This window comes from Rhipicephalus microplus, chromosome 1 (genome assembly GCF_043290135.1).
Source record: "Rhipicephalus microplus isolate Deutch F79 chromosome 1, USDA_Rmic, whole genome shotgun sequence".
Lineage (NCBI taxonomy): Eukaryota > Metazoa > Arthropoda > Arachnida > Ixodida > Ixodidae > Rhipicephalus > Rhipicephalus microplus.
This window is the reverse complement of record NC_134700.1, coordinates 115,847,484-115,991,662: the sequence shown is the minus strand read 5'-3', so window position 1 is coordinate 115,991,662 and position 144,179 is coordinate 115,847,484. Positions and strand designations below refer to the sequence as shown.

The following is a 144,179-nucleotide window of genomic DNA, read 5'->3' as shown; positions in this document are numbered from 1 at the left end:
TGGAGCTAGCGAAACATCTGCGAGCCCACTATGAGCGTGGTTTTAGTCATGTTCTTACATTGCACGTGTGTCAGGATTATCATGCCATTTGATTATCATGCTATTATATGCTATTTTCATTTTATAGTCATATATTTCGTCACCAATTGAAATCAGGTAACACTGAATATAGTGCATGTCGAGCTAGCAAAATGAGCACGAGCGCATCATGAAGGGCTCTTTATACTTCAATGTAGTGTTCACACGCGCGCACGCTGGGCACAGCGATGCTACGTTAGCAAAACGCGAGCACTCCATATTCTGACGCCAGGCGTGACCAGCATCCGTCGGCGTGGGCCGACGGCAACCGGCAAGAAATGCGACATAGCGCATTTCGCGCCGATGCGTTACCCAGACAAGAATGCACCCCCCTCTTTTCGCGACAAAAGGACACCGGACGCGCTGAAACGCGCATGCGTCAAAGCAACGCAGCGCAGCGCGCGCCTTCGAGTATATTGCAGGACCGGCGCCTGGCGAGGCGACGACGGTGAGCACGCGCACCACGTCATGTCGAAATGTATTGGCGCCTTGACTGAACCATGTAGTCATGTTTTAACAAGATACGTGTCTCATGATTATTAGGTTTGCACCAGTCACATACCTTCGTTATCGATTGGCGTCATGTAATACTGAATTTGGCATATGTAAAGCTAGCGAAACAGACGCGGATGCATCATGAGTGTGGCAAGTAGTCATGTTGTTACATGACACGCATGTCGTGATTATCATGTTTGAATCTGTCATATACCTATGTCGTCATTTCGCTCGCGTAATACCGAGTTTGGTACATGCGAAGCTAGCGAAATGGCTGCGAGCGCATCATGAGCGTAGCATGTAGTCATGTTACAAGACACGCATCTCATGATTATCATGTTTGCACCAGTCACATACATTTGTCATGCATTCACGTGCCGTAATACCAAATTCGGTATATGTGACGCTTGTGAAACGGTCGTTAGAGCATCATGAGTGTGGCATGTAGTCATGTTGTTACATGACACGCATGTCATGATTTTCATGTTAGGGTCTGTCGCTTGTATTCGCCATGCAATCATGTCATACCCTACCCGTTTTGCAACATGCTATGCGAACAAAATCACCGCAAGAGCTGCAGAACCATGAAATGTAAATCATGACATTCATCACATACATGTCATGATTTTCATGTTATGACTACTCAAATATGTTCTTCATACAGTCGTGTTATGCCATACCAAGTTTGGTATTTATACCACTATCGAAATGGCCAGGAAAGCTAGAAGTCGGAGGCAGCCAGATAAATAGATAGATACATACCCTCAAAGTTGCCGAAGTTTGCTAAGAAATGATTCGCACTTAAAATAAAACAATATTCTTCTAACGCTGGGTTTTCACTTGCGAAACACCGTTATGGGCAGGACGCAATGCATTTGCATTTCCTCACAATTCCCTCCGGAGAGGTGGTGGTATTTGTTTTTTTTAGTGGGGCTTTGAATCAGCTCACCGCCTGAACTTAGCCCATCGCCTAGTTGAGACGCGTAATCAACGTCTGTCAAGTAGAGATCGGAACTTCAACACAGATTAGCTCAACGTGCCTTGGTTCACAGTCATGGCCCATCTACCGAAACATGAGCGTTACAATATCACCGACTTCGCAGTCGGGCCAGAACTCTTCGGAACTTCTCGCATCCGATCGTCGCGAAAGCGACGCTGCCGGTCATCGCATGTATGCCATCACCTGTTAATACTTTGATTGTTCGAGTATTTACCTACTGTTTATTTATTCAACCATTAGTTTAATTGTAGGATAACTTTGTATTTGTTAATGCTTCTGGCTTGTAAGCTTTTTTGTTGTTTTTTTATATGTACGTTCGAAGTTCTTTGAAGTATTGCAATTCTTTTGTCACATGCGAGTGTAATAAATCTATTGTTTCACTGTCCCACACACGTCTTTGAGTCTGATCTCTTCACAGCTCTGCTTGCGTGCGGAATGAACTAACCTGCTGTGATTCCCGCCTCCGATTTCGCGTCGGCGACGCTTGCGTGGTAACATGTAACAATCGGCATCGCTGGCATTGATTGCGAGCGGAAAATCCCCCGGGTCCAAGTAATTAATGTCGTGGTTTTAGCTTAAACCAAGTACGCGACCACCTCGCAGATATTCTGCGACATAGTCACGGATTCGACCACAGATGCATGCTAGTGCTTGAAAATAATGGGGATAGTTATGCTACAAAGCTGTCATGTCGGGCAAAGGGTAACGTTAACACGTGCATTATTGTGTGGCCGAAGCGTATAATTGCACATGCGCCACTCATGTGAACTGCGCAACAAGTTGATGCTTCTGTATTCTTATCATCAGCTGTGACCATAAATTCATTCTTATTATCACCCATCATCATTATCAATCAACAAGGTGTGCAGCCAGGTAGGTGCGTGAACTGCCTCTCAACTTTTTTTGTGCAATACGCAAATGCAATTGCAGCAGGTGCTTTGGGACAGCTGATGAGGGTGATTGCTACGCACACAGACGTTCCTTCTGTCACATCGTCGTTGAAGTTGTGGGAGTGCTATCGCCCCCAGTATTATCGTTTGCACCTCGTCGCGCACACGTGGCACTCAACCATCAACTGGTAGGCGGCGTTGTGCTAGTGAGCATTCTTCCCAATCATCATCATTATAATCAGCAGGGTGGCACCAGCAGTGACACCTGGCGGTGAGGCTGGGTGAGTGGACAGAAAAGATAGGCGACTCGCTTTGGCGTGTGGCAGCTGGCGCGAACGGTCGCAGTTAAACAACGATCAATGCCAGGCTGATAGCAAGCTCAGTGTTTCCCACTACATGCCATGCCTCTTCTTGATCGTCTGCAGACACCTTGCAACAAGGGAGGGGAACTTCCAGAACAAAACTGTTCATTAAAAAGCAAAAGTCAAAGGCAAGATCAGATCAGGTCAACAAAGATTTTTGTCCAGCAGCAGCCAACTCCTGGCTCACGCTCCCCGCATTAACACATACAACTCGTTCATAAACAGTCGTGATATGGGGCTGGAACCATCGTTTGAATCTCTCACCCTATTCCGATCAATGAGTGCCTCAAATCATAATCCGCTAAACAAGAGGCGAGGCTATTTCAGTCTACATCGTAGCCGCCCTCTTTAGAGCCCGCCCTCTACAGTACATCTTCAGAGCAAGACTGTGCGACAACTATACAGCAGTTTCCAGACCCCTTTTGTTTACAACTTCCTTCTGTTTCCACGTAGTCGGCCTGGCGTGGCGACATCACTCGAGGGTCCCACAGCTGGCCAGGATGTCGCCAACCCCGAGCAAGTTGGCTTGCCCTTCGTCCCACGCAAAGTCAAAGCGAGATCTCTCCGCACTGTTGTCCTTTTGAAGCCATAGATGCACGCCGCAGAGGGGTCCCTCTTGTCGACCTTCGCGCTTCCCCTCATTAAATGACGCCACCTGCCACTTCAACGCCTCTTGAACCCCGGTAGAACGAGTATTCTTCTTTCGTTCACCACTTTACATGAACCTGGGCCGGCAGCCAGATTCCTCGCAAAACCGCAACTTGCCTCCGAAGGTCGCTCCCAATACATAGCAAGCTCTGCCTTCCGTACCGCAGCAGCTGTGGCCTACGTATCTGTTATCTTCCTTAAGTCGCAACCGACACGGCGCCTCCGGGGAAGCTCTTTGTACACACATGGGCCCCTCCCGACGCACAAAGATGGTGGCTTGACTGTTTGTCCTTCAAAAGAGGGGTTCTTCTGCCGCACTGCAGTTGAACCACTGCCTTCGGCGCCGAAACGTGTGTGACAAAACCATTACATGATTCATACACGTGTCCCGTGCGCTGCCCGCTGACTCATCAGCGCCGGAGTGAGGCTCGGTGAAGTTAACTGTCACCGCCTTGCAACGGGTCCTAGGGGACGGTGCTGCGGACCGTATCCCGTGGGCCCCTCGTGTTGAGTCGAGAGTTGGTGGCGCCACATTCGCATTACCTTGTTTGTTGTTATGTTGTAGACTGTATTAAAATAAATTTTAAGGTTGTATTTTAGCGTGCTGAATATGTATTAGATTTGGCTAGTGATATCATCGATGTAAAAGTGATTGAGGAAATGTACGTGGTGTTTGGTTTGGTGCGACCGCGTCTGCTGCGTCCATTCGCTTTGAAAACGTGTTGCCTCATTTCCAGACACGACAGTGTCCGACAAGGTAAACCAAACTTAACCATCTTCCAAGCTCTTGCAGAGGCATATGTTCCTCTTTTCTTTGACAGATACAGACAGATGGCCTATCTATGACGGAATTGGTGTTAGCCGTTCGGGAAGTCGAGTGTCATAGTATGTTTTCAGAACTGTTGCAAATAGCGGTTCTTTTTGCGCTATGTATGCTTCAGTTCTTTATATGACGCTTTTTTTACTACATTGGTTGAGTGTGTTTGAAGCAAGTTTCTCTTTCCGCCAACCTTCTTCAACAAACTTTGTCGTGCGATTGTAGAGGGTGATTTTTACCTAACAAAATGCACCCCTCTGACGTTGCTATAGCGTATCGTATTGACTCCATTTCATTGTTACGGTGTGTTGAAATGTACACAAGCCGAACATAGTAAGAAAGAAGAAAAAACGCCACTGAAGTGGGAGAATGCCGTAGGATACAAACTTCCTCTTTTACAGTTTACTCAACCTGCGATCCACCATTGAAACCTGCTATATAATCGGATGTGTGTTTCACAACCAGCAAGAGTGTAGTGCTAGTGAGAAAACTGGGCACGTGACAAGGTAAGACGTACATTTATATCCATTGGTAGTCGTTTGAAACATAATGCGAACATTCTAGAAACACTGTGGTGGCCTGTCTGAATGAAGATATAATTCACAGAATAGATAGTTGGATATGAAAACATAAAAGTGAATCATTGAGACGTGAAAACATATTAATGACCCACCTGATTCTCTACGGAATGGTGTTCCCGTTGATCATGCCGGAAATATGGACGTCAAGCGCAGTGAAGCGCAGAAAGACCCTCAGCTTATGATAGTGCTACGAAAAAATGCGGTGTCTTACTATCATTGTGTATACATTTATAATGTTCGTGACCAGGTTTACAGGGTAAAAAGACCCATGTAGCCAAAAATTGGAAAGAGGACTAGCCAAAAAGTAGACAACTCACGTGAAGGCCAGAAAAAGTAGCCGCACTTGCGTGGAAGAAATGACATCATTTTTATTTCAACAAATAAATCTGCCAGCCCTTGGGCAAAATGCAAATATTTACGGCATGAACACATTGAAATTCTCGACTTCGGTAATTTGTGATGAAGTATGTGGTGGCTTGCAAAATAATAATTGCTGGGGTTTAACGCCCCGATTATCAGAGATGCCGTAGTGGAGGGCACCACAAATTTCAACCAGCTGGGGTTATTTACCGTGCACATTAATCCACGAACACAAGTTTCAAGCATTTTCGCCTCCATCGAAACTGTGGGCGCTATGGAAGGCGTTTGATCCTGCGACCTGTACATCAGCAGCCGAGTGCCTTAGCCAATACACCCCCGCGGTGGCTTGCACTGCTGCAAAAATAGCGTTCTTTGCGCGCCTAGTGTTTACGTTCTTAAAATGGCTTAATGCCACAGCTTTCAGGCGATAAGAAATATGAATCCGACAATAGTAGCGCTGAAATTTAAACTGGTCGCGTTGAAACATAAATTGGAGTGTGTATTTTCAGAATTATTTCTTGCAAGATGCCTGTTTAAATACGAGCAGCTAATATTTCTGAGTAGATGTTCGATATATGGCACATTCACACTTGAGAAGCGAAAACGAAAACGCTGGAGCAACCGCAAAAGCAAGGTCACACGCGTCGGAAGCGTTAGCATTCGTTCGTCCCCTCGTATCTGCCACCGCCACCTTTGACACTTTGAAAATTTATTCAATTTGCCCCACTTTCTGAGCTTTAAATTTCAAACGGAATTCCAGTTATGCGTGCAACGCGCTAGAAGGAAACACTTCGCACCTTTTCAAACGTACTTTTGGGGGATACACACGCAGAAACGCCCTGCCGTGGTGGTCTAGTGGCTAAGGTACTCGGCTGCTGATCCGCAGGTTGTGGGATGAAACCCCTGCTGCAGCTGCTGCGTTTCCGATGGAGGCGGAAACGTTGTAGGCCCGTGTGCTGAGATCTGGGTGCACGGTAAAGAACCTCAGGTGGTCGAAATTTGTGGTGTCCTCCACTACGGCGTCTCTCATAATCATATGGGGCTTTGGGACGTTAAGCCCCACAAATCAATCAACACGCAGAAACGACACGAGAAGACAAACTGGCAGTGCTGGCGGCACACACAACTTGCTAAGCAAGATACGTTCTGGCATGTCGACTCGCTGTTGCTGCACTGTTTTCTACTTCCAGTGTTCTCGGCTATCGGGATCCAAGCAAAGCTCTTGAATAATGCATCCTTGTCGATGCCGTGATCTTTGTCGTACTGCGCGATTGCGCCGATGTGAGCTACCGCCGACGCCTTTGGCGCCATGTTGAAGTTACAGTCTGTTTCAGCACAAAGTCCTGTTATCTTTCTTGTACCGTGTACCCGCGCTGTCTTGTACGATGATTACAGGTGCTTGTTTACGAAACATAATTTGAGCCAGTTCAGCCAAAGCCGTCACATATAAATTGGTCTCCGACCAATCTTTTTTTTTCTTTCATCAGCCTGGCGGTCTCGTTTTCCGTCCTCATAGGTGGCTACGCTAGCGAATTTCTGGTGCGTTCTGCCTCTTTCGCTCCCATCGAGGCCAAGTGTGAAGGCGCATTTACTGAGAAATGACACAATAGGTAATTCAATCACTAATCATGTGTTGCGTTTCAATAGGGATTTACAATTAGTTTGAAAAATAATAGCGCTCAATAAATCTTGTGTGGAAACTCATGCTATTGGTGACCATGCTTAACTATGTTGCAGCAGCGTAGCCAATGCATTTTTGTGTCATGAAAGTGTTAAATTCAATTTCCCAAACTAAAACCACACCATTGCCACCACGTTTGATAGTACATACTCAATTTATAGTGAACTCGAGGTCACTAGATGTACATAATCCAGCAAACGTTGCCGAAAAAATAGTCCACGTGCCTTTTCATGACGCCGGAAAGAAAGTAGGTAAAAGAAACAAATCAACTGAGTATGCGAAAGCTAGCCACACTTGGACACCCTGAGGCAGACTCTAATGACAGGCAGTGATTCTGGTCATCTTGGTACAGAATTGTCACAATATTGGCATATTGTGCAATGAGCTGTAAAATGCGGCATTGTAAACAGATGACCATTTTTTAGGGCTTTGAGTCGCTGGGTGAGCAATTTTCGTGAACCGTTGGCGGCTTCAGTTGAAGGCGAACACGGTCCAAGATCTGGCAAAGAGGAAGTGTAGGAAAACGGGCCTATTCTATGTGACACATAAGTTTGTATATTAAGACGTGTAGTATTGGGTGACATGCAATATGCAGAAGCACAAACCACGAAAGAAGTGCTCGCGTTGTCCCCTGCGGAAAGCCCGCCCAAGCGATGCATTTGGAAATAGTCTTGCTGCAGTATCTTCAATAAAACCCACCTGGGCTTCTAGAACAGCGTGACAACATACATGAAAGTTGTCTCAGCAACTTGCACAAGAGTTATCCTGACGTACCGACATGGTGAAAAAGCAGTGATGACATATAATTGCGCACGCGAGAAAGGTACAGTACGAATTGAGGTCAGTGCTATAAGGCCGGGCATTGCTGGACCGCAGGAAATTCCAGAGGATGTGACATCTGCGTAAGAGTGACGAACAAGGATTTAACCGCTTTTCTCGAGAAACAACAAAATGAAAGAGATAGGGACACAATATTGCCCACCTTTACAGCAGGTTATACGGGTGTCCTATCTCATTCTAATAAGTGTTGAAAAAGCCACCGATGCACTTTATGCCAAAGCGACACAAGTCATGTTGTTGACTATGGCGTTGAGGAAGTCAAGATACTTTCATGCTCTGTTTAATTGCTTAGTTAGGCAACATTAAGTAACCAACATCAAAAGCAACGAAGCTGGATAAAATATTCCAACTAGAAAGTTCTATTCGCCTCGCGAAACGTCTGATTAGACTGTTTCTAGCTTTGCACTTCTAGAACAGTAGTGTTTTTCTGTTCCTGCAGACACCTTCTAAATACAAAACGATACCACGTGACATGCAAACTTGCGTTCTGCAAATGTCGTGGCCTGTAATGTCTGGCCTATATGGCTTAAAAGGCGACTGGAGAACGATGATCCAGGTGGCGTTGCGATGATGAGTCTGTTGCTCGCCACAGCGCACGCGATAACCACTCCGTCTGCTTACCACTGCCACGAACCTCCACGGGACAAGCTCATAGTTAGTATTGATAAACTCATTGAGTACTGTAAGAAGAGCGTGCAAGCAGTTGTGCTACTTCGTAATTTTGAATAGGAAATTCTTTTTCCCATAATTCACCAAGACTTCAGTGATGTGTTGCCGTCACAGAGAAGTTCCGTTAACGGGCGTCCAAGCCACGAGTGGTCTGCCCGCGACATATTTGTATGCCGGACACTCTATCTACTGTGCCATGGCGACACACACTAGATTCTTTAGAAATGTGCCTTTTATATAGCACACGTTCCCCATGAAGTGCTCTTGGTCGACAGGGTGGTGTTGCCCTCTGCGAGTGATAAAGTAAACTAATTTATCAGTACTGTAGCGTTTGTGATTAGCCCCTGCAACGCGTCGTTGCTGTTCATTGTGCGTCCGTCTGGGCCGGCGCGTTTTCTGTAGGAGAAGTGCGGTCTTGTGAAAATTGTAACAAATCGCAAGGTGCCGACCTTAGACCATGCGTCGTTTTTAAAACGTTGGCATTGCTGATAGCACTCTTCATACCAAAGATAGCTCTGCAACGTCTGCTCCACGTCTGTCCTACATGACCTAGCTCTAACCTCTCGTTTCCCACTTAAGCATGCCCCGAGAAATATCGCCTCTGAGCTACAGAGTAGACAACAGGCGCGTATCGTGTCCCTGTACAAAATCTTTTGTTAAAACACGGTGCGCGACGGGTCCGTTAGCTAAATTTCCGGATTCAACTTGCGTTGGTGTTCTAGCTGTCACACTGCCGTCTCTGATTACGCTCTCACTGTCAATTGCTACAGCTGCCACAATTGTTTGTTTAATCACCGATTATGATAGTCACAGAAATGGATATGCGTCACCAAGCATGAACGTGTGGGTCCCAGGTGATATAAATGTGCAGCAGACATTCAATTACTTTTGTCGGGAAAGATTTATTTTCGTGTTATGCTGATTACTATGGCAAACGAATCAATGGAGTTTTTTGTATTTTGTAGGCTTCTGCAGTATTCAAAAAAGCTCTTTTGTACCTAATAGGTAGTTAGGAACCGTCTGAGGAAACGTTCCGCAGAGCGATCACTAAACTTTTCGCCGTAATATTTAGCCAGATTTGTTGAATTGGTAGTTAGTTATCAATTCTTGCCTAATTAGGCATAAAACAGTAGTGCGACTTCTTCACATAGTAGCCAACAATTGGTATTCGGTCGTATTGTCATAAAGTGCATGGGCATGTTCTTAATTATGGCTAGAGTTGGCGAGGGCACCCCGTACACATATCTGAGACGGAAGTGAACCTATCAATTCACAGCATTAACATTAAAATCCGTTTATCTTGAACGAGTTGGCTTTACCTCAATCTTAGGCGATGAAGGAGGAAGCGGCTTGATGATCTTCACCAGTCCACAGTGCCGGTTGTCCTGGTTCGAAAGCAAAGGTAGTCAATAAATAGTTTGTGCACGGGAAAGCAATGGTAACGCCTGGCTCGAATTGTACATGATAGAAAGTTACAGTTGGCTCATTTCGCACCATATCAAATTTGCGAAGTTGATGGACCGACAGATGGCACTGAAGTCGTTTTTAGAAACGGTGGGTGAACATCGTTACGTTAGGAATGCTTGATTCCCGACAAGGTAGGTGGATATCGCAAGTACACAGAGATCAGCAGAAAGTGATTAAGTACAAACTACACACAGCTGACGTTTCTTACCTCTAATTCGTCTTCAAAGCATTGCCAGGAGTAGTTGCGCCGAATTCGGGGCTTTTTGGGGCAACTTTCACAGTGTTTCTGTATAAAAACGAAACAGTAGAATAATCAATGAGAAACGACACACTTAGGCCCACAATCAATGCCAGCTATGAGCGTCTTCAATAGAAGTAAACTGAATTGCAAAAAAGTTAACGCACATTCTCCCCCATTTTAGTGGTTCAGCATTTCACAACCTAACTTTAGGAGAGGTGGTGATAGAATTAGCTAGACATGGGCAATGAAAACAAATAAAAAACTTAGGGTTCTCTACGACAACGACATCTACAAGAAGAAGAAGAGAGTGGATCCCGCACACATGTGGAAATCGGTGCTAGATCGAAGCTCCACATGACGTAGTCGAGCGCCGTACTACCTCGCTGAGCAACCGAGAAGACGAGTCCAAAGCTAGCCAAAGTCTGTCGCAGATGCTTTGTATCGTTATAAATTCCCCACTTAAAGGGGTTTTGAAGCACTTCGCAAACACAACTCACAAAATGCAGTCCAGTGGTCGAAGCTACCGCCAGCATGTGTGCGTAACACTACAGTGCAGCACACAGCGCATAATTTATCATAACTTTATATATGCGTGGTTTCTTTATTTCATGCTTCATTTAAATTTACTGGTCGTGTGACAATGCAGAAAACTTATCTTCCTGGAAAGCTTCTTGAACATACTTTGCGACGTGACTCTGAAAGGTAATTTTTGTACAAACTTTGAAAATATTGAAATAGTGGTCATACTGGTATTACGCGAAAAGGGCATTTGAACTTTTGGCGCCTGATTATAAGTTTCTCATTGAAAGCAGTCATATAGGAACATCAACAACTTGACAAAGACAGCTAGAAATCAAGCACTCTTCTCTCGACAAAAAAAAAAAAAAAACAACGCCCGGCCTGCGTGCAACGTGCAGCACAATCACAGCGAAAGCTAGAAGAGCGGCCTTTCAGAACCTTTTCTAAACACTTTTTGGGTGACTGCTACAAGCACACTTTCTGGGTACTTAGTATGCTATAATTATAACTTTTGTGTAGTAGGCCAGAATTCGCTATGCTATATTTCGTCATTCTTCGGAAAGCGCGGTATCCGCTACACACTAACTAGAAGTTTTGTGCAATTTTTTTATCAAGTGACTGACGACGATGAATAATTATGGCTGAAGTGCGTAAGCACGGCAGTTAGTGGGTGATCAAGAACAAGTTTTATAATATGTGGCAGCATTAGACAATCGAATCGTTATACAGTTCGCATTGTGTGGCGCCTGGTTGTTCCTTTGATGTTCTAGAACACTTGACTACTCATATTAACGCTATTCCTTTCCCGACATCAAGCCTGCCTAAGACATGTTGAAAAACGATTTCCAAGCACTGGCGTGGCTCAGTAGTAGAACACTGGAAGGGCACGTAGTTGACCAGGGTGGATATCCCAACGTGTCCTTCCTGTTTTTATTTACACAGTTTTTTTTATTACTTGCGATACTGGTTACGGCCACCAGCGGCAGCAGCGGACAACTACGCCACCACGCGTGACCTGTGGTTTGATGTCACGTACGCCAATATCAAGTACGTCACAAAAGCACGTGGCTAGAAGCACCTTAAAATGACATTTTGTGTTGCTTACAAATTAAAAACTGATTATACATACAGGTTACCTACAGGTGATAATATGTGTCGTATTCATTATCTGCTTTTTTCACTATTTAAACGTAAAAAAACTGAGGTATATTCATGAAATGAATAATAAAAACTGTCAAACTGTGGGATGGTTCAGTGTTACCATGAATCTACCCGGACATTCCCCCCTCACGCGTGTAAATGAGGGACTAAGTAATGTACAGTTACATAAAATGTCTATTGGTGATCGTCATGAGCGTAATCATTACCATCGTGACATATAGTGGGTACCTTGAATGTGCTGTGCCGCGATGCCAGAAAGAGAATGTGTGATCTAGAATGCGCTTCTTCTTCATCATTTTCAGCGTCATCGTAATCATCATCGAGGGACGACTGAGGACATTGCTCGATTCTAAGGAGCTTTACCCCTAAAGAAAGTGTCACCCTGAGCACAGAAGCTCTCTGGAGTGCTTTATGTTTTGTATAATAAGTACCCAGTGCTGACATGCGCCGTAGGTGCTACATGCAGTACACTATGCATACGAAGCCGATCAGGTCTTGTGCTTTGTGTTGGCACGTAAATGAAGTCATCTTGAAAGCGGAACAAACTAAAAGAACAGTGAAAACAAAAAAGGGCACCTCGCACAATAAAGAGGCCCTGAAAAAGTTGTTCAATTAACCACAAAATAGACTCACTTAAAGAGCTTATTGCCTCAATAATTCAACGCCGCAAAAATTTTAAAAATCCGCAAAGTAGAAGCGGATGGGTTACAAATATTTGACGCATGCTGCAATGGCGTTCTCTCTTCCTTCGTGAAGACGAAAGCGCTGCGGCTAAGCATGGGGGATGACATGGGCAAAGAAAATGCGTCAAGCGTGCCTCATGACCTTGAGCACTTTTGTCTCTTTGAATACACGGCCTTTTCTGTGTTATCATACGCGAACGCATGGACAAGTCACGGACTACCACGGCATATCCATGTGAAACCGAGAGCGCCATGTTGAAATCAGCCAGTAGCTGATAGAAGGCTTTCCACGACTGATTTTGAGCTTCATACGTCTTTGTTAAAGAAGAGAAAGGAATCCTCAACTGACTTTGCTTATTCATTGCAAATTGCATGCCCCGTGCTGCACTATATTCTTTGGCTCGCGCGTTCTCGGGAGCCTCTACAACCCATCGGCAGAGTTTTCTGACCATGCTCAAAAAGTGCTGCCGAGCCCCCTTAAACCAGGAAGTTCGATTCAGTAGTCCTCTAAGTTTGATCAACTCGTAAACATAGACATTTCTGCGTTTGCTGATCTAGATGAATAGATGGTGCCGGGCCCATTTTTTCTGTGTCTATTCGATACGAACACCATTTTCCTGCGAAACATCAAGTGCATTCTATCAATCGTCAATCCTATATTGAAATGAAAGACCAGGAACTGAGCTGTTCAGATAACATAAGAACAATCCCATTATCCTTGAACAAATTTTACTTTTTAGTATAAGAAATGAACGAAAGCTTGTCACTGAAAGGAAGCTGCTTACCAATGTTGGTCTATACCTTTCTTAATCCTACAGCGTGTCGAAGTATTCTACCAAGTGATTAACTATTTCAATATTTACGCAAAGATAAGTACAGCCCTTACCAATATGTATTGCAGGCTTCCTGATTCTGTGCAACCAATCCACGCACAGGCCGCTGCACACTCCTTTGTCTCCTGCAGACCTTGGTCCGTCCGCTTGAGCTGAAGAAATGAAAATACTTCAAGACGCGGCGGAGATTATGATATGTTGGAATTTAACGTCCGAAACCATAATAAAAATATGAGAGACGCCGTAGTGGAAAGCTCCGAAAATTTTGACCACCTGGTGTTTTAACGTGCATCAAAATCTGAGCTCATGGGCCTATAGCATTTTTTTCTCCGTCAAAAATACAGCCCCTGCAGCTGGCATTTCATCCCGTGGCCTTGCAGTTAGCAGTAGAACAACATAATCACTAAAGCAGCGCGGTAGACGCAGCGCAGAGCAGCAGTGGAATCTAGTCTACTACAAGCTGACTGCGTCTTTAGCATGATGCAGTTTGCGAAAGTTTTCGACGTCGGGCGTTACGATTATCGGCGCGTGTTTGCAGAATAAATCAGGCCTGTGAGACTGTTCACATTTACAGAACTGCCTAGTGCAAATACTTCAGCCGACATGTAGGTGGAAGGTTAGCATTCCTGCTACTTCCTGTCAGCGCTTTAATTTTTGCAAACAAGCTTGCGATAATTATATTAACTCAGTCATTTAGATGACGGCGTCTTCTCTGTCTTTCAGCCTGTGTAATCATTCGCGAGTGCACTTGGGTAGCATACTGATATTTATGGTGTTAAGTGATGACGTGGTCAGAACGCATTCACCACATTTTCCACTTGATCAAACACAAAAAATTTCGTATAGTGAACCTAAAACAGTGGTCTGAAGATCACTTGAGCTAGCGACCCGCAGCCACGAAATTTAGTTTCCCGACGAGTCGGGATGCTGAAGAAGCTTGAAAGCTCTGTCGAGGGGTGTTAGCTAGCATTATCATTTGGAAGCGTTTCGAACACTTCATGTGTGGGTATTTTCTTCGAAGGGTATTATGCGTCAGGTATTGAGCAACATATCGATGCTGATCTCCGAAATGGCTGAAACCAAGACACTAATATTTAAATCTAGAATCTTTGTTCCGTGGTTGCTTTTATACATATGATGACAGCACAACGTGTCTCAGAAAAAAAAAAAGTTTTTGAGAAGAGTAAGGCCTGCGAAGCTCATGAACACACGTAAATAAATAAAAAAGGAAAGACAAAGAGTAATTTTCTGGTTTGGCTGCCAGCGAAAGGTACGTGGCTGGCATGTTTGAAACCCCTGACTTGTAAAGGTGTCATTTTAGCAATGGGCGTTGTTTATTACCAGAGTGATTACCATGGTGTTTGAGAATAGAACTTAATAAAAGAAATTCCAAGAAGCCAAAGCGCGTTAGTATCCACTGCTGTGCAAAAAGAGGTACACCAATGTTGTGTACATGGACTGCGTTCTCCAGCCACCTTGCTACTTTAATATCATTTCAGGAAAACTTTCCGCAGATCCTTAAAGACAGAAGTGCACATTCACTGAGAGCTGAATTCACCACTATTTACGCCCGTCTTCACCGTAATGGACCATCATTCGGTTGAGCACAACACCGACTCCACATCGCTAGCTCACCATATTTCTGGGCGTCTGCACGAAGTGTACGGGACAAGTGAGCACGTGAGCCCTGGTCAAGATGTCCTTGCAGTCGTTGCAGAAGCAGTGACCGCACACGGCGTGCCATGCCAGTCCCGCGAGGTCGCCGCAGCGCAGGCACTGTGAACCTTCGGGGGGTCTCTGCTTCAGGAGAATGCGCGTCCGGTCTTTAAGGTCAGGGAAGTCACGTACCGTCACCTCGAAGGTGGCCATGCTGCCTTATTTTTATTCCATCCAAGGCACCCAGGATATTCAGCGTCTGCAAGGCAAAAACTATAATTTACATCCGCCATCATAAGAATGCTCGAATAGGCGCAGATCCTTTCTGTGTCCAGCCCGGACGAAACTAACTACTCAAGCATAAAAGTCCCTATGTTTTTAAGCCTTCCCGATGCAAATGATTTCGGGTTAATTTGTTTAAAGAGGCTTAGTTTATGGGCCCTACCAAGCTTCACGTAGGTCTGGGCCCCAATCGCACATTTGACATAGAAGTAATAAGCGTTAAAGCGTGCACTACTGGGTGCGCTTTGCCCTAAACCTTTATTTCCGGCATTCTAGTGTGCGTTTTATTATCTTCATGTCAATGAAAACAATGCCCACTGCGAGGCTATAGTCACGGTCTTTATTCTACCGGTTGGCGTCAATATTCTCGAGAAGGAAAATAAAACCATTATTCTGTGAAGTAGCTGTTCCATCAGAACCCTTCACAGGACGCTGACGTCTTTTGTCGCTCTCGGCGAGCGTTTGCCTTAGAAATTCGCTATATTATAATATCAACATACAAAGGCGTTTTTGGTTTGCATGTGGTATGCTATTGACTCGAACATGATGAATTGCTCTAACTGAAGCCGCATTAGAATTATGTGCGTACAATGACCGGCATGCAGAACGTGCGCAGGTCATTGTACACACAAAGTATTATTTGCCTTTAGTGTTTCTTTAACAGGAACACTACAGAAAAATAATGCTTCATCTGAAAGTGAAAAGATAATGTTTGAGAACCTCTACAACCACAATGTCATACTCAGAAAAAATTCAGTTATCGACAAAAATAAGGTAGGTGCAGGGCACGATTAGTGCCCCCAGAGCGGCATTGCTGGAAGTACAGCCCGATGAGGTGAATTGTTTCAGTAAGAACGATGCCCTGCAGTACTCAAACTGCTCTTGACATAAAAGAGCAGTGTAAAGCCGTACACAATGAAATTAGAAGGAACGTGCTCGTTTTAACTTGATTCATGAGGAAAAAAAACACTCCCCGTTGGTATTAAAAACGGGGCAAGCCCCGTTTTTCTCTCCGGGTTTCGCTCGGCAAGGGGTCAGTAGAGCTTTAATTTGGTCTAGATGGTAGAACATTCTAATCACTAGCGCACTATTTATCCCGTTCTCTTTGTGGTTTGTCTATCGTGCATATTTGTTTTTGCGAAACTCGATCAATATGACAGGAAAAGTTTCTGTATATGTTCCCTTCATATAGAAGAGTTGTGCGTAGATAACAGTTACAGCTATACGGCGAAGGCACAATGTGTTCATTCAGGCAACGTGCCTAGTGTGTCGCAAATGACGAACACAAGAAAAGAACATGGGGCCACTGGCAATCTTATCTGGGGTGCAGTGAAAAAAATTGCGAAAAAACAAGCTACCACTTGCGGATAATACATGCAGAACCTTCACATTTCGCATAATTTGTTCTAGAACACTTACACCGACAGTGCCTACGTAGGATGACGTGATTGTATAAGGCCGCATAAACTTAATGAAAGTAATGTACAACGAAAGTAATGTACAACAACCTCGGAGAGGAGCAGCGCTTCCAGATAGGTAATAGTGCACTTGAAGTCGTAAAATACTGTGTATACTTAGGGCAGGTAATAACCGCAGAGCCTAACCACGAGATAGAAGTAACTAGAAGAATAAGAATGGGGTGGAGCACATTTGGCAAGCCCTCTCAAATTATGACAGGTAGATTGCCACTATCCCTCAAGAGGAAGGTATATAACAGCTGTATCTTGCCGGTACTTAGCTACGGAGCAGAAACCTGGAGACTTACAAAGAAGGTTCAGCTTAAATTGAGGACGACGCAGCGAGCAATGGAAAGAAAAATGGTAGGTGTAACTTTAAGAAACAAGAAGAGAGCAGAGTGGATTAGGCGACAAACGGGGGTTAAGGATATCATAGTTGCAATAAAGAAGAGGAAATGGACATGGGCCGGGCATGTAGCGCGTAGACAGGATAACCGCTGGTCATTAAGGTTAACTAACTGGATTCCCAGAGAAGGGAAGCGGGTTAGGGGGAGACAGAAGGTTAGGTGGGCAGATGAGATTAAGAAGTTTGCGGGTATAAATTGGCAGCAGCAAGCACAGGACCGGGTTAACTGGCGGAACAAGGGAGAGGCCTTTGTCCTGCAGTGGACGTAGTCAGGCCGATGATGATGATGATGATGATGATGATGATGATGATGATGATGATGAAACTTAATGAAATATCTTGTAACAGGAAAGAAACGCTCAACTTTATGCCTAAATAAAGAAGATTTTGATTCAGCACTTTCGCTAGTACAGTATGCAGGAAATGTGAGATTTCAGTAAATAATGGGCAGCTATAGAGTGAATATTGAGAACAAATAATTGGTTGAAATCTAGTATATCAAACTTGGTGCAAAAACTAACATATAGTATGCACTTGTGGTTCACTGGCCAATTTAAAACTGTATGCTTTTATAACTTTCAAAAATGAACGCGAAACATGAGGCTGCTTTTCAAATATCTTTTTTTCTTTTGCTAGCCACAGCGCCGAGCTGGTGCCCCAGCTTTAGGCGCTCTGACAAGCCGAAGATGCCACCCACATACTCCTGCCCTCACCTGCAGCACCACGACTACTATCATTGTCGAGTGAGGGCGTGAAACTGCCGGACACCTTTACAATAAAGCTTGTGCTATCTTTTTCTTTCACTCTCTCTCGTTTGCCTTAGCGCTACGTTTGCTGTTCAATAGAAGTTGCACTGTTAGCAGCCTTTGGAGTAGGGTGCTCTGAATGTAGTAACTTCTTTGTAGCTTGTTGAGAGTGACTGATTAACATTCGCGGGGCCTTAGATGCGGTGTGGGGTATGTTCTTCTGTTTGGCTAATGGCTCTTAAGAGAGCCAGCAAATGTATCAGGGACGCTGTCCGTTTTCCATCGTATATAAGCTAGGGACGTCACTACCCCACTTGTTGTGGGACTCTATCACAATGGACGGTATCCCCTAACCTGTATTGAAACAGAGAGACCCGGTTATAGAGTGAGACCCTTGACTAGCAGCTTAATTTAGTGAACACGACTCGGCAGGCCACCAGGACTCACAGTTTTTTAAACGAGTACGCCCTGCACAATGCGTGCAGGCGATTCGCTTTCCAGTTGAATCAGCCTGTATCGCTATCATGAATTCATATAGGCTCACAAAAACCCTTTTGTGAGGCCATTCGGTTGGCGCGATGATATCACGGATGCGTTATAAAGCAGTCATATAGAGTTTTCTTCACTACACTTATGCACCTGCCAAGGCCCCAGTTATGTCACACCGAAATGTGTTTGCTTTTATGGAAATAATTGTGTGACAGTGCTTGCGTGCGTCAAGGTTTCTTGAATTTCGTACTGTTCTAAAACCCGTAGAGCAGACTTCGAGTGATGCGATCATGAACTCATCATGAAATTGTACCAAAATTGACCGACGAATCAAATACATCGCCATGAAAAACTTAAACTCACTTGTCCAGGTGTATCGATACTATGGTATGCGATGCAAATAGTTCAACCAGTAACGTAAGTTCATGCATGGGCAATGGCAAAGATGTCTTCTTCGCAGGTTCGAATGAATGAGTCCATTCGATGGCGGCTTTAGGCAACTGCTTCAGCGGCGCGAACCCGTGTAATTCACGTAAGTGTCGAGACTCTGCTGAGGCAAATGTTTTAGCAAGAGGCTGAGCATCGGATATGATACATCTGAAGTGGAGTTAGAAAAAATTGATTGGGAACATGTCGTACTAAGATGAATTGAAGGCTGCGAAAAGAACGCCTATAGTGTGAACAATTCGTTCAGCGGCAGAATGAGTTGATCGATGGTTGCCTTCTGCAGCGCTAGTGGTTGATAGACCTTCGATCATGCAGCGCTCATTCAAATCAGCCCTAAACCGCTCCAAGTCAAAAGACGAGGCAGCAGTTTCTTGCTTTTCCTACCCTTCCAACGAGCGCTGTGTGCTCCTTGTTGCTTATTTTTTTATAAAGCGAAGGTACAATGTCTGCACGAAGCCTCGAGCCTGTCAGGATTTTGCACTTGTCGGCTACAAGCTGTTCTTTTTGCTAGCGCAGTTGGAAACGCACAACACGAAATGAAATCAGCTAATCACGCACGACAGCCACGTGAGACAAGCAAAAACTAGCTATAGCGACTGCATGGCAGAGCAGGCTAGGATACAATTTACAATTCGTAGTTCTCGTATATGAACCAATTGAGAGTATGTACCTCAATTCATGCTCTCAGTAGTGCGCAAAAATGATGAGAAACGTCATGAAAGCACAATGCAGTCATTGTTTTGTACTTCTAGAGGCTGTCTAAAGGCCTTTTAACGCCAATCTGTCATTGGCTAGCTCGTGCCGCAGTAGTAGTAGTAGTCGTAGTAGTAGAAGTAGTAGTAGTAGAAGGTATCTAGAAAAAAACGCATCAGCTGAGCCGGCAGGTGACGCGATATCGCTTTTGCCAAATAGATTTAGGTGGGCTCATATAAGCAAACGGGGGTTAAGGATATAATAGTTGAAACCAAGAAGAGGAAATGGAAATGGGCTGGGCATGTAGTGCGTAGACAGGACAATCGCTTGTCATTAAGGGTTACTAACTGGATTCCCAGAGAAGGAAAGCGGGTTAGGTGGTGATAGAAGGTTAGGTGGACAGATGAGATTAAGAAGTTTGCGGGTATAAATTGGCAGCAACAAGCACAGGGCCAAATAACTGGCGGAACATAAGAGAGGCCTTTGTCCTGCAGTGTACGTAGTCAGGCTGATGATGATGATGATGATGATGATTTAAACCTACAGGTCAATTCACGTCCCCTTATCTCACCACTGAGTCATATACACCCGCTCATTTTCCGATCACATGTGACATCGCTAATCAACCGCGTAGACTCGCGCGTATCGACGTCGCCATGATGAAAGCACCGTGTGGTGAGCTTGCTAAGTGAAGGTCAAGAGCTAGCCGCCACCCATTGCTAGTGTGTACCACGACTCTGAAATGCCAGCTTGTGAATCCGACGCGCCGCAGCGAAGGGCTTCCACAAGTACCAAGGGCAGCAGGGGCCAATGCAAGGATTACCGCAAGGTGCAGAACGGCACATCTACAGCTTTTTTGTACGACCAACAATAAGTATTCCACGAGGGCTGTGATATGGTTCCCTAGCTGCACTAAATTGAAACACAAATCCTTTTTAGATACTCCCAACTTAGACACCGCTAGTTTTGTTCTTGTGTCTCATCCCATCAAAAGAGGGGTGTACGATAAAGCCAAATTATCGCAAGGTTCTTCCCTGTCAGGCGGCAGGCCGTAGGTTTCTTCCACAAATCATTCCCATTGTGAACAACGCTTGGTCTCTTCCCCATCGCTCCCATTGTTAACAACGCTCGTTAGCAACGTGAGTGTCTCTTAATTATTCAAAAGCTTTCAACTCTATAAATCATGAACTTTTGCTCAGAAAGCTCGGTCATTATGGTACACGTAATATTGCTTTAGATTTATTGAGGCCTTAGTTAGCTCATAGGCAGCAGTTCGTGCAGATGAGTAGCGTTGTATCTCACATTTGATCATTTGATGTCAGCGTGTCCCATGAAATTATCCTGGGGCCCTATTATTTATTCTTTTTGTTAATGACATTAAAAACATTGATGACAACACGCACTTTGTAATCTACGCTTAAGCTACTACGTTATTCTTTTCATCTATTAGTCCAGCCAAACTGATCGGGAAAGAATGCAGTTTTTAATAAATTACACCCATGGGCTCTGGACAACGAACTCGTAATTAATCGTGGAACAACTAAATTGGTGTTTTTTCGCAATGAAATGCGCGTGTAATCTTTATTGATGATTCAGTTTCAAATAATACCAATATCAAACTTGACAGTTATGTAAAATATTTGTGTGTAATACTTTATCAGAACATGACGTGGTGTAGCCATATTTATTTTCTTACAGGGAAGCTTTCGCAAATCACAAGAATCATCCATTCCCTAAACTACCTTCCTCGTTCTATCAAATGCTTAATAATCCACTGTTTTTGAGCCACTGAAACTATAGTTGCCAAGTGTGGGGAACAACTTCTTAAACTATTATAAACAGACTCTACGGTGTGCAGAAAAGGCTTTTCGAGCCATTTGCAATAAACCACATGATCTTCATCTTTATTTCAGGATCTCAACATACCGAAAGTAACGGCTTTATCGAAATACCGCTGAGCGCTTGCGCATCAAATGAGAGGAAAAAAAATATCACGCACATCACCCGCATGGCTGACTTGACGCCGCATAAAACTGTTGATAACTACCAGATTATTGGCGGGTGCCAAGTTCTTGTATCCACTATGGTTCTCAAATGTTTCGCACAAGACTACCTTGTCTTCTAAACGACCTGATTGTTTGCGGCATTGACCCCTGTTCTCGCACGATTCTGTGCAACGTCCCATCGTTTATGCCATGCTGTCAAGTTTTCCTACGTCGTATAATGTCTGTATGAAAAATTGCTTTACCGTGCTGCTGCTCCTTTTTCTGTATATATATATATATATATATATATATATATATATATATATAGATATATATGTATGTATATATATATATATATATATATATATATATATATACATATATATATATTATAATGGGGTGTTTTAGAGTGGCACTCTTTTATAAAACAGGAGAGTGGTCACGACACATCAAGTGGTGATGACGGAACCAGTTTGAGCACCCAGCCAACCAAACGTCGTCTTCTTCACCGACTGAGTCATACCCCCTGCCTTTCTGAGTAGCACTGATCTTCTTCACTACATTTTCCTCCCCTCAGGAAAAGAGCCATCCTGACGACTCATGGGCAGGAGACAATAGAGGGATCATAATACGGTTTTAGGCGGTCTATGTAGATGGTCTCACGTCCACGGCGTCGTTGATCATGGGGCTTCTCTAGCGGCTCGACGATGTAATTGACTTCTGAAGTTTGCTTAACCACACGGTAAGGGCCGTCATACTTGTACGTCAGTTTCGTTGAGAGGCCAGGACTGGTTGAAGGGATGCGAAGCCAGACAAGGTCATCTGATGCATAAGAAGCCGGAGGCGTCGGGCTATCGCGGTGGTGTTTCTGGCGTTGCTGTTCAGCGCTTGTGAAGGAGCGGGCAAGCTGACGACACTCTTCCGCGCATTTAGCAGCTTGTGACATCGCCGTCGACTCAACAACTTCCGGGTGGTAAGGAAGGATGGTGCCCAGTGTGCAAGAGGGCTCGAGACCATAAAGGAGGAAGCATGGAGAGAAACCAGTGGCTGTCTGGACAGCAGTATTATGTGCGTATGTTACAAAAGGGTGAATACTGTCCCAGTTGGTGTGATCAGTTGCGACGTACATTGACAGCATATCGCCTAATGTACGGTTGAATCGTTCTGTAATGCCATTAGTTTGAGGATGATACGCGGTGGTGGCGCGATGAATGAATTGGCATTCCTTGAGAAGCGATTCAACGGCGTCCGACAAAAGACACGCCCTTGATCACTAAGGAGTTCGCGTGGTGCACCGTGACGTAAAATGATCTGATGCAATATGAAACGACCGATGTCACTGGCTGACGCAGAAGAGAGTGGCAAAGTTTCTGCGTAGCGCGTACGCTAATCGATCGCGACGATTACCCAGCGATTTCCAGCTGGTGTAATCGGAAGAGGTCCACACAGATCAATACCAACACGGTCCAACGGTCGGGCAGGACAAGGTAAGGGTTGTAGTGGAGCTGGAGAACTTGGAGTAGGATTCTTCCGGCGTTGGCAAGCGAGACAGGAACGTGCGTAGCGACGAACAAAGCGATACATTCCACGCCAGTAGTAGTGGTGGGACAGGCGGGTGTAGGTTTTTAACACTCCAGCATGAGCGCATTGTGGGTCGGCGTGAAAGGAGGCGCATATGTCTGAGCAGAGACGACTGGAAATGACTAGGAGCCATTGGCGTCCTTCGGAGAGATAATTCCGTCTGTATAGCAAACCATCTGTGATAACGAAGTGCTGTATTTGACGGCGCATACCTCTAGGGATATTTTGCGAGGGAGCTCGACTCAACAAGTTGATAAGTGAAGCGATCCAAGGATCTTTTCGTTGCTCCTGTAGCATGTCGCTGACACTAAGTGCAGATACGTCGGGGGCTGGCGAAGACGGCGACTTGTCACTACATCGTAGAGGTGATCGGGACAAAGCGTCTGCGTCGGAATGTTTTCGGCCAGATCGGTAAACGACGTGAATGTCGTACTTTTGTAGCCAAAGCGCCCAACGGGCGAGCCGGCTGGTGGGATCTTTTAACGAGGAGAGCCAAGATAATGCGTGATGACCTGTAACCACGCAGAATGGGCGCCCGTAAAGATAGGGTCGAAACTTGCCTATGGCCCATATGGTGGCTAGACACTCTTTTTCGGTGACTGAATAGTTAGCTTCTGCATTTGTGAGTGCACGGCGGGCGTAAGAGATGACGTACTCATCAAATCCAGGTTTACGCTGGGCGAGCACCGCACCGAGGCCGACTCCGCTAGCATCCGTGTGTACTTCCGTCGGGGAGAGAGGATCAAATTGTAGCAGAATAGGAGGTGACGTAAGCAGGTGGAGGAGTGTGGCAAATGCATCATCACAAGCTGACGACCAACTAGAAAGGTCGTCGTTGCCGGCGAGAAGGTCAGTCAAGGGCGATATGATGGAGGCGAAGTTGCGAATAAAACGACGAAATGTTGAACATAAACCGAGGAAGCTGCGAAGTTCTTTTAAGGTCTTCGGGTTAGAAAATTTGGCAACGGCACGTAGTTTCGTCGGATCCGGAAGAATGCCATCTCTAGATACAACATGGCCCAAAATTAGGAGTTTTCGAGCGCCGAAGCAGCCCTTCTTCAAGTTGAGCTGTAGACCGGCGGAGGTGAGGCAAGTAAGCACTGTCTCGAGCCGCTGAAGATGCGTTGAAAATTCGCTTGAATATATCACGACATCGTCTAAATAACACAGACATGTCTGCCATTTCAGGCCACGGGGTATGTTGTCGATCATGCGCTAGGAAGTGGCAGGCGCATTGCAGAGCCCGAATGGCATGACATTAAATTCGTATAAGCCATCAGGGGTAACAAAAGCCGTCTTGGGGCGATCAGCCTCAGCCATGGGAACTTGCCAATAACCTGAACGCAGATCTAGTGACGAGAAGAACTCCGCGCCTTGTAAGCAGTCAAGGGCATCGTCTATGCAAGGTAGCGGGTAAACATCTTTGAGCGTGATCTTATTCAACCGGCAGTAGTCGATGCAAAACCTTATTGAGCCATTCTTTTTCATGACTAGAACAACTGGAGATGCCCACGGGCTGTTTGAGGGCTCAATAACACCTCGCTTCAACATGTCGTCAACTTGTTCCGCGATTATGCGGCGCTCAGATGCCGATACTCGATACGGACGCTGACGTAAAGGAGCGTGAAGGCCAGTGTCGATTTCGTGAGATACTGTGGAAGCACTGCCCAAAGTTAGTTGCTGGTGGTCGAAGCTGGCGCGGAAGCGCTCGAGGAGGGTGATGATGTCGGTGCGCTGCTGGGCCGTAAGGTTGGTGTCGATGCAGCGCGAAATTGCATCGGTGAATGATGAGGAAGAGGATGACGCGCAGCAATCAACAGCGTCAAAAGGTAGCGTAGTCGAATGGTCAGGAACTACACGTGCACTCGAGGGATCAATGTCAACGGCCAAGCCCAAGCACTCTCCGCACAGTAACTTGGAAGGCGAGGGAAACGGATTTGAAACATAAATTGCACTTGATGCATCGTGAACATTCAGAACGGCGAAAGGAATCAGGAAGCACTTGCGGCGAACAGCGCTTTCAGAAGGCGTAAAAAGAGCAGTTGAGCCACTAGAGACGTCACAGGAAAGCGGACCTAGGGCGGATGAGAACGGGGGTAACAAAGTGTCGGCGGCAACAAAAACTTTTGCAGGTGAAAGGGACTAGTCGAGTGAAGCAGTGTCGCATAACGGCGCGAACTCCACTTCGGCGCGAGCACAGTCGATGATGGCATGATGAGTGCAGAGAAAGTCCCAGCCTAATATAATGTCTTGGGAACACTGCGGGAGCACTACAAACTCGACGACATAAATATCGTCAGCAATAGCGACACGTGCTGTGCATGCAGCAAAAGGGCTAATTTGTTGCTCACTCGCAGTGCTCAAAACAAAGTCGTGAAGAGGCATTGTGACTTTTTTAGTCGACGTTAAAGTTTTTCAGTCATTACAGACACTGCTGCGCCAGTATCGACCAATGCAAAAACAGGTACACCTTCAACGGAGGCAGCAACAATGTTGGACGGCGAAAAACAAGGTCTTGTGGAGTTCGAAAGATCCGCAGTTCTTGCCCCCGGAACTGCGGCTTTTAGTTTTACTCAGGCACCGGGCGAGGTCGACGTAGCATAGGGGAAAGGGAACGGCCGTGAGGTGAAGGCGACCGGTGTCTGTTGAGTTCCGGCGAGGTGAAAATGTGTTCATGGTTGCAGCCTCGCCAGATACAGCAGGCTCTGGTCATTGTGGGAAATCATAATTGTTGGGCCTGACGTCGTCACGCAGGACAAACTCACGCCGTCGACAAAATCGTGCCACGTGACCCGCAATCGCACAGGCGAAGCATATGGGGTGGTTGTCTTCAGTGCGCCAAGGGTTCTGAAAGCGCGGAGGTGGTGGTCGGGAGAAAGAACGGGCAGCCTTGTACATAGGCTCAGTCGGTACGACAAAGGAGCGCGTGGACGTAGGCGTTCTCGACAAAGAAACATGGCCGTTCGCGACAGGCGGACGTCGGGTTCCGTTCAGTGCTTCGGCATATGTCAATGGAGCAGCCACAGCTGGTGCGTGAGCTGTTGGTAGCGCCTCGGACACTTGCTCCTGGACTAATCGCTGTATTGATGGCGCTAAAGTAGATGGGGCACCTTCGGAGGTATAAGGCACAAGGGACAACTGGCGTGCGACACCCTCTCGTACAAATTGCTTGATCTCGAGAAGCAAAGTAGTGTGGTCTATAGCAGTGCCAGCCGACGTTAAAGCGGAGATTGTTGCACATGGCGCGCTGGCACGACGAGTGGTGTCACGCTGTTTCCAGAGCTCATCATAGCTCTGAAAAATTTGGATCGCTTCGGCTACCGTTTGCGGGCTTTTGGCGACAAGCATCTGAAATGCGTCGTCAGTCACGCCTTTCAAGATGTGCTTGATCTTCTCGGCTTCTGTCATGGCCGAGTTGACATGCCGACAAAGGTCGACCACATCTTCGATATAACTGGTGTAATTCTCACCATTCTGCTGAGCCCTAGTACGCAAGCATTGTTCGACCCGTAGTTTGCGAAGCGCTGGACGGCCAAACAAGTCCGCGAACGCCGTTCGGAAGGCCGACCAGATGGGGAGGTCTCTCTCGTGATTACGGTACCACAAACTGGCGACATCGGTCAAATAAAATGTGACGATAGTAAGCTTGTGTGCATCGTCCAACTTGTTGTGCTTGCTCACCCGGTCGTATTCGTCGAGCCAGTCTTCCACGTCTTTGTCATCGGTTCCACTGAAGGTAGGCGGATCGCGTTGCTTAAAGGAGCCGAGACAGACAGGAGGTGCAGTAGTTGGAGCCGAGGCGGCCGCCTGCTGATCGTCGTCCGTGGAAATTGTAGCAACTGGAAGCAACGTACGGTTTCGCAATTCCAGGATTAGGCATTACCCAGCACTCTCCACCAATTATAATGGGGCATTTTAGAGTGGCACTCTTTTATAAAACAGGAGAGCGGTCACGACACGTCAAGTGGTAATGGCACAACCAGTCTGAGCACCCAGCCAACCAAACGTCGTCTTCTTCACCGACTTAGTCATACCCCCTGCCTTTCTGAGTAGCACTCATCATCTTCTTCACTACAATATATATATATATGAAATCTAACAGACAGTAATGCCAAGGAATGTACAAGAGAAGTTATTAGAACCAATTGAATGTAAATAAGAAGAAAGAAATGTGGATGAAAAAATATTTTTCATCCACTTTTCTTTCTTCTTATTTACACTCAATTTGTTCTAATAACTTCCCCTGTACATTCCTTTGCATTACTGTCTGTTAAATCTCATTAATATTGTGTTAAAACACTGAAAAACGAGCCCTTAGGTATACACTTCTTTCCCTTATATATATATATATATATATATATATATATATATATATATATATATATATATATATATATATATATATATATATATATATATATATATATATATATATATATATATATATATATATATTACGTTGGTTCTGGGGCTGGTCAAGCATTATTCGCACTCTACAAATCTTTTCTTATGTCGAAACTAAATTAGAGTACCAGTGAATGCATTCACCACGCACCTTACTGTGAAAGATAGGAATGATGCCCTTGACTGGCTTTACCTTTTAGTGTCCGCACGCAGACCTCTGATAATGTGGGGCTGTTTCCCATAGGTCGCTATTATATATCTACTCACGGTGTGCGCCTCTCGTTCCTATGCCCCCACCATTGTTGAAAGTTTTCCACAACTCGAGCTGGCTCTTTCAACCTGCTATGTGCCAGTCGTTCGCTCAGTGACGCTTACGAGGATAAACAAAGAAACGGGCGCTAACGAGCTACCTTCCAAAGTTATTACAACTGCAGCGAAGGCGTTCTACTTTTTAACTTCACTCACTATTAACAAACGCAGCGCTTGCAGGTTGTCCACAGTGGTTGAACGATCTCAGAGCTGATTGCGGGACCAGTCAAACAAAAAAAGTATGACTACCTCTATATGAGTAACAAACATTACGTACGTTGGTACGGACGTTTTTGTTACACCATATATGTTCCGCAAAAGTACAAAGAAATGCCACATAGCGCGAAATTTATTCCGTGTGGCAATCAGTTATAATGTAAATGAATGCAACTACATGTCAAGAAAAGTTATTTAAGCTAGGTAGAAATGTAGAACCCTAGTGCAAGCACATGAAAACAATGAATCGCTCGTGAACTACGTCTCTATACATGAAACCGAGTTTAAAAATTCATTCTGACAGAAAACCAAGCACGCACGGAACTACATTTTGCAGGTTTGTCTTTTACGCACACATAGGAGGATTACATTATTATTAAGCATTTATACACGAAAAAAAATTCGACAGCCCCACTTCTGTAACCTATTTTATGTCTTTCTTCATGGTTGATAGCCAAGTTCATACCCAGGAACATTTTGCAGCGGGTGTTTACTTGAAGAAAAGCTGTCTTTGACAACTGGTGGCTTATGTGAAGGTACTTAAATACTTTAGTGTCACCAGAAAAGCTGAAACATGAAAAAAGTTTCCGTGGGTATCATAACCTCCTCGGCTATAGTTATGACTCTGGGCATTGCTAGACGTGACAATAAAATTCTGCCTCGCGCATGAAATGCGTACATAAAAGACAGGATTTGCAGACCGCCTGTACAGTCTAGGAAGTGGCACATTGCAGATAGCGTGAGATGTCACAATACACAGTGCCCCTCAAAACGAGAAACTAGCACGGTCTGTACGCACTTCACGACAGTGGTCAATTTAGAAGTAGTTGGAAAAAAGTTTTCGTTAGTATATGCCAACAGGTTGCCTTAGGCATATGCGCGTTGACATAATACCAGACATAAACATCAAGTGTGTGGCGCGGGCTTGCTGTTTATGTCTGATATCAACTCACGCGACAACAACAACTTATCTTTCCCATGTTCCATCGTCAGCAAAGACAACAGATGAAGCTTTGTATGGGTCATACGAACTATCTGGGCATCTCTCAGTAAATCGTAACCGTCATTGTTACTGAACACCGAAGCACAACAATTCCTAAAAAATGATACGCACGTGCATGAGTTTTCTTACTGATGTGGTGAAATATGTGCAAAGTTCTTACATGTTGTTCCAAATGTTTCTTGGCGCCTTGTTGAGAAGCAAAATGTCAGATATTTGATATCGCTATGAAGTTTTGTGGAAAGGAGCTGTAGTAAGCTCTACTTCCTTTACGGTTGGTACGTTGAATGACTCACTCAGTACAAGGAGAAGAAAATGAATTCTCCGAGCACTACACTCGGTGTCTCAGAACACATTAAAAAGACAAAAGAACGGCTGCGTCTAGTATCTTGACTTTATGTGCGCGATTTACCATGGACGGCCTCAGTACAGACATGCTAACGTCAGTGGTTAAACAAAGCGACGTCAATGGAAATAGCGCCGAACGAGCTGCACCGGTGCACTTGTGTTCTGCGTGAGCAAAAGGTATTTGTGAAAGCCGTACGTGAAGTGCGAATGTTCGCTACTGCCCGCGATACATTTGCTACTGTTTTAAGCGGACGTCAGTGCGAAAGGAAAGAAAAATATCAGTAGAAGATGTCGCTACGCAAATATCCTGTTCGCTCAGCAGGTTTATGCGTGCTATGTCAAACACCTATGTCAAAGGTCTGTGGCTCTTTTTCATTCCGGACTCTTTGTGAATTGTAAAAGAATGGTAAGCCTCTGGCGCACGAGTTGCTTGCCGTCAATTTTCATGAGGGAATAGTTGTTTAGACGCACTTTGGGAGCCCAGTTACTTATCTTGCTGAGGGAAAATACGCCAGGGGGCTGACTATCCAGTGTTTCTATTCGCATAAACGTTTTCAGTAGTTGGCTTATCTGGTATATATATTTACAACATCTAGTTGCAAGGAGTGGCTCTTACCAATACTCGTGGCGTAAAAAAGCTTTTTTTTGAAGCGGACGTGGTTCCAGTTACCTTGAAGTAAAAAAAAAAAAAATCATTGCGCACCCGGAATGTCAATGATGATAAGTGGGTGAAGCATTGAGATCGTTCGGCGTTACTGTAAATTACTCGTGCAACTGACCACTCAAGCATGTAATTGAGTGCCCAGTGATGTACACTTATCCAAAACGCTTACAGGTCAAACAGGTGTGTTGTGTTAATTTGTAAACTTCGTTTTGTCTTCCTTATTACAACTTTGTGCTATCGAATCTAGCCTGAAAGTGGCAATGACAATGTATGGGCACGTTCCTTTGGTGGTCGCTGGTTGTTTCTACTGATACGAAAAGCGTCGTAGAGTACTTTTGGGCGTTATATACTTCACAAGCCAGTCATTGTGCGGGATGATCATTGTTCTCATTTTCGTCGCTATCAAGGTCATCGTTATCGTTGTGGGCTATTGTGGGTACCTTGAGCGGGCTTTGTCGCGATGCGAGAAATAGAATGTGTGGTCTGGAACGAGCGTGTTCCTTATTGTCATCATGCTTCGCTACAGCGAGTGCCACCACCAACAACAGACAAGCTTCGACCTTAAGGGGCTTTGCCCCTAAAGCACGTTATCTAAATAATGGACTACAACACCCCCTCCCTATCTTTCAACCGTTTCAACAATAACCACGGAACGTATAATTTTCATGAATATTCATTCTCTAACTTTGTTTATACGAGGCAGAACGCTTGGCAAGAGAATCGTTGTTTTCATCTACTGAAATGTTGAGCTTCGGTTATGTGAGCAAAAAATAACGCGAACACTGAACATCCTGAAGGTCGCGATGCTTCGTACAGAAACAGGTGGGGCTAGTTGGTTCAGATTCATTTGAAAGCCTTCTTACTGCGCTAGTAAACACGGAGAAAAAACGAGAAGGTATAACGCACTCAGACAAACATCTGAACGCTTATAGGTAGGAGAACCATTTAAAGGCTAATCTTGCAACAACGAAAGGATTGCTTGCGAGTCTGCATGTGTCCAGTTTTTACTTGTATTTTGTCGGTGTTTAGTTGTGCAGCAATAAGACTTGAGAAAGAATAACTGAGGTAAAATGTCCGATTTGCTAATATAATGCTGAATGCAAAAGTGTGAAACCTTGAAATTGTTATTTCATATGTGGGTTCAACTTCTCTAAACCACCATATAATTATTAGAGACGCCGTATTGCAGGGCTTCAGGAATTCAGACCACCTGGGGTTCTTTGACGTGCGGCCAAATCTGAGCAACCGGACCTACAGCATTTTCATCACCATCAAAATGCTGCCGCCGCAGCCGGGATTCAATCATGGGATATGCGGGTCAGCATTCGAGTACATTAGCTACTAGACCACCGTGGCGGGGCGCCTTCAAATCTGTATCAGAACGAAGCTTACCCAAAGGTGCTTTTTGCGATTCTTCTTCTCATTATTTTCTGCATGCCCTGTTTTAGTTCCCTACGGCATGTATGGAAGTCTCCACTAACATTGCTGGCTATTTCTGAGGTTAACTGTTGCCTTGTTCAGTTTTATTGGACCGGTGGTGAATGAAGCCACGTCCATTTGCAGATATGTTTCAAGAAGTAGATTACTTCGCGGTATAGATCCACGTTTTAGATATGAAACATGAGTGGCTTTGTAAATTTTGCCGGGGATTCTGATAGTGCTGCTGAGGGTTTAGTAGTACCGACAAACCTTCACCTCGTACTATGCAGAATGTCAACTGGTGGCAAGTGATAGGGCTTACCCAATACTTGTGACGTGTACACGTTTGTATGACAGACCGTAACCACGTCATGACCCGCTGACAAGCCCAGGCCCTGATGCGCTACGGCCCTGAGAAATAGTGATGTATGGGAAAAGACCAGTGTGAGTGAATGTCGAAGATTGACATGCTGAATACGACGAAGTCAAGCAGATGCGAACCACAAACGGCATTACTCACAGTACCTGCTCAGATTGCTATTGAAACGCCCCAACGGAAGGGCCAATATTAACAGGCAATATACTTACATTAGGAAAATAATATGAGAATGTAAAACGTTTCATCTTGCGTATGAGAAGCAATAAAAAATTAACAGAGGTGTGCGACTTTTCAAAATTTTGAATATTTTTTGTATTCGACTAAGACCGGAATATTACTACTGACTATTCAGGCTTTTTGACGACAAAACAGTGAGTGTCTCAACAACAGCTGCTCCTACGTATTTATTTTTTATGCTTCACCGCATCACATAGTTATACTGAGGCCAAGAAGCCTTTCGTGTTCTCCTACGGTTGTGAATGTACTGACTAAAGAAAACGCTCGTTCTTAATTGAAGAGAATAGATATGGCAAATGTTGGTGCCTAATTTATGCTGTTTTAAGCTTTATTTTGCGCATGAAGTACGGAAATTTAAGCACCGATGACCTTTGCATCAAACATTTCAGATGTTCCTCTACACAAAAGTCAACGAGAAAGATTTGGAACTTTGGAATCGCTGAGGCCACACCCTTTATCACATCATCTCGGCTTCCACAAAATTTGAAGAGGAGGAAAAGCTTGGAAAATAGCATCTTCTCTTTGCACCTCTAAAGTGTGGTAGAAACACTTCGGTTGCACCAATTCATGTATGTACTATCGGCAGTAATATGAGCCTCAACACACGAGTGCGTGACGAATAGCCTCGAACCCTGATTAATATGTGGGGTTTAACGTCCCAAACCCACCATATGATTATGAGAGACGCCGTAGTGGAGGGCTCCGGAAATATTGACCACCTGGGGTTCTTTAACGTGGACCCAAATCTGAGCACGCGGGCCTACAACAATTCCGCCTCCATTGGAAATGCAGCCGCTGCAGCCGGGATACGAAGCCAGCCTCGAACCCTACATTTGCTGATTCGCAGCGGCCGCTCTAAGAATCTAAGTGGAAAGGGTGGCGCACTTCCCCTTGCTGTTGACCCTCTCGCTTCGGTATTTGTGCTGCAAAATGCAGCCTCTAGTATGTCTGTGGCTGCTAGCAGCGAAATGACCTCACATCAACGCGCACAGCCACAACCAATCAGGCTGTGTGGCTACAAACATATCGGCTGTGACGTAGCCTGCCGTCAGGGGCTCCGGAACTGGGGTGGGGGAAAGAGAGTGCCCCCTCCGCTGACAGCTGCTACACACACACACACATATAAATATATATATATATATATATATATATATATATATATATATATATATATATATATATATCCTGATGAAGGCCAGACTATAGGCCGAAACGTCGAAATAGACCACGTTGTTACCGCTCACGGAGGATCTACTGGACTATATATATATATATATATATATATATATATATATATATATATATATATACATTCATGTTCATTCATGCGCTTCTTTCACTGTTTGTTTTAGTGCATTTTCTTTTAGTGGCACGCGATTAGCTGCCCTTTCACAGCAACAATCACGCGGGAGTGGGAAAAGTCACTGGAAGAGTCCCTCTTCTCCCCCCACTGTTTCGGCAGCGCCATTCTCGCGTCGCGTTATTTCGGTTTTGAGGCCATTTGCCACGCGTTCACGTGTTCGAGCTCATATAGCTCACGATAGTACATAAATATAAAGTTCGCACTTTCGTTGTCACCTTCTTCATAGACAACTATAAAACACCGCATCGCCAGCATTCATTATCTAGGCAAAGAAAACACTTTCACGTTAGAACCTCTAAAAAGTATGTTCACGAACCGTCTAAATATTCTCCTTTTCTAAAGATTTAAAATTTCAGTTTCTAAAGATTTTACAAAAATAATACAGAAACATTGAAGAAATATATTTTGATTCTCTTCGCGCCCAGAATTTTGCTATTTGCACAGCTCTAGAAATTACGCTTTATGGCAATAACAACCAGAATCCAAGTGGCCGAACGTGCCCAGCAAAATAGGCGCGTCATAAGGGTTGAATGGCTAAGACTGTGAGTGCAACAGTCAACATCCGCCTTCCGAAGTGTAGCTGCACCTGCGTCTCACTTCGCTAGGATTCTTTCACTGCGGGCCTGTAGTGTTTACACAAATACTCGCCCTCAGTATAAAGTTACGGCACGCTTTTCATGTCGCTATGGGAGTAACCACCTGCTGCATTAGCACTAATCATATTTAATTCAACCATACAACTCAAATAGCACGGCGTATACCGCATTTTATGTTTATGAGGCAAAGCTGCCTGAAGTACGCAGTTACGTAGCGTGATAGCGCAAGTCTCAATTTGAGAGTTTCATACGTTGATTTTTTTCTTCTATCTGCGACACGTTATCTATACAGTAAAGACACCAAAAATGTTCCACTTACAAGTTGTAAACGTCACCTCCCACCTGATGACGGTAAATCGGTAGCACTATCTTCGTGCTAGCTGAACACCACGGGCTAGAGCAAGTGATGTGCGTGATGTGCCAGAAATGTGTCATTCGGTTAATTCGGTGGTAATGAAACAAACATGTTAAAATGTCCGAGGCATGACATAGATTACGTAATGCTGAAGGACTAAGTTATGGGGCGTGTCCATAAATTTTTCTTTTACATCTACCAAACGACGTCTTTTTTGTCGTATGAGAGAAGTTGCCGATGACCTTCTACGTTTTCTACAATGTCTTGCTATGTATGAGGATGTGTATGCATACAGCTCACGCGCACTGAGATGGGAAGTGGTGGAGAAGGTAGCCGTAACTGTCAAGCACACTCTCGTTGCGGAAGTATTCACTATACAGTGCACCTTTAGGAAACACAAATTCACGATAAAATCGCAAAGGATATTAACCAGTCTGCTTGCGTGTGACGTGCACTTGCCCAACCTATGCTTACCTGTATCGGCTTCCAAGAGCTTCGGGTCGTGAACTCGTTGTAGCGATCACCACAGTACTCCGAGTGGATGCTTCTGGCCGTTTGGTTTTACTTTGTGGCGTGGTAATGGAGGCTCCCGCTTTTCGTCACCGTGAGCGTCTTTCAAGATTGTGGTATTTCCGCGGCCGTATCTTATCTGTCACGAGCGCGCGCCTTGCCAAGCAGGTGCATTCGAGATGCTGTTGCGCTGCCATAAAATGCTCCCTCTACACGGTTCTTACGACGTCGCCCTTTCTTGACCTTCCTCCTGTTACGCTATCTCCGTAACTTTTGCAGGCCGTATAAGGGTGACACCGTGTTTTGACGGTGCGCATGCTCTGTAATGCGGATGGTATGTGTGTGCCGTCAAGGGCGCGGTTTCTATCGTGCCAGTGCCTGAAATGGGGGATACTGCTGATGTTGGCACAACGTATGATTACAACATAGAGTAACACAGCCTTGCGTTTTTTTTTTTTGCCGCTGAGAAGTTTTTGCCTTGATTTCCACTTTTACTCATTGACCACGCCCTTGACACTAGCAAGTTAGGTTGACTACCACGCGTTCAAAAATAAAGAACGAACAAATAAAAGACGACGGTGTAATTTCCTGCGCGGCTTCAGTACCTTTCCTACAGGCGATATATCTTGCTCGCCCCTTCTTTCTTAAAGACATCTGTACCATGGCGGCACTAAGCGTTGAGTCTACCAAGGTTTCGAGCTTATCGGTTAAATAAAGAAATGAATGGGCGTACCAATATATGGCACCATGGTTGGTTGAATTCTTCGTCGATTCTATTGTGAAGTTGCAATTCTCACTTCTGAAATAGAAGTGTGGTGAGTTCAGCTTAAAAGAGTCGTCAATAGGTCGCCCCTATATGGACAATGCGAAACTACCAGCAGCCATAAACGGTAACTAGATTACATTTTTGGACACTAGGAAGAGATGACCTGCACGAACGACTGTCGCTGCAAAGCGTCCTATATCAATTGGTATCATGCAGGTATGCGATTTTTAGGCTGACAGCACGTAGTTATGGTGTGTGACTGCCAGTGGTTTCATACCGTAGATTTCGGAGCGACATTTCATGCCCCTTCCTTGAAAAGCGCTCATTACTAAACTTAGCTTGCACACCTTTCAGCACGGCTTTTTTCGACAGGCGTGAAGGGCAAGTTTGCTGCAGTGTTTTCCATGGAGCCTGCACGCAATTTCTAGTTTGCCACTCAGTCTGCAGCCGAAAAACGCGATGCGAAGGTACCCCTTGGCCACAAGCTTTTACCTTTATGGCCAATATTGCTGCTGAAAGTGACAGCGCCCAGATGTTCTAAAAAGGTATTTTCTAATGATGCTCTCCACTCGTTTGTTCAGTTTTGCTTTCGTGCCACTCTCTGAACGATCGAAGAAGGAGTGGCTCTCGACACCACGACGTAGCAGATATAAGCCATGGTACACAAGAGAAATGTGGAGCATAGCCATAAAATGATTGAACGCTTTCACTGGATTGGATAAACTTTTATTTGGTCCTCCAAAACACAGATCACTGCGTTCCAGGGAGCTCCCACGTGGGGACTGAGATGCCGAGCTCCTCAGCCGCCTCGCGGGCTTGGTGGACAGCCCAGAGCTGATCTGCCAAGGACGAAATGCGGATTACCGCCTCTTAACTGGCAAAGGTGATGTTCCATAAATGAGTGAATTTGGTACACTGCCAGAGCATATGTTCTAATGAAGCAATTTTCCCACAATGTGGGTAAAGATTACTTGGGTATAGGTCAGGGTACATGATGTGTCACATTTTCAGTGTAGGGTACATCCATGTTATCAAAAGCCTTAATGTAAGTGCTTGGGGCCGAGTTAGATTTTTGTGAGGTGGAGGGAAAATCCTTCTAGACAGGTAGAAATGTTTAGTAAGCTAGTTACATGTTGTAAGAATTTCCCGGTTATCCCCTTCTTTGGTAGAACGTATCCTCGGAAAGGCGCGGTTGGAGAGGTCTCGCGCCGCCTCGTGTGCTGCTTCATTGAGATTGGGAGGGGAGTTGATTTGTCCAAGGTGAGCTCGGAACCAACTCAGAAGATGATGCGTCATGTTCTAGCATGTAGTATTCTAAGCTTTTGTTTTGACACCGTCCCCTTTGCGAAGGCCCGTAGTGCTGCCATGGAATCACTGTAGACGACTTCAATGTTATCGATCTTCAGTGCTAATGCGATGGTCACGTGTTCCGCAATGATTGGGTCTTCCGTCCTGACCGTCGCTGAGTTGATGACATGGCCAGCCCCATCGACCACCACTGCCACAAAAGCTTTCCCATTGGCGTAGGAAGCCGCATCAACAAATACGACCCCTCGTTCCTCGTTTGAGACTTGACGAAGTATAGTCCTGGCCCTCGCTTCTCTTCTTCCGATGTTGTGTTTTGGATGCATGTTTCGTGTTATAGGAGATAACTTGATATTCTCCCAGATTTTGTCGGAGACATCATTGTAATTGCGTCTAATTGTCATTGGATGTTGGATCAGCTCCTGCAGGATCATTCTCCCTTACCTTGTTGTTGATAACCTTGCAAACTGTGCTCTATTTTGTGCTTCTGCTATTTCTTCGAGCGTGTTGTGAATGCCAAGCTCAAGTAGACGCTCGGTGCTGGTATGTATGGGTAGGCCCAGGACCTTCTTGATACCTTTCCTGAGGAGCACATACAGTGTCTCGGACTCTGCTCTTGACCAGTTGTGCATTGCTGCCTCGTACGTGAAGTGGCTTAGAACAAACGCATGCATCAATCTGATGAGGTTGTCTTCCTTTATCCCATTTCTTTTGTTGGCCGCTCTGTGTATGAAGCACACCGCACTGTCTGTTTTCCAAGTTAACTTGGCTATAGATTTGCTGTCTGCACCGGTAGACTCTATCAGCATGCCCAGGGCTTCGATGGAGTCGACCTTCTGGATGGCATCCCCTTGCTTTGTGCGGGGTGGATGTCTATCTGCTTTAACGACTTCCATCCCTTGGGCTTCGGTCCCCGGCGTGTAGTTCGATACAGTAAAGATTCTGACTTACTCGAGGAGCACTTGAGCCCAGAAGGACGAAGATACTCTTCTACGGTGACAATCGCCTCTTGCAGGGCGCTCTAAATCTGCTGCTCACTTCCACCTGGGCACCAGATGGTAATGTCATCTGCGTAGATGCTGTGCTTCAATCTTTCGATGCTCGATAATTTCTTTGACAGTCCAATCATGGCAATGTTGAACAGCATTGGTGAAATCACTGCCCCTTGCGGTGTGCCCCATGTTTCTAGTTCGATTGCTGCGGTCTCGATATCTGCAATATTCATTACGGCTTTCCGATCTGTAAGAAAGGACCATACGTATTCATAGAAGGGTTTCCCCAGAGCAAGCTCGGAAATTGCTTCGAGTATGAATCAGTGGTAGATGTTGTCAAACGCTTTTTCTAGATCTCGACACAGAATGGCTCTCACGTCTCTGGTTTCGTTGTCGATGACCTGGTGTTTGGTAAGCTTCATTGCGTCTTCGTACTTATGTACGAGCCGCTGCACAACTTGCAGTTCTGTAGAGCGCCCTATATATTTATGCGAAATTCGAGCGATAACATGCTTTTGATTTCATTTGGTGGTGTTTTCGTTAAGGAGATGTTTTAACATATTCCATGTTTGCCATTGCGCATCTGACCATTGACGGAGTTGCAGATTTGTCCAATTGCTGCCTGGATAGTGCGCGACAATGTTCCTCGACTGATCTGTTTACCTCAGCTATCTTCTTCCTCAGTCTCTGGTTCAGGTGCTGACCCTTCCAATGGTTCAGTAGTGCTTGCTTTGCTTCAAGAAGATGAGCGAGCCGGCTATCCATTCTTTCAACCGGAAAATCTGTGGTAATGGTGGAGGAGACAGATTTGATGTCTTCTTTAGTCTGTTCGACCCACTGCTCCAAGCCTGGTCTGTGGCCACCTGGTTCCCTTTTCATCCTTAACTTCCTGAACATATCCCAGTCTGTGAAGTGGAAATCTCTGTGCTTTTTACGCTCCACGGGAAGGTAGTGGCAAGACTGCAGTGGTCACTCCTTAGGTCTACAGCAGGGTTCATCCACTGGGCCTTCTTGATGTTCCTTACAAATGTAAGGTCCGGGGTGGAATCCCTGCAGCACGATGTACCAAGCTTGTTAGTAGGCTGGGGTCTGTAGTTAGGGTGAAATCAAGTTCACTGGCACTTTGTGAAAGTCGATTTCCTTTCGCACTGTTGCACTTGTAACCTCATGTATGATGAGGGGCGTTGAAATAACCTGCTAAGACGAGTGGAAATTCCCGGGTAGTAGTAACAGCTTTATTTAGAACCGTCTTGAGCCCTTGCTTTTGTTCCTTTGGACTGCTTCTATCTTGAGGTCATGGGCTACGTGCGTTAGTTTGTTGAATACGAAGGTGCAGACTCCCGTTCCTTCAGTATCCCCTATTACAGGCCGGAATTCAGGCAGCGTTGTTTGCGGTGAAAGGGTTTCTGGCAATATTATATTATGAGGCTTTTCATGGTTGCTCCTGATGTACTGCTGTGGGGTTGCCTTGTTTTTAAGGTAACGTCTACAGTTCCATTGCCAGATACGGAATTCATCACGTGGCGCTGCCGTCGTGGTTAATACGTGGGCCGCCAGAGCCTGATGCCGACGTGTAGACATGTTTGGTACCACTAGTATTGGTGACCGAAGAGGTGAGTTTGGTGCGTGAGGAGGCCTTGCTGTGTTATGCAGATATGCTTCGACCTTTGCGATTCGCAAGGTCATATGCTCTTCCAGGGCCGCCACGCTTGATTGTAGCCTGCCCATCTGCTCACTAAGATTGGCTACTACCTTGCTGAGCGTGTCAAAGACCTCTTTCATATCTTAGATGGTCGTTTGGTTGGCTAGCACGTGTTCTGTCATGACTGCCCTCTTTTTCGTGGTTCTCGAGTTCTCCACGTTTTCAGCCACAGAGACATCAACTGGCTGAGGCGTTGGCAGTGAAGACTGCGTGCTGGTTAGCTTAGTGGGAAGATTTTTTATTTTCTTTAACTCAGCTGATAGCCTTTCATTCGATTTTTTAAGCCTGGCACTTTCTTGTTCTAGCTGTGCAAGTCTATCATGCTCTGGCACCTTACTGTCATCACCTCTGCCGCGCTGTTGCGTACTCGCTCAGCCCAGATGCCTTTCGGTGTAACTGCAGGCGTCCTCCCCGGGTTGGAAGCCATGATTTCGAACTGAACGCCAGGCAGCTGGCCATTCGGGTGCCGTCCAGGCTGATCCCGACCCTGATAGTGACCTTGAGAACTCGAGTGCCCCCGTGAATGGGAACGGGCCTTCGGTCTAGAACATCTTCTGGAACACGAACTTCCCCTTGAGTGAGCCGCCTTTCCCGTTCTTGTGTAGTCTGGATGTTCTGCGTCCCGTAGGCTGGAATAAGCTGCTTGTCGTTGATGTCTGGACTTGATGTGATTGATGCATCCCGGGCTTCTGCGGCTGCTCGCGGTCTTTCCCAACGTCTGCGTCTGACGACGTATGGCACTAAGAACCTGTTCTTGCACTCCTTGTCTAGCGTGGAATGGTGACCGTCGCACAGCTTGCATCTTGGATTGCACTGGTGGAGCTTATCTGGGTTCTTGATCTCACAGCCTCTGCAGATGGTTTAAGCTGGGTTCGGACAGACGTCAGACCGATGTCCCAGCTTTCCACAGACGTATCAAATGTCGATGTTCTTGCGGTCAAGAGAGCACTGCAAAAGTGAAGGACCGTATCTCACGAATATCGGCACTTTATGTCCTTCGAACGCTATGATGATTGTCCCAGTGTCTTTGATTCTCTTGGCCTGCAGCGTGAGCGGGTTGTTCGAATTCACAATCTTTCGAGTCACAATGCCCTGAGTATCGCTTACAGAGATCCCGTGAATCACTCCTTTACAATTATCTTGGGCTGCCGTGGCGTACGCGCTAACCTCAAAAACTTTACCTTCAATGTCAATTTGCATGACCTTGAGGCATCTTGAAGCTCTGTCTTGGTCCGGAGTGCTTGCCACCATAATGTTTTGCTGAAAGTGTGAACAGATGATGTCCTGCATGGCCTCCTACTCTTTGACGCCAGCCGCCAGTACTATCGCATCTGCCACGGCTCCAGCGCCCATTCTCCAGATATCTAGTCCTCCATCTGGTCGTAGCACAATTTTGTTAAAGTCCTTGAGTAGTGGCGGCATGCGTCCAGCTCGCACAATTTAATGCTTGGTGTCATGCCTACTACGACTGGCTCGAGCGTCTCCCCCAACGCCAGCCTTGGTCGAGCCCTTGGCAGCGGAAACGCTAACCGCAGCTAGCTTATTTATTGAGCGTCTCGTTTCAGCTTCCTTCCAACCCATGTCTTTCGTGCAATCCTCTGGAGAGATGTCCCCTCCATTTACTTGGTGTTCCATTCTCACTTGCAGGTCCTGGAACGCGCAGAGCATTGAGTCACGTTGGCGCCGGGACGGCGCTTCGGCAGCAATAGCCTCCTTGGTTAGGCCTAAATCCTCCAGTGGTGTTGCCGTGTAAATATGTCCCAAAAATGGTTTAATAGTCCCCTCACCAGCACAAAGTGGTATCTGCTGAATTATTGAGAATTCAGGCACACGATGTTACTGAAAACTCGGCGAGAAATTTGTGGATACCACAGGAAAGCAGTCTTGAAAGCAGGAGCTGATCTTCGTGCGTCCGCACTGGTCGGCACATAGAGCGTCTCCAACCGCTTACATTGCTTACAGAAAAACACTATCATCGCACTTGAACAAAAGACTTGAGCTAATAACCAAGCAGACGAAAAGTGTGGTAAACATAGAGAAAAACAAGTTCTTCTGTTCTCTTAATTTAAGGAATCAAAGAAGTCCAAAAAACTATGGCAGGTAGATAAATTGAACAGCAAGAATGCAGTGTTCATTCCTCCGCTCGAACTTGGCGGAAACTTACTTCATAGTGACATTGAAAAGGCTACACATCTTAATAATTTAAGCTCTGTGTTCGCTGGCCGCTCAAACGTCAGTGCCATTTTGGCAGAATCTTGTGCAAGTGGAGACCGAATGGACGATATTGTTTTTATTCTACGGGGCATCCAGAAATTGTTAGAGAAATTATGTGCCGCAAACGCCACTGGTCCGGACAGCTTTCAATATGCTTTACTTTCTATGTGTGTACATTCGGTATCAAAATATTTGTTTGTTATCTTGCCCCGCCACGGTGTTCTAGTGGCTAAAGTACTCGGCTGCTGACCCGCAGGTTGTGGGATCAAATCCTGCCTGTGGCGGCTGCATTTCTGATGGAGGCGGAAGTGTTGTAGGCCCGTGTGCTCAGATTTGGGTGCGCGTTAAAAACCCCAGGTGGTCGAAATTTCCGAAGTCCTCCACTACGGCATCTCTCATAGTCATATGGGGGTTTTAGGACGTAAACTCCAAATATCAATCAGTCAATCAATCAATTTTTTGTTATTTTTTAAAAGTCACCGAGCGAAAGTGCCTCGCTGGATGATTGGAAAATTGCTAACGTTGTGCCTGTGCTCAAGTCTGGCCCACGCAACATCACGTCACACTTCCGGCATATTTCACTTGCTTGCAGAAGCTGTAAAATTATGTAAAATATTCTTTTTACAAACATTATGAACCCCTTCAATACATATGCCTTATTGTCGCCTCAGCAACATGTTTTTGACCTGGGTTTTCTCTTGTTGTGCAGTTGACTGAATTCACACATGATTTGGCTACTGCATTAGACAGCGAGTATATAGTTGACTGTTTGTACTTGGATTTTCGTAAAGCGCTTGATTCAGTTTCTTATTCATTACCAACTCAGAAGCTGTCCTGGTACAACATAAACTATTCAGTTCTCGAATGTATTAAAGCATATTTGAACTTCCGACGTCAGATGGTAGTTTTAAAAGGGATGCAGTCCGATCAAGTAGATGTTGCTTCAGGCGTTCCGCAGGGCTCAGTGCTGGGGCCGCTCATTTTTTTTGTGTACTTGAATGATATCTGATGTGGTATTTCCTCCAGGCTTCACATGTTCGCAGATGACTGCGTATTATACAGGGTCATTCATACCGTAGACGATTGCACTGCGCTACAAAAAGTTTCGGTTTGATTAGCACCAGTTGCATTACAGACTGGTGCATAGACATATATGTGACAAAATCTGTGTAATGTGCTTTTCTAAATAAATGTGTTTAGTTACACCATTATAGCAGAACAACTGGCACAAGTGTTCGAGCACAAATATCTCGGTGTATACTACGCTTCAGAATTATCGTCGTCATACCGAGTATGGTACACGCTAGGTTTCGAGTGTTCTAGGCTTTTTAGAAGAAATGCAAAAAGTATGCCACTTGCAGCAAAGAGCTCTTGTATAAAACCAAAGTTAGACCAATACCTAAATACGCTTGTTGCCTCTGGGATCCTTGGCAGCAGGAGGACAACAAAAGGATTTGAAGAATACAACATTTAGTTGTGTTTTTGTAACAAAGTTACAAAAATACTGCTTTGTGGATATGTGCATTGTGGGCATAAACTTGCCCTCACCTTTTTCTAAAGTCAATTCAGTCGTGTGGCAAAGATACACAGAAAGAACTGCCACTCACACACGATGAATAAAGATTTGGCTGACTGCACTTGGGCGTCTTTATTTTTACCTTTATGCAAACGCTGCATACGGGACTGTTCTTGTTATGAACCACTATTATAAAAACTAGGAAAGAAAGCTTTATAAAGCAAAAAGGCTGTTATAATGCGGAAAATTGCGCAGTGGTGTTTGCAGACTTATGTAATGATTCATAAGTGAGGTTTTCGTCCCAAAAACAGCATATGAATATGAGAGACACTGTAGTGGATGGCTCTGGAAATTTCGACCACTTGGGGTTCTTCAACGCGCACCCAAATCTGAGCACACAGGCCTACAGAAGTGTCACCTCTATCGAAAGCACGCATAAGTAGGTGAATATGAAGACTAGTCACTAAAAAAGAAACTGTAGCAAAAAAATACGAAGGTGGGGAACTAACTACAAATGCTGTATTAGCTTCAATTCAAAAATTGCTGCGATGGTAGAAAAAAAGGAAGACTTGATAATGGCAAGGCTGAGTGCAGGCTGATGGTTTATTTTGCACTTATCACACACACACACCCACATACCCACACACACACACATATTATATATATATATATATATATATATATATATATAATATATAGTGGGAGTAATAATTCAATGGGCCAGTTAGCCTTCGTGAAGGTATGGGATATGGAACAACGGTAGCGTTGTCAACAAGGATAAATATATTTATTTCCCAACAGTTTCGGGAGGGGTCCTCCCTTCATCAGGGGATGAGGTATACTGACATGAACTTTCAAACTTTGTTGCTGCCGCGTCCCTCTCGCCTTGAAAGATGTTTGCGAGAGTGAGAGGGAACCAAAAAAGGAAAAAAAAACAAAAAAAAAACAAAAAGGGGGGAGAAAAAAGACGAAAAAGGAAACGAAAGAAAAGAAAGAAAGTAAAAAAGAGGAAGAAGCACTGTCAACACTGAGAACGAAACCAACTGTCCGTGTACGTCCACATACGGTTCTTATCACGTGCTGTTCAGTTCTAGACGTGTGTCGGGCCACCCAAGATTGTCGCCGCGGTGCCGGGAGGGTCCGTGACGGCGTGTGTAAAGAAAGGGTTTCCCCGTAACGGGTCGGTCGGCGTGCGGTCTGCGGTCTGCGTAGAGGAAGGGTTTCCCGTTAATGGGTCGGTCGGCTCTTTACCTTTAATCTTCGTCCGTTTCCCTTCGATGGTCATCAAGTGGTAGGCGAACGGAAACACTTTGTATGTGCATGTGGAAAAAAGAAAAAGAAGGAAGAAAAAAAAGACAAAAAAGCAAAAAAAAACAAGAAAGGACAGTGCACACGTACGAGTCAGTCAGAAAAAAGCATGGTCTCCAGCTATCAATCTTTGTCACCAATTTTCTCCTGGCTTACTTCTCGGAGGCAGTTGAGTTTTCCGGGGCCCTCGTTGATGCCGGCTACTAATGTTCTAAATTTGAAAATAAAATATGCCTCACTCTGTTCGCACTCACGTCTGTTTCAGAAACCGGACTGCAAAAGAGTTACGCTGATATTTTCAAAACTGTGGTTTGGCAGGCGCAGATGCCTAGATAAAGGTAGCTTCGGCAGTGAAGTGGCGTGGTACCGGTGATTATTGAACCGCAGCTGAAATGGCGTGTCTGTTTGGCCGATATATTCTTGTCCGCAGATGTTGCAATGTAGCATGTATATTACGTTACTGGAGTCACAATTAAGGCTTTCAGCTATGCAGAATTTGAAATCCGAGAAGTTCGCTTTGCATTCACGTGTTTTGACCATCTGTGCGCATACCGTGCATCGAGCTTTTCCGCAGGGATGGCACCCTGATTGAAATTTGGGGGTGTTTGTTTTTGCTCTGACAAGAATGTCCTTCAGATTTTTATCCCGGCGGTACACCACGTGAAGTAGCTTCACGAAAATAGAAGTTAGTCGTTTGCTTTGCCTGATTATGTTGAAACGGCGGGAAAGTATGTTGTTGATTCGTGGCGCTGATGAGGAGTAAGTTAGTACAAGATTCGTTTGGGAAGTCGTTTTAGATACTCTGTTTGGTCCCTTAATTATATCATTCCTGTTCACGTTGCGAGCACGTAGTATGGCATCGTCAGTAATGTCTTCCAGATGATTTTGTTTCAATAAGGAATGCTTTAGGTGTTCCGCGTGTCTGTCAAATTCCCGCATATCGGTGCATATTCTTCGGTACCGGTAGGCCTGAGAATATGGAATACCCGTTTTGCAATGATTTGGGTGGCTGCTGTTGAAATGTAGGTACATTTGACGGTCCGTAGGCTTTTTGTAAAGGTTTGTTGACAAGCGGTCATTTTCGACCATTACAGTGACGTGCAAAAAGTTAATGCTAGTTTTGGAAATTTTGTGCGTGAATTTTATTGACGGATGGCACTTGTTAAAATCCTCTATGAAGCGGAAAAGACTTCCCTCATCATGGTTCCATATCATAAAAATATCGTCTAAGTATCTTCTGTAGTAGAAACGTTTCAAGGTGCGTCCCTCAATGAATGGCATTTCAAGTGAAGCCATATAGGTGCTCGCGAAGTTTGGGGTCATTTTCGTGCCCATTGCAGTGCCACTGACCTGAAGGAAATGCTTGCCATTGAACTCAAAATGGTTATAATTTAGTACAAGTTCAAGAAGTGTAAATAGTACCTCGCCACTTACACTAGTTGATGAGTCAGATTTTACTTATTCAGAAACCATAGCCGCTATTCCGTCATGCTGGGGTGTGTTGATGTACAGTGAACAGACGTTTATGGTCACCAGAAAACTGCCGCCTGGGATGTCGAGACTTGAAGTTTCGCATTTGAAGTGGTTTGTGTCCTTTAGGTAATAGGGAAAATTTGGGGGGATGTTTTTTATTGGGTAATTGATGAATTCTGATATATTTTCTGTTGATGTGCTGTTACTGTATACTATCGGACGTCCCGGATTACCTGCCTTGTGTATTTTGGGAAGCAAATAGAATCAACCAGCAAACTAATGGGCCGGTAACATTGCTTTTAACATTTTGCCGGTAATTTTCTCGTCCCGGCGGAGATTGTTTAGGGTTACTTTTATCTCCCTTTCAAATTCGGGAGTCGGGTCCGTTGGAAGTTCTTTGTAGATTTTTTTTTTGTCTGATAGCTGTCGTTCCCCTTCCTTTAAGTAGTCCGACGTGTGTAGAATTACTATGCAGCCCCCTTTATGAGCCGGTTTGATAGTAATTCCAGTGTTTTTTCGTAGTTCATCGAGTGCCCTTCGTTCTGACTTTGATATGTTGTTTCGAAATGGCCGATTTTTTCATGCGCTCTGATGATATCTTTTTGAACTGCTGATATATACATATCGAGGTGTTTGTCCCTCTGCCCACCCGGACATCATGACTTATCACCCCCAATCACTCTATTTTCGTCCGTACAGTCCTTGCGATCATGAAAGTATTCACGGAGGCGGAGATTACGCGCAAAGTTATCGAGGTCTTGGTACAGTTCAAATTCATCGAATCAAATTCATCGTCCTATGCCCTGCCCTTGACTTGCGTTGGTGGTGATCCCTTCGCTGCTTTTTGGGGGTCTATATATGCGATTAAATGTGGCATTGAGAGGCACTGACTGCATCTCCTACGTTTATTGTCCATATATACGCTATAAAACAGACGGAGGGACGGTCGGCACCGTAGCTCAGGGGTAGAGCATAGGACACGTTATTCGAAGGTCGCATGTTCAGATTCTGCCTGTTGAAAGCTGTCTTCTCATCCATTTTTATTTTCTCTCATTTACGTTACAATTACTTCTAAAAACAACCTTTATGTTTTTCGTGATTATTTTGTTTGTTAGTCCTAGTATTATTGTAAATAACATAGAAAAAGAGCCCTTAAATTTACTTTCCTTTATTCTGATGTAGTGATCTGTTGCACTCAATTTTTTCAGTCCTTCAAGGTTATCGTCTAGGAACGAGCATCCTAAATAAAAAAAACGTTTTATGCTTTGACAACGTCTCAGTAAAAAATGTGAAAAAAATTCTAATTTCAATTTTCATCCTGCAGACCCGCTTCTCCTGTAACCATTTCATGCATAGTGGTCAGCTTAGCTATCCACCCTGAACGAAGTCACTGTACAGAATGAAACTGATCCACAATGCATTTTTACTAGTACAGACGAGTTGTCTTGCGCTGCATGTTGCAACCAAAACAGTTCACGTGTGAGTTCAAATGACGTTGCGCCCATAAAAAGTTTCAGGGTGTAGCGCTGGAAATTAAACGGCATGCTCGTAACAAAGGGTTTGCTTGGTGGAAAAAAAATTGTGCCCTATATGTAGCTAGAGTCATCTGGCACTTCTTCAGAACGGCTAAAATGGAAAGGGAAACACATCTTTGCTCGCTCAAGCCCTAGGTGTCTACTGAAGCTTAAACACACACACACAAGGACGAAGACGATAAGGACACAGGGACCAGCGCACTCAATGTGTCTCTATTGTATTCATCCTCGTGTATGTGGGCTTGGGCTTCAGTATGCAGCAAAACCAACTAGCTCGTATTTCTGTATTACTCTAGGTGTCACCGCTAAAGAATGTTGGAGGAGTGGCATGCGCCATCGCGAGTATGCGCCTCTCTTCCGGAAAATCAGCAATAAGGCCACGCTGAGCTGTTCAAGACGCGTGAATGTCATCACCATAGTTAATACTGGCGTAGCATGCACAGTTTCATGTGAAATTTTTACTGTGTAGGGCTGACATTCAGTGACGCAAATGAACTCTTTTACGTTCGGCTGGCGCATTAAAGCCGCTTCCATGCCACACCAAGCTGTTTATCACGTCAAAATGGACCTTTATGGTTCCCTTCCAATGAAACCAGAAGGCGATCGGTGGATTGTTGTAGCTTTAGACTACCTCACACACTACGCCAAAACTGTGCTTTTTCCGCGTGCTACTGCTTGTGATGTTGTCCCTTTCATTATACGTTGATTTATTCTTTGACATGACACACTTCGACAGCTCTTCAGAGACAGAGTGTGCGCTTTCCCCTCCGATGTCGTTAAAGCTCTGCTTTGGGAATGGCAGGCCAATCATCTGACGACCGCAACATACCACTCGCATGCAGACTAATGGTTTCAAGGATTGCGTTAACCACACGCTGAATTATAATCTCTCGATGTACCTTGCATCTAAACATAGTGACTGGGACCATGTGCCCCCTATGCATGTAACATTCAAATACGACATTCAGGTACAAACAACTACGAGATTTTGGCCTTTCTCTTTCCTTTACGAGTGCGAGCATTCCCATAATATCGACACTGTAATCCCCTACCATTATCATTCTTTCGAGTGTCCAGCTGTATTTGAAACCGCTTGAGAAGCCGGAGAGTGCCGCCAGCTCACCCGCACGATAGCCCAGTAAGAACAGCACCCCAGAAAGAAAACCGCAGCACTTCTCATTGAGATACGAGCTATAGCTCAGGGTTTCTTGTATGATCACCTTTACAATACTAAACGCCGGGATTCCCCTCGAAGCTTTTTCCAAGATACGAGAGGCCTTACATCGTTTGGAGAAAATATTTCGGGTTCATTTTCTTTTCGAGGCAATATCTCAGGCACAAGACATGCATCAAAGTGGACGTGGCATGGGCCATGTTTCCCACTTGAAGTCATACCATGAGCCTCTGCCTCTAACTCCTTAGGTCGCCAGAATGGCTGCTACTTCAGCGGGGTGATCATTAAGAATTACATGTGCCGCATTCAGCAGCATTGTCAACGCCCGGCTTGCTCGGCTGATGTTTCGGATCTTTGCTGTGCCTCTGGAGAAGTATTTGTGCTGCTTCGAGGCTGATCACCATAACGTCTTTGAACAACCAAAATGTAAAATTATCCGCCATGTTCACGAAGTGAATGATGACGAGTGGGTCGAAACTGCAATGTAAACGAGCCAGTGCTTGAGGTGTGCGTCGAAGGCGGCGTCGTCGGCCACGTTCTGCAACAGTTAATGCACGATATTGAGCAGGTTGATCGGAACAATTTGCCGCTTAACGCCGTACTGGCCGCCGCCACGATTCAAGTGCCTGATGCTTATGAAGGACAGCCGTCGAGCTATCAGGTGTTATTTGACTGGGTTGAGCACGGGCAGCAGGTCTGGCCAGGGAAGGTAAAAATACGCGTGTGCAAACCCTCATGACCGGAACCATTCTTGTCACCAAAGAGCCTTTGCACATGGATCAAGCGCGATACTCGCTGTACTAGGTTGGCGGTGCCGATGACGTGGCAGCGACCAGAAACTCTTATTGGGGCATGGTGGTATAGTTGCCACGGTACTGATCGTTGCGAATGGAGACGATGGTGGTGAGGTTTGACACAAGATAGCCAAACAAACTAGCAGTAGTAGAGTGCCAACAACTGATGAATAGGCAAGGACGATATGGCACTACGAGAGCCCAGAAACAACTAAGATTAATTTTCCCTCCAAGTTTCAAACAAGACAAACGACACTTACGAAGGATTCCGCAGAAGGGCGCTGCCTTTTAGCTATGAACAATTGTGACACTCTTCGCCTATTAAGCCGAATTAACTGTGAGAGCACCTAAGCACTGGTTGTTTCGACCTTTTGCTGCGACAAGCATTGGTGTGCCAAGCACACCACAGTCGCTTGCAGTATAGTCACCATCTTTGTAACTCTCCGGAGAACTTCCAATTGGCTCGTGAGTCTCTTGCTCCAGCATGTAAGGAACAGTTAATGCAGAGGAAGCACGCTGCTCTTGTTGAAGCATAGCCGCAGAGCCAGCGTGGTGCAGTGTGTCTGTGTCAGTAGCTGCCGGAGGTTATGTCTGGGCCATGTGCAAGTATACGCCGTGTCAGTGCCATATTGATCTGCCGTGAAGGTTTGCATGGGCTGATGACGGAGCAGCATCCACAAAACTTGCTCACACCCACGGTGCTCCCGGACAGAAGTTTCAAGCACAAAGGCTGTCTTCTGGTTGCAATGTCCCTGTCTGTCGGGATCCTCTTTCGGCGTACAGCTTCTGCTTGAATTGCCTTAGAAGAATCAATGTCTGAAGGCTTGGGTGCAGGACATCTATTGGTGTCCTAAATGTTCTGTCTGTCAAGCGTTCGCACGGTGCGTGATCAGTTATTTCATCAGACGTAGTTGTGTAGTGAAATAAGCATCGAGATAGCTGCGTTTGGAACTTGCCAGATCCATGTTTCTCGAGCTTGTTTTTTAGGGTCTGTACCGCTCGCTTTGCGGCACTGTAGGACGCAGGATAATAAACTAACACGAACATGCAGAGAACTCTATTTGGGGTCCGGAATTCAAGGTACTGTGCACTGATAAAAGCAGGACATTGTCTGAAACTATTATGTCAGGAAAGCCATGCTTTGTTAATGCCATTCTCAAGGCGAAAATGTTGATGTAGTAGGCAAAGAAAATGCTTCTATTCATTTGGAATATAAGTCCACTAAAACCAAGAATGTACGTCTTAGAAATAGTCTCCGAAAGTCAATGTGAAGCCTAAATTAGGGTCGCTGTGGAAAAGGCCGTGATGTTCACTGCACCAGAAGGACAGATATAAGTTGTGCTTGGCGCACGCTGCAGCTCGTCACATTATTTGCAATGTCATTGTCTTTGTCTGGCCACCAGACGTGGCTTCTGGCGATCATGTTGCTCTTCTCGATACCTGCATGGCTGGCGTGAAGCAGACCAAGTACCAGAGCCTGCAATTTTTTTCCGAATCAAACTCTTCATCCCCATTGTACACAGCTTTTCATTGTACACAGAACTTCCCAAGGCCGAAAGATAAGAAGGGTGTGCGAAGGTTTCTCAGACGATGCACATACTACCGGCGCTTTGTCGCAAACTTCGCACGCTTTGCAGAGCCACTCACGCGCCTGACGAAAGAAACCCTTTCAGCTGGGAAAACGACCAAGAAAAGGCATTCTGCGAGCTGCAACAACGCCTGCGAGACCCGCCCGTGCTCGCTCATTTCGATGAAAACGCTGAAACGGAAATGCACACGGACGCCAGTGATATCGGTTTGGGTGCCGTCCTCGTCCAAAAGCAAAGCGGTTACAAAAAAGTAATCGCCTATGCAAGCCGTGGTCTGTCGAAGGAGGAGAGAAACTACTCTGCCTCCGATAAAGAGTGCCTGGCTATCATATGGGCCATTTCAAAATTTCGCCCATACGTCTATGGTAGACCGTTTAAGGTTGTGACAGACCATCATGCGCTGTGTTGGCTCACCAATTTGAAGGACCTCTCTGGCCGTCTTGGGCGGTGGAGCTTGCGCCTGCAAGAGTTTGACGTTACAATATTCTACAAATCCGGCAGGAAACACTCCGATGCCGACTGCCTGTCCCGCGCCCCCATCGACCCACCACCACAGGACTCCGATAAAGACAGCGCGTTCTTCGGAGTCGTGACATAGAGCAACCTAGCCACCCAGCAGCGTGCCGACCCTCACCTCCGCGCCATGATCGACTACCTCGAAGGACGCAACGTCGCCGTGCCTAGGGCGTTCAAGCGCAACTTACCAGCATTCAGCCTCAAAAACTCCATCCTAGTGAAGAAGAATTTCAACCCCGGAACGAGAACGAATTATCTACTTGTCATCCCCGCAGACCTTCGTGACGAAATTTTGGAAGCGTGCCACGACGACCCGTCTTCCGTACATCTCGGAACAGCGCGCAAGATTACAAAAATCAAGGCGAAATACTTTTGGCCCCGCCTTACATCCGATGTCACCCACTACGTCCGGAGCTGTCGTGACTGCCAGTGACGAAAAACACCACCGACGAGACCCGCCGGACTTCTGCAGCCGATCGCGTTCCCAACAAGGCCCTTCCAACAGATCGGAATGGACCTTCTGGGCCCGTTCCCTACATCCCGATCCGCGAACAAATGGATTGTCGTAGCGACAGACTACATGACGCGCTACGCAGAGACCACTGCTCTTCCTAGGGGAACTGCACAAGAAGTTGCAAAGTTCTTTATTAACCAAATTGTGATGCGATATGGAGCCCCTGAGGTCCTAATCACGGACCGCGGAACGACCTTCACTGTGGAGCTCATGCAAGGAATCTTACGCTACAGCAACACAGATCACCGAAGAACGACGGCGTACCACCCCCATACGAATGGACTAACGGAACGGCTCAATAAGACAATCGCGGATATGCTGTCTATGTACGTCGACGTTGAACATAAGACGTGGGACGAAGTCCTCCCATACGTCACGTTTGCGTACAACACGGCTATTCAAGAAACCACGCAGATGACACCGTTCGAGCTCGTCTACGGAAAACGGCCGACTACGATGCTCGACGCCATGCTTCCGCACGTAGAAGACGACGACCTCCACGCCGACGTCCAAGGATACCTCCAACGTGCGGAGGAGGCCCGCCAGCTCGCTCGAGCTCGTATAACGGACCAGCAACTGGTGGATGCCGGACGCTACAATCTCCGACGCCGAGACGCCGAGTACCATCCTTAAGATCGTGTGTGGGTTTGGACTCCCATTCGACGACGTGGACTCAGTGAGAAACTTCTACGACGCTATTTCGGACCCTACCAGATTCTACAACGTGTTGGCGAACTAACGTACGAAGTGATCCCCGATGAGGACTCCCGTACATCACGACGACGCACGCGGCCCGAAGTCGTCCATGTGGTTCGCTTAAAACCTTTCTACGGACGATGACGAACTTTTAATTTGTGTGGACTGTCCCTTATGTTAGCATCGGATCGATGCACTCTTAGACGGGGGGTAATGCCGCGAACCATGCATTGGGTTTGTTTTATTTGTGTTTTGTTTTTTCGGCCTGGCTGCGCCGGCCTGTGCTATCGCCGTTTTCACAGCGTTTCGAACAAACGCTATTACAGCGTTTCGACCAAACGCTATGGAACAACGCTTCAGGCGTTGTTCGATAGAAACAACGCTTCAAGCGTTGTTTGTTAGAAACGCTGTTCGAACGAACAGAGTTTCTAACAAACGCTTTCACGGCGTTCCCGATACAATTCGACTATTCGAGAAATCCTCGTGCCGAGGGATATAAATTCCCGCACAGCCGATGCCGCGTCATTCGATCGCCGACGCTCACTAGCGTGCCCGTCGTTTTGCTGGCCGCTGCTTCGCCGCCTGTGTATTTTTTTCAGTTGTTAGGGGAGCACAGGTTCGCTCCAATAAACTTCTTTTCCTCATAGACAACTGCGTCGTCCTTTGCTGCGTGACAATATTGTTCTACGTCGAGTACAGCCACAATTAGAACCTAGCAATTTCTTTCCCAATACCCAGTTTGGCTTTCGCCCCAATCTATCGGCGCAGGATGTCCTCCTGCAGGTTAAAGAGACTCTATTTCATCCCAAACGGCAGACAGCACAAGCCAGAGCCATTCTCGCATTAGACATACAAAAGGCTTTCGACAATGTAGGTCACGAACACATTCTCAGGACATTGGCCACAACTGGCTGTGGTCGTAGGACCTGGCATTATGTCAAAGCTTTTTGGAAAACCGCACTGCCAAGGTTAGTATAGGTACACTTACATCCGCCACTTTTTCTCTCCCAAACAAGGGTACACCCCAGGGAGCTGTCCTATCGCCATTATTATTCAATTTAGCCTTGGCCCCATTGGCCTGAGAGCTTGCTGATATTCCTAAATTACAGCATGCAATTTACGCCGATGATATGACTCTGTGGGTGTGCCATGGCTCTATTGGGGAGGCACAAGACGTTCTACAAACTGCCATCAACGTCATCGAGCGGTATATTAGTAGAATGGGCCTCCACTGTTCGCCAGAAAAGTCGGAGTTACACACAATAAACCCCGCATGCACGACCCAAGCATTGACCTGCACGTGCATGGTCAACCTGTACCAAGAGTACATAAAATCAGGGTATTTGGTCTACCCATACAATCAAACTTAGACGCAAACTGCACCTTGAACATTCTTGATAAGCAAATAAAGCAAATTTCAGCACTGATCCACCAGATTGCCTCGCGCAGTCATGGTCTATCTGAATAGGACACCATGCAAATTAATAAGGCTTTGGAGGTTAGTCGCCTCGCTTATCATCTTCCGTATCACCATCTCACTCAAAAGCAAATGAAACAGGCTAACAGTATAATCAGGCGGGCGGTTAAAACCGCATTGAGGTTGCCGATGCGCACCAAAACTACTCTCCTTCTAGAGACAGGTCTGCATAATACAGTGCAAGAAATAAAAGAAGCACAGAGAAGCAATCAGCTCCTGTGCCTTTCTCGGACACGTTCATGGCGGAACCTGCCCCGAACCCTTGGGCTTGAATCAAGTGACACGATGCGATACGAAGAAGCATGGTCGCCTATTTCAATAAGGGTCGCGGCACACATGCAACTCAAACCACTGCCGCGCAACATGAATCCACAACGCCATCCAGGCCGACGCAAGGCACGCGCTGATTATTACATACGAAGGTACAAAAATTGTGAAGACGTCCTCTATGTCGACGCTGCGGTAGGCCCACTTGAAGGAATGGCCATGGCTGCTGCCATGACAGAAGACGGGCGCATTAGCCTTTCCGCGTCCGTTAAAACGGCACGCCTCGACGTGGCTGAGGGGGTTGCACTAGCCCTAGCAATGGTGCATGCGGCCGCAGATTCCACCATTACAGAAATTTGCACTGATTCGTGGAGCGCTTATCGATACTTCCGTCAAGGCATAGCACCAAAGACAGTCTCACTCATACAGAGCAACATTCCTTCACTTCTCCATCCGGTGACTATCACGTGGGTGCCTGGTCATGAGTGTATTCCGGGAATGAGCGCGTTCATGCGCATGTCCGAAGTCTTTCCATCCGGACCCTGGGGTATCGCTCACCCGAACCCATGAGAAAACCACAATAGGGAATTCGCACCTACCATGAGATTACGAGGTATTACCGGAACGGCAGACGAGATTTCCCTGCCCCGCACTTCTCCCTCACCCCTAATCAGAGTTCAGTTTGGCGCCAGCTACAGACAAAATCATTGATTGCTCCCTATTCGGCACACCTATTTTACCCCGCTCTTCACCAACCACATTGCACCACCTGCGGGGCACTCCGGGCTGATCTTTTCCATTGCTTGTGGAACTGCCCAAAGCCCATGGCAGTAGACCCTATCCCTAACCCTTCCCTTTCCTCGTGGGAGGCTGCTCTTCGAGTCACTGGTTCGGACGACCAGTTGTGGCTGGTGCACCGGGCCTGCCTAGAGATGTCGGCCAGGGGGCTTCCGGACGTCTAGGGACCTAACCACATATACTTAGATTTTTTTCCAAATAAAGTTGTGTCCTCCTGCTCCTCCTTCGAAAAGTAGCGCTTGCTCAGTAGCAAGAGAATCTCGTCCAGCGTCTTGTCACTTGGCTAGTCTGGCTTAGACCTAATTGGAAAACAACGCAACAGCTGATGAAAAGTGGCAGCTGTAATAATCAGATTTTGCTTTTCGGCAGGGGCGTCGTTCGCCGTAAAGAATGCCTTCAGCCGGTCTACGTATCAAGGGCAGTCATCTCCTGCCCCCTCAAAAGGATTGATATTGCCAAAATTGAGCATTGTGACGGATGCTATTGTGGTAGAACTCGAGAAAGACTTCGTTTTATCCTTGTCGCCAGTTGATAAACGGCTAACAGACTAGCAAGAGTAAGGTGCCAACAACAGATGAGCAGCCAAGAACAACATGACACTTCGAGAGCCCACAACGCACCGAGATATTATAATTTTCACGTCCCAATCCACAAATACCAGACACGACAAGCTACACACATAATAACAGCACCATACGAGAGCGCTGTCTTTTACCTATTGTAAATTGTAACAAGGTTGTCGTGAAACCACAAGCAGCCGGACACCTTATGGCTATGGCCTATCGAGTGATCAAGAAAGTCGCGGACAGGCGAGGAAACATTTCAGCTGAGAATGACGTGTTTATATTTTCTTTTTTGTGCGCTGCCGTCCTTACCCCTATCTTTGCTGCGGGCTCTTAGTGCGCAGCCCTCTAAAGGGCTACATATGGCACCTCAGCGAGGCAACCGGAAAAAAACACCACAAAAGGATGCTACTGTGGCAGCCTCGGCATCATCTTCAGTGCCAACACAGCAGCAGCAGGCACAATCCAAGCCGGCACGCTCCAAGAAAACCCAGCTGCAGAAAGTCAGCAGCCATCACACTGCCGCCCTCTCCCTGGCTTCGAGCGAAGCGAAGGTGCACACCGGAGCTTCCTCGTCTTCTGCCACGGCCGTGGCTATCTGAGAGGGATACCCCGCTGGCAGCAACATCTCCTCATCCCGTTCTTCAACTACTGCGGCCGCCGAGCGAATGGTGTACGCTTCCAGTGAGTGCGGCATGCCCCCAAGCACGCCTCGGTGTTCTGACGGTCCCCACGTTATTGGGGACCTTCATCCTAGTGAGTGTGCGGCCACCATCGTCTTTCGGCCTAGTGGGAAGAAGGCTAACTTTCTGGCTACCTCTAGGAATGCAGTCGCCGCCTCCCTTTCGGGGTTTCCAGCCACCCAGCAAGTGCGGGTCCATTTTCGGCGCAACGTTGTTGCTGTTGACAACCACCTTACCCCCAATCTGACTGCCTTACTTCAGGTTGGGACGATCTGCGAGTCCAAGGTCCGAACCAAATGACTCGACCTGAACACCTGTGTTGGCATGGTTTTTGGAGTGGACCAAAGGATACCCCTCGAGGACTTCGCCGACAACTTTGCTTCACCTGTGCCTCTCGTGTCCAGTGTACGCAGGGGCAACTGCCTCACCCTCACCTTCGCTGGGACTATCATTTGACCGGATATACTGCTTTACAAGCAAAGGCGCTCTGTTCGACCCTGTCAGCCCCGGCACTTGCAGTCCTCACGTTGCGGCCGCTTCAGGCGAGCAACCGCCACCTGCTCTCGAGATGAATGGTGCCTGCGCTGTGGCATCAAGCATTCCCCAGGATCATGTGCTGCACACCCTCACTGCATAAACTGTCGAGAGAAACATCCTGTAACCGAGCCGAACTGTCCAGCCTGGCAGCTCCATCGCAGGGCCGCGGTCATCATGCCCTCAACCGACGGCACCGTTACTCACCGTCAAGCCCCGCAGCACGCTAGGACCCCTGGCAGCAACGTCTCCATCATCAAGGGACGCTCCTTCCGAGATGCGCTCACCGGTACTGGCGGCACGATCTCGGAGGCTGCCGTTCGTCCTTCAACGAGTGCGCCAGTCGTCTCCACTACAACGACGACGGCCCCGCCCTCATGGACCACTCAGCCGGCATCTACCATCGTCCAAAAGCGCTCGACGGCGTTGCAGACGCCACGCGCTTTTAAATGCGAAGCATTTCTTAGCGAACTTCAGCAACTTTGAGCGTATCTATCTATTTATCTATCTATCTATCTATCTATCTATCTATCTATCTATCTATCTATCCATCTATCTATCTAGTTGCTTACGACTTTTACCTCTCCTGGCCGTTTCGATAATGGTATCGATACCAAACTAGGTATGGCATAACGTGACTGCATGAAGATCATATTTCATTAGTCACATCATGCAAAATATCACATGTATGACATAAATGTCATGATATACATGTCTTGGCCCTGCAGCTATTGCGTTCGTTTCGGCCACATGACATATTGCGAAGCTGGTATCGTATGACATGATTGCATGGCGAACACAGGTGACCGACCATGACATGAAAATCATGTCATGCGCATTATGTAACAACATGACTACATGCCACGCTCATTATGCGCTTTCGGCGTTTCGCTAGCATCAGATATACCAAACTTGGTATTACGGTACATGAATGGATGAAGAAGGTACGCTAATGGTGCAAACATGATAAACATGAGATGCGTGTCATTCAACAACTTAACTACATGCTACGCTCATGATGCGCTTGGGGCCGTTTCGCTAGCGTCACATGTACTAAACTCGGTATTATGTGACGGGAACGGACCATATAGGTAAATGACACATCCAAACATGATAATCACGACATGCATGTCATAAAACATTATGACTACATGCCACGCTCATAATGCACTCTCGGTCGTTTCGCTAGCTTCACATAGGCCAAATTTGGTATTACGAGACGCCAATGAATGACGAAGGTATGCGACATACGTAAACATGATAATCTTGAGAGTCGTGTCGTGTGAGAACATGGCTACATGCCACAGTCAAGGCATCAATACATTTTGACTTGACGCGGTGCGCGTGGTCGCTGGCGCTCATCTCGTCTCGTCATGCCGTCGTCATCATGCCAGGCGCCGGTCCTGCCATGTACTTGATGGCGCGCGCCGCGCTGCGTTGCTTTGACGCATGCGTGTTTCAGAGCGTCTGTGCGTCTGGCGTCTTTCCGTCATGAAAAGAAGCAGTGTTGTCTGAGTAACGCATTGGCGCATTTCGCGCCAGTTGCCGTCGGGCTGCGCCGACGGACGCTGGTCGCGCCTGGTGTCAGACTATAAAGTGCTCGCATTTTGCTAACGTATCGACGCTATGCCCAGTGTGCGCGAGCGTCAACGCTACATTGGAGTATAATGCGCCCTTGATGATGTGGTTACGGTCGACTTGATAATTCCGCATATACCAAACTTGGTGTTACGTGACATCAATGGATAACGAAATATATTACTGGTGCAAACACGATAATGCTGACACGCCTGCTATGTAAGACCATGACAACATACCACGCTTATATTGTGCTCGCGGTCATTTCGCTAGCTTCACATATACTGAATTCGGTATCACGTGACGTGAATAGGTGACAAAGGTAAACGGCACGTCTAAACATGATAATCATGACACGAAAGTCATGTACGACATCATTTACCTCCACCTCGCAACGTTTTGCTGATTTTATAGTCACATAGCAACATTTCTCATTTGTGTTTCGCATATCATCGATTTCCACTTTTCGTGGGATCTGCCAATTTTTTTAACAACCGCCAGTTCCTGTCACCATCAGCAGAAGCACGACGACTGAGCCTGCTACCTTGATCTCGCAGCAACCTGACATCAAAACCAGGAATGACATCCTCACTGGGCTTGCTTCGGTACTTCATAAGGTCTCAGGGCCCTCCCAGTTGGCTCCCACGAGTGCAATATCTGTGTTCTGCCCCTACTCGCCTTAGAGTCTACCGCTGAGCGGTTTGGCCTCTCCCTGGACGAACCCACTGCTTTTCGTGAGTTCTCTTGCCCTTGTTAAAACGTGCACGTCACTGTACCCCCGGCCTTCTTGGTGGTAATCTAGGTCGACTGCGTGTGGAATACGGGTCCTCTTGAGCGCGCGCGACTCACAGTTTGAATGCGCTTTTTTCCCTCTACCTTTTTCTTGCGTCTTTTCTCCTTTCCCTTTAATTACAATTCCCCCATTCTTTGTGCAATACTGTCGAGGTGCACTCGTTCAAAAAAAAAAAAGGCAGTAACGGAACTGCGCCCATTTCTTCCTTTTTGTTTAGAAAAAAATTTATTGCCACAAACGTCAATAACACTCAACAGAACATTTCCTTCTTAGGCATACTCTAATGATGATGACCAAACAGACGTCATTTACATGAACATGGATATAAGATGACGTTAAAGGAACATGTACATTCGATGATTCACACAAAAACAACCACAAAGATACTTCAAGGTAAACAAGAGATGCAAATAAAACATGAATATGTATATTTTGCATATTTACATGTTGGCATGCCATTTCTGCCGGCGCATTGACACACCAGCCTACCAATAACAGGCCGGCCAAAGAACTAGTTTCACTCGTCCGTCAGAGTCCGACACAAAAGGGCAAGACCAGTGCCGAAGAAATTCCTCTTCACCGAGGAAGAAGAGCTCCTTCGACAAAACAGAGAGCAGCTCCGAGTACAATCGTTCTAGGATCGAGTAGAGCGCGCGGCGGCGGCGGCCCGCTGCAACCGCCTCGCAGCGGTTGCGCCAGAAGCAGAAAGAGCCAGCAACAATGAGAAGACAAGCGAAGCGGCCTCGCGAACAACGCCCAGAAGAAACGAAGCGATTTACTCTGAGACAGCGAAATTCAGCATTTACGGCTGTCCAAAAAACGCGAGCAATGACACAATGCCTCAGAAAATGCTGATTTGTTTCCCGAAGGGAGCAGTTCAGACATGTTGCTGACTGGACCATTCTCCGCCTTTCGAGGTGGTCGAGAGTGGGAAGCACACCCCAACCCAGGCGCCACATGAAGTGCCGGAGGTGTCCAGGCAGAAAAGAAGCCGTTAACGTGCTCCAAGACACCCGTCTAGAGCAAGCACGGCGGGCTGGCGGGACAGACAGAAGCAACAAAGCAGCAGTTGTCTCAGCTATGTTGTTGTTCAAAACATCTATGCCAGGACAGCTCGACTTGACATGGCAAAAAGTGCAACAGTTACTGCAAAAAATGTAGGAAGTGTTATTGACTGCGGCCCCTGTTAAGTTGCACATTAGGTATGAAATGCCGAAGGTGAGTACCCGGAAAGTAATATGCAAGCGTTCGAGCGGGAGATTGCTCCCCCTGAACTAGGCGCAAAAGGAAGCGCAGTGCCAGCAGCCGACAGCATATGGACACTGAAGGGAATGCAAAGCCTCTCTGAGAACGCTGCTGTCCTGGTGCCGCGCGAGAGACCAACTTAATGCCACCTGACCAAAAAAAGGACCACAAAGCAGACTGGAGTGATCGCACGATACGTTAAGATGGTTGCACGACGTGACAAAGGTACCAAATGCGAGCGCAAAATACAGTCTGTGCAAGGTACCTCCGCTCAAGAGGCGGGAAGTCAAAATCCCGCGCATCCTGAAATTTCAGTCTTACTTCTTCGAGAGCGTTTAACCAAACGGATTCGAAAATGCCGTAGTGGTTGTATAAAATACCTAAATGCGAAGGGACGCGGCCAGCTGAATAGGAAAACCAGCGCTAAGCCTGGAGCTTGGAGAGCCAATGAAGAAATACTGGGATTTGGAGATGTTCAATGCTGCACCTGAAATGTCGCCATACTGGGAAAATACACGCAGGCTGCGTGAAAGGCTATCTTCATCTGAAATGTACAAGATTATATCATCATTGAAAGCTGTGACTTTCACGACACCGCTTCCAGGAAGCGCAAGACCCCGGACACGTGAATCCACGTCAAGAGCACGCAAGTATGGCTCAAGGCTGAAGACAAATAGCACAGGAGGCAATGGACATCCCTGACGGACCCCACGTATTATGGAAAAGGTGGCACTTTCCCAGCCATCTAGAACTAGTGTGCTTTTCAGGCCAGTGTATGTGTTTTGAATCATTTCCACAAATGAATGAGAAAAGTCGAAGGCTGTGAGTACATTAAGGATATACGCGTGCTCAAGTCGGTCAAACGCTTTTTTCTGGTCCAAAGACACAAGGATACCACGCGCAGATAGCGACAGAGTATAGGCTATGATATCCCACGTGGTAAATGATAAGCTCTGTATTTTTCGTCCAAGCATTGATGAAGTCTGGTGATGACCTACCAGGGTGTTCAAGAGACCCCTCAAACGTTCAGCGGCTACCGCCGCGAATATCTTACTGTCCACGTTGAGGAGCGCGATAGGTCTCCAATCTTCAGGATTAACAGAGGAAGCATCACCCTTTGGAATAGACACAATGCGTCCTTCTCGAAAACTTTATGGAAAGACACCGTCCTCGTAGCATCGCCAGATACACGCGGTAAAGGCAGCACCAATCTCATCCCAAAATGTCAAGTAAAACTCAACAGAAAAACCGTCTAGTCAAGGGGCCCTTCCACGTTTCATAGATTTTAGTGCCGCTTTTACCGCTTCAGCCGACGGAGGGAAGTGCCGACAATCCGCAGCGTCTTGAGGAATACGGGGCAAACTTCGAAGCATTGGCGGTGTTCCATCACAGTTAGTCTACATGGGCGAACACGACAATGCTTCAAAATGCGCCAAGAAAACAGAATAATCACGCGTAGCAAGCCACTGTGCAGGTGGTATTTGTGCTGTCATAGAGACAGATGGCTGTGATTGCCCAAAAAACGAATGTCTCGCGCATAGCGCAGCACATCTGGATGTGCACATGGGTTGTGCCTACAGCGCCATGCTGCTGCCGCCAGGGATGAAGCAGCATTCAATCGCTGAAAACGTTTATGCAGTTCACGCTGCCACGCTCGCATCAGAGTAGAAGGCGTCTCGGCGCGCAAAGCAATGCGTAACTTCATCGCAGTAACAGCAAGCTTTTCAGAAACGCGTCGACAAAGCAAACGTCCCTCCATTGCGCGGCGCAGGCCCCATTGTGTTTTAAGCGCATCCCACTCTTCAGTTCCAGACGCCGTGAGTGACAAACGTATTGCGCGTGACAAATCTGATCTTGAGCGCGCGTCCTGCAGGACGCGAACATCAAGACGCCGTGGCTTTTCCGAAAACGAAAATGGAACTTCGAGCTTCAAGACAGTAGACCGATGATCAGATACGTACACAGGAGAAGGTGGGAAGGACGGAACGCATAAATCGGAGACAAACGCCTGTAACGCTCGTGGAATATAAGCTCGGTCGAGCCTGCAGGAGGATCATCCGCATAGCCATGTCCAAACAAAGGTATTTCCGTGTACTACATTGTGTGCGTCACCTAATGAAAAGTGGTGGACAAGGCGTCGCAGCTCGCATGAATTCCAAACAGACCGACCCCAGCCAGGACCTTGTACGTCGGCTCGCGTATTTAGAACACAGTTGAAGTCGCAAATCAGAATGACATCACGACCATCAAGAAAAATCACATCTAGGTCTCTAAAAAGTCATTAGACTGTCCAGCTTGCGCTGGCCCATACACACACAGTATTCTTAATCTGAAAGAGAAGTAGTACAGTCTAAAGCCAAAACCCTGCCAACGCCTACGTAAAAAGCATGAAGATCCCGCAATAGAGCTCAATTAAAAATAATAATACCTACTCCCGTGAAACGAGATGTCGCGAAAGCGATATAACAATCTAGGTTAAACTTTCCTTTAAAAGCAAGGACAACTGACAGCGAGAAGAAATTTGTTTCCTGGAGGCACAAAACATCACAATTTGTAGCGTGGGCGACACTTATTACTTCAGCCTGCTTTGCCGGATGTCACAAAACGAGCGCTCAAAAGGGGCGCGCCGCCAAATTCTTGCGATAACGCGCGGGAGAGACGCCGCGAGGTCAACAGAAAAAAAGAGGAAACAAGCATGCAAGGACTCCCCGGGCGCGCGACCCTCCCCTCTCGGAAGCGTAGGTTCGCCGACTAACCTCTTCACCCCACAACGGCGGCCGAGCAAGCACTCGAATGTTCTAGATGGAAAGGGGCGGGGTGATGCCGGGTTGAGTCATCCGTCGCGGACGGCATTCGAACCGTCTCGCCCTCTCCCCAGCCTTCGCTGCGTATCGCGCCGACGAACTGAGAACTTTCTGGAATCTCGCGCGGAAGGTATTTAATGGAGCAGCCGAGGTGAGAGGTCAGGAGAAGACGGAAGTTAGCGCCACAGCGCGTAGGGATTCCGCCGTGCAGTCGGCGAAGATTTTGTCCGTAGAGACAAAGCAGGAGAAGAAGATGATTTCCACCTGAGGGGTGACGACTCGAGCTACAGGCAAGAGTGTGTGTTTACCGCTATCGAGCGAAGACGCGTGGCAACAGCTGCGTGTGTGAAGCCGACGTGTTTCCGGCGAAGAAGTTTGAAGTTTGGAGAGTGGCCCATTGAAGACGCGAGGTTTCCTTGAATAGAAACTTTGGCGAGGTTTCCTGGAAGAGAAACTTCGGGGGCAGCGGAACGACAACAACGCTGGACTTTGAGTGAGTGATTCTCGGAAGAGTATCATCCAGACTTTTGTTTCAAGAACTTTGGACCGAATAGGTTTTCTATCTCTTTAGTCTTTAAGTGGCTTGGTTGTTCAATGCATGCGACTGCATTGTAGTGCGTATTGTTGTCTGTGTCCGTTGTTTTGAGTGTGGCTGATTGTACTGTGTAATACGTTGTTTGATTGGTGACATATTGTACTCAACTATTGTGGAGTGTGCATACTTGTGTATTGTTTTGGATCTGCCATATTTGAGAATATAATTTTGTTTTGTTTATCGACTCTTGACTCTGACTTGTTCTTTGGGCCACAGATGGCGTCCGCTGGCGCGGCAAAAAGGACCACTTCTAAATTGTCCACGCTTTCGTGGTGCGGTTCGGGGGGCCCATACTTTGGCCCTTGGACTTAGCCCGGCGATCGCCTCCCGAATTAACAGGACCCGTGACACCGGACTGCGAAAACCCTGTACATTCAATGAATTAAAATGCAGTGTAGTAGCCATCATGAAAAGTAAAGACTAACCCGCATGCATAGTTTTAGACAGTGTCCCGGAAAGCGTCCAGGGGACACTTCCTTAACCAAAGTACAACGCACTGTTCGACCCTACAGAAGAGGGTCGAGGTTTTTTGACCATTGGGATTTACCACGGCCATCACTGCGTTCATCGGAGCAAGAACCTGATTTGTGAAGGGGTACCAACCGGCCTGTTTTCCAATCTTTAGGCAAGTAACCATCATCAAAACATTTAGTGTAAAGGCAATAAAATATAATCGACATATACTCTTTAGTATTCTTCAGAAATTTTGAATTAATACCGTCAGGGCCACATGAAGAAGACAGTTTCAGGTTGCTGATGACGCCAGAAATTCCAGTTGGATCGAAAACTATAGGGTCCATTGGGAAAAATTTACACACTGAAGATCAGGAAAATTATCTACAACCGGGTTACAAAAAGACCTGGCGAAGCTATTATTTAACAGCGATGCGCAGAGATGGCTAGAAACTGGTACACTGCGATTATCAACCAGGATTATTGTGGTGTCGTTTTTAGGCTTCATTATGCTCCGAAACGCTTAGGATTTGTCTTTAACAGTAACGGTAGAGTTGACTGAAAAAAGGTACGTTTAGCAGTTTGAAGGGCCTTGGTGTAAGATGCTGCTGCTAATTTGTAGGCTGACCAGCGTTGCGGCCTAGTAGATTTCTTGGCAGTACGATAGAGCCTGGCTTTCTTGTTAGACAATCGTTTCAAATAACGGGTAAACCAGGGAGCATTAGTATTACTATAAACGCGCCGCAACGGTATATGTTTGTTGATTAATTGATAGACCTGTTGTTTGAAGGAATTTCATATGTAATCAACGCTTAGTTCTCTATAACGTGGCAGTAAGCTATCAAGAAAAATACAAAGCCCCGTATTAATAGCTTTGAAATTGGCTCTATTGTAGTCCCTGAAGCTTTTTATGCGCTTCTGTTTTCTTGTGGCAGGAAAGGAAAGAGCGAACTGCAATACATCATGGTCGCTCAAGCCGGGGATGTGTGTTATTGACGAAATAATATCTGGGGCAGATGACAGGACGAGATCAAGCAAAGACGATGATTTCGGTGTTACACGGGTTGGCTGATCGACAAGCTGGAATAAGTTACAAAGGGAGCAAACGTCGAGAAACGATGATGCATCAGCAGATGCAGGTTCGACTAAAGGAGTGGAGTGCAGCCATTGAATATTGGGATAAGTAAAGTCACCAACCAAGACAATTTCTACTCCGGAATATCGTACCACAATTTGATTCAAACTATCGTGAAGACCTTCACAAAAACCGGTAGCAAAGGATGGAGACCGATAAGCGGCGCCAAGAATAATCTTCTTATAATTGAACGTTAAGCAGCAAAGGATAATTTCAAGGTCTGTAGTTACAGAGACAGCGAAAGATTTTAGCTGGTCACTGATTGCGATTAGTACACCACCACCTGTCCTGTCACTGCGATCACGTCGATATACCACAAAATTGTTGTCACACTGAAATAACTCATCAGCCGATATTTTGCTCGTGAGCCAAGTCTCCGTCGGTACGACAATATCGGCTTCAGAATCATTGATTAATGCGTTAAGTCTATCCTTCTTTCAATATGGGCTGCGGATGTTAGTATACAGAACAGAAACATTGCGCGTACAGCCACTACCCCTCACACTATCCTAGCTACCGTTGGGCTGACTATACACACGTCCCGAACGCGTCGACCTCGGTGATGTAGAGTCAGACGGAACATCTGGAGAGGCAACCGCAGGAAGAGAGGAAACAACTGCACTAACTTCAAGAACAGAATCTGCATCTGCACAGTACCGGTAGTGTTTCCCGTCTGCAAAACCTTGTTGTGGCGCAGTTTGTACGAAGTTTTCAAGCCTTTGCCAAAGTCAAGCAGCTTTTTACGTGCAATGTGCGTAGAAAGAGAGAAATCTTCTCTTATGTTAAAATCTGTGTTAGTTAGCAAAGATCTTTTTGCATGAACCAGTTCTTTAGTTTTAAAAGAAGAAAATTTAACTACAATGGGACGGTTTTTGTCAACTGAATACTGGCCTATCCGATGCGCATGCGCAATGTCGGTTGCAGAAATTTGCAGCTGCAGTATCTCAGAAGAAAACGAGATAATCTGGCCTTCAGATTCCTGCCAGCTTTCTTTAGGACTGTCTTTAATTCCGAAAAACAGCAAGTTATCTCGCCTCGATCGATCTTCTGCCTCATCAAGCTTTGCGCGTAGCGTGGTTATTTCTTCACGCAGACGGCACCTTGGAACATCAGCACCAGCCTGATCTAGCTGGTAGAGCTCAAGACTAGCAGCTTGCTTTTCAACGGCTTCTAGGCGGGTGCTGATATTCGCAACAGTAGATACCATCGATTCATGGCCACGTTTTAGTTCGTCAATCGCCTTTGCCATGCTGGATTGATTAGACTCAATCCTTATACAGCGCTCGTTGGTTTCCTTAACTAATTTCAGTAATTCGCTGGCATCCCGAGATTTTGCTCGATGTCCCCGCATATCACCAAAAACAATACACAAAAAGGTTCAAGAACGGCTCCTGGGCATGGAACCACGACAATAAAATGGTTGTCAGACTTGTAGGATTTACAGGTCAGAAAGGAAGGATGACTGACCTGCGCAACGAACAAGAGGCGTAAGAACATCGCTCCGGCCGTGCTTCCATGCCCACTGGCAAGGTGGTCCGTGGGACGCCCTTTTGTATGGCTTGACGGGGGTGGAGCGATGACGTAGATGCTGGTGAGCTGAGTCCGAGAGTATCTTGCGATAGCTTCGTTGTGGCAGAGCTGGTTGCGTTCCTTGATGATAGCAGGCTCGAGATACCGGTGGGACAGCGAAACAAGTCCGCCATAACCGGGTTGCTACTCGAGGCAGCAGTGCAGGACTGCGTCACGGGGACGGCGCTCAGCCAAGGGCAAACCGTGACGATCTGCGCAACGAACAAGAGGCGTAAGAACGTCGCTCCGGCCGTGCTTCCATGCCTAAAGATTGGAAAACAGGCCGGTTGGTACCCCTTCACAAATCAGGCGACGCACATAACCCCTCTAATTACCGACCCATCTCACTTACTTCAGTTTCTTGCAAAATTCTTGAGCACATAATTTTTTCCAACCTTGTTAAGCATTTAGAATCAAATAGGTTCTTCCATTACTCGCAGCACGGTTTCCGGAAATTATTTTCTTGTGAAACACAACTAGTCACGTTTACTAACGATCTGCATGTATATCTTGATTCAGGTTTTGTGACCGACTGCATATTTCTAGATTTCGCAAAAGCATTTGATAAAGTAAATCACCAGCTACTATTACATAAACTCAGCCATTTGAAAATTGATCCACAAGTACTACAGTTTATCCGAATCTTTCTTGCTAACCACACGCAGTTTGTATCCATTAACGAAACTGACTCTCCCGAGGTGGCGGTACATTCAGGAGTACTTCAGGGTTCTGTGCTGGGGCCTTTACTGTTTCTAATATACATTAACGACCTGCCTTCTAACATTGGTTCTCCAGTTTGCCTTTTTGCTGATGACGGTGTGCTTTACCGTAAAATTACTAATGATACTGATATTGCCTGTCTACAATCTGACCTTAACAACATTATTTCCTGGTGTAACCTCTGGCACATGGATCTTAACGTTTCTAAATGTAAATCAATGAGAATTTCGCGTAACAAACTACCTAGCCCTGATTACTTTCTTAAAGATACCTTACTAAAGACAGTTGAATCTTACAAATATCTCGGTGTGCACATAACCAATAACCTATCCTGGGCGCGCCAAATTGAATATGTAACATCTAATGCAAACCGCATACTAGGCTACTTGAAAAGAAATTTCTCGCTGTCCCCGTCTTTCGTAAAAAAGCAGCTATATATAACCTACGTGCGCCCTAGGCTTGAATATGCTTCCTCAGTTTGGGACCCTGGCTATGTAACACTATCTAATAAAATTGAAGCTGTGCAAAACCGCTCCGTGAGGTTCATACTTTCCAACTATCACCGCACTTCCAGTGTTACTTACATGAAATCCAGCCTTGACCTTGCTACTCTTGCTACTCGCCGGAAACTTGCTCGCCTTTGTGTGCTGTATAAAGCGTATCACCATAACCCCATACTTAAATCACGTTGGCTAAACCCTCCTTTTTTCCTATCTGAACGCCTCGACCATCATTACAAGGTTCAAATTCCGCGCCAAAACACCGTAGCATACTCCCATTCTTTTTTACCAAAAACATGCCGTGATTGGAACAACCTGCCTGCGTCACTAGTCACGATTACTAATGAGGAACGCTTTCGGGCGGCACTCAAAAATTTTATGCATTGATGTGCTCAACGCATTTTTTTTCCCTGGTTTTGTTTGCTGCTGTTCGGTTACCGTTCATTTGTGTATCGCAGATTTGTTGTGCCATGTTGTAATTTTTTTTCAGTACTTTCTTTGTGTGTCAGATTGTCATTACGGTATTTTTTTTGTTGTCGCGGTGCTTCCTTGTTTGATTTTTTGATTCCTTGTTTGATTTGTCGCGTTGCTTCCTTTCTTTCCTTTTTTTACCTTTTTTTAGATATTGTGTAAGCGTTGTCATTTACACGTTGTTCTCGAGTGTTGTACGCATGCACTGAATGTGATTTGTTTTTCACGTTTCAATTGTATTTTTTGTCTTCTAAACCCACTCCCCTCTATAATGCTGTATGTCCTAAGGGTACAATAAATAAATAAATAAATAAATAAATAAATAAATAAATAAATAAATAATTGAAAGTGTGCCCTCGCTTTGTTTCACGTGGAGCTCCCATGTAGACGTCCAAATCGGCAAGGCTAAATAGTCCCCGATGCTACTATCCAGTCCCAGGCTGAAGCCGTCTTCCGAAGACGTGTCCTGTAGAGGTAGGGACTGAGCCACCGGCAAGCTTGGATCCACATACTTGATGCTGACAGCACTGTCCACGTCTCGGCAGGCCGGTGTAGGCACCCTTTGTGTGGGCAATTTTTTACGTATACGACGCGTCGAAATGGTCGGAGTGGCCGCAACAGAAGAGGATGTGGTATTTTCGCCACTGTTTTTCGAAATAACAGGGGTCGTAGGGTCGACTCCTACAGCAGCAGCCTGAGAACTGGGGTCCTTTGCGCACTGAGCATCAAGTGGCGTCAGAGAAGAGACGCATACGCAATTTGCAGGGCAGTGCGTGGCGTCTTTCGAAGCGCACGGTTCCTGCACCAGCGGGGAGGCCAACGCGCCAAGCGTTTCATCGACAATCGCGCTTTCGTTGTGCGCTTCGTTTGAAAGAACTTGTAGGGGTGAGGCCAGCACAGTGTCAGTGACCCCCTCTGCGTCCTCCGAGTCGGCAGTTGGTTCCGTTTCCGGTGTCAGTGGTGGAAAAGCACCAGCGGCAGCGTCTGAGCAAGAGCGGCGGACAGGGCAAACCACAGTTGGGTGGCTGTCCCCGCAGTGTCGACACGGGTGGTCACATCCTTCACTAACGTGACCGTGCACACCGCAGCTACCACAATACGGTGCTGTGCACTGGGCTCGTAGATGGTCCCCTGAGCCGCAACTTCGACATACACGCTGGAGACCGCGGTAGTCGAACGTAGCACGGTGACCGGAGATGCGCAGGTAGTTCGGCACAGGATTAGCGGTGTTCATTTCTTTTCGAACATACCGCGTTCCAGTGAGTACGCTGCATCGCCCGCTCATTAAACCACTGGTTACAGTGAGCACCTTGCCTTATGAGGATAACGCTTGGACGAGAACTTCGTTTGAGACGAACGATGGCAGGAACAGGCAGGCGACGTTGGTCACTTGTGGGCCAACGGGGACGACTTGAACACGCTCACCGCCAACCACCAGGCAGCCAGCATTGAAAGTTAGAGACACAGAGGCCATGCTCTTAACGGTGACTTGGAAGTTTCGAGCTCCCCGATGCTGCACGCAGTATACCTCTGAGAGGCCGACTATTGAGGCCGTCGCATCAACGATGGTCTCAGCACTAGTCCCCGTAGGGACAACAACGTCGAAGACAAGCGCCTTGGAAGGCGTCCAAGACGCGACGGGAACTATCACACCTACTGACGGACGCCCCTGACGTAGAACGATCAGGGACGTCCTTAGCACTTGCAAACCGGGTGATGCTCCTTATAGTGACACCCGTTCGTGCCTTGTAGCCGTTGTAGTATGTAACAAGTACAACATTTTGACCTCCTAGGTGGTGCCGGTGAGAGATTTCTTCTGTGCGTTGTTGAAAAATAAAAGATAGTGCTGGATGTACATGCCAATGGCTGCTAAGGGGGAATGAGAGACAGGAGCATTCGGCTTTTAGTTAACGCCACGTTGCGATCCCCGTTAGCAGTTATTGGCATGTACATTGAGCACTACCTGACAAGAAAAGGGTACTACGTTATACTCGCTGGGTGTAACCTCCTTAGTTTTAGAAAGGTTTAGCGAGCATTGAGCCGCCATGCCATAAATACAATGAAATAGTTGTAATGGGGTTTATTTGCAGAGCAGAACGCAGAAGGCGAAGAAGTCAGCAGCGTCCGGCCAAGGGCAGCGAGCACGAGCTTATGCTGATGGCGATGCCACTGAGGTGCCGAGAAATGCCGCTGAGGCCCCTCTTCTTCACTACAATCGCCCTCCACTGAAAATGGCGCCATCCTGGCAGATTTGGGAGAAGGAACGACTAATGGGTCATAATATGGCTTGAGGCGACCGACGTGGACAGTGTCGCGGCCGCGGTAGCATAGTTCTCTGGATGGGATGATGGGCTCCACAATATAGTTGACGAGTGACGTTTGCTCTACAACGCGGTATTGCCCGATGTATTTGGGAAGAAGTTTTGCGGAGCGGCCAGGTGCGGTAGCAGGTGCCCGAAGTCATACCAATGAACCAGATGGAATGTTTGGAGCTGAACGGTCCCCATTCTGGCGGGATCGCTGCTGCCACTTGTCCTCGGTAGAAAAAGAGCAGGCAAGCTGGCGGCATTTTTCAGCATGTCGGGCAGCTTCGGACAGAGTTGTACTTTCGGACTCATAAGGTTCCTATGGAAGAATAGTGTCTACTGTATTTGAAGGTTCTCGTCCGTACAGAAGAAGGTATGGCGAAAACCCAGTAGTAGCTTTTACGGCAGTGTTATATGCGTAAGTGACGAACGAGAGAACTTGGTCCCAATTTGAATGATCAGAGGCGACGTACATCGACAGCTTATTGCCAAGAGTATGGTTGAAGCGCTCCGTCACGCCATTCGTTTGAGGGTGGTAAGCTGTACTTGTGCGGTGCACGATTCGGCATTCTTTAAATAATGCCTTCAAGGCGTCAGAAAAGAAGGCACGGCCTGTGTCACTTGAAAGCTCGCGAGGGGCACCAAGACGCAGAATGAAACGTTGCAACAAAAACGTTCCAACGTCACGGGCTGTGGTAGTCGGCAGCGCAGCTGTTTCGGCATAGCGTGTCAGATGGTCTATAGCAACAATAATCTAGTGATTATCAGCTAGAGTTGATGGTAGTGGTCCATAAATGTCAATGCCAACGCCATCAAAAGGTCGACAAAGACAAGCAAGAGATTGTGACGGGTAGACTTGCCCGGGAGGTAATTTTTGTCGTTGGCACTGAGCACACGAGCGAATGAATTCCCGCACGTAGTTATACATGCAACGCCAGTAAAATCTGAGCCGAAGCCTAGTGTATGTCTTGAAGAGGCCTGCGTGGGCGCACTGTGGGTCTACGTGAAAAGCTTCGCAGATAATCGCTCGAAGATGACGGGGTATCACAAGGAGACACTTGCGACTGTCAGAAAGATAGTTGCGCCGATAAGGAAGATCATCTCTTAGGCAAAAGTTGCTTGCCTGGCGGCGGAACACAGAAGGCAAAGCAGTCAGCAGCGTCCGGCCAAGCGCAGCAAGCACGAGCTTATGCGGATGGCGATGCCCCTGAGGCGCCGAGAAATGCCGCTGAGGCCCTTCTTCTTCACTGCATAGTATATAACACGAACTCGAGGTGGTGAATGGTGGGAAGTAGATACGAAGCACAAGCCGTAAGAAAGTAAAAACCGAATTTTCCTGTCTCTCATTTCCCATGAGCAGCCATTGGCATGTACATTGAGCACTATCTGACAGGAAAAGGTTGCTACTTTATAGTCGCTGGGTGTAACCTCCTTGGTTTTAGAAAGGTTTAGCGAGCTTTGGGCCGCAGTGCCATGAACACAGTGAACTAGTATATACCATGAACTCGAGGTGGTTAAAGGTGGGAAGTAGATCCGAAGCGCAAGCCGTAAGAACGTGTGTGTGTGCCACCTCTCGTTTAGTCCTTGGAATGTCTGCTGGATGGCGGTGCTTCTATATGGGGAATATATGATGAAAAGATGCGAGATGGTGGTACTTGGAGTGTTGAATAGATGGATGAACGGACACACAGACAGATGCATGGACGCATGAACGGACGCAGGGGCGGATGCATGGACGGACGCAGGAACGGTTGCACGAACAGACGCATGCACGGACGGGTAGATGGACGCATGGACGGTCACACAGACGGAAGCATGGACGGACGGAAGCAAGTACGAATGAACGGACGAATGCTTCGCCCCATTCTCCGTCATTTACTCTGTGGACATGCTGCCATTTTTTTCCTTTTCATGGCCACTTCGAGAAAGTCGCGCATGAAGTGCGTGTCAGCACCACCAACCTAGGTAGCGACAGCGTTCGGTGCTTGACCGCTGCTTACACCGCCCGCTCCGATTCGAGGTTCTCTTTCCGCCACTTGCGCGACCTTCTTGTTTTGCGGGCACTCACTTGGAGATCCGCTTGTCGAAGGGCCCACGTTGCTTTGGCTGCGGGAGCCCTTGCCGTTGCTGCTGCCTCCGGGCGATGCTGATGCTGGCTTGCAATTTCTGCCAACGCTGGCGTACTTCTTCAGTCTCGCGAGCTTTCATGCGGGGTCTTGGTGGCGGGCTCACAGTGCAGCCGCATTGTGAGCTCTGCATGCCACTGCCCCCGCTCCCAAATTGTTCATGATGAGTGGCTGCTTGGACCTATTCCCCTAATGAGTGGAGTCTCTATAGATGCAGTAGAGTGCGGCTACAACAAGAGAGCGCCAGGACCGAGCTTCGAAAAGTGAAGCCCAAGCCGGGAATAGCTGCTCACGGTGGTGCCGTGGTAGTCTGCAATGTGTCGTCGTTTTAAAAGCTGTCCGTAGCTCTCCAAAGTGGCTCAGAGGTAGAATGCTCACTTCGCATTCAGAAGACCACTGTTATAATCGCAGCTGTGGGTGGTGCATTTTCTTATTCTTAGTTTCACTTGTGCAGTTGTATATTGGATTATTTTTAATATATTTTCAGTTGCTACGTATTGTTACGAAAAGCCACGCAGCATATGAAGTAAAGACGGGGAAATTTGACAGTGACCATAGTAGAATGACGCCGGTCCAGTAGGCTCCCCAGTTTGCTCACTGTCCAACATAAGCTATGTGAACGCACCCTGCAAGCTATATTCTTATTGGAAGAATGCGTCCGCATATGTGTAGCAGACGCTCAGTCTAATGCTGCGATGATCGAAGCGTTGAAACGCGCACAAGCGCCTGTAGCAGCAGCGATGATAGCGTCAGTGTCAGTAGGAAAAGTGCAGTGGCACCACCTGGTTTTTTTTCGCACCAAATGACATTCCCGAAAACTTCAGTTGACGCCACTACTAAACTCTTATCAGTAGCTAGGCTGGCATCAGCTTGGAGAGAAGAAGAAGAGAGTCCACACGAGCTTGACATGTGGGTATGAGCCAAGATCTTCTAGGAGACAAGACAAGACAAGACTGTAATTCGAACGTGGCAACAGCAAGCTGTGTCCAGCGCAGGCTTTCTCTTCTGGTGAAACGCGCATGCAATGAATTTTGCGCGAACTTATCATACCATGAGTTCAAGCGTTCGAGTGACAATGTTGCGAGGTCGGTATGGATTCAGCAGGCACAGCGTGTCGGTCACCAATCTTCGTTACAAGGGCGATGCTGGACGGTAAGTGTGCTCTTTGATGACATCGATAAATCGTAAACACCTTAATCAATCACACGCGAAAGTATCCGAGGCGTTTATTTCTCCAGCTAATTCCTAGACTTCATTAATGACCATCAGTGCCAGAGCTTGCATGGGATTGTGCGATGGCACAAAGGGAGTCATGAGTGGCCCAATGCGTGTTCTATGAGTGGCTTGCATTGGCCCTGCTGTGGGTTTCGCGTTCTTTTTGTTCTTTGTTCCTTGACATGTGATATCGAACATGCGTTTGGTTTCGTCTACAATTCAGCCAGTAATAAACTTATAGTTGATATTCCACAAACGCTCTGATGACGCAGCCTGCCAGGCTGTGTCAGCTGAGCTTCTGCGTGTGCTCAACTAAATCTGTCTAAAGCTGGCGACACTTCTGGATGCTTTGTCCTCGGCTCATGCTTGGAATTTTTTTAACCTGCTCGCTATATAGGCTCATGAATGGGTCGTAAGCCAATTCAGAGAAGGCGATGCTCGTGTAGTGATTTTCTCTTCCCGTGACCTGCCTCTTCAGGCTGATATATATACCACAATTTATTAACATGAAAGTGTTTTATGTTTGCATCAGGTAAGACATAAGTGACGTATTTCCATCACGCAAGTGACGTCGAAGAAATACGCTCGATGACGAAGTAAAGAAAGTTCCGTGAATGAGGGTAGAACCTACGACATTTTTGTACGTGACACTAACCTCCCCACGGCATTGTGGGGCAGCACAGCCAAGGCTACAAAGCCAAAGCTCGCACTATTTTGCTACGTTTCTACACGTAGTGCGTGAACGCTAACTATTATAGTATATTACGTAGCATAGAGGGAAACAATAAAACAAAAGACATTGTTGTTATGCTCAATATTGCTCTCATTGTTATCGCAAAAGCTTATTCGGTGTGGTGTTTTTTGTTTGTTCGCTATTATAAAACTCATATGGCGCCTGCTAAGCGCGCAACGCCTGCTAATGCTATTTTAGAACGCACTAATGCGACGTGGAGTGGGGGGTATCAAGTGATTGTTGCCTAATGGAGTATAAATTAGGAATGCTTACTTGTCATTTTGTCTTTATTATTGCTGTTTAATAAAACAAGGAGAATCGTTGAATGGCACGGTGAGAGGTTATGTCTCCCTACTGGTTGAAGGTACAGCTGCTTCCATCGTATCTACTCGAGCCAAGCAAAGCGTCAAGTCAAACTCAAGTCAAGTAAGGACGCCCTTGACTTGATTATGAATGCGTGCTCCGCCGCTTATATACGAACCACCCGCGTTCGAGAAAGAAAAACACGGGGCAGAGGTCCGTACTCCCTCTGCGCATGCTCGGCTTGCTGAACGCCTGGTGGTGGAGCGCGTGGAGCGCGAAGAGGTGGACTGGAGGTGGTGGCTTGAGTGCTGCGCCGTAGTCAACCCCCCCCCCCCCCCCCATCACGTTGGCGGGAAACTACTACGAATGAAACGCGGCTTCGACGTGCCCAAATGCAAATGTCCGCAAGCAAACACGGGAACACGTAGTCAAACCGATGCAAAGGGGATGTGCACTGTCCGCGCTGCTTCAGATCGCCTCATGGTGTCCCTTTAGCGAGAGATGGTGCAGTTTTTCGGTTGCCTACCATTTGAATAAATGTTTAATCCTCCTCCTCCTACTACTGCTGATACAATCTCGCTAAAGATCACTTTGTGTAACAGTGTAGCCATCGGCGTCAACGGTGAGAGTGGTTTTTGGCAATTTGCGATCACAGCGGTTACTGTGCCTCGGTGCTGAACAACAGCGGTTTTCGAGACGAAAACAACCATGGCAAAGCTCCGCCTGGGCAATACGCGCGTTCATGTTATTAAGCATTCTTGACAAAGCAAGAACTGCGCTTCGACTTCTTGTATTTATGCATATGTGATGGCTGCTCCTGACATGCTGATGACCAGTCGTGGACAAGATATCTGTGACCCATCGATGCCTTCGCGTCCACAAACAAAATAATATAGGTGTCTTAAGAATTTTCCTGTGTTCTAAAAAGAGGAGAACGACAATATCAACCATGTATTCACCAAATATAGGGCATGGTTTCGTGCCATTTGCGTCGCATTTCCTGTCATGTAGTTTCAGCATGACCGTGCCTTTTTTGCAAAATTTATATATCACTGCTTCCATAAAGCTGCTACCAGTGTTCTTCCTATTAGTAATAACTCGTTGCTTCCCAAAAAGCCCCGCCGTGGTGGTCTAGTGGCTAAGGTACTCGGCTGCTGAACCGCAGGTCGTGGGTTCGAATCCCGGCTGCGGGGGCTGCATTTCCGATGGAAGCGGAAATGTTGTAGGCCCGTGTGCTCAAATTTGGGTGCGTGCTACAGAACCCCAGGTGGTCGAAATTTCCGGAGCCCTCCACTACGGCGTCTCTCATAATATGGTGGTTTTGGGACGTTAAACCCCACAAATCAATCAATAACTTGATCAATTAATCAATCAATCGTTGCTTCCCAAAAAAGAAGTGGAATCATTACTGGATGGTGCTCGGACTGCACGCGAGCTTGAACCGCTGGCGGATTGCTGTTTTAATGACACTGGTAGAAGAGCACAGCAATGATTTCATTTATTTTACCTGTGCTGGCGCACTCGTGAGAATGACGAGGCTTTTCATAGCTTTCGATTAGATCTATAATAGCCTATTTTTTACAAGTTTCAGCATCTCAACACCTATCGCAAAGCGCTGTTTTCTCTTAACGCTATTATACATTATTTTAGTTTGATGCATATTATTTTCAGACCTACTGGTTTCCTTTCCGTGTCCTGTTCAGTAATAATGAGCAGTAATTCATCATCTGAGTTACTCATGACGGCAGTAGCGAATCGCAAATTACTAAGATACACTCCATTACCTTCAAGCCCTAGCTCTTTCTAATCAAACCATGTTCAAAAATGCCTTGAATTCTCGAGCAAAATCGTGCATGTTGGGTGCGCTTTTCTTAACTGAAACCAATTCGCATGCGAACGGACTGCAGCTATTACCAGCATCTATAGTAGTGCAGGTTTGTTAGGTTTGGATTTATCATGTACTTTATTCATCTGAGTGTAGATGTATCATCAAGCATTAACGTTTGTGCGTTAATGTTTCATGGTGCCATAGCTGTCAAACACCGAGAGACATAGACACTGCACACTTAACAGAGGGAGCTGCGTTCCTCGCCCTGCTCCGTTTCCAGTTCGCTAACTTTTGCCGCAAGGGGCACGCCGAAAACAGACGCGCGCACGCGTCACCCATGCAGCTCAGCTACGATCCGCCAACTCCTGCAGGATGGGAGACGCGCGCTTCGCGTTCCATTTGGGAAAGTGTCGTAATGCGAGCTGATTTTTGCGCTCGTGGTCCGCCCGCAAAAAAATCCGAAGAAGCATGCGGCGCGTGTGGCCTGGGAGGCCCGCAAAGCGCTGGTGTCGACAATGTGGTGTAGCTACCATTGTGCATTTGGGTTTGCGAAGAGGAACCGAGGGGGGGGGGGGGCACGTTATTTCGAAACTTGTATGGCACCTGCAACGCCTGCTAACGCTTATACGGAGATTTAGAATAACGTTTGCGGACACTGTGGGCGTCGCCGACATAGCGGGCGCCATATGAGTTTTGTAAATGCGTTTGCTCCCCTGCAAACCGATACGGACATTCGCAGCGACACTGTAGCCTCGAAACTAGTGTTTGCGGGCCGCAAGTGAGCTGCACACGCGGTTGCTATTTCGGATTTTCCATGGGTGGGCCACTAACAAGAACAGCGACTCGCGTTACGACGCATGCGCAGTGGCAGCGACCGAACCACAAGGGCTTGTGTTGGGCTATTTTTGAACCCCCTAGTCGAAAACTCCTTGTTTTCACGATCACCGTATTAATGTTTCTTTTTTCATCCGCAAAGCTTTGCGTTCTGGCGCTGCAGTTAGATTAGGAAGCTCCACGGTACGGTGTGTATGCCGCAAGCTCCCTTATATCAGTCTACAGCAAATATTGAAGTGCTTCTGTATGAACAAGTTCAACTTTCCTATTATAGCCATTCCTATGGCAGAGGTATTGACTATATTTTTTTACAAGATCTGCGAACTGCAGCTGAAGAAATTTCGAAACAATGTTATTGAAAAAAAATTGGCCTGCATGTACTGCTAACATTTGCTAAAAATGAAACTTAAAGGCAAATCACAAGATTGTGTGTGAACTAGAGCAGCAAGATTTAGCGCAGTTTAAAATTCCCTTCGTCAGGGCTAACCACGGAAAAAAAGGATTGCTATAGATATATATTTTAATCTGCGAAAAAAAGGAAAGCTTGCAGATTTTGTGAATGGGATGTATAAAATATATAAATACACTTTTCCGGCCCAGAAGCTTAAAGAGTGTGAGCACACTGCTCATGCATATCTTTCATATGAAAGAAAAATTTTCGTATTCTAAAAATTTTGTACATTGTGAATTTATAAAAGTGACGGTTGTATAAAACAATTATTTCTTTTTAATATATTTTGGTGCCTTCTTGAGATAACAGGTTTAATTTGAAGAAAACAAAATAAGCAGATGTAGACTGAATGATACAGCTACAGAGCCTACAATAATTTTTGTTTGGACAAAACTACGAATGGTGATTCATTTATGGCCATATAAAAGTCATTCTCAATGTATAATGATCATCGCAGAAAGTCACACCAGTATTGCTTTTTGGCAAAAAAAGTTACTGTTTTTGAAGAATAAAGTTACATGTCATGGGCAAATGCAAATAAAAAAAAAGGTTTGCGCAGCTGATGAACATTGATTGCTTGATTGATTGCTTTATTTGCTTCGTCACAGTACAGTGTAACAGGAGGCGGAGGGAAAAGCCGTAATGACGGCTTGAGGGATCCTCCGCCCCCTTTGTGAACAATGACAGCAGATGAAGGACATCACAATATCATACACTTTCACATTGTTTTACGTAAAGATCATGCCACAAAGGAAGGAAACCTGAAAACGTAGTTGATACATAGCTTACACAACAAAGAAACTTGCAGCAATCTTCTGCACCTGAATAAATACATAGTTTATAGAACATATAACATAGTTTGCTACATAGTTTATAGAACAAAAAGAGCCGCTAATTCTGCGACACTTAAATGAGACACATCTATACCTTTGCTAATATAAGTATTCAGAATTCGCGGTAGAGCACATCGAAGCATCTGAAAACCATAATTAGTGCGAAAGTACGGAACGTTCCACATTTCTGTATTTCTTGTTACGTACGCCTTTTCCTTTAAGCAAAGATTCGCCATTTCCGTAAACAAAAAGTTTGCGCGTTTGCAGCTAAGGCAGTACTCTCGTAGTAGTCTGTATTGATATAGGTCATTCACTTTGATTATCTTATATTTTTTAAACAGTGGGTCACTAGGTGCTAGAGCTGTAGCGTTGTCTATCAGCCTCAGTATTTTCTTCTGTATTCTCAGTAATTTTGTTAAGTTTGTTTCTGTAGTTGTTCCCCAAACCAAATAGCAATAGTTAAGATAAGAACTAAACAGCGATTTGTATATCAATAACTTCACCGAATTTGGGATGAGGTACCGGATACGGCTGAGTATTCCAGTTATCCGGCCTAATTTTATTTGAATATTATTTACGTGGTCATCCCATTGCAAAGAACTGGAGAAATGTACCCCAAGTACTTTCACTGACTTCACTATTTCTATATCTGAGCCTCTAAATACAATATTATTCTTCAAAGTCACTTGTTGACCTTTCGAATGAAAAACTACCGCTTTTGTTTTAGTTGCATTTATTTTTAACTTATTGTTACTTGTCCAGTTGTCTAACTTCTGTAAGACGTCATTAGCTTTATTAGAAAGAATAACATCTGATGATGAGGTGACAAATATACTCGTGTCATCTGCATAGAAAATAAACTTAACTTCTGGGGAGATATGGACTATGTCATTAATATATAAAGTGAATAATAAAGGGCCAAGAATGCTCCCTTGTGGTACCCCTGAAATTATATTTTTCTTATCTGATACTAAATCATTTATCGAAACAAATTGACATCTATGCGCCAGATAGCTTTTAAGTAACATGAGTGGGAGCCCGCCAATGCCATAATGGTTTAATTTTTCAAATAAAATGCCGTGGTGAATGTAGTCAAATGCTTGTGTGAAATCCACAAAAATTCCGACCACTTTATTTTTTTGTTCAAATTGTTGTAGAATATATTCTTTTTGATCCAGTAGGGCGAGTTCTGTAGACTTATGTTTTTGGAAGCCATATTGTGATTTTGTTAGGACATATTTGGCGCAAAAACAGGATAAGCGACTAAAAATAATTTTTTCGAAACCTTTAGAAAATACGGGGAGAATAGATATCGGTCGATAATTTGCAACGTTATGCTTGTTCCCCTTTTTGTAGAGAGCTATTACGCGTGCCGTTTGCATTTTCGAAGGAAAAACCCCTGTCGAAATACAGAGATTGAATATGTGTGTTAGTGCTGGACTGATCTGATCGATAACATATTTCACTGGTTTTATTTGTATGCCATCAGCATCGCAGCTGCGACTGTTTTTTAAGCCGAGAAATACTGTGCGGACTTCTGGTTCGACAGTACCTGCTAAGAAAAACGTGTTTGCAATTTCTGGACCCAGAGTTCGGCAAGTAGCGGTTGATCTGTCGCTAAAGTCTCTGTAAACGAAGTAATCATTAAAAACATTGACCATAGCCTCTCCACTGACCAAGTTTCCGTCATGGAGTACCTCCTTAATTTCTTCTGTTTTCGAATTTCGGCCCATCAAAGAGTTTATTCTATTCCATAAAACATCTGCTCGTTTTGAACACACAGTAAATGCTTGTATATGATACAGCTCCTTTGATTTCTTCATTTCTTTACTTAAGGCATTTCGGAACTGCTTGAAAGCAATTAGGTCCGCCTCGTCGCGCGTACGTATGAATTTCCGGAATAATCTGTTTTTTCTGTCTATTTTACGTAAGAGTTCACGTGTCATCCAAGGTTTCCGACAACCTTTACGTTTTTTTCGCTGTTTATAAGGGAAGTGTTTTCTGTATATACAAATAAACGATTCTAAAAAAGCGTCATAGGCTGAGTTTGCATCATTTGAGTAAAAAACATTGTCCCAATGCAAAGTGCCAATCTCTAAACGGAAAGCATCTAAAGCAGCTGGCGAGACATGCTGATAACTATAAGGAATGTCATTCTGAATTAACGTAGGTACAGCTGTTTTTACAGAACAACATATCGCCATGTGATCACTAATAGGATACGTAAGGACAGCACAGGTAACACACGACAGATCACAGTTTGTGATAAATAAGTCTATGGTGGTCTCCGAAGACAGACTAATTCTAGTGGATCTATTTATAATGTTTTCGCAACCGTTGCATGCAATAATAGTTTCAAAGTCACACTTTCTCGTGCTTTCATGCCCCATGTCAATATTGAAATCACCACCCAATATAACAGTGTATTGATGTTGATTTACAAATGTTAAGAAAACATCTAAAAATGCAAAAAAATCAGACAAGTCACCATCAGGTGGCCGGTAACACACAGCAACTATGACATCTTGAAACTGAACACATAACATTTCGTAATGAGCAGTAACTGAAGTAAACTTTTCGAGCAATACGGCTGGTAAAGAATTTTCAAGTAGCATAGTGACACCACCTCCTCGACGACTTGGCCGAAAAACAGAGAACGTTTTCATATGAGGTAGTTCAAATTCTTCTGAAATATCCGATTTCCAGGTTTCCGTTAGCATAACAACATCAAAACAACCTTTCATGTGATTACACAGACACTCGAGGTCATTTACTTTGTTTCCCAATGATTGTACATTTAAATGGAAGCATCGGAGAAAACCTCTTTGTACGTTTCCAAACCGCTTCGCTAACTCACGAAGGGCGATATATCCGAGGTCATCCATTTTACAGAGCAGTAAAAACAAAAAAAAAGAGATACCAAGAAACAGCACAATAAACCAACATCAATTGCTCAACGCTGACAAGTCATCCTCACACCTGATGACCTGCGCACGTTCTCCACTCTTCCTACGCACCAAGACCTTCCCATTGGAATGCCATGCAAAGTCATAGCCAACTCTCCTAGCCCAGGTTTTAGCTGCTAATAAAAGAGCCCGGGAACGCTTGGTCATATTCTCAGTTATGTAGACATTTTCTTGTTCCTGCCTCAAGGATTTTCTTTTTTCTAACCACATATTTCGAAGGTCCTGGTGGACAAAGCGAAGGATCACTCCACGCTCTCTACCTGGCCTCGATGCCATCCTGTGAATAGCGGAAATATCCGCCGGAGCAAGTTCCGTCAAACTCAAGGTTTTCGCAAGATCATTTACCTTGTTTAAAAGATTTTCACCTGCAGTCTCAGGAATTCCATGTATCTCCACATTTAGACGTCGGCTGCGCCACTCGAGGTCATCAAAATCAATCTGAAGCTGGGCGAGACCCTTAGCTGGATCCTCCTTTTCAAGTTTGTCGATCTTGCATTTTATGTTTTTTATTTCCCTGTCATGCCCACTCAAGCGTTCTTGAATTTTATCAAAGTGATCCGACAGCAACTGAATTGACCTGTCTATTCCCTCTACCTTTTCATTCAAAGTGAGGAGAGAAGTTAATTTCTTGTCTATGTCCATGATCGTAATCTTAAGCTGAGCATCTCCTATTTGATCAGCGGGCCATGTGGTACTCTTGGATGCCCCCGGCCTGCAGGCCTCACACTTCCATGCTCTTTTCTTAAACGACTTTTTCTTTTCAGCATACTCCTGTTCACTCATGCCTGAACATACCGAAGCATGAAAACAGAATTCGCACTCACTGCAAACAATAGCACTCGCGGCATCTTCAATTTCAGCTCTGCAACCGCAACGCTGACAAGTTGAGGACATCACATTGGTTTCAAGAATGTGTTTTTTGTTGTTATTGTAGGTTTCATAATGAGACTAGCGGTGAAGGCATTCGTGAGACCAAGGACGCCAAACGGGAAGCGGATCCGCACATATCAGTGCCTGCGTCTCCCTCGCAGTTGGAATTCTACATAGTTGAGCAAGGTGGTGACACACAGATACTTATATTGTTCAGCGTCAGTCAAAACCTGGTGTACTTTAAGCGTGAGTATTTGTTGCCTCAACTGTGGTGTTTTTACCACTACATTTTCTAAACATTACTTTCAATGAACAGTGTTGCTCTTGTAACTTGTTTGGAGTCGGTGGTTCCCAGCATTGACAAGTATGCATGATATTTGACTAATTTCAAGAAAAGTGTAGCGATGGCATGTACAGGAAGACCCAAGGACAGTTTGTGTGATGGTGCCTTCTTTGTTGTGCAAATGTGCTTTGTGTCACTTTTGCGAAATTGCTTCCCTGACAGGCACTTTCAGTTTTTGTGAAAAAAAAAGTTTAGGTGCAATCTCTTCTTATGCCTCCCAAAAATATATTTCATATATCAGCTGCGATTTCCCCACATGGGCATTGGACATAGACAGATCTGAGTTACATCAGTGTTACATTCGTCATGTTTGCAACTGTCAACTGTACATTTGAAATTCAGTCAAATTCGTTTATCCACTAAAAGGCAACACATCCAGACCGTCCTTTTTTGTTAACTCCAAAATTAACTACATTGTCACTGTGAGAGTTGGGAAATATGATCAGTGTAATGCGGTTTCACGCTGGCACTAACCTGTCGTAAGGTCAAAATAACACACCATTGGGAAGCATTAGGCCACCAAAATTTTACTAAGTAAATAACTAGGTAGGAGTATTCAGTTGGTAGCAAAGTTTTTATTTTTGGGGGAAATGAATTCAAAGATCTTTTTTTTTTCATTATACCAACTTTTTCTGGGGGACGCTAACAATCTTCTATCGATGAAGATGGAGCCATAATACCATTGAACGCTCAGCTTTGGACATTTGCCTATCTGAATATCAGCACAATCAGCCGAAAAATAATATATTCATTCAACTGTCGTAATCGTGTATGACAGCATGAGAATCCTCCTTTTGCAGAAGACATCGAAGTCTGGCAGAATATTCTCCAGTGCGATTCTTCTTTCGTATACCCTTGTTGAGGTACTGAATCCATCGCCTGTGGGCCTTATTTAGCCGTTTTATTTGGCATTCCTTTCTACCTTGCGATGATGAGTGGTTGCACGAGAATATTCTTCGGAATTATGCACTGCTCTTTCCTTCAGTCTATACTTTGAGACGCAGTGCAGAAGCAAGTCTTCTATTGCAGGCAAAACGCTGTGCTTACCTCGGAAAGCAAGCCTTTGCGCAATTGTTTTATTGAGTGTCTCGATTAAGAACGCATCACACACACTTTTCATTATCTTTAACTTCTTACCAGCCGCTCGGGTCTTCCAGCAGCAACGGTTAGGAATTCTTTCGCCGAAAAACTAATGCTGCTTGTTGCCCCAAAAAGAAAAACGTGGGTGTGGCTTATTGTGAAGTATATTTTACTAAATGTTTCAGAGGATAGCCTTTTAATCAAGTTTTGAGTGGAACCATCGCAGTGGTACAGGCGGTGTGTTTAACGCATAGCGGCACAACCTGGGATATAACGGCAAGTGATATGTGCTGGAGGCTTCATTTGTTTCCGGTGCTTTTCTTCATTGTTCTAAGGTGAGGCTTTACGCTTGCTTGCAGTGATGTTGAGTGCGCTGCAGCGTTACATTGGTACAGGGCGATCAGGCATCATCACACAACGCTTCTACGCTGACATGTGAGTGTGAACATGCATTTCATACAATGCTTTCTGCATGCGTCTACGGTGTCAGTCAACTCTTTTGCAGTTAAACCTAGCTGCATGCTTTGCTCACATAAAGAAGGAAAAGCGATAGATGCAGTATTTTGTTTCTTAGAAACATATGAGAAAAGTAGAATGAAATGTTTGAAAAAGTGTGACAGTGTGATTTTTATCATTAGTGGAACATTTAGGTAACAAGAAAATGGTAATTAAGAGCTAAATGACATATATACAATGTCCGCGCGACCACAGTCATACACAAGTGTTCTGCATTAGCAGTTTGTGCATTACATATTGCATATTTTACAGCGAAAGCTGCTTTACATCAAAAATTGGGTCGCATGCGCCGTAGCTGTCACCCGCCGCCGCAGGTGTCTGTATCCACTATAGCGCAAAGCGAAAAAAAAAACGAAAAACACCAAGAAAAGAATGGCATTTCAAACCGGATCTCCTGCGTGCCAGCCTAGTATTTTACCAGTGAGCTATGCCCGTGCGTGGAACTGATAATTTTATTGATTGATATGTGGGGTATTACGTCCAAAAAGCATCATATGATTATATGAGGCGCCGTAGTCGAGGGCTCCGGAAATTTCGGCCACCTAGGGTTCATAAGCGTGCACCCAATTCTGAGCACACGGGACTTCAGCTTTTTCACCTCCATCGAAAATGCAGCCGCTGCCACCGGGATTGGACTCCGCGGCCTGCGGGTCAGCAGCCGAGTACCTCAGCCACTAGACCACCGCGGCTGGGCGGGGCTTGGAACTCAGCGTCAAACCGACCTTAGGCAGCCTTCATGTAGGGAATGAAATAGCTATTATGCACGTAATAAAGCGTTTCGAACTGAAAGTTAATAGCCAGGCTTCCCACAATGCAAATTGCGTAATTGTACAGTGTATCGTGGAGTGGAACAACCTATTACAATACGAATATACGCATAATACTTCATCGTCGTCACCACAGCACAAAAAAGTTGCAGGAAATTCCTTGCATGTGTGTAACGGCTATTACGCTTCACCGATGAATGACGAAGAATGGCAGAGTAAATGCCTGCACAACAATAATCATTTATGGCGTAGGGAGATGACCTGCCAGTTTGCTTATAACAGTTAACCAAGGAGTATTTAAAAAGGCTTCTAGAGGCTGCTCATTGAGCTTTTACTGTGACTTGTGCTGCGCATTTGATGCAGGCCTAGCGGTTGTTTTCTTCTATGTTGTTTTAGAGGCAAGTTGGTATAACAGGTTCAATTCTAATTGAAGAGCGTTAGGCGCAGGCTGCCTCAAATATACGTATACAGAGGATTCAGTAATTTTATTGTGAAAAAAGCTGTGTAGCGTGACTTTTTTTTTTGGCCACATGCAAGTTATTGCCAATGTTCAAAGGCCACCGCAAAAAGCCAGACTTGTGTTGTATGCTTGAATTTTGACCAAAAACACTACTCTCATGGTGGATTAAGGTGGCACACGAGGAAGAATTGCAAATCGAAACTTGAATATGCACATCAGAAACACTATTTCAATTTGAAAGACGTCTTTGTTGTTGTTGTAGGTTTGATGAAGCGGCTAGCAGTGAAGACATTCCTGAGACCAAGTATACCGAACGGGAACTGGATTCACACAAGCCGGTGTCTGCCTCTCCATTGCAACTGGACTTCGACGTAGATGAGCAGGGTGGTGATACGCAGATGACCACATTGTTCAATGTCAATCAACAGCCGGTGCACTTTCAGCGTGAGTATTGGTTGCGTGACATTTTCAGTTTTTTTTTTTCACTTGAATGATCAGACAGCAACTTTCGATGTGTATTAATATCCTTTCCAACTGTTTCGGTGCAGTGCTACCAAAAAAAGAACCGACAATGATTTTTGCTTTATAGAGATATTATCACGCAGAAATACGCAGTTATTTCAAGAACTGTTTAGTAACTTCATGCACAGAAAGAAGGACAACGGGATTGTTCCTGTGGGTGTGTTATTTTATCCTGCACACGTGTTTCCTAGTTGTAGCGAAAGTGCTTTCCTGACTGACACTTTCGAGTTTCGCGATTAGTATTTTCCCTATATTCTCTTAGTCTTTCCGCAAAAAAGTATTGTATCATAGCTATATATTCCCTGCAAAACCATTGGTGGCCTAGAAAACGAGCTAGGTAAGACGGATGTACCATCACCGCAATTTTTGGCATGGTTTCAACTATGCCAAAACTTTTAACAAACGTTTTTCGCCTCCCCTTCGAAAATTCCTTCATTCCTGATGACTGGCGCATAGCACGTGTAGTACCGGTGCTTAAGAAAAGGGATAGTTTAAACATTGCAAACTACAGGCCTATTTCCTTAACGTGTGCGTCATGTAAGCTATTATAACACATAGTCACACATTACATCACAACATTTCTTGAAGAAAACCGCCTGCTGTCGCCATTACAGCACGGCTTTAGGAAAAATTATCGACCACAACGCAGGTAATTACAACAATTTATGAGTTTACGTCGTCGCTTGATACGGGTGATCAAATTGATGCTATTTTTAGATTTTAGTAAAGCCTTCGATCTTGTCACGCATAGCAAACTGATTTCTAAATTACACATTCTAGGTCTACCTGTTAACCTCATTGACTGGATCCGTTCTTACCTTCACAATCACAAGCAGTATGTTAAAGTAAATGACTGCATGTCTGGTATTCTACCAGTATCATCCGGAGTTCCTCAAGGTAGTGTTTTGAACCTATTCTTTTTCTATTGTATATAAATGACATTGTTAAATCAATATACACATCACAAGTCCACATAAAGCTTTTTGCAGTTGACTGCATACTTTTTAAAACGATTACTGCTCCGAATGACCAGAAATGCCTGCAATGCAACCTTTGGGCCATTTGTAAGTGATATGAAGATTGCTCAATGAAATTAAGTAGCGATAAATCAGTTGTCATGCATATAACAAATAAGAAACACCGTTTTAATTATACGTAATCTCTCAACAACAGTCCATTGGCTGAGGTTAAGGAATATAAATATTTGGGCGTCACAATTACAAGCCACCTAAAATGGTGAAGCCACATTAATAAAACATGCTCATCTGCTTCTAGAAAGCTTCGCTTTTTGAGACACAAATCAAGAACAGCGCCCTTAGAAATCAACATTTTGGCCTACAATACTTTTATAAGACCAAAGTTAGATTATGCGAGTTTCGTTTGGAACCAACATATAAAGAAAGATGTTAAGAAGCTTGAGATTGTGCAGCGAAAGGCGGTTCACTTTATCTTTAATGCCTACCACAGAAATGACTCGCCAACAACGATCATGGCCATTAATGACATCCCTACTTTACAATACCGAAGAGCTGTTGCCAGGCTGAAATTTCTACACTCACTTTATTTCCGTAATTTTAACATTTATCCAGAAACCTATATAACAAATCGAATCTCAAGACGAACTCGACATACTCACAGTTACACTCTTGAACCTCACTTCGCACGTACTAATCTTTTCATGAACTCGTTCTATCCTCGGATGACCAATGATTGGAACGCGTTACCTTTTGAAGCATTCTGTGATAATAAAAATCCTGACTTCAATAACTATGTATCTTTCCGTTTTTAACTGTACAACTCAAGATCTCAGACTGTCTCACGTTGTAACCAACTAGCCCGGCAACGTGCCTTAGCTCACGTTGTACTTGATTTGCATTCTCTGGTTGAAATTTGCAATTTCTTGCTGCCATTTAATTTTGTTCAAATGTTATCCTGTGTTCTATTGCCTTAACATGCTTTTATTGCTTGAAATTTCTTTTCATTTACCTTACGTTGTGAATCACTTTTTATTCTGCCCTCCTGCTTAGTCTTTCGACCGCAGTAATCTGTAACTAAATAAATAAGTAAATAAATAAACTGTGGTTGACTGTAGTCAAACGCAATAATGCTCTTCCACGCAGCATGACCTGACCTTTCCATTTAAGCGCAGCATTTATAAAGTTGTCACTGAGTAGCAGTTGAGCATATGATCAGTGTATTAAAGTTCCATGGAGGCACTAACCGGTCATAACATCGAGGTGAAATTCCCTTGAGGAACAATAGAGTCAAATAATTGGCCCCGTCTCTGCATGTTACACTGCAAATGTCGTCAAAACATCGTCTTTATTCTTTATTCTTTAGATCTTTATTTCATTTCCCCCATTTATTCTTAGGCGTTGAAACGCGCCTTCATTCAGAGTTGCAGGAATAGAGTTTTTTCCTCCACCGAACCTGGCCTCCCCCTGCCCCTCGCGACATGTCAACGCGTTGGCGGAAAAAGCCCGGCAAGGAGGAAGGAAAAACTGAGGAGAGCTCATGACGCAATATTCGCGAAGCCGCCGCGTGGATGGATGGGTGGATGTATCCGGCTGTGCCCTTTAGATTGGGTGGCGGCTCACACCACCTAGCCATAAAGTTAAATACTACCACTATGTGTTTAAAAATATTATTTCACTCGTGCTTTGATTTTAGCCACTAATCAGATAGCCTCCTCCTTGTTATTTCTACCCGTTTGACGTCTCTTTTGCCTTCACTGTCCCTAAACCCCGATGCTTTGAAAACTTCAGCGCCATTGTCTTGAACTATAGGGTGGAGCTCTTTACAGAACATTATCAAATGTTCAGCCGTTTCCTCCTCTTCTCCGAACGCACTACATACCGTGTCTGTGTCTTGATATTTTGCTCGGTACGTTTTGGTGTGAAACACTCCCGTTCTGGCTTCGAGCAGCAGAGAACTACTCCGAGAATCATCGTAGATGTTTCCCTTAAAATTTCCTGTTTTAAAGTTCGGTAGGTCTCCAGTGATAATTTTGTAATCATTTTCAACTTCCAAATGTCCCTTTTTGTTTCCTAGACCTTCTTGTAACTGATGTTTCCTTTCGGCTTGGTATTCTGCTGTTGTCTAAATACTTGATTGACAATTTTTAAGTTTGCTCCCTTCATTTAGTATCAACATTCTCAATGTACAAGTAGCTGAAAACTTTCTTAGCCCAAGGCTCCACTCCAATTTTTCTCAATCGCTCCTCAAAATCTATTTTGCTGCTAGCTTCCCTGCATTCAAACGATGTTCATTCCATGACCCCCTGCTTTGGGGTGTTCCCATGTGCTCCCAAAGAGAGTCTACCTATGTCACGTTGTTTAATTTTAAACTTTGCTTGAACCTCTGACTTCATGCACAAGATCCCATTGCCTAACGTCAAACCAGAGACCATGGCACCTTTCCGAATTCCTTTGACAACGTCATACCTATCATAGTTCCACAGTGCCCTATTTTTCATTACAGCTGTATTCCTGGGGCTCTCAGTCATTACGTATCCTTCGTGCTCCTCTAGATACTCAGTACCAATATTTATCCATACGCCCAAATATTAGTGTTCATCCACTAGTTCTAGCGTAAGTACCTCTATGAGCTTAGTGATTTTGTTGTAATTAAAATCAGAATTGCCATTTTTTCTCCGCTGAACCTCAAATTTAACCTATCCCCCTCATTATCACAGATGCCTATCAGTTCTTGCAGATCTTCCTTGTTGTCGGCTATGATTACTATATTGTTACGTGGAAAATAACAGTAGACAGTCTACAGCCTCAACGCAACTCACCGACAACGTCCACTCCTTCACTCTCAGTCTGAGGTACCTTTCTTGGGTATGTCCCACTATGCCCTGTTTCAGTCAGCCGAAATCACGTAACACGACCCCCGGCGGCAAAAGCGCCGACCCGGCGAGTTTACGGGGCCACAGCAGGAGCAGTGTTGTAACGTTGAAGCTTTGATACGTGGACGATGTCCCTTAAGAGCAGAGCAGAAGAGGTTGATTGATTATCCGGTACAATTTCATATGTAGTGTCGGTCACTCGTCTAAGCACGCGGTATGGGCCCGTGAAACGCGAGAGAAGTTTTTCTGAAAGCCCTGCATGTCGCGTAGGGCACCAAAGAAGAACAAGGGAACCTCTCGGAAAGTGTTCGTCGCGATGCCGCTCGTCGTAACGATGCTTCGGCGAATCTTGGGACGCCATTAATCTGCTGCGGGCAAGCTGACGAGCATGGTCAGCTCGGGTAATAGCGTCGCGTGCATATTCAGAAGCAGACTGCACAGCGGCTGGCAGGAAGGTATCCAACAGCAATGTTGGTCCGCGTCCAAACAGAAGTTAAAATGGCGAGTACCCAGCAGTGTCATGCCGGGAGGAATTGTATGCGAACGTCACGTAGGTAGTGCAAGGTCCCAATCACGATGGTCAGCCAAGACGTATTTTGATCTGTCAGGGTGCGGTTTAGACGTTCTGTAAGCCCGTTTGTCTGGGGATGGTACGATGTCGTGAGCTTATGTTGGGTAGAGCAGGAACGCAGGATATCGTCAACCACTTTCGAAAGAAACGTATGACCTTGGCCTGTCAGCAGTTGAAGAGGGGCTCCATGCAATAAAATGAGAACGCGTAGTAGAAAATCAGCGACGTCTGTAGCGCAGCTTGTTGGCATGGCTCGCGTAACTGCGTAACGGGTCGCGTAATCCGTAGCCACCGCGGCCCACTTGTTTCCGGAGGCGGATGTCAGGAAGGGACCGAGAAGGTCCAAACCAACACGGAAGAATGGCTCCAATGGGATGTCGATGGGCTGAAGATATCCGGAAGGGAGTCCCGACGGCTTTTTGCGACGCTGGAAAATTTCAAAAGCGTTGACATAACGACGTACAGAGCGTGAAAGGCCAGACCAGTAGAAGCGGCGGCGCACACGGTCATATGTGCGAGAGACACCAAGGTGACCGGCAGTTCGCGCGTCATGGAGCTCACGTAAAACTGTGGAGCGCAGGTGCTTTGGTATGACCAGAAGTAGGTCGTGACCATTGGGCTGTAAATTACGCCGATATAAGGTGTGTTTCTTTAAGGTAAACATGCGAACAGAAGCGTCTTGCGGCGAAGATTCGAGCTGTTGTATTAGGGGGCTGATATCCGGATCGCGACGCTGCTCGTCCCCGAGATGAAGCAGCTGGGAGATGGAAAGGACACAACCGACATAATCAGTGCTCGTAGGATCGCAGTCGGCCACAGGGTAGCGTGACAGACAATCTACATCTTTGTGCAGTTTTCCTGATTTATACACTACGGTGTAAGAATACTGCTGGAGGCGGAGTGCCCAGCGGACGAGACGACCTGTGGGATCTTTGAGGGAGGCGAGCCAGCAAAGAGCGTGATGGTCGGTGAGAACTATAAATGGTCGGCCGTATAAGTAAGGGCGAAATTTCGCGACTGCCCACACCAGAACTAGGCATTCGCGCTCTGTGATGGAATAATTACGCTCCGAGGGGAACAGCAGCCTACTGGCATAAGCTATCACGCGATGCTGCCCACGTTATCGCTGAGCCAACACAGCGCCTATTCCATAACCGCTGGCATTGGTGCGGACTTCGGTCGGTGTCGTAGGGTCCAAGTGAGCCAGCAGAGGAGAAGAAGTGAACAAAGTGGTCAGGTCGGAGAATGCTGCTGCTTGCGAGGGACCCCAGGTAAATGTATCATCTGGTTTGAGTAAATCTGTTAGGGGCCGAGCGATTTCCGCGAGGTTCTTGATGAACCGCCGAAAATAGGGGCGGAGCCCCACAAAGCTGCGGACATCTTTGGCAGTTTTTGGCACAGGAAAGTCCTTCACAGCTCGAACTTTTTCTGGGTCAGGCTGTACGCCGTAAGCGTCAACGATGTTTCCAAGTATTGTATTGCGACGGCGACCAAACCGGCACTTGGATGAAGTCAGCTGAAGGCTGGCGAGATGGAACACATAAAAAACTTTCGACGTCTCTCAAGGTGCGCGACGTCTTTCAAGGTGTGCATCAAAAGTGGGAGCCAACACGAACACGCCATCCATAAAACAAAGACACGTAGACCACTTGAATCCATGGAGCAGGGAGTCTATCATTCGTTCAAAGGTGGCGGGGGCTTACATAGGCCGAAAGGCATGACTTTTAATTGGTACAGGCCATCGGGTGTTACAGAAGCTGTCTTCTCTCGGTCCATGGGGTCCACGGCAATCTGCCAATAACCTGAATGAAGATCGATGGAAGAAAAGCAGGCGGCACCATGGAGGCAATCAAGGGGGTCGTCATTGCGGGGCAGAGGGTATGCGTCTTTCTTGGTGATGCTGTTAAGGTGGCGATAGTCCACAAAAAATCGCCACGATCCGTCCTTCTTTTATTAACTAATACCACCAGGGATGCCCACGGACTGGAGGGTGGTTCAATATTGTCCTTCGCTAGCATCTTGTTCACCTCATTCTGAATTATGCTCCGCACAAAAGCAGACACTCTGTAGGGATGGCGGTGAACAGGGTTGGCATCACCTGTGCGTATGCGATGCTGGACAAAGAAAGTCTGCCCTAGAGGTCGCCAAAATCGAAAATATCCTGGTAGGCCTCGAGAAGATGTTGTGGGGCTTCAACTTGTGGAGGTGGAAGATCAGTGGCGATCATGTCTACAATTTGACGGCTGCCCAAATGTGTTGCGAGTGATGTGCGCTGCGGTGAAACAAGGGTGTCTAAGGCAAGCACTTCAATTTGTGAATCAGGCAACGGACACAGGTGGGCCACGGAAATGCCTTTGGAAGCACTTTCATGTAGCCGAAATTTACATGTGGTAGACAAGTTTTGTTATCTGTGATGCTGAGCACCATATAGGGCACTGCAACATTGGGCGCAAGGAGTACGTCGGTGAGAGGCGTAGCGTAATAGTCACCGTCGGGCACAGCTGGTGAGCACAGAAAATCGACGTACGTCACAGTTTTGAAGAACAGGTGAACAAAGTCGCTGCATTGTAATCGGCATGTAGATTAGTACGGGGCGTCACTGATTTGTGGCAGTTCTAGGCGGAGCACACCAGTGGAGCAATCAATCAGAGCAGAATTGGTGGCAAGAAAATCGAGGCCTAGTATGAGGTCGTGGGGACATGTTGCAAGCACGGTAAAAAGAACGACCACTTGATGACCGGCTACGGTAAGCTGAGCTGTGCACATACCGACGACAGGGACTGTTGCGCCACCTGCAACTTCGACGACACTGGTCAAGGAGGGCGTAAGGACCCTGCGACGACAAAAACGCGAACTCATAATACAGGCGTGAGCACCCGTATCTATCAAAGCTTCAACAGGTGTGCCATAAACACATACTTCTAGGGTGTTCCGGTTCAAACGTAAGGGCAACAGAGGATTTTGGGGTAAGGTCTACAGGGCAGCTTCACCGCCAGAAGCTGCGCAGCCTAGTTTTCCGGGGACATGCGGCGGGTAAACGATGGTGAGGGAGAGCGGCGACGCGTATTTGAACGAGATGGGCGGCTTTGAGGCGGTGGTGACGACTGGACAGGGGGGTCGTAGTCCTCAGGGGCAGTAAATGCTGTAGACTCAGTGCGGGTCGGATAACGGTGGTTTGGTGGACGGAATGAGTTACTGTAAGCGGGGTACGAGCCAGAAGACATAGATTGCCATTGGCTGCTGCAGTAACGAGCGATGTGTCCTGCGCGACCACAGCGGAAGCAGATTGGCTTATCATCAGCTGTTCGCCATTCATACGGGTTCCTGGTTCGAATCGAGTACGGACGGCGATGTCTCATGTCCACAGAAGCTATCGAGGGACCAGTATTATCCAGGGTAGGTGCAGTGGACAGGATACCAAGGTTAGCGGATTCCTGGCGGACAACAGCCTGGATCAAGGCAACAGCTGGCGTTGAGGCGTCGGGCAACGTCGGTTTGTTGGCAGCCGGGTAAGCGGCCTCGAGTTCAAGTCGGACGATTCGCGTCACGTCTTCGGTCGTAGACGGATGACAAGGAGTGGCTTCGCAAGACGACGTTGCCGCGGTGTTGGGGAGGCGCTGGAACTGCTGCAAAATGCGTCGACTCTTCGCCTGCTCGAGACGGTGGCACTCTTTGATCACGGTGTCGATGGTCGTTACGTTGAGAAATACAACAGGCTGAACGCATCGTCGGCGATTCCTTTTAAAACTTGCGAAATCTTGTCGGCCTCAGTCATGTTGGGAACAGCCCTTTGACACAATGCTAAGACGTTTTGAATATAAGTCAAGTAGGGCTCAGTGGACGTCTGCGTACGTACGGCCAATTGCTTTCGGGTATCAAGCTGTTGACCAAACTGGTTGCAAAAGAGGTCGTGGAGCTGTTGTTTAAACATTTCGCAGCTTGTGATTTCGTGCTCATGGGTCTCAAACCAAATGCGAGGGGTCTTGTCAAGATAGAAAATGACATTCGCAAGCATAACGGCTGGGTCCCAGCCATATTTCTTGCTGACGCGCTCGTACATACTGAGCCACTTGTCCACATTCGCGTTTTCCTCTCCAGTAAAAGTACCGGGGTCACGGGGTTGCGTTAGGGCTATGTACCAAATTGCTATCGTTGCTGAGATAGGTGGCGAAGCCATATTCTCACCCGGAGCCATGGTAGCAGACTTAAGGAGGTGTCCACTGCGTAGCTCCATTGTAAGAAGAGTACCCAGCACCTTCACCAAACTGTTACGTGTAAAATAACAGTAGACAGTCCACAGCCTCAACGCAGCTCACCGACAACGTCCACTTCTTCACTCTCAGTCTGAGGTACCTTTCTTGGGTATGTCGCACTATGCCCTGTTTGAGTCAGCCGAAATCACGTAACAATATCATCTGCATACATCAAGGCTGGTAATGACTGCTCAATATATTTTCCTTGCTTGGCAAAAGAGAGGTTGAAGCCGAGTCGACTACTCTCTAATTTGGCTTCTCGTTTCTGTAGGTACTGCATAAATAGCAAAGGTGACAAGGAACATCCCTGTCGAAGCCCGTGTTGTAATTCTATAGGTTCAGATACTTGTTCTTCCAATTTTATAACTACCTTGTTACTTTTATAGATATCCTTTTGAAGATTAGTTATTCCAACTTCCACATCTAGTGTGTCCAGTATTCCCCGCAAGTCTTCTTGAGTCACACTATCGTAAGCTCCCTTGATATCTAGAAATGCCAGCCACAGGGGCCTGTGTTCTTTTTCCGCTATTCCAACACACTGCATCAATGAAAACAGATTGTCCTCCAACCTCCTTCGTTTGTGGAACCCATCTTGTAGTTCTCCCTGCACCTCCTCATTCTCTACTCATATCTGTAGACTTTCCTTTACTATTTGCATCACCAGCCCGTAAACTACTGATGTCACTCTTATAGCACAATAGTTGTTTATATCGGCTTTGTCCCATTTTGCTTTATAGATCATGCTCATCCTGCTAAGTTTCCGCCCATTTGAGCCTCATCATTCATTATTGCTTTGCCCGCGCAGAGGTGTCTGCGCAAGCAGGCGTTTAGTGTGTAGCGACACCACGGACCCGAGCTAATGCAATGGGGGGGAGGGGGGGTTCTATATCCTCCCACGCCTAGCCGTGCGTAGCTGCGCCGTGTCCGGGGAAAATAGGATCCTGGGGGTTGAGCCGACGTCAGGTGATTGGACCCTTAAGGCTCCCGGCAGAGGCAACACACGTTTTTGGCCCCGGCTCTACATGCTAATGCGGCGCGTCAGGGGGCAACGCCGCACCAGCACTCGCCTCTCCTTCGACCAGCACAGAGCTATCACAGAGCCAAGGCGGCAGTAGTTAAGTCTACGCCACCTCCTAGCGAATCGAGACCGGAGACTCCAGGGTCCTCTGGTCTCAAGGCTTCACCTCACCAGGCAAGGCCTAAAATCCGAATCACCAGCTCGCATGTGCGGGCATCGAGTGCCTCCGAGGAGGCAATGGATACAACAGTACCCTTGGTGCCGAAAGAGCAGCGCGGCTCCTTGGAGCGCGCAAAGAAAAATTAAAAGCCAATAACGGGGCTGGACGACCATCCTGCCACTTGAATTAACAGATTCACTCCTACACAGGATACTCACTGTACACACAGCAGCATCTTTTTTTTATAAACAGACAAAAATATTACAGTGGAACATCCGAGGCCTTCTTCGAAACCTCGATGACTTACAAGACTTCCTCCATGACCACAATCCTAGAGTGCTGTGTGTACAAGAGACACAATTAAAACGAACAACCACAAACGTTTTACGTAACTTTGTAGTCTTCTTAAAAGATAGAGATGATTTTATGCCATCATCCGGCAATGTAGCTGTTATAGTTAGTCAAGGGTGTTGCGACCGTCGTCATTATTGAAGTTTTTCGGCCTTTGTGAACGGGACAAAAATATTTCGACGCATTTCAAGCAAAGGTGTGCCGTAAAGACGGGTTGATTTGCTCTCGGAAAAACCTGAACCAGGGCTTCCGGACTGCTTCGCGCAATGAAAACGAACGAGCCAAGAGAGGACATTGTGAGCTCGACTCAAGAAAGGCCACTGTGTTTGCAGCAAGCAAGACTTTCAAGGCAGACAAGGAGGCAGCTGGGCCATTTTTGAGGTCACTGAGGATCTGAAAATATCGGAACCACCATGGTATTTGCAGTTCGGGCTGAAAAATAAAACCAAACTGCTTGTGGTTGCATCTTGCGAGGAAAAGCGGAGCCTTGGATATTCGCAGCTAAGCCCCTGCTTCTAGCAAACAAGGAATGGAATGCGGGGTTACAGGGAAAGAAAAGGCACTATCTGCTGCAGCCCTTGCGGGAGCCTACCTCGACGACGAGGGATTAGTGGACTACTCCTCCTTCCCCCTTTTTTCCATAGGATCGGCTGAATGGGGTGACATATATTGACGATATGCTGGCACACCACTACATTGTCCTACCCTAACACAGTCAGGCACGTTTGACACGTGTACTGGCAGCCGGTTTTTCGAACCTCACCCAACAGCCAGAAGAGTCTTGGAAACCAAGGTCATCTAAGATCATCGGACGCACGCGAAATTTGGTGACGTGCGCGAAACGTCGGTGCAGTGCGTTCGTGATCATATTTGGGCATCGTGTAGACTGTGCCTTCTCCACATGCATTGCGTGGTGTCTTTCCCTTCCTTAAAGGGTAGAGCACCTAGACCATGGAGCACCGTATCGGCTAAAGCCGCGGACAATGAGCCCAGGGTTGGCAACGAGACGCTATATAAGCGGAAGACTTTTGTATAATTGAACTTCTACAGTTCAACAGCTCTCATGTACAGTTTTTGACTTCTCGTTCTCCTTTCCAATTCTCAATTACTAACCATGTAAATAAATTGTTGTCGTTTTTACGAGCGCCTCATCTGACTTGTTCGACGGTGGGTCGTAGGACGGGGGCCCACTACCAAAACTGAGACCCGCGGGACCCAGAGTCGCAACAAGGAATAGCATGTACACAATTACCCCTTCAAACTTCCCTCGAGGCGGTGGCTGGTCGAGAAGTTATTCTAAACAAACTCATCACCGTCTGCTTTTTGTACATACCTCCGCACCACCGTCTTGAAAAACGCGAATTCAAGTCTTTGACAGAAGATTTACCTGAACCTTATCTAGTCCTTGGAGACCTGAACGCACATAGCGGTCTATGGGGTGATTCTCGCTGTGATGCACAAGATCATTGAATTGAATTCTTCTTTTCATCAGATGCTTGTCTGTTGAATAGAAAAGAGGCAACTTATCATAACCTTGCCAACAAAACTTGCTCCTCCATAAACCTCGGTATCGCATCTCCTTATTGTACCACTACTCCAGTGGAAAGTCATGAATAATACATATGGAAGTGACCATTTTCCTTCAGTTCTGAGTACACCAACATTATATAAAAGTCCTCGACATGTTCCCAAATGGCTGGTAAACAGAGCCGACTAGGAACAATTTCATAACATTACTCACTTAAGTTGGACTGGCATATGTGGGTTAGGCATAGATGAAGCTGTGCAGTACTTCACAGCTTTTTTTACTCACGCAGCAGCCAAGTGCATCCCACAAACATCTGGAGTGCCCGGCAAGCTACCCGTTCCATGGTGGAACATTGAATGTCGAAATGCGCGGAACAAGCACAACAGGGCATGGAGGTTACTGTGGAACTCGCTTACAGCGGAAAACCTTGACAGCTTCAAGAAAATCAAATCGCAAGGCAGGAGAACGCATTGGCAGGCCAGAAGGAAAAATTAGCACAAGTTTTTAACAGGGATGAACTCGTATACAGAGGAGGCTAAAGCGTGGAACATGGTTAGTAGGGTAGCAAGAAGAGGAGTACACTCACTCCCACTCGTAAACACACATGGCGACAGCTTAGAAGATCAGGCGAACTTCCTCGGCGCACACTTCGAACGGGTGTCCAGCTCATACAACTATGCGGACGCTTTCCAAAAACATAAAACAAGAATTGAGAAGCAGAAACTAGAACCTAATTGTACAAAACACGAAGCATACAACCAGGCTCCCGGCTTGGCTGAGCTCCAGACATCACTAAACTCGTACAGTGTTTCCAACCCACGTTCTGATCGAGTGGTGTACGCTATGTTGAAAATCCTGCCAATCGAAATGCAAGAAGCCTTACTTTGTTTGTACAATGCTATCGTGTTTTCTGGCGCTATCCCTACTTCCCGAAAAGAGGCTATTATTATTCCCATTTCAAAAGAGGGCAAGGACCCTTTTTCAGTTTCGAGTTATAGGCCTATTGCATTTACAAGCTGCTTGTGCAAGGTTTTCAAAAAAAATATATATATACTGCCGGCTTTTACATTTCGTTGAAACGAACAATTTGTTCGACCCATTTTAGGGCGGTTTTCGAGAGGGTAGGTTCACCACCGACCACCTCGTTCGTATCGAGGCACAGATCAGAGATGCTTTCGTCTACAAGCAATACCTTCTTTCTATGTTCCTTGACATCGAAAAGGCATATGATACAACATGACGCTTTGGAATATCAAGAGACCTATCCCACTTTGGCGTGAGAGGCTGAATGTTCACTACAATTGAAAGTTACTTGTCAAACCGGACATTTCGCGTTCAAGTAGGCATCGTTCTTTCCCAAGCATTTGTTCAAGAAACAGGCGTGCCGCAAGGTGGTGTACTTAGTTGCGCACTTTTTATTATTAAAATGAATTCTTTGCACTTGTCTATTCCTCGCAATATGTTTTATTGTACATATGTCGATGACGCACAGCTTGGTTTCAAATCTTGTAATCAAACCATGTGTGAGCGGCAGGTTCAGCTTGGTTTTATCCAATTGGTCAGAAGAAAACGAGTTCCGACTGAATGCACAGAAAAGCACGCGTGTCTTGTTCTCCAGAAAGAGAGGCATCCAATCGGAACCCGATATTCAGCTCCATGGGCAGCATCTTTCTGTTAATACTGAACACAAATTCTAAGGCCTAATCTTGGACACCAAGCTAGCCTTCATACCACACTTGAAGTATTTAAAAAACAAGTGCATAAAAGCTATGAACATTCTAAAGGTGTTGTCACGCACTACGTGTGAAAGCGACAAGAAGTGTTTAATGAATTTGTATAAAAGCCTAGTACGTACCCGCCTAGACTATGGGGTAATGTCATATCAGCCTGTGACAACTACTGCCCTTAATATGCTTGACCATGTTCATTATCTAGGCATCCGTCTGTCTACGGGGGCTTTTCGCACTAGCCCCGTGGAAAGCCTGTACGTGGAATCAAACAAATGGTCGCTCCACCTACAGAAATGTTACATGTCTTTTAAATATTATCCTAATACATATACAGACAAGAATCACCCATCACATTCTACAATTAATAACATGCCAAGTCTTGCTGTTTTTGAGAAACAGCGTTCTAGGAGACAGCCCTACTTACTCCGTGTGAGGGGCCTAGCGAAGAAAACTGGTGTGCCACTTGAACACCATTTGATGGCTCCCGCAGTATGCCTGCTACCATGGCAATGGCAGACGATAGATTGCGACATGTCTTTCTTGGAGGTTACGAAGGACGCACCAGTTGCACATATCCAGACATACTTCCTAGAACTATAACAGGAATACACATGTCCTGAATTCTTTACGCATGCTTGAAAGTCCGACACTTCTCTCTCGTACGCAGTCGTCCGCCCATCCTTTTCGGAAGTCGGCGTTCTGCATATTGATACAAGGAATTTCATCGGCGAAGCTTATGCGATACTTGCGGCCGTTAAACACATTATATAAATAAAACAACAGAAGGTGATAATATATACAGATTCCCCAAGCGCAGTAAATGCTGTGAAAACTTTTAAAAAGCACAAAAACGTTGTCTGAGTAGCTTTATTCGCTCTTATGCACAGTCTACTCATCTAAGCAGCATGTTGTAATTTGCTGGGTGGCAGGACACCGCGAAATACAAGGCAACGTTCTGATGGACCAGCTAGCTGGATCCGCCAACAAAACCGCTTCCAATGCATCGATACCAGTTTCTGCACTCGACTTCAAACCTTTTCTAAAACGAAAGCTAAGGGGCTATCGGCAGAGCACATGGGACACACATACAGGTAATAAACTGCATGTCATGAAGCCGCAACATGGTCATTGACCGCCAGTATCAAAATCACGCCACGCTGAAGTAGTCCTTACAAGGTTAAGAAAAGGACATACGCACGCAACACATTAATTTTTTTCGTCTGGGGGCGATCCACTTTTGTGTGATAGATGTGGGGAAGCACTCACCGTACTTCACATTCTAATCCAGTGTAATAAATTAAACACGCTGAGAAGACAACACTTTCCGTTACCCTACCGACAACAGATACAACTTCATCCTGCAATGTTCGTCTGTAGGGAACCACTTTTTACACATAAATCCTTGTTAGTTTCTCTGAGAGAAGTTCATACATTTAATAGTATATATCCGGGCATTTCGTAGCACGACCTCACCAGAGGTCTCTGCGGCAGTTGTTACACTCAGCGAAGCACTCGCTTTACGGTCCTTGGACGCAAAGGTGTGAACGATAGAGGCACCTGAACTAGTGCCATACATGTCCACCATCGTTTTTATCATCACAAACTTTTGTCATTCATTAACACCACACACTTTTTATGGCATGGTCATGATTTTACAACTTCTATGTTTTTACCCGTCTTAGGGCGAGGAACTTTAAGGCCCTTATACAGCCGTGGATCACGATAATTGTCCATATTTCTAATAAGATGAACTGGCGCTCTTTGGCTATGAAATGGCCTTTGCGCCACAAAACATCAAACATCATCATATCTATCTATCTATCTATCTATCTATCTATCTATCTATCTATCTATCTATCTATCTATCTATCTATCTATCTATCTATCTATCTATCTATCTATCTATCTATCTATCTATCTATCTGTCTATCTATCTATCTATCTATCTATCTATCTATCTATCTATCTATCTATCTATCTATCTATCTATCTGTCTGTCTATCTAACCGCCTACGACATTTAGCTCTCCTGACTGTTTCAACAATGCTATCGATACCAAATTTAGTATGGCATAACATGACTGCATGAAAAACATGTTGGACTAGTCATAACGTGAAAATCATATGTTTGTCATGAATGTCATGAGTTACATTTCAGAACTCTGCAGCTCATGCGGGGGTTTCGTTCACATGGCATGTTGCAAAACTGGTATGGTATGACATGATTGCATGGCTAACTCAAGTGACAGACCCTAACTTGAAAATTGTGACATGCGTATCATACAACAACATGGCTACATGTCACGCTCATGATGCACTCGCGGCCATTTGGCTAGCTTCAAATGTACCAAATTTGGTATTACGTGACGTGAACAGACGGCATAGGTAAATGACATATCCGAACATGATAATCTCGACATGTGTGTCGTCGGAACGTGACTACATTCTTCACTCTTGATGCGCTCACGGCCGTTTCACTAGCTTCACAGATGCCAAATTTGGTATTACGTGACTTCAATGGATGGCAAAGGTATGTGACTGATGCAAACATGATAATCAAGAGATGCGTGTCATGTGAGAACATCACTACATGGCACAGTCAAGGCGCCAACGCGTTTCGACGTGACACGGTGCGCGTGCTCGCCGGCGTGGCCACACTAGCCGCCTGTCCTGCCGTATACTCAAAGGCGCGCGCCGCACTGCGTTGCTTTGACGCGTGCACGTGTCGGCGCGTCCGGCATCCCTCCGTCACGAAAATAGGGAGATGAAGTGTTGTCTGGGTAATGCATCGGCCTGAAAGGCAGCATGTCGCATTTCGAGCCGGTCGCCGTCGGGCCGCGCCAACGGACGCTGGTAGCACCGGTCATGGCGTCAGACTATACAGGGCCCGCGTTCTGCTAACGTATAGCATCGCTGGGCCCAACGTGCACGCTCGACAACGCTACATTGGAGTATACTGGGCCCTTCATGATGCGCTCACGGTAGTTTTGCTGGCTCCACATATACGAAATTCGGTGTTACGGGACGGCAAGGGATGACGAAAGTTCATGACTGGTGCAATCATGATAATCCTGACGCACGTGTCATGTAAGAACATGAAAACCTACCACGCTCATAGCATGCTCGTGGCCATTTGGCTAGCTCCACATATACAAAATTTTGTATCACGTGATGTGAATACATGGCGAAGGTAAACGAGACATCCAAGCAAGATGATCATGGAATGGAAGTCATGTAGGGCATTATTTACCTCCACCTCGTAACCTTGTGCTGATTGTAAAGTTACACATCAACCTTTCTCATTCGTGCTTTTCATATAATCGATTCACACTGTACGTGGGATATGCCATTTTTTGTGAGCTGTTTTATAGCTGCTGGAGTCTGCGTGATTCCAGAAGACTCTTTCTTGGTATATTGTATGCTGTTTCAACGAATAAGGGCAGCTTCAGAAATAAAACATCCTCTTTGTTGCATGACAGCAAGGCAAGTTTTAGCTTGATTGGTACAGATTTTAATTCCGCAGAGGGGTTTAAAAAAAGAATACAATTTGCACTTAAAGATCTTTCTCTACTTCATAGGAACTTTTAAAAGGAATAAAAAAGCATAATTTCAGACGGCCAGTTGTATAATTTTGAACAGGTATCTATTTTCTGTTAAGAGAACCTGCATGACATTATGAAGCACAAATAGATTATGGTGGCTTTGATAAGCATTATTTTTATCTATTTCTCTGCGTACGTGCTACTCAGGAGGCAGGTTGGTTTCCATTACTTGATAAAACTGACCAAAGATGAGCTCAGTTCTTCAGTCATGTATTATTTGCTGCTTTACTAGTTTGTTGCGAGAAAGGTGAAAGAGTAAAACAAACACAAGAAATTAAACGTTTTCTGCTTGCTTCGAGGTGGACGTTGGCATGTTGTTGTGCTAAATGGAAGAGTGCCATGCTCTTGTTTCTCTATCCAGTGGTATTGTTCTTTTCCATACCTTCACTGAGGAACTGGATCTATCTCCTCTAGGCTTTAATTAACAGTTTTAAGTGGCATTTCCTCGAACCCTGGGAAACTGAGTGCTTTCAAGAGCATATACATTGAAATGATGCACCATAGATTCCTTCACCTCAGTCTTTGTGACGCACTGCAGAAGCTATTCGTCTATCTCCGAAAAAATACTGTGCTTACCCCAGAAAGCAAGTGCTTGCTCATTTCTTTCACTGAGTTCGGCTTCTTATGAGCACTTTTATCACACGCATTTTTCATTATTCTTGAACTTCTGACCAGCTGGTGTGGTGTTTCAGAAAAGATAATCCAGAGTTAGCCCATAACACCACGGATACTACTTGCTTTCTAAAAAAATAATGGTGTCACTAATTCCTAATAAATTTATAATTATATATTTGGGCGGCACTCGGAAGTAGTGTTCTGGGTGTAGCTTTGGCAAGTGTACGTAAAGAATGTTCAACGCATCGTGGCACAGCCTGTCATTCACAGCAAGTGCCATGTCTTCACAGCCTTCAATCGTTTCTGGGGCTTTTCTTTGTTGTGCTCAGTTCAGATATGACATTTGCTTGCAGTGATGTGGAATACACCGAGGCGATGCGATATCGCAGGACGATCAGGGATCATCACACCACACTGCTACGAAGTTATGTGAGTGTGGACTTGCATTTTTTGCAAGGCTTTTTGCAGGTTTCTACGGTTGCATTCTGCTCTTTTACGGTAGAACGCAGCTGCATGCTTCGTTCCCATAAGGGATGAAAACAACAGAGACATGCAATATTTTGATGCTTGACAGCATACCAGATAATTACCATGAGTTTTGAAAAAAGTGTGATAGTTTGGCTTCTCTCATATGAAGATATGTTGGTAATAAACGGAAATAAGTGCTGAATGATAGATATTTTGCAGCCCTTAGTCATACCGTAGCTTTCCGCGTTACACGTTTCTAGTTACATGTTCCGCCTTCCTCTCTTAAATTATCTTAGTGGAAAGTTGGGAAACAGGTTGAATTATAATAGAACAAATTAAGACAGAGGTAGCCTAAATTATACGAATCCAAAGCATCAAGTTTTATTGTTTTCAATTGGAAGCTGTCACCATCAATTTTTATTGTCATGTCTCATTTATTGCCAATATCTAAAGACCAACATTGAAAGCCACACTGGTATTGCATTTCTAATTTTCGTCAAGAAACACTACAGTTTTGGTAGATTGAAGTGACGTACTAAAGACAAATGCAAGTCAAAACTTGCTTATGTACTTCAAAAACATCATGTTGGTTTAAAGATGTCTTGTTTCGTTGTTGTTGCAGGTTCGAAGATGTGGCTAGCCGTGGACACATTCCTGAGACCAAGTATATCGAACGACAATTGGATCCACGCAAACCGCTGTCTGCTTCCCCATCGCAGCTAGACTTCTACGTAGATGAGCAGGGTGGTGATACGCAGGTTCTCACATTGATCAATGCCAGCCAACACCCGTTGTGCTTTCAGTGTGAGTATTCGTTGCCTGAAATTTTGTTTTTGTGATGCGAATGGCTAAGCATGAACTTTCGATGCGAACCTTTATCGTTGTAACTTGTTTTGGCCCAGTTCTTACCAAGCAAGAACAGATAAATATGTATGTATTATGTGAACAATATGACAATCACGTAAAAATTATTCAGTTGTTTAATGTTACAGTGCAGTGAAGGCATACACAGGAAGAAGGACAACGGGACTGTACCTGTGGTGTGTTTTTCTACGCGGTACATGTGTTTCTTGTGCTGTTCTTGCGAACATGATTTTCTGAGTGACTCTTTCAAGTTTTATGATTATTATTTTTGTTATATTCTTTAATAAGAACAACAACTCGTCGGCAGGGCCAAGAAGACAGTAGAAGCCAGAGGGTTCCTGGACAAAGGAGGCCTCTCACCTTAGGGTGACACAGAGCATTGCTCGGGGCACTGTTTCAAAAATAAACGTTTACTTCTCTCTCTTCCGCAATCTGCAAAAAGTATTATAAAATAGCTGTATATTCTTCTCATAAACATTAGTGGATCGGAAAACGTGCTAGGTAAGGTGGGTGTACAATCACTGTTACTTTTGTCATAGTTGCAACTGTAAACTCTGCATCACTTTAGGTCAAATGCATTTGCCCCACAAAATGTAACATGTTCTATCCTTTCATTCTTTTATAACCACAACTGTGCTGCAGAGAGCCTCATAACTGTAATGAGATTTCACTATTACACTAACCCGTCGTAACGTCTAGATAACACACTTTGACCAACAATAATTTGCGAAGGATGTAATTGAGCATGAGAGCTAATTTTGTCAAGTTAGCATTTTTTGACGAAAAAATGGAAGCCTTTACTTTCATCGTACTCGCATCTTCTGGGTGTTGAATACAATCTTATTTCCATGGAGGTGGAGCCATGGCAACCCCTCAGCTGTCAGTTTTGGACATTTGCTGAACGTGCTGGTAACACTATGAGCAGAAATTTAAAATATTCATTGAACTCTCGGGTATCCCTTCACGTCAATGGAATAACCCTACTTTTGCACACGGCAGCTCAGCCTCCCAGATTGTACTCTGCAAACTCTGTCTGTAAATGACTGTGTGCACAGTTTGTTTATCAAAACGTAGCGTTATTTCAGGACCAGCGTCATTGTTCTATTTTTCCTTCTAGTTACATAGTCGTTCTTTGCTAACTACCAGTTGAGGCTAGTGTGCAGTGAAGTCACGAAAAAGTATTGTAGTAGCAAATGCTGCAGAGTACTTTATTGTATGCAAAGTAATCAATATTATACAAACTAAAAGAGGTTTTGTGTGCTCCAGCACCATTGTGCAAGCTTTCCGAGGGCATGATTACAAGGTGATGTGCAAAGGTGCTCTTAAAGCGTAATATTTACAAAAAAACAGTTATTGAGTATGCCTGCTTAGGAGCACTGTCATCACTCGCATTTTTTATTGTTCTCGAATTTCTTACCAACCGCTTGGATGTTTCAGAAGCAAAGCTTGGGAGTTGTTACATCGTACAACGAAACTGCTTGTTATCTAAAAACAAAACCATGGCTTTGGGTAAATCTGAAGTCATTTTTAAATGAGTTTTTTTCAAGGGGGGAGAGACCGTATTAATCAAGTTCTCGGTGAACCCTCCCCATGGGTGGTACACACGGCTTGTTCAAAGAACTGCAGAACACGCTGGGATATCAAAGCAAGTCCTATATCCTGGAGGCTTCACTTGTTTCTCGTGCTTCATTGTGCTGAGTCAAGGTCTTACGCAATGCTTGCAGTTACGCCGAAAGAGCTGGGGCGGTACATTGTCACAGTGCGAGCAGGGATCATCTCACCACACTGCTACGATGACATGTGAGTGTGCTCATTCATTTCATACAATGCTTTTTGCATGCATCTACGGCTGCAGCTCACTCTTTTGCAGTGGAAGCGACTGCATGTTTTGCTGACCTCCAATAATAAAATTGAGGGATGCAGTATTTTGTTTCTTAGACACACAACTACAAGACATACAACAATACTAGAATGAAGTCTTGAAAATGTGATACAGTAGGAGTTTTCTCCTTAGTGGCAATATATAGGCAACAGAAAAAAGATAAGTGAGAGCTGAATGATATACAACGTCCTGTCAACATAGTCGTACACAAGTGGTTTGCATTACGTACTACATGTTTTACGGCAAAGGCAGCCATTAGATCACAACGCGGGTCGCGTGCGTTATAGTTAACTAGCGCCGCCGCAGGTGTCCGTAACCAGTATCACGCGAAGAGAGAAAAAAACACCAAGGACACAACAAAATTTCAACCCGATTCCCCTGGGCACCAGCCCAGTACTCTACCACTCAGCTACGCCAGTGCTTTGAACTCCGCGGCCGACTGACCCTAGACAGGCTTCATGTCGGAAATAAATCGCATTAAGGTGTGTTATAGAGCGTTTTAGAACATCAACTGAACAGTCAGGCATCCCAAAATGTTAATTGCGTAACGAGTGTGTCGTCACATCAACAGGCTTATAACAATAGCACTAGAAGTAATTCATCATTGTCATCACTACATCACAGAAAAATTGCAGGAAATTCCCGAGGAGTGTGTAGCGGTCATTGCGCTTAACTGAAGAAGGAGAAAGTATGGCAATGTGAACGCCTGCACAAAAATATGATGATTTATGACGGAAGGCGTACTCTGCTAGTGGATTAAGAACAGCTAGTCAAAAAATATTAGAAATACTGTGAAAAACTGGTCTTTCAGCTTTCGCTGTGCCTGTGTTGCGCGTTCTGCGCAGGCCTTGTGGTGTTCTTCTAAGCTGTTTTAGTGGGAAGTTGTGATATCATATTCAATTCTTATAGAAGAAAGTGAAGCCCTCATTTATGCGTATACCAAATATTCAGTAATTTTGTAGTTAAAAAAATATGTGTATGATGACTTTTATGTCGTCGCGTACAACTCATTGTTGATGTTTAGAGGTCACAGCAGGAAGCCACATTGGTGTTGTATTTCTCATTTTTGCCAAAAAACACTACCCTCATGGTGAATTACAGAAGCAGACGAGGGACAAACGCAAATCAAAACTTGATTATGCACTTCACGAATACCACGCCGATTCGAAAGACGTCGCCCCACCGCGGTGGTGTAGTGACTAAGGTACCTGCGGGCTGCTAACACGCAGGTCGCGGGATTGAATCCCGACTGTGGCGGCTGCATTTCCGATGGAGGCGGAAATGAAATGTAGGCCCGTGTGCTCAGATTCGGGAGCACGTTAAAGAACCCCAGGTGGTCGAAATCACCGGAGCCCTCCACTACGGCGTCTCTCATAATCATAATGTGGTTTTGGGACGTTAAACCCCACAAATCAATTAATCATTTGAAAGATGTCTTTATTTGTTGCTGTTGCAGGTTTGAGGAGGCGGCTGGCGGGGAAGACATTCCTGAGACCAAGTATATCGAACAGGAATCGGATCCACACAAACCGGTGTCTGTCTCCCCATTGCGGCTAGACTTCTACGTAGATGAGTGGGGTGGCGATACGAAGATGCTCACCTTGTTCAATGTTAGTCAACATCCGGTGCACATCCAGTGTGAGTACTCGTTGGCTGACATTTTTTGTTTCTTTAGGTGAGTGGGTAAGCATCAACTGCAAATTATGCAGTTATTTTCACAGTGCCTTGATGGCATGTACAGAAAAAAGCACAACGGTATTGCTCCCGTGGTGTGTTCTTCTATCCTGTACACATGTTTTTTTAATGTTCTTGTGGTATTGCTTTCCTGACCGACGCTTTCCAGTTTTACAAATAATATTGCTCTTATAATCACTTAATACTTCCCCCCTGTCTGAAACAAAGCGTTATATAATAGCTGTTGATTCCCCGCATAACCATTAGTGACTTGGGAAACATGTTAGGTAGGATGAATGTACCGTCACTGTTTTTTTTTGTGTCATGAATGCAACTGTAAGCTGAGCATGACTTTAGGAGAATGCATTATTGCACTGCAATGCAGCATGATTTCCCTCTTTATTTTTTTTCTAAGTGGCTACATCTTTAACGTTATTACTGTGTATCAGATAGGCATATAATCAGTGTAATAAAGTTTCGGGATGGCACTAATCAGTCATAAGAACGTGATAAGGCAATAGAGGCAACGAATGTTTGCTATGGGTGTGGTTCAGCATGAGAGCTACTTTTGTTAAATTCTGAAATCTGAAGAAAAAAAAACAACCTTCGCTTTCATTGTACGTACAACTTCTGTGAGATGCATCCAAGCCTTCATATATTGAAGTGGAGCTATAGAAACCCCTCAGCTCTCAGTTTTGGACACTTACCTAACTTGCTGTGAACACGATGAGCAGTAATTCAAAAAATTTTGGATCTCTGGTAATCCGGCATGCCAATGGAAAAGCTGTAATTTTGCATAAGGCATTCAAAGCAGGCAGAGTGCTCTCTGCAAAATCTTCCAGTGAGTGAGTGTGTGCGCAGTTTGATTATCAGAATGTAGCGTAGTTTCTCGGCCAACTTTTTTGTTATTTTTCTGCTTGTAGTTACATTCTCACCTCACACTTTGCTAACCTTCAGTTGAAGCTAATGTACAGTGAAGTCGCGAAAAAGTTTCTAGCAAATGCTGGAGAGTATTTTATTGTATGCATAGTAATCGATGACATATATATCGACTAAAAGTGTTTTTGTGTGCTGGCGCAGCACTATGCAACATTTTCGATGATATGATTACAAGGTCCAGTGCCAAGGTGCTCTAAGAGCGTAAAAATCGCAAACACCGTCTAAAGTAATCTAAAGCAGTCTAATAATGAAAGAATTTTGATTCTGACATCAGCTCGATCAAGAAAAAATATGGTGAGTTCGTAGAATGATTTTTAAAGCAGCACCTGGGATACCAAAAGAACATCAGACGTTCACAGAACAAGCCGCAAAAGCGTTTCTCTTATGCATCTTTCAAATGAAAGCGCCCATGGTGCCACCATGTTGCCCTTTGCGTTAGCTTAAAGCAGGAGTTCCCAAACATTCATGTCACAGGCTTGTTTGCTTCTTGCTAGGCTTTGGTCTGGTGCTACCATGGCACAGCAAAAGCTATCGAGTGTTCTGCATAGCCGGGCGTTCTCTGGTCTGTTTCAGCTCGTAGCATGCTTATTTAGAAGCTGTTGTTTCGGTTCCGCGCTGCGCTGTGTGGTTACCCATGTGTGCATTTGGCGTGGAAGTGTTCGTAGTACATCCCTCCTAGCTGTGCATGGATGAGGGTAGTGTCGATGACTAGCCTGCTGGATGTGACTCGTCTTCGTGATGCTCTAGCAGCCTTACACAAGAAGCGAGTAGTGTCTGGTTGTAAAGCGCCTTTGTGCCACCTCCTAATAAAAGGAAACAGGAGCATGTGAACCATTTGTACGAGATAGTGTTATTGTGGCGTGATTTTTCATAGTTGAAGGCAGTCCTGCATGTGGTGTGAGAGCGGTTATATAATTGAATGTTAAAAACGTTCAGCTCACTTGACGCTAAGCTCCCCGCGTGTCTGAGTAGATAGCTCATGGCGCTTATTGTAGTGTTCTGTGTACACAGAGGAAAGCTGACCGAAATTATGCTCCGGAAAAGATTGGAAAGTCAAAGGAAAAAGCCTGCAAAAAGTGATCTGTCAAAAATTATCAATGATGTAATTCATAGAAAAGACAAGCCTTTTGTAAAAATTGAAAAATTTTTATGATTTTTTTAAGTGTTTGAAGCCAATTTTGTGATATTTCAGTTTCAGTTTTAGTTTTATTGAGCATTTTCTTCACAGAGTTGCGAAAAAGAAAACGCAAGGATAACAGCGAAAAGCTGCTATGTTAGCAGCTTGACGAGGCTCCTACCCCGAAATGAACGTTGGTTGCATAACCTGTTTATGTTATTCTTGTGTATTGAATCGGGTTAGACAGGTGACATAGTTATTGAGAAGGTAGCTAAGTTCACAGCTTGTGATAATTGGTTAGAATTTTTGTTTTTTAAAGACAGTTTACATGTTTTGATCTTTCTCTTATAATTGCTACATATTTGTTTTTCAAGTTCCGAGGATGAGATAATAAGTAGCACTTACCGCTACATACGGAGGCTGTTTTGGTTTGAGACAAAAATTTGCTGCTGCAGAAACTGCTCGTTGGTAAATTTCAGCCAGGTTACTTCCGTAGCGTGGAAGGCTGAGCGAAAGTTTGAAGCTTCTTCTTAGAGTATCGTCCTTACTTGTAGAGAGAATTGGCATCACGTAAAGTGACGTACTACCTACACTTCCTAGAAGGACAAAGCCGATCCGATCGAGTGGTGTATTGGTTCTGAAAACTTTTGGCTGGATTGAAGACCATATGCAAGGAGGGTACACTTACCAATGCCAGTTAATATATCGCGCTTGTTTTTTTACACCTGGTCTAAATGTAGCAGGTATACAAGCATACAGACTTTTATTCGGAATGTTTGGCCAAGCTGAGAGCATAGTGTAGTGTGTTGCATATAGCATGGCAATTCGAAGGCAATATTCTTTCTTGATTGCACTCTAGCTGGTGCAGTCTGCGTGATTGTAGCGAAGGCTTGCTTGCTAAATTGTAGGCTGCTTCACCGTATGAAAGCACCTTGAAAATGAAAACGTGACAGCCGTCCAATTTATAGGGGGAATGTGCAGTATACGTTACCCCTAAAACTGTCAGAACAGAAACTTTACATCCGTACAAGAAAAGGTGTAAGGGTATTTTTTCTAATTTGAAGATCTTTAGGGAGAGTACTAATTTACAGGACCAGCTGAATAATTTTGACCTAATAATTATTTTTCTATCAAGGGAACACTGCCTTGCTTGTTAGTGACAACGCAATTTCTTAATGAATCCACGCCACTTTTGATATATAACGTTAATATGAGTGAGAGCATGAATTTTCGAAAGAAATATCGGCCCTACTTTTTCAAGCATAAGTAGATACTTGACTGTTGCCTCAGCATTGATTTTTTATTTCTATCTTATTGTGCTACTCCTGAGTGAGATCGTCTCTGGAGTGAGGGAAAGCAGTTATTGCCAATGATTGATTCTAACTGGCGTAGTAGTAAAAGACATGCAAGGCGCTGCGCCGCAATTATTGGCGTAGTAGCAAAAAACATAAACTGCACTGCGCCACAATTTTGTGGTTTGAACTGCGCTTTTTCTGAGGTTGTAATTGACCTCACACTTTTACACAATTATTGTACTGTAATTCAGGTCAGCAAAAGTTCTTCGAATGAGCGCATTTCTTTTTATGTTTACAGTTTTCTGATACACTGTGTATCTAGGCAATCACGTCGTACTCAATTTTGATCCTATTGGATATATTTCAGTGTGGTTTTCCCAGCAGAGTCCAGGCCTGCACTACGACAAACATGAGGCAATCCCCTGTAGAAACCGACAGTTCAATAAGTTCTCCGTTTCTCTACAGATTGGTGCATTACTTTGATCTGTATGAAGAAATTGTGGGCACCGGAGTCAACGTACGCGTAGCCATGCGCAAGCAAAGGGGCCACATCCTTGGGTTCAGAGATGTGCCTGTGATTCTATGGTCAAAGCGCACAATCTCTGATGATGGCAGCGAACAGAACGATGGAGGAGACTACACTCTTTAATGAAAGGATATGAAAATGTTACATTCTCTGAATAAATTACACGTATTTGTTTGATGTCATAAGCTTGCAAATATATTTAATTGATTTTTCTGCTAGAAAATATTTTATTTTATTTAATAATGTATCTTGGCACACTAAACTACAAAAGCTTATGACGTAAAATCTATAAACAGAAATTGCGTCGAGCCGATGTTTGAACGAGTGGACTTGTCTTCCTTGAGGCTAGAAGAGAACTGATTTCTTTAGCGCGAGCACATTTCATACCCTCTACTCCATTCAAAAAACGATGGGAATGGACAACATGGATACGTGGGTGTTAGATAGCGGGGTAGGAGAGGCTGTGACGAATTGCACGGCTCGAGGTGGAATAGTTATTCCGTGAGTAAAAGGAAAGTGACATTGCGGAAGCGAGGTGAGAATGTGAACATGTCGCGTAGTCACATTGTCGAACCGGCTGTTAGAAGTTCACAATGGCAGGCTTGAAATGCCTCGACGGAGGGTTTAACTCACCGTGGATGTTTTTTGTGTATTTATCATAGCGAGTTGACTCGAGAGTCTCTTTATAATTGTTTATACATACTGGCTGCAGTGCAGTCAACTTTTGTATAAGTTACAACTGTATGTATTTTCTGTCTCTTACGGGCTGAAAGTTTGACTGGAGAATGTATAGTTTGAGATCGTAGAAGTTGCGTCCCGTAACATTAAACTGCTGTCCAATGTTACGTGACACAACATCGCATTTGCATGTTAGTGCATGAAATTTTTTTCATGCACTGACGTCAATAAAATTTCAATTGCAGTGATAAACGATCTTTGGTACTTCGGGAAGTGTTTTTAATTGCGTGCATCGCATGTCCATACTGTATATTATAACGTATAATATATAATACTTACGTAGGATAATATTTATGTTTTGGAGCGCAGTTGAGTATCGTGTTATAATTGCTGGCGGGCGGTTGGCTCTGCTACGGGATTTTTTTGAGCTTGCCTTATTTAGCTATCTAGTTTACTTGCTTCGTTGCAAACCTTGTTGAACTGTGTTGTGGGTAATATTTTTCGAGTAATGTTTTCTTTAGGTTTTCTACTTGGGGAACGTATTTACCGTCGTCGCTATAGATGCTTCTTTTACGCCTCGTTTGTGCATCGAAAACCCTTTGTTTGCAGTGTCGCGGGTGGTGACTAGTGCAATATAGGTATGGTTGGTTGTATGTCGATTTTATGTAAAACATCGTTTTTAATGTTTCTGGTTCTATAGATAGCGTCACATATAGGAACTTATTTCATTGGGAGAATGGTGCTTGGTAAAGTTGATACCAGAGCGACACTTGTTACACATGTACAATGAATACGTTCAGTGCACTTTTGTCCTGTTCCCTTAGAATAAACATGTCGTCTATGTAGTGAAGATGTGGTCAAGGCTGTGCTTGAGGTGATTTGAACAGTTCTGGTTCTAAGTGTCCTATAAAAACGTTTGCGTGTGTTGGTGCGAAAGGCGATCCGATACTCATGCCAAAACATTGTAGGTAGTAGGACGAATCAAACTCAAAACAAGCATCGGATCTATTTCAAGTAACAAAAGGGAAACATAAGCTTTATGTGTCTGCTTGCTTTCTATTTGTAACTTGGACACCACGTCAAATTTTTCACTTATGTATTTATATATGCGTATTCAAAGAGCATATATTTAATTTTACCAGAATGGCCTGATGCGAAACTCTTGGTGGTTCATTATAGTTGTCTATTATTGAGAGGAAATGGAGTGTATCCTGAACAGAGGATGGTAGGGCGGGATGGTACGTTTGTTAGATAGATGATGATTACAAATTTTGATGGCAAATAAGTAGGTGTATTGTTTTTAGACACTACAGGTCTGTCTGGGAAGTCCGCGGAAAGTTATTCGTCAATGAGAGCCCTATGAATCTTTGGAAGGAGGTAAAATCGGCCTGTTTTGCTTGTTTTCGAGCATAGGCGACGGTGCTTGGAGGTTGTGATCAATTCGCTGGCTAAAACTCTGTTATGATCTGTGGTAAGCTATTACTATATTTTTAAGTTCGGTCCGAGGGTAATTTAGATAGTGATTGTTGCTAAGGGTTCTGCTAGCTTCGGTTTTATATTTTCTATAGGCCAGAATACTATAATTCCAACCTTGCCCACTTGTTTTCTAATGATGTTCTTTCTGTTCAAAAGTTGATTCAAGGCGTCGTGTTCTGCATAAGTCAAGTGCTTTGGCTTTCAACTCTTCTTGTAACAGGATTTCTCTTGGTATCAATCTAGCTCTTGGCATTGTTCTGTGTCTAGTTGCCAGGTCCTTGGTGGTCGCAAGTTGTCATGGCTAACGTCTTCTGGGTGTGCCTTATAAAAAAAAATTCCTTTGCGCGCAAACGTCTCAAAAATTCAGTTACATCTTGGTGGAGATCGTATTTGTTCTCTACGTTGGTAATGGGGCAAAATGTAAGGCCGTGATTAAACAGATCCATTTCGACTTGATTCCAGCTTTTTGAAATATCAACCACTTTTCTATTGCGTTCTGAGTGTCGCACTGGGGTTGCAGAATTTGATGGCGTGTTCATTAAATTGTTCAGGATTATTCTTGTTGCATGAATTTCTGTGCATTTATCATTCGTCAGCAATCTATCTTCTCTACGTCCGGTAATTTGGCTATTTTTCAGTGTCGTGCTCAGGTCGTTTGATGCGATTAAGTTTTCTGGCTAACACAGAAAGCCTATTTCCACAATGTTATTTTAAAACGTCTATTTAAGACAAACACGCACATTCTAAAACGCTGTTTCATTGCTCTGACAGACTAGTTTAGATGCTAGGGTACCCAGACTGCATCAGGTATAAGTTTTAAGACCTTTAGGTATAGGTATTTTTTATGCATCTAGAGTGTTTCTTAAATGCATTCTGTAGTCTTTTTTTTTCAGCGAGTTTGCGAAATCGAAGAAAAGAACGAGATTGGCAGTTGCATGCACTACCCTCGGTGTTTGTTTGTCATTTGTGTTTTAGTCTGGCAGACATTGAGTTAATAGTCAGGTCCGACCCAATGCGTGTTTCCGTAGTGCTTTGTTTGCTAGCGTTCGCAGGTTTCTTTGTAGGGGAAGTGCGTGTACCTCTCTATGCTTTTTGGCTGGCGTTCTGTTACTGCTGTTTTTATCACGTCTATTGTTTCAATAGATGCTTGTTTGGTATTTGCTACGGTGGGCCGTGTGTTACAGCTAGTGCTTGTAGTAGGTGAAGTTTGTTGTTGTGGTTTGTGCAACGCGTCGTTACGTTCGTTTTGGATATATATATATATATATATATATATATATATATATATATATATATATATATATATATATATATATATATATGGGATACAAGTGTGTACTTAAGGGCTTGTTTTTCGTGTTTACACAATATCAATGAGATCTAACAGACAATAATGCCAAGGAAGGTATAGAAAAGTTATTAGGCCCATTTTAATGTAAATGAGAAGAAAGAAAACTAGGTGAAAAGATAACTTGCCGTGGGCAAGGTCCGAACCTGCGATTCGAATGTCCCAGGTTCGGATCCTGCCCAATACAAGTTATCTTTTCACCCACTTTTCTTTTTTCTCGTTTACCTTACAATTGGCCTAATAACTTCCCCTATACATTCCTTGGTATGTGTGTTAAATCTCAATAATATTGTGTAAAACACGAAAAACGATCCCTTAAGTATACACTTGTTTCTCTTACTCGTTAACGAGGGTCTCGTACTGGCTGACTTGGTGCCTTTAGGTTGTATACGAGGGACTATTGGTCAGCTGCCAGTTAGTAATAAGTTCACGTGCTACGTGACGCCAAACGGGCTCATAAAGAGTGTCCCACACTCGCCGCCATGGCTACTAGTGGCGCTGACTGACACTCTCACGTTTAAATTGACATAGATACCCAATAAAGTGGCTGTGGGGGTAGCTGTTATAGTAGCTCAAGTGGTATAAAATCGAACGCGTTATTCGAAGGTCGCAGGTTCAGACCCTACCCACGGCAATTTATCTTTTCACCCACTTTTCCTTCTTCTCATTTACATTACAATTGGCTTAATAACTTCCCCTATACCTTCCTTGGCATTATTGTCTAGCTGATATATATATATATATATATATATATATATATATATATATATTGTCACGTCACTCCAGGGGGTGTCGACAAGATTTACTGACGTCTGAGCAACAGGGCTCTAACCAAGCGCGTCGGTTGGGCTTGTTTGCCAGAGCGAGGGCCCACGTGCACTTCTTTCTTCTCTGTGGTGTGGGCCTTCACCTTGGCATACGACCCACCACTAGAAAGAGGTGGCAATATTCCCCCTCAACAACAAAAAAGAGCATCGTCCCGATGCTGCAAAGTTATTGAAAAAAAACCAAAACAAAGTAGTTTAAACAATGAAAAAGGGCACCAATAATGAAATGTTAGACGCGATAAGTTCACCAATGATGAGGCAATTGTCGGAGCACAAATAAAAAAAAACACAGGAAAAGTGGTCTTTTAGGAACGCGCAAAATAGGGCTTCATGCGCACCACGTGAACTATGTCAGAGGTCGGTTGTTTTCGTTGTACCCATCGTGACGACGTAGCGTCCGGAACCACTTCGTAGCTTACGTCGCTCACGCGGCGTAATACTTTATACGGACCGAAGTATCTGCTGATCAACTTTTCGGAGAGGCCATGGCGTCGAACAGGGGTCCAAATCCAAACTTGGTCTCCCGGTCTGTAAGATACGTCATTGTGACGCATATTGTAACGTCGTGCATCAACCTGTTGCTGCTGACCAATGTGTAGCCGGGCGAGCTGGCGAGTTTCCTCGGCACGCTCTGCAAATTTTTCTGCGTCAGTTGTTAATTGATCGGCGCCTTCACAAGGAAGCATCGCATCCAGCATCGTCTGAACTTCGCGGCCGTAGAGAAGGCGAAACGGTGTAAATCGGGTTGTTTCTTGAACGGCGGTGTTATAAGCGAACGTCACATAAGGCAAAATGCGATCCCATGTTTTGTGTTGGACGTCGATGTACATGGAGATCATGTTTGTGACTGTCTTATTAGTCGCTCGGTTAAGCCATTGCTCTGCGGATGGTAAGCAGTCGTCGTTCGATGCCTAGTGTTACTTAGTCGAAAAACTTCATCAATAAGTTGTGCAGTGAACGCTGTTCCTCTGTCGGTTATCACTGTAGATGGAGCACCGTGGCGCAGAACAATGTGGCACATGAAGAACTGTGCTACCTCAGAAGCCGTGGCTCGTGGTATCGCCTGTGTCTCAGCATAGCGGGTCAAATAGTCAGTTGCAACAATGACCCATTTGTTGCCGTCAGACGATAAAGGAAATGGGCCGAGAATGTCCATGCCAACTTGGTCAAATGGCTTGTGGGGTGGATCAATTGGCTGAAGTAATCCAGCCGGCTTGCTTGGTGGCGACTTTCGACGCTGCCATTCGCGACAGTTTTTAACGTACTGCTTCACGCTTGCAGAAAGTCCGGGCCAGTGGTACGCCTCACTTACTCTGGCGAGCGTTCGCGAGTAACCTAGATGACCAGATGTGGGCTCGTCATGACACGCAGAGAGGACTTCATCCCGCATGTCCTTCGGAACGACGAGGAGGTAAGCGCGGCTCGTAGGACGCGCGTTTTTTTGTACAGGACATTATCTCGGAGGCAGAAAGATGTCACGACGCGAGATAGATGGCGAGGTATAACGGCGCTATGACCCTCCAGATAGTCGATGAGCGGTCGAATCTCTTCATCCTCTCGCTGGCGTCTGCTCAAGTCAGATGAGCTAAGGGCGCCCAGGAAACCGTCATCGTCCTCTTCTTCTTGATTGACTAAAGGTATGGGTGCACGTGACAGCGTATCAGCGTCTTCATGCTTCCGTCCAGACTTATATACGATGGTAACATCAAATTCCTGTAGACGCAAGCTCCATCGGGCCAGTCGTCCAGAGGGATCACGAATGTTTACCAACCAGCAGAGGGCATGGTGGTCCGTGACCACTTTAAATGGACGACCATAGAGGTACGGGCGAAACTTGGTGATCGCCCACACTACTGCGAGACACTCTTTCTCTGTGGTCGTGTAATTCACCTCGGTACGGGACAGTGAGCGGCTGGCATAGGCTATGACTCTTTCTTTGCCGTGTTGATGCTGGACGAGCACTGCGCCGAGGCCGATGTTACTGGTGTCAGTGTGCACCTCTGTGTCAGCATCTTCGTCAAAATGCGCAAGAACAGGGGCTGATTGCATCCGCTGTCGTAGCTCGGCAAAAGCAGCCTGTTGTTCGGTAGCCCATACAAACGGTGTGTCGTCGCGTGTAAGGCGAGTCAAGGGTTCCGCTATCTTCGAAAACCCTCTAATAAATCGTCAATAGTAGGCGCACAAACCCATAAAGCGCCGAACAGTCTTTTTGTCTGTAGGATGCGGAAACGCGGCTACAGCGGCAAGTTTGTCGGGGTCGGGTCGTACTCCACTCGCATTGACTACATGGCCAAGGAATTTGAGCTCTTCATAACCAAAGTGACACTTCTGCGGTTTGAGTGTAAGATCTGCTGATTGAATAGCCTGTAGCACACTCCTGAGGCGGAGAAGGTGTTGCTGGAAGGTTTCAGAAAAAACGACAACATCATCAAGGTATACGAGACAAGTTTGCCACTTCAGACCAGTAAGCACAGTGTCCATCATTCATTGGAAGGTTGCGGGCGCTGAGCACAAACCAAAAGGAAGGACTCGAAATTCATACAGGCCATCAGGGGTCACAAATGCCGTTTTCTCGCGGTCTCGCTCGTCAACCTCAATCTGCCAGTACCCGCTTTTTAAATCCAAAGAGGAAAAATAGTGGGCATGGCGTAATCTGTCGAACGAGTCGTCGATGCGTGGCAGCGGGTACACGTCCTTTTTAGTCACGCTGTTCAGCTTCCGGTAATCGACGCAAAAACGTAGCGTTCCGTCTTTCTTCTTGACTAGGACGACCGGAGAGGACCACGCACTGTTGGAAGGCTCGATGATGCCGTCGTCAAGCATTTCTCGAACTTGCGTACGAATGGCTTCTCGTTCCTTCGCTGACACACGGTAAGGCTGTTGGTGTACTGGGCGGGCGTCGTCGTAAGTGATGATTCTGTGCCTAGTGATCGAAGTCTGGCGCACCTTAGAGGAAGCAGCGAAGCATGACTTGAATTCAAGCAAGAGTTTCCGCAGTGCTGTCTGGTTTTCTGGTGTGAGGTTAGAATTAATATCGATATTGTTTAGAGACGTATCGGCGGCCTCCACTGCTTCCGACGAGAAGCAGATGGGAATGGTTCCTAATTCATCTGCAAACGCTAACGAAGTGCCACGGAAAAGGTGTCGGTGTTCGTTGCTGAAATTTGTAACGAGCAGTTGAGATCGGCCATCACGTAGCTGTATGATACTCCTAGCCACACAAACACCTTGAGTCAGCAGGTGTTCAAAATTACTTTCTGCAATCGCTTCACCATTTCGCAATCCACAGCATGTGACGTCGACAATAACACTGGCTCTTGGAGGAAGCGTTATACTTTCAGCAGAAACACGAAGAACGTCGGTACGTTGTTGGTCGTCCTGCTTGTCGATTGCTCGGTCGGCTGAGAAGGTGATGCGATTCTCTTGAAGATCAATGACAGCTCCATATTCGTGCAGGAAGTCAACACCAAGGATAACGTCGCGTCAACATTCACGGAGCACAAGGAAACTTCCTACAAAAGTATAACCGCAGACCCGAACTCTACTCGTGCAGGTTCCAAGCGGAGAGACGGTGTGGCCACCAGCCGTTCGAATCACGGAGCCATGCCAAAGCGTGATTACCTTCTTTAGTTGTCTGGTCATTTTCCCGCTTAGTATCGAATAGTCAGCCCCGGTATCAACTAAAGCACCTACTGCATAGCCATCTATCAGCACCGGTATATCCAGAGAAAGCCGCACATATCGCTCAGTCGAATCTACACCCTTTACTGTTAGCGTCGATCGGAGGTCTTCAGCACGTCGACTGCCAGCGACCTCACCTCCAAGGGTCGCTTGCGTTAGTTTTCCCGGCGGGGACTGGAGAACCGTGCGCCAGCATGGCGCTGTGGCGAAGATGAAAAGCGCTTCGGCGACGGTGAGCGCGACTGCCGTCCAGAAGGCGGTGGCATGCGCTGTTGAGCCAGGTAGTCCTCAATGTCCCGGGGTCGCTGGCCATACCGAGGAGGCGCTGAATATACTGAAAATCCGCGCAGCCCGAGGCGCCAGTATGGACACTGGCGGTACAAATGGTCCGCTTCACCGCAGTGGAAGCACAAAGGTCGGCGATCAGGAGTGCGCCAAACATCAGATTTCCGAGGCGAAGCACGTCTGTCGTCAAGGTAGTGTGCTGGTTGTTCCGCAAGATGCACAGGGCTGGCGTAAACGAGGGGTGGCGGTGTGCGTGTGTTCTCGTAGTACCGTAGAGGCTGCGCCGACTGAAGTGAAACCGTAGGAGGTGCCTGAACAAACAGCGGGGAAGAGGAAGCTGGGCGTTTCAAGGCTTCTGCATAGGTCGGACGGTGGTAGTCAGCCGGGGCGGGTGTGGCGTTATTCAGACTCACAGGGTCACGAAGGGCATGATGCAGCTCGTCCTTGACGATGCTTGCAATGGATTTCACCGTAGGTAGTGGTGGTGTGGCAGCCTTTTGCAGCTCCTCGCGTACTATGGAGCGGATAAGGTCGCGCAGACACTCGGTGTTGCTCCCAATATTCGTTAGAACTTGAGCAGTGGACGTGTTCACTTGCCGCTCATACAGGGTGGATCGATGCTGAAGCATATTTTCCATCGTGACAGCTTCAGACAAAAACTCGGCGACCGTGTTCGGAGGGCTCCGTACAAGACCAGTGAAAAGCTGCTCTTTAACTCCCCGCATCAGGTGACGCACCTTCTTTTCTTCTGTCATACTCTGATCGGCTCGTCGGAACAGGCGCGTCATATCTTCCACATAGGTCATGACAGTTTCATTGGGCATCTGGATGCGGGCCTGGATCGCTCGTTCCGCTCGTTCGTGGCGATCAGCACTTCTGTAAGTATCCAACAGCCGGCGGCGGAATTCGGGCCACGATGTCATCTGTTCCTCGTGATTCATGTACCAGGTACGTGCTCCATCCTCTAAATAGAAGTACACACGTCGTAGTTTGGCCGCGTCGTTCCAGTCGTTCAAAGCAGCCACGCGCTCGAAGTCGACCAACCAGTCCTCGACGTCTTCGAGCTCGGTGCCATGAAACGGTGTCGGAACCTGCGGACTTTCGAGGGTGTACCGAGTCACCGGGGGGTTTTCCGTACCTGTTAGAGTGGTTTGAACGGACGTGCTCATCATACTGGTGTGAACTATAGGGTCAGCTTCGGGAGGCAATCCCCTGATCCTGCGGCTTGTCCGATGAACGGGAGTGTTGACTCGAACTGGGCTTGTGGTGCCGCTTCCAGGAGGGGTCTGCAACATCCGTGAGGGGCCTACCCCGCACCTCCACCAGTTGTCACGTCACTCCAGGGGGTGTCGACAAGATTTACTGACGTCTGAGCAACAGGGCTCTAACCAAGCGCGTCGGTTGGGCTTGTTTGCCAGAGCGAGGGCCCACGTGCACTTCTTTCTTCTCTGTGGTGTGGGCCTTCACCTTGGCATACGACCCACTACTAGAAAGAGGTGGCAATATATATATATATATATATATATATATATATATATATATATATATATATATATGTGTGTGTGTGTGTGTGTGTGTGTGTGTGTCTGTGTGTGTCTCAACTCATCACAAACATTTGAAGAAAAATATTCTAAGGCAGACACCGGCGATTCGAACCAGCACCCGTCGCTTCTCAGGACAGTTCATTAAGCAACTAGACCACGCCACTCGTACTGTCCATATCACTAACGGCAATCTATGTGCATACACCATTTACCACTGTCTTATTCAAGAACCAAGAAATTAGTCAGCGAAAAGAAACTTTCTTCAACAAAGCATGTACTTCGTCTGGACAAGCCATACATGCTTGCCCTGAACGTTGACGTGTTCGATGGCTTCGTCAATGGAGAGGTGAGTTCACTGAGGCAAATACAAATGGATGGAAGGGGCAAAGTGAAACTTGCTCCCGTTTCACTTTGAGGCAACAGAAAAAATTGCTTGCAGCTTGTGCAGTACTATTCGGGAAGTTGCTGGTCCTGTTGTGTGTGCAGATTCAGTTCCCATCGAAAGGCGCACTGCCACTGACACTTAAGATGGAACATCAAATCGCTGCCGCAGATGAATTGTGGTGACGCTTGCAGTGTTAAAACATTGCACGGATTAATTGTCGCAACAATGTACAACTCACCAAGAACTTCGTGGATGTAGACTGATGTCATGAACTACTTGCTGCACAACTTGTGTGCGGTGTGCCAATAGAATGTGCAGGTGACAGTCGCTGGAGATATACCTAGACGTAAAAACCAGTTGCTTCCCGCATTTCTCCATTCCGAACTTGGAATCGCCTCTTCTCGGATGTCATGCTGTCAGATATTCACAAATCACCAGTTTAGCTTCTTTAATTACTGCATTACCGTAAATTAAAGCAGAATTAACCATGTTCACCATATATCGTATGGATGGTAAATCTCCCAGCCTTACTTCACATATTTCTTCCGGTGTGTTATCGCATTCATTGGTTCGGCCTTGAGCCGTAACTGACTCTTTTATGCTGTAATTTTAGTTACCTCAATAATGTAACTATCTCAGTTAAGACCTTCATTAAAACCAGTTCTGAAGACAAAACTTTTTTGACAACCTGAATTCTTTCGAACCATAGGTGTATATTCAGCAGACAAAGGACTGGTTTTGGAACCGGTGCTAGCAACCTAGCTTTGATTTTTGTTTTGATGATCATGAAATGACATAGGTTTACCCAAAGGACTACCGCAGAAATAGGCGAGTGTCATCTGTATAAATGAGAAAATGCACAGTTGCTGATGCCTGTCATGGCGTTAGTGTAGGTATTAAACAGTAAACGCCTTCGCATGCTACTCTGGCGCTGGTTAGTAAGAAGGATTGACATATCATAACTGACGACCCTATTTTTGGTGATAACTATGATTTCAGAAAGCCGAAAGATTTTGCTGAAAACCCGTGAGGACGCGATTTCGCATATAGTATGTGATTAAATTCTATCGAATCCATTACAATAGTGACAGCAAAATTGTGCAGTTTCTTTACGAAAGATTGATGTACTAGTTATTTTTTTGTATGAGCAGAGTCAGTTCGATAAACATGCCTCCTACAAAGCCAAAACATTGTGAAGATAATATAGAATACTTCTCATAAAAAGGCGAAACGGGTTGACATCTTTTTTTATTCTAGCACTTTGAACATAACATTAGGTATAAATGCGGGGGGGGGGGGGGTGATATTTGAAAAAAAAAACTTTTTTATATTCGTACAACACACAAACTTCCATGCTTCATTTTATCTTTGAAGACTCGCGTAGAGGCGCAGGTAATGTTTTGTGACCCATTAGGTGGGTAAGAAAGCGTTAGAAAAGGTCAAATATTGCCCTAATACCTTCAATTTGTTGGTCATTTATAACATTTTGCAGTGTTGGTTTTGGTACCAAGACTTTTTTAGGGGTTATTCTATGCAGTGCGTATGTTTTAGATACCTAAATGCCCTGATGAATTGAACACAAAGGTATGGGGTTGGTCTCACGGGCGACCGCAGAGGCAATGCACTTCCTCACCAGAGCAGGATTTCCCACCCTGGTGCAGTACTTATCCACTACCTCCCACATGAACGCACCAATTAACCCTCGTCTTTCTGTCCCCAGCGGTTGCGAAGCAACGGACGAAGGAGATGGTCATACCTGCACCGCATCAGATTCTCTGGGGCCGAGAGGCTGCCATTAGAATAGAAACTCGGCTACGTTTGTCGCTAGAACGTTATCATGAGAGGTGAGGCGACCTGTGCTATTCTATGAATTAGAGGGTGTTAAACGGAATGTAATACACAAGACTCAGCAAAGTTACGAGGAAAATTGACTGTTATACTCGCCTAAGAGCGGACATGTCATGCTATCTGCGCTTAAAAATTCGGCTACGTTTGTCGCTAGTACGTTATCAAGAGAGGAGAGGCCACCTATGCTATTCCATGAATTAGAGGGTGTTAATTGGAATGAAATACACACGGCTCAGAAATGTTACGAGGACAATTGACTGTTATACTCACTCAAGAGAGGACACGTCATGCTATCTGCGCTTGGTTGACAGAAGAGACATCGCGGTGGAGTTTTTTTATTCATAAAAAAACACCGGGCCTTTGCGGAAGGCGCAGCACAGTCATATTGAAAGCTAGAAGAGCCTTTTGAGAAAAAAAACTTTCGGGTAGTAGGTCGGCATTCGCTATGCTATTCTTTGTCATTTTTCTGAGAAGCTTGGTATCCGCTAAACATTTGCAAGGAATTTCGTACCAATCGTTCATGCAGTGGCTGGCGGCTATGAGGAACTATGGCTGAAGTGGGTATGCGCCACAGCTAATAGCGGAACAAGAACAAGGTTTTGTAATGGGTTGGAGTATTGGACGGCCCACTCGTTACACTCTTTGCATTGTGCAACGTCTGGTTGTTTTTTCGCTTTTTTAGAACGCTTTATAAGTTAACGCGATTGCTTTCCCGACATCAAGCCTGCCTAAGGCATGTTTGCGAACATGTTACAGGCATTACCGCAGCTCAGTGGTCGAATACTGGGCTGGCACTCAGTGAACCCGGGTTCGAGCCCCACTGTGTCTTTCGGGCTACGTCTGCCAACAAATCACAAGCACCGGTACAGCTCAGTGTTAAAATACTGGGCTGGCATCCAGCACACACGGATTTCGAGCCACATTGTGTCTCTGGTGCTACGTTTTTCTTCTAACTTCGCATGATGTATTTACGTAAACCAGCGGCGCCGGCGGCAGACAACTGCGCGTGACCTGAGTTGTGATCTTAAAAAAGCTTTTGCTGTAATATGCAACTGGCCACATAGCGGAATGATATATCATTATTGAGTGTGGCAAGTATTGTACGTATGCCTATTGAAAGGTACAAAATGAAGTTGGTACAGGGCTACGCAACTACAATCAGCCAAGATGATCTCTTGGTTGAACGCTTCTACATAGATGTAAAATCAGGAATGAGTAAGGTAAAGACACAGTATACTGTACTGATAGTGATGGTGGTGGCTGATTGAGTGAACTGTAATACACCGGCTGGGATTGAACCTGTGACCTTTCTTTGACTTACAATCAGTACTGATAACACACGCCTGCCCTTCTCCGGGCATCATCACCAGTTAGATCTCATTATTATTATTTTCATAAAGAGGCGTGCCCTTACTCTCTTGAGAGGTGGCGGCGCCGGCTCTTCACGTCATATAGCAGATTGCATTTTGTTTTAGGAGCAACGATGGCGTAGTGGTTAGAGCATCCACCTCGCATGCAAAAGGTTCATGGCTCAAATCCCGGTGCCGTGCAGTTCTCAACTGGATAAAAAAATCCGCGTGGTGATGGAACTGTATTACGAGGCCTGGGGTGCGGCCTCACCGGTAACCACCACCGGGAACGCACTCCCTCACCAGAGAAGGATTGGCCACCCTGGCGCAGTATCTGGCCTATACCTCCCACATGAATACGTCGAATAACTCACGGCCCTCAGTCTCCAGCAGCTGCGAAGCAACTGACCACGGCGGCGGTCAGATCTGCAACGCAGCAGAGGTAGCTAAGAATCTCTGGATCTGGACAGGCCGCCATTGGAACCTGAACCTGGCAACGTTTAACGCTAGAAGCTAGAACCTTATCTAGTGAGGGAAGTCAAGCTGTACTATTCGAGGAGATAGAGGATTTTAAATGGGATATAATAGGGCTCAGTGAGGTTAGGAGGACAGAGGAGGCCTATACGGTGCTACAGAATGGGCACGTCCTTTGCTATCAGGGCTTGGCTGACAGAAGACGACGGGGAGTGGGGTTCCTAAATCACAGAAACATAGATGGCAATATACAGGAATACTATAGCATTATTGAAAGGGTGGTAGGTATTGTAATTAACATGAATAAGAGATACAAGACGAAGGTGATACAGGCTTATGCGCCTACATCCAGCCATGATGACACTTCAGTTGAAAGCTTCTATGAAGACGTGGAACCGGCAATGAGTAAGGTAAAAACACAGTATACAATACTGATGGGAGACTTTAATGCAAAGGTAGGGAAGAAGCAGGCTGGAGTTCAGGCAGTAGGAGATTATGGCATCGGTACTAAAAACGCCAGAAGAGAGCTTGTAGTACCATCATCACCATCATCATTTCTCAATCACCGCGCCGCGCCTCTCGCGCAGCTGGTGCTAGCTCGAGCTACGCGAGGATTAGAACGAGCTCACGCACCTGGCGCGTCGGACGTGGACAGCCACCGCGGCTCCGCTTCAGGCGTGGAATAAAGTGGCGAGATCAGCACGGCCCCATCTGCCACCTTCGACGTCGTCTCACGTCTCTCTTCTCTCGCCGCTACATTGGTGACCCGGAGAACACGCCCTTCGCCGAGCGGCCCGCGGCCATGTTCCCGCAACTCTGCCCGCCAGTGCCGCCGTTCCAATCGACCTACCCCAAGGTATGGTTCATGCAGCTCGATGCCGTTCTTGCGCTGAATGGCTTCACGCACTAGCCGGAATGCACGACGTTTCCGCATCCGTCGACTCGGCCACACGCCCCGGCATGCTGGTCGCAGTGCTACACGGAGGCCGGTGTTTCATCGACAGAGACGTCCGCACCAGCACGACCGCGACGCTGCTTCTTGTCGACAGCATGGTCGGCACCCTGTGCGCTGTCCGAGACCCCGCTGTGGCTGTGAAACTTCAGTGCTCGGTCATCATGGGTGCGTTCCGATCCTTCACACTATTTCGCCCACATTGCCAGCGCGAGCTCTTCAGCGCCTGTCCACAGTTCCAGCTGTGGGCACGTTTGTCAGTCGCGTCTACTCAAAACAGCGGGTGCGCATTCGAATGGTCCCGCCGCGTAATTGTGGTATGGACGTGTCTATGAACACAGCGACCCGGCACTTCCTTCTTCGTCCCTTGCGCTTCTCCCAGAGTCGCCCACCGGAGACACACTGCCTACTGATGGCCCATAAACGTTGACAACCTGGACTTGCCAAATGAACACTTTATGGATTGCCGTTCATGTATATAGCATTGGTCGCTCTCTTTCTTTTTTTCATATGCCTTCAAATTGCGCAAAGCGCTAGAGGGGGAGCCTTGTAGTGCCATCATCACCATCATCATTTCTCAATCACCGCGCCGCGCCTCTCGCGCAGCTGGTGCTAGCTTGAGCTTCGCGAGGATTAGAACGAGCTCACGCACCTGGTGCGTCGGACGTGGACAGCCACCGCGGCTCCGCTTCAGGCGTGGAATAAAGTGGCGAGATCAGCACGGCCCCGTTTGCCGCCTTCGACGCCGTCTCATGTCTCTCTTGTCTCGCCGCTACAAGCTACTAGTAGAATTCGCAGAACGCAATAATTTACGGATTTCGAATACCTTCTACCAAAAACGAGAGAGAGAGATAGAGAGAGGAAAGGCAGTGAGGTTAACCAAGCTTGGCTCGGTTGGCTACCCCACACTTGGGGTGGGGTAAAAGGAGAATAATAGAACGGAAAGAGACAGAAAAAAAAGGAGTAAGAAAGAGAAGCATAGTCAGCTCGAGACTACACAGCACGGCCTCGCACAGTTCTTTCACAAGCGGTCGTGAAGTTTGGTGATCCTTAAAAAGTACAAGAGGGCTTTCGTGGCTTTGCGCGTATTGGAAGCCGTCGGCCAAGGTCCCAGGATCTTCTCTTCTGTAAGCGGCCGTGAATCCAGCTGACAGAGCTTGGCTTCCATAATATGTCGTTTGGTCTGGTATGCTGGGCAATGACATAAAATGTGCTCAAGCATTTCCTCGCAGGCGCAGATGTTGCATGCCGAAGTGCTCGCCATTCCTAGGAGACGAGAGTACGAATTCGTAAATGCCACGCCCAACCTCATGCGACACAGTAAAGTGTCAGAGCATCGTGGGAACACCGAAAACGAGGAAACTGCAAGTAGATATGGAGGAGCCCTAATGGCGAAAATTAGAACGAAATAGACGTTATAATGAGTGCACACCCAGGCATCATGCAGGATGTGGAAGTGGTTGGCAAGGTACGATGCAGTGATCATAGAATGGTACGGCCTCAAATTCGCCTAGACTTGAGGAAGGAACGACAGAAACTGATATGCAAGAAGCCAATCAATGAACTAGCAATGAGAGGGAAAGTACAGGAATTCTATCAATCATGTAATACTATCATGAATACTATCAATCATGAATACTACTAATCATGAATACTATGAATCATTTAATAGAGAAATGCTCAGATTCCTTGAAGAAATCTGGAAGAAAACATCCTGGCAGAAATCTACATGGGATCAACTGCTACTATAATGCTTCGTAAGGAAAGCAACAGAATACCAATCAAGAAGGGTGTAAGGCAGGGGACACAATCTCCCTAATGTATTTACCGCGTACTTACAGAAGGTTTTCAAAAGCCTAGTATGGGAACAGTTAGGAATAAGAGTGAATGAAGAGTACCTTAGTAACCTTTGCTTCGGCGATGACATTGCATTGCTGAGTAACTCAGGGGACGAATTGCAACTCATGAATACGGAGTTAGACAAGGAGATCAGAAAGGTGGGTCTTAAAATGAATTTGCAGAAAACGAAAGTAATGTGCAACAATCTCGGAAAAGAGCAGCGCTTCAAGATAGGTAATAGTGCACTTCAATTTGTAAAACACTATGTCTACCTGAGGGCAGGTAATAACCACGGAGCCGAACCACGAGATTGAAGTAACTAGAAGAATAAGAATGGGGTGGAGCACATTTGGCAAGCACTCTAAAATTATGACAGGTAGATTTCCAATATCCCTCAAGAGGAAGGTATATAACAGCTGTATCTTTCCGGTACTTAGCTATGGAGCAGAAACCCGGAGACTTACAAAGAGGGTTCAGCTTAAATTGAGGACGACGCAACGAGCAATGGAAAGAAAAATGGTAGGTGTAACCTTAAAAGACAAGAAGAGAGCAAAGTGGATTAGGGAACAAACGGGGCTTAAGGATATCATAGCTGAAATCAAGAAGAAGAAATGGACATGCGCCGGGCATGTAGCGCGTAGACAGGATAACCGCTGGTAGTTAAGGGTAACTAACTAGATCGCCAGAGAAAGCAAGCGGGTTAGGGGGAGACAGAAGGTTAAGTGGGCAGATGAAATTAAGAAGTTTGCGGGTATAAATTGGCAGCAGCAAGCACAGGACCGGGTTAACTGGCGGAACATGGGAGAGGCCTTTGTCCAGCAGTGGACGTAATCAGGCTGATGATGTTGATGAGGAGGATTGTACTGATGACACAAGTACTGATGATTGGTTTGAAGGGCGAGTCGGTACACAATACAGAGGGGGAAACAGTGCAAAAACGAGACAAAGAAAGACATAATGTGTTGATGTATAAATTTTTGTTGTGTCGTCATGGTTTCTTCGTCCCGTTTCGGCGCTGTTTCTCGCTCAGTATGATATACTTTTGGACACCTTTATTGGCAAGGTGGGGAAGAAGCAAGTCGCAGACCATCCAGTCGGGTAATATGGCATCGGCTGAAGGAATGCCAGAGGGGAGTTACTGGTAGAGTGAGCTTAACGTAAGAGTCTGCGGATTTTGAATACTTTCTAAAGGAAACGGGCTAACCGTAAGTGAACGTGGAGGAGTCCTAATGGTGAAGCTTGAAATGATATAGTCTGCAATCTGGATGCACATCCGAAAATCGTAGAGGATGTGGAAGTAATTGGCGAGATCCACTGCAGTAACCATGGTATTGTAGGCTCTCGAATTCGCCTAGAGATGAGAAACGAGTGGCAGGAACTCGTACGCAAGAAGCCTCTTACTGAGCTAACGCTGAGAGGGAAAGTAGAGTGATTCAGAATTTCTCTTCAGAATGCGGCGGTAAGGCTGGGCCTCCCCGTCCCAACGTAGGAGCGGCCCGCGATCCTACCCCTATAAAATGTGGGTGGACTCCTTCAGGACCCCAATCAAAGTTTTTCATCCATCCATCTCTTCAGAATAGGTTCGGTGCACTAAGGGATACCAATCAGTGAAGGTGAAATCAATTTCGTTTCGTATTGAGAATCCTATGAGTCACCACCCGAAAAGGATCCACCACAGTTTCCGCCACGCCTTCGCTGGTACTAGAGGGCCATTACCCTCCACTCTTTTGCAGGCCTCCTGGTCTGCCGAAAGCTGGACTGAGAGCTCAGAGCTTTTACGGGCCCTCTCCGTCTTGTTCTGTTCCGTACTTTCTACTATACGCAACACCGGCCACTGCCAGAGCGTGTGAGTGTGTCATCATCAGCCCCACAGCCAGGGCATCCTGGGCTTATGCCTTCAGTAAATTGACTGAACGTTATGCGAGGCGAGAACGAACCTACCTGTAGCATCCGAAGAGCCGACGACTGCGGTGAGCTCTGAATGCGTGAGGGAGTACCTCCGTTGGGGGGAGTGAAACAATGCTGAAATTCAAACCTAATACAGCCAAAGTAATCATCTCAATGTTATCGCCAAACTTGCAGCCAAACATAGCAGTAGTGGTGTTATGAACAGATCTTTTACTATTGATATTTAAAACAATTTAATAAGGTAAAGTGAAATATTTATATTAGCTAATAAATAGCCAGGTGCCAACTGGGAATTTTGACTGCGAGACGGGTTGTAAAATAGTCGATTGGGCGCAATATCGACGGCAACGGAAACCCTGGCGTGGCCACAATGAAACCGACATTAGTGTTGAGAAAATGAACGATATTATGACTAGTATCAATAAGGAGTGTGCAGTAGAAGTCAGGGGGTACAGTCAATAAACAGGACACTGGCAAGCCGTCTTAGGAAAAAAAAGAACCTTAAAAGCCGGCAAACCATAAAAACCTCAAATGTGATAGAAATAGAGCGGGATAGCTTTTGGAGTTATTCAATAGGCGTAAGTCAGCCGATATAAGGAAGTATAACGTAAAAATATATTTCAGCCTTATGTAAAGAGCGGAAGAAGCCTAAAAGCCATGGAGAAAAAACTGTACGTAGGCGAAAATCAGATGTATGCATTAGGAGACAACAAAGGTCAGGTCACAACCAATATACAGAGTGTTTCGGCTTCGATGCCCTAGGAAATAAACAATTATACCCCAGCGCTACGCGTATCCAATAAGCGCAGTATTGTACCGAAGTCATTGACAGCCCGTCATAATATTTTGTCCTGTTAAGCGAAAGCTCGGCAATTCATAAGTAGCCTAAATAATTTTTAGGTATTCACTCCAGAGAAAAACTCCAGTACAAAACTTTTAGTTCAAGACACTTCAAAACGAAGGCTTGTCCGAGTCTTTGTTCAAAGTCTGTAAAAACAAAAACAAAGTGATTGCCACATAACGTGCAGCGTTTTTTGTGGCACCAAGTATAAGTTAAAGGAATTGTAAAAAACTTCTCACGCTCTAATATTGCTTGAACAGCCAACGGGTAGACTGTAGCACGGGTGACTACAGTGGAAGTTAAAAAATGATAGAATAGTAAGGAGGAAAAAAAAGCTTCCACGAAAATGCAGCCGCCATGTTCGAAATTCGAATATGATATGAGACGGCAGACAGCAAGGTATATGTAAACTGGTAGCGTAACTTCCATTGAATCCCATAGATTCAGTAATCGGCAGCTCGTTGCCACCGTCACCATAGACGTATAAAGGGGACAAATATAAACAAAAAATAAATAAAAATAAATCATGACGCCACAATCGGAAGCGCTAGCGACGTTACGCATTTGCCCTACATGACGAGAAACTGAAATTTTCCTTAAATGCTGGCCTGCTACGTTGATTTATTATCACGCGATTATATTGCGTTTTATTTGTGTCTTGTTATTTGCATGCGAAAGAGAAAAGAAACAAAAGTGACAAAGATTGAGGAAGCAAAGTTGCTTTATTAGTAAAATGTAGTACTTGCAATATGCACAAGAAACTTCGCAGAGACAATTGTGAGACAACTGTTCACGTGTTCGCGAGAACAATAGCATAATAGTTCGAAAACTCACGTTTCCCGATCGTTGAAAACTACTGAATTGAGACAGCAGTCTCGAAAGTATAGCTTTGGCAGCCGTAGAGTACAGCGAGCGTCGTGTTGCTTATCCTGTCGCGTTTACAGGCGCCAAAGGCGAGGGCACGCCGGCCGTGCGCCAGCGAAAGCAGCCGGCAGTCACAGAAAGTGTCTATCTACAGATTCTGTGAGCAAGTTCAGCTAAGAAATGCGCATAAAAAATAAGTAAACTACCGAAGGCACGCACTGAACCACTGCGGAAAAGTGAGTGATGCCTCGTCGACCTGGTAATACGTCAAGCCATAGAACACGCCGACACAAGCTCTGACAGTACATTGCCAGGATACGTCCCCAAAACCGTTGGCTCATGTTACCCGACAACCTGCATGTACCCGCTGTTTCTGAAACCAAACCAAACAAAATCACGGGCGCTCTACCACATACCAAATACCAAAGCTTTATTAAATAATCTGCAATTATATTGTAACAAAAAAAATGATAACTATCGAAAGCAAACATTTAGTTAACTTTTTTTTCCGTACTTGTTGTCCTCCTCACCTAGTTGCGCTTCAATCGTCATGCGGTTGTTCATGTCTGTCGCAATGCGTTTGAGAACACTTTTTGTTCCTACTTTTGCGACCTATTTAGATTGACCTTGCACAAGCTCTGATAGCAGATTGTCTGGATACGCCTTCTCCGCCCCCCCATTTAATGCACTCGACGAAAAATTGAGGCAATCATCCATTTAGCCAGATACACTGTATAGCAAGTTTATAGTTAACTTTGACATATACAAAATTACGACTTTGTGAAAAAAATACTTCAAGGTTTTAGTTTTGGTTGTTTTTCCCCTCCTCACCTAGTCGCACTTCGGGCAATGATGCCTCTGTCAATAGGTTTCCGACACTTTTCGTTCCAAGTTTGGAGACCCATGTTATTTGACAATGGCAGGCACCATTTGATCCAACCTCGGCATATTTTTTTTATTTCTTGTCCAGCTAATGATAAACTTTTCACCCTCGAATCACCATGAAATTTTTAATTAGACCCCCCTCCCCCCCCCCCCCCAAAAAAAAATGCCGGCAGTGGGTCGATTACTGCCTCGCATCTTGTATCGCATTCGCACGCGACATCTGGTTTGTCATTCATGTTTTCTTTTTTTTGGAATGGCTACCATCCTTCCATGGCGTAACGTACGTCATTGTCACCGATAGCCTGCTTAAGTAACTAATCAAAGTGGACAATTGGGCCAGTTGGTGATACATGATCTAAGAAGACCACGTGGTAGAATACATGGACAGGGAAAAGACAAGGACAAGGGCAGACTACCAAGTGAAGGTTTAGTTTTCCCGCAATGAATTTATATATGACAACCAGGAAAAAAGAAGAAAGAAGTGCTTCAAGTGTATGAAGTCAAATGCTACTTTCCTTTCTTTCTTAAAAAATGCAGCAGCAAGCATCCCTCCCATCATCAAGACAGAAAATACAGCTAGTTTTTTGAAAGGCTGCCTTTCCTTTCTCTCTTTCCTTCACTACAATTTTCTCTCTGTCTTAGAATGTTGAGGCGGGCTTACATACGGGTTAACTTTGCTACCTTCCCCTCCCCCTTTCACCGAAACGTCGAGCACTGCACTAGTTCTGCCAAGCAACTTCTCTTTTTTATTGCGTTCCTCGCCTCTAGTACCGTCGATTTGTTTCGCCCTTCTCTTTCTTTCTCTGAAAGCACCACATCCCGTGAAGAGCCTAGTATACTTCTAGAATAATATCTCCGATATTATTTGTCCAACCAAAATAACCTTTTTACAAGTATGAGTGCGTGTATGCGTTCTATAAGTCGGTACCATTTACACCGCCCTACCTCAATTCAATACATTTGTAAAGAATCAACACTGATTTTAGTTATTCAAAGTTTTATTAGTTCAGCTTACATATTCTATAAAAATAATTTTTACGCAATGGTAGACCTCGACCGGGCGTTTATTTGCATGGAGAGCGGACAAATGTTACCGTTTATATGTACTGACAAGACCAAAAATAGCTTTTAACCAGTTAGGTTCACCTATAGCAATTATTAACGTTTGATTGAATCAACCTAAGACTATGATTTCTTCTATTGTTGCATATCTAATTAGGGCTCCAAATATTACAGCGGCTCGATTCAATTTACCCAAGTCATTACGGCGTTAATGCTGCGCAAAAAAGGACGAGTACAAGAAAGTGAACGACCACAAGCGCTTGGGGTGTTCAATTTTTTTTTCGTGCTACACTTACGCCTTGATAAATCAGTACCAACTAGCTCACCTCTCTGTTTTGCTTTGCCAAAGTTATGTTAAAAAAGAAAAAAAAAACACGCGGAGTCCAAGTAATGCATTATCAAAATTACGCTGATTTTTCACTGACATCTTGTGCAATTAGCTAAATATTGATCACATGTTTGGTTTATCAACCCAACGTTATCCAATATTAGCACCACCTGACAAGAATAACATAGTTGATTCCAGCAGAGCTCACTCACCGTTTTTTCGCCGCACCAGGAACCGCCAGGTGTCTCAGCACTTGCGAGATCCCAATGTGTCGTTCACTGCCTGGAACCATCGCACGATTACCGTTCGCACAACTCCCTTCTGTCACACACACTCCGAACACCCCCCCCCCCCCAAACCCATCCCTAAACATAGCGCAAGCCGCTCATTGGCGATGCCTACAACCTGGAACTGCTCCATACCCCGTATTACTAAACGCCCGTTACCCAGACCGATTCTCCTCTTCGTGCAAACTTTGCGGCAAGCCAGGAGAGTTCCTCCACATACTCCTCACATGTCCCACCTTCCCACATGCCCCACCTCCGGCTCTGGCTGTGTCATACTGGGAGACCATCATGACGAGCGCTTCTGCTATCGATCAGCGCCGGGCCATCTCGTGCGCTATGAAGAGGATTGCGCTTCAATCACTTTCCTTCGCTTTGTGAAGGTGCCTCCTCACCGCGAGGGAGCACCCCCGTTCCATGAAGGGGCTCGGTCCCCGCGCTTTACAGTGGCAATCAATGTTCCTAACAGCACCGGCTTTGCCAACAGCCTCAGCAGTTACTATAAGAGCGGTACGTATTTCGTTTATTTTGAACTTGCGTTGGCTTGGTGAAAGGTTCGCTTCTAGCAGCAGTTCCACGAACGCGCGTCGCTGTTACTTTATCCGGTCGATTTCATCAAGGGGGCCGAAAAGTGTTCCTACCTAAAGTATTTGTATCTTACATCATGGACCAACCCTCAATGCAATTCACGGTATTAGAAATTAAAAACATGCGTACATTCCCTTTGTGTGTCTCATTGTTTATCTAAAATTTTTTATTCTAGTCAAGCAACAAATTACACGAACTACACGCATGTTAAATAGGTTTCGCCGTGTCACGTAGCTACGTTTGGTGACGCTAAATCACAGTCGTCTACGCAGAGGACTGACTTCGCAGCACTACCGTCTACGTAGAGCTATTCCGTCGCTACGCCATCCTTCCACTTTGTTGTCTCTGTGCGTGTGCCCTTGAAAGGAAGGGCAAGCAGCATTCACCTTAAAATAGGACCCATTTCCGCGGCGAGCATGTAGCGTACAAAAATCTTCGTCAGATCCTGAACGCCTCATGTATGCATTGTTCTCGTCAGCTCAAAATTGTCAAACCTGGTGAGAGACCCTTTAAAAGGAATGGAAAACACACGGGTGCCCTGAAAATAAAATAACTGGAAGAAAAACACCAAACTTTGAAAAATAAAAACAAAAACAACGTGTGATATGCGCACATAACGACGAATGAACCACTCCTAGTAGATGTGTTATCTCCATAGCACTATATTATCTCATAAATTAACAAAACTTGTGGACGTGAAAATAAATGCGAGTGCTTATGACCACTTTAATAGCGACGGCCGCTGAGCGGCGACTGCTATGGGTGGCTGCTTGCCATGGCCAGCCGAACGCGTAAAACCGACAAATAGTAGAAAGATTTATTCCACCTCACTCATAATACACCGATGCGAAGACTATAACAGTTACGGCAAGTATTACATGCTAGTTACAGTAATACTGGTCCTTCAATACACTGAAACCAGTCTGAAAATTTCTATATTATTGTTCCGACGAGTCATACTTACACAGAAGAGTGATAACTTTCATCAGGCCTAACTCAAACTTATACTTTTATTTTATTTACACAAGTGTAACGATATCGCCCAACTTAAGTTGTGTTCTTGAATAGGGGCGTAACACTGGTTCATTAAACCACCTCATTCTTGGCCGATGCCCAATAGGGGAGGGGGGGGGGGGTGCGCCGCAGCTTTATACTCTGTTTCACCTGTCTGCCCGTCCATCTGTCCGTCTATCCGCCCGTCCGTCCATTCGTCCGTCCGTCAATCTGTCTGTCTGTATGTTCGTCTACACCTGCTGAGTGAGTCAAAGAACTATAGGCTGTCACGAACCAAGAGGCATGCATACCAAGAGACATGCATACCAAGAGACATGCATGCACAGGCCCACGGTAGAGCTTTGCCCAATAGACATGCTTTGCCTAAAAGACATGCCCAAGAGACTTTGCCCAAGAGACATGCATACCAAGAGACATGCATGCACAGACTCACGGCGGAGCTTTGCCACTTAAAAAGAGAGAAATGGAGCATTGTAGCGGGAAGCGAAAAGGAACGCGTTGTCGGAGAAGCAGTTATATGTCTGACCACTGAGAACGGCACCCTTGTCACACCTATCCTTTCTGCAGGACTGCTGTTCGTGCTGAGGACATCTGCGCCACTGCTTACCTAATCTTTCTGTCTTCTATCTACTCTTCTCCCATTCCCCATCCCCGCAGGTGCTGCGCAATGCGGCCTACCAAGCTACAGAAATTAGGCGCCTCCTTCCTCTTCTAGCCACTACTACCACCACCATACGAGAGCCACGAACAGCGTCGGAAAGAAACAGTGACCATCCATGTCCCCCGTGTAATGAGTTAAGCGCACCGCCTCAAGTACAGTTTTTCCTGAATTCAAACAACTGCACCTGTTAATATTTACTACCTGCTCAGCGATCTTAAACGCGTGTACACCGCACAAACGGCAGCTAGTCTCCGCAAGGATACATATCCAAATTATCAAATTTATCAGACGATGCTATGTTAGTGGCCTGGTGTATAGTTGCTTGTTTGGCAGTTTTACTGTATGAAGTTAATAAACCAGCTATATTACTTGCATTGAGCGTGTATGGAAAAATCGGTGAGCAGATGCCGTGAATACAGTGAGCAGAAGACACGGCGAGGATGAATACATGTGGAGGGGCTAATCACCCTTCCTATTGGCTGAAGACCCTGTAGCCTCCACAGTGCTCAATGTAACTATTGAAACAGAGCACAGTGAACTATTCTCGGCGAAATCGCTCTCTGGTAGCATAGCCAAAGCTGTGTTGGTGGAGCTGATGCTGATGCTGATGCTGATGACCTCTGATGGATGGCGCTTACCCACAAAGGGGGATGGGCCAAGAACCGGGCGGCAGGATACTTAAAAGAAAATAAACTAAAAATGAAGCAAATCTGAAAAAGTAGCGTAAAATAATACTACCAAAAAAACAAAAATATGTGCTGAGCAAGCGGTCAAACCATCTTTTGTTTTTGAAAGACATTACTATGAATTATAAACTAAAGATCTGAAAAGGTAGTGGTTCACTAGCATGGTAATCTTTTAGTTGCGTTGATGTAGTCAAACACAGCGGAGCATGCATCCCTGTGGCAGTAACCAAATGAAGCTCCGCCAAGTGATAAAATTACTGGTAAATTTACTTGTATTCCTAGCTTTTGTAATGGGGCTACTAAAAATCTTTTTCTCTGATAAGAATAACGATGACAGAATAAAAAGAAATGTTCAATTGTTTCAATTTCGTTGCACCAAATGCATAGCGGTGACGCCTTGAGCTGAGCTTTATTAAGGTAATAATTTAGTTGTGGAACTGCACAGCGCAATCTGGTATAAGTGACCTCTAACTGGCGAGATAAACACCACTGTTTATTCCAGCAATAGCTCAAATGCTCGAAATCTTTGAAGTTATCCAAATTACCTTTTCCCCATTGCAGGCAAGCATTTCGGAACCTTAGCGCGGCTACGTAAGCCGTATCTGGCAAAACTGGAATGGTGGGCCCACCCAGGGATACTGCTGCTAAAGAGTCCGCCATTTCGTTCAAATATATTCCGCGGTGGCCTGGTACCCATAGCAAATGCAGTTTTTTTACGTTTTTCGGTACTAAATGCCGAAACGTATTCATCAGCTCTGAATTTACTGCCGCAGAAAGTGCATTACAAACTGATAACGAATCTGTAATGATCACTGCTAATGATTCGCTTGAGGGTAATTTGCGTAGGGCAAGAACAATGGCCAATAATTCTGCCATGAATACCGGGGTATAATCTGGGAGTCGAATCGAAAAGGACCAGTCCAAAAAAGGAGAGAAGATGCCAAGTGGAGCTTCTGCACATGCGTTAGCACGCCAAGTAGTCTGTTTTTGTGCGATTTTGGTTTCGGTTTCGCAAGAGAAGTACACAATAAATGTTACGATTACTTGATAGGAAATCAGTAAAACGTTAATTTTTTAAGCAAAAAAAAAAAAAACACGAAGCTTCATTGAAGCGTTATTATTTTATTGTGATAGCAACTATGTGGAAACTCTCGGCTAGATTTGGCCGCCAGCGTCAGCGTCGACGTCGGCGTCGATGTTATGCACCGTATATGTATACGTATCTATATATATAGAAAACGCAAAAAATAAAAAATAATAACAATCAGCACGTAGGACCTCGGCATCGTGAAAGCGAGGCGTTAACCACTGAGCCACCCCGGAGCATATCCATAGAGAAATAATGGCTTATCCTCCACCGTTCAAACGGCAAGCTACTTATATCTGCCACTTACCGCTGCTCATGAGCGTCTCGGGGGGGGGGGGGGGGATTGTGTTTTCAGCATTACTAGCAAGATGGCGCAATGAGCGAGCATCACCATAGGGAGCCTACATGAACGGCCGTTTTTAGGGTGGAGACATCTTAATACGTGCCTTCAAGAAACTCAGCCAAAACCAGCGGGCAAGGGGGCACGCTGTTGCCAGCTTCAACCAAATTCAGCATAGTTTTCTGTGCGCCGCCATTTTAGAGCCAGCCGCCCTTGTAACAACACACAACACCTGGGCTTTTGATAGCGGCAGTTCTCAGGGTCGTGTAAGCGACCCAGTTCTCAAAGTGAGCGCACGAAGAAATTCACAGCTGACACACAAACACTTGTGACATAATGCTGAGGTTACGCTGACACGAACGCAAGCGTGGCAACAGCTCAGACTAGCGAGCGCGTCTCCGTATGAACGCGCGGACGCGTCCCGCTTGTGGGCTTCCTACTCGAAATGCGTGGACACAGCAACCACAACTTCGGTTATCTACTCATTCGCGAACACCGCGAAACACATAAACGTATGCCGCAGGAAAAAACAGTGAACAAAATACGCAGTATCCACAGAGCAAATACGAGACGCACTGGTGGGCTCCCAGCCGTCTCGCTTCACTTGAGCCAGCCATAGTTGTCGTCGGCCAGGGCTCGCTGGGAAGCGGAACATTCGCACCCCCTTTCTGTCGTTGTTAGTGCAGAGCGGTACGCAGCATCCAGGCATTCTAAGGCTTCACCGGCAGCGTTTAACACGCTACCGCAACGTTCGACGCCGTATTATTGAGAACTAAACGCACCCGGGCGTAGACTCAGTGCGGGCACCAAGATGGGGCGACAGCGTGGCGCTGCTGTCTGGCAACATTGTGTCTTGGCGGGCGGCGGTGCGTTGGCGACATGTAGTGGGTCAAAGGCGGACATCACCCTAAACACGGCCGTTCATGTAGGCTCCCTAGCATCGCCACATCCTGCGGCGGCGCCCGCTCTAATATCCTACGCGTACTTCAACCCGCTTAGAGTAGACGAGCGACGCTGCCTCACGCGCCCCTATCTCGGCGGGGGGCGCTGCAAGCGCGCGATGATGTAGGACGTGCTGCGCTTCGGCTCCGCTGATTTTCGGCTGGAACCACGGGCAACTTCACAGTACCCCGTCAAGACCAACATCAATCGTTTCGGCAACTCACAGGCAACACGTGGATACCAGTGTCATCCAGGTGGGCCCGTTTTTGACAACTTTACGGCCGATCATCACCCGACCACGTTGGCGACGCCGTTAGGCCAAACGGCGACGCCAACGCCCGGCGGCGTGGGACCGGCTTTCCGAGGCAACATGGACGCTACTCTCATGCAGCGTGGATACGACCCGCATGCCATGACGTGGGAAACGATTACGATTTCCGAAACGCCAAACTCTGCTTCTTCACCGAGGTTTCGGAGCCAAGCTCTCAACGACGCGGTGGAACGCCACTCGCAAGCCAACGCCAAGAAGGCGGCGTCCGCCGCTGCTTCGGCATCCGGCACGCCAGCTGACAAGACTCAGCCTCCCGCTTCGCGCGCTGTGGGACGCAAGGGCAAATTTCTCACCAAATGGAAGCCTCGCCCGTTTCCGAAACCGAGTCCGGACGACTATGTAATAGTCGTAAAGCCACGAGAGTGCATCTCATTGCATGATGCTTTCTCAGAGAACTGGTACGGGACTGCGTTTAAGGCATACCTCGGGCCCAAGCGAGCTGAGACGCTGACAGTTATTCCATCGAGAGAGCAAAATTTGATCGTGATTTACACCCCGGACCCTGACACGGCGGACAAAATCATCGGGGACTTCGCGGTAAACATCGAGCACAGGCAGGTTCTGCTCAACGGGTACCTGCGACAAGATGGTAGCAATGTCTGCCACGGAGTTATCGTAGTCCGCAACACAGATACGACGGAGACGCTCCGAGAGAGCGTACGCTGGAGGTCAGGCACCATCGTCGAGGTGCGTAAATTTGGCACATCGAACAAGGCGCGTGTAACCTTCGCCGGCAAGGAGAAGCCACGCTTTGTTCACTACGACGCAATGCTGATCCCCGTCAAACCCTACTACCGGACGATCCCGGCCTGCGGCAAGTGCGGTGTCGTCGGCCATCGGATGGACACTTGTCCCAACCCACGACCGGATACGTGTGGCCTGTGTGGACAGCCGGTTCCGCTTGTGGAGGATGGGGTGCGGGCCTCTCATGAATGTGTACCCGTATGTTCTGTGTGCGGTGGAGCACACGCCACAAACTCTCGAGCATGTACGGCCAAGTACCGTAATTCCAAGGTGGCCGCACAACAGGGCAGAAAGTCCAAAAGGGCGTCCAAGAAACGACGCAAAGATCACACTCCCAGTGAGCCACCACGCCGGGAAGTCGCCAAGACAGACAAGCTCGCTTCCCCTACTGGAGGAACCGAAAAGCAGCAGACGGCGCAACCATGCGGCGAAGCCGGGCCATGGGCCAACGCCGTCAAAAACGGAAAGCAGGTGGGTGGTACGGGTAGAGCTGCCTCCTCATCCCCCCCTATTATCCCCTCTTCATCGCGTAACGCCGACCAAAATATTATTGCCAAACTTCAGGCACAAATCGAAGCGTTACAAAAAAGACTAGCGGAAGCCGAGGCCAAACAGACCCAACTAGTCTCCCCTCCTCCTCCTCCGCAGTAGAGGTAATGGAGAGTGAGACCGGGGCGGGGGTGGCAGACGCGGTTGCCGCACTCGAGGCTCGTGTGAACACCCTTGAGGTCCGTATGGACAGCCGTATAACTGTCCTCGAAACCCAAATCTCAGCGGCTGTAAATGCCGCCAATGCTAAAATGACAGAAACCATCCCTACCCTGATAGCCCAACAAGTTGCGCGTTTCACCAAACGAGCCGGCCCAATTAAGGACGTGTCCGGCCGGTACCTTAAAACGCTTCGACGACAGATCGAATTTGAGGATGATGACAGCTGCTCCGCCTCCGGAATGGAGGACACCCCCCTCCCCGCGAGTGCTGGCTCGGGAGCACCGCCACTGCAATCGCTCGTTAACTCCACTGACCATGGCGGGCACCCTTAGAATTCGGAAGTCCCCACGATCCAATACGGCCACTCCCATCCAAATCACCCAGTGGAATTGTCGGGGCTTTAAGGCTCACACTAAGCGCGCCAACCTCCGGCTTTTCCTCGCAGCATTTCAAAACCTTCCTTCTGTGGTAGCCCT

At 45.8% G+C, this 144,179-nt stretch overlaps 2 protein-coding genes and 1 long non-coding RNA gene across 9 annotated transcripts; 2 read left to right on the top strand and 1 right to left on the bottom strand.

Moving 5' to 3' along the window:
- Nucleotides 1–5,214: 5,214 nt before the first annotated feature.
- Nucleotides 5,215–34,980, bottom strand: LOC119178150 (uncharacterized). Of its 7 annotated transcripts, XM_037429322.2 has the most exons (7): nucleotides 34,832–34,974; nucleotides 31,750–31,838; nucleotides 14,961–15,240; nucleotides 13,379–13,477; nucleotides 10,097–10,174; nucleotides 9,741–9,806; nucleotides 5,215–7,810 (listed from the first exon to the last, which is right to left on the bottom strand). In XM_037429322.2, the coding sequence occupies exons 3-7, from the start codon at nucleotides 15,192–15,194 to the stop codon at nucleotides 7,760–7,762; spliced, it is 528 nt and encodes a 175-aa protein (XP_037285219.2). In that variant the 5' UTR covers nucleotides 15,195–15,240; nucleotides 31,750–31,838; nucleotides 34,832–34,974; the 3' UTR covers nucleotides 5,215–7,759. The 7 variants fall into 7 exon arrangements, with proteins under 7 accessions (XP_037285219.2, XP_037285215.2, XP_037285220.2 ...); XM_037429318.2 differs by lacking the exon at nucleotides 31,750–31,838 and having other exon boundaries at nucleotides 34,832–34,980; XM_037429323.2 differs by lacking the exons at nucleotides 31,750–31,838; nucleotides 34,832–34,974 and adding an exon at nucleotides 29,111–29,373.
- Nucleotides 29,504–33,158, top strand: LOC142796823 (uncharacterized). The gene is made up of 3 exons (XR_012893896.1): nucleotides 29,504–29,701; nucleotides 31,198–31,406; nucleotides 32,433–33,158. It is a non-coding gene; the product is annotated as an uncharacterized LOC142796823 (long non-coding RNA).
- Nucleotides 34,981–74,653: 39,673 nt separating the features above from the next.
- Nucleotides 74,654–113,890, top strand: LOC119178666 (uncharacterized). The gene is made up of 10 exons (XM_075866998.1): nucleotides 74,654–74,730; nucleotides 83,676–83,857; nucleotides 85,394–85,469; nucleotides 87,040–87,221; nucleotides 88,080–88,196; nucleotides 105,330–105,405; nucleotides 106,067–106,248; nucleotides 108,033–108,108; nucleotides 109,647–109,828; nucleotides 113,681–113,890. The coding sequence occupies exons 1-10, from the start codon at nucleotides 74,654–74,656 to the stop codon at nucleotides 113,740–113,742; spliced, it is 1,212 nt and encodes a 403-aa protein (XP_075723113.1). The 3' UTR covers nucleotides 113,743–113,890.
- Nucleotides 113,891–144,179: the final 30,289 nt, after the last annotated feature.

Coding starts and splice junctions, on each gene's coding strand:
- LOC119178666 (XM_075866998.1), top strand. CDS start 74,654: ATGTTGCGAGGTCGGTATGGATTCAGCAGGCACAGCGTGTCGGTCACC. Junction 88,197..105,329: donor ATCATCCGGAGTTCCTCAAG/GTAGTGTTTTGA, acceptor ATTTGCTTGCAG/TGATGTGGAATACACCGAGG. Junction 105,406..106,066: donor CCACACTGCTACGAAGTTAT/GTGAGTGTGGAC, acceptor TTGTTGTTGCAG/GTTCGAAGATGTGGCTAGCC.
- LOC119178150 (XM_037429318.2), bottom strand. CDS start 15,194: ATGGCCACCTTCGAGGTGACGGTACGTGACTTCCCTGACCTTAAAGAC. Junction 13,478..14,960: donor TGCAGACGCCCAGAAATATG/GTGAGCTAGCGA, acceptor TCATTTCTTCAG/CTCAAGCGGACGGACCAAGG. Junction 10,175..13,378: donor GAAGCCTGCAATACATATTG/GTAAGGGCTGTA, acceptor GTTTTTATACAG/AAACACTGTGAAAGTTGCCC.